The sequence below is a fragment of the Lynx rufus genome, unplaced genomic scaffold (genome assembly GCF_022079265.1).
Source record: "Lynx rufus isolate CCGP_SWC_20201006 ecotype Redwood Valley unplaced genomic scaffold, mLynRuf1.p SCAF_9, whole genome shotgun sequence".
NCBI classification, from domain to species: domain Eukaryota; kingdom Metazoa; phylum Chordata; class Mammalia; order Carnivora; family Felidae; genus Lynx; species Lynx rufus.
In genome coordinates, this window is record NW_025814897.1 from 113,617,945 (window position 1) to 113,739,840 (window position 121,896).

Genomic DNA, 121,896 nt, shown 5'->3' on the forward strand with positions numbered 1-121,896 from the left:
TTTGCAGTTGTCAGGAGCTAAGAGGAGATCGTAGTGGACAAGGGTGGGCCCTGATCCAACGTGCCTGGTATCCTTATTGTTGCATCCACACGACTCCTGAAACAGAATGCTACGGGCACCAGTGACAGTCACAACAAAGTTTATTGCAATGAGAGGCAAGGCAGACCGATCGGGACCAACACTCTTGATCAGAGTGCGGCCTCGAACAGCCGGGGTACAGAGTTTTTAAGGCCGATCACATCGTTTTATCATCACCTGGGAACAGAAAGGAGAAAGAGTTCCCAGATGAGTTAGAAACAGTTGCCGGAAGAGGTGATTATTTTAGACTTTCTGCCCCTAAGTTGCAACCAGTGGATCTCCTTGACCCTGACTCTGATGCTCTTTTCTTTGAGCTTTTGTTTCCTTCATTGGTGAAGCCTGATTTACAGGAGTACAGAGCGTAATTTACAAGAGTAAAGCAAGGCTGTTATCTTGACCTTCAGTGTCAGAACAAAGCTGTTATTTTTCAAGCTACAATTAGCCCTACACTACAATTTAACCCTTACATTTCCCCCTTTTCTTGTGGGTGAATCAATCCCTTGATTCATCACTAGGAACTCAGGGGACATAGTTGGACCTCATCATCATAATTTTTATTTCACCAACTCGCCTCTTGACATACTAACCAATTGATAATGTGCGGGCCGACAGTTAACCTGAGAAGTAACAATAGCAGTGGCCCAGCTATAGGGGTGAGCAGTGACGTGAGCCAGAGGGACCAAGAGAATAAACTCTGATACCAATTATCGCTGGCCTTTTCCTTCACATCCGACCTTTCCATTTGCAGGGCAACTGTATAACCCTGGTATGTCGGCCAATTTTTGTTCTTGATTCCTGTGTCCACATCCATAGGTAACCATACAGGGGTTTTCGGGGACCGGAGCAGCGAAGCCCGTTGGCTGTTTATAATTAGTAACTAAAGTCCCCCATGAGTCCCCTACCAAGTCGCATAAATCAAACAAAAAACAAGGCACAGTGGAAGAGGTATTAGATGCTATCACCTTCCCCGTGACAGTGTCCCTGAGTTCCCATTGGCATGGCCAAAAAGACAGGGGAGGTAATTCCATACAATCCCCCACGCTTACCATTATACAAACCCAGACAATTATTATTATTATTATTATGCCCGCATCAGTCTTAGCTTTAAAGGATCCTCTGGGTGCCTTGGGACCTTCCACTGCTGTTCGTTATCTGCTTCCCTATCAGTCTGGGGTGTTCCCGCCTTCACACAGTTTTTCTTAACCTGAGAGTGATGAATGCAGGTTTGGACACCATCCACCTTCACGGCCGTGGACGTGGTCAGGATCACGGTGTGCGTGCGGTCCTTTCCAGCGCGGCTCCAGGGTTTTAGGCTCGTGCCTCTTGACCCAGACCAAGTCTCCTGGTTGAAAGGGGTGGGGAAGAACAGGAGGATGAGCGAAGGCCCTGGTTATTTCCTTTTGTACATGTTGCAGGGCCACGAGTGAGGCCAGCAAGCGGTCCTGTTCCAACTGTTCCGTTACGTCGTCTCCTAGCCTCGGCAGGATAGGTGGAGGTCTGCCAAATAAAATTTCATAAGGGGAAAATCCCTTGACAAATGGAGTACAACGCGCTCGCAAAAGGGCAAAAGGCAGGACATCGACCCAATTTTCGCCCGTCTCAAGGGACAATTTGGTTAAGATTCTTTTTTAGGGTCTGATTTATCCTTTCTACTTGACCCGAGCTCTGGGGTCTATAAGAGCTCTTAACCCTTACTTACACTTATAAAAAGGGGAAATTTGAAAACAATGAAATCTCGCGATTTGCAACAATGTGGATGGATCTGGAAGGAAAATGCTCAGTGAAGTAAGTCCGTCAGAGAAGGACACATACCATAAGATCTCACTCACTTGTGGCATTTGAGAAACAAAAGAAACGAACAGGGAAAAAGAGAGACAAAATCTCTTATCTAGAGAACAAACACGTGGTCTCCCCAGGGAAGGTGGGTGGGGGCACGGACTAATGAGGCGAAGGGGATAGTGATGAGCGCTGGGTGGCGTGGAGAACTGGCCAACCACTCTACTGAATATAATATAACCCTGCAGCTAATATAACCCTGCAAGTTAACTATACCAGAACGAAAACGTAATGAAACATAACACATAAGAGGGAAACTTGGACACAGGCATGCACAGCGGGAGAACGACCAAGGCAGCCGGGGTGATGCCTCTAGAAGCCGAGGAACGCCCAGGTCTGCCGCACCCACTGGCGGCTGGGAGAGGGCCTGGAACACGGCCTCCGCCACAGGCTCGGAGGGAAACCGCCCTGGGCGTCTTGATCTTGGACTCGGGCTTCCGGGATGGGAGAGAATGGATTTCCACCGTTTGAACCTGCCCGCGTGGGGCGGCCCCGCGAAGGCTGCCTGGGTCCCTCCCTGGGGCCCCCTGGTCACTCTCCACGGTAGGGACGCCTTCTTTATAAGGAAAAGGAATCCGAGGCACTGCCCACCTCGCCACCGGGCGCGGTAGTCCGGGCGCAGGGCCAGGCGGCCGAGCCCGCCCCCACCTTCGCCCCTGGGAAAGCGGCTACGTGACGCCTGCGGGCGGGGCGGGGCTTCCCGTCAGGTGACGTCCGCCCGCCCCTTCCGTCGTCCGACCGCCTCTAGTCGGCTTCGGACCGCGGGCTCCGTTCAGTTCCTGAGCGTGGAGCGGCCGGGATGGCGGTGGGACGGAGCGTCCCGTGGCTGTGCGCCCTCCTGCTGCTGCTCGCGGCCTGGGTGAGTAGGGCCCGGCGGCGGGGAGAAGCCGGTGGCGGAGGGGTCGGGGAGAAGCCGGGGGAGGCGTCGGGGGGCGGTTGACTTGCCCCCGGCGAGGAGAAAGGTCGGGAGGGGTCCGGAGGCGCGGGCGTGCCCCGGCGCGGATGGGGAGGCACGGGGAAGGGTCGGGGAAGAGTGCGGAGGCGCGGGCATGCCCGGGCATGGGCATCCTCGGGAGCGGACGCGGAGGCGAGCGCTCAGATGGAGGGGGGTGGGGGGGGCAGGCGAGGAGTAGCGCGCAGGCCGGGGGGGTGGGGCGGGGCGGGGGGGGAGGCGAGTGCAGGCCGGGGGGGGGGTGGGGCGGGGGGGGAGGCGAGTGCAGGCCGGGGGGGGGCGGGGGGGGAGGCGAGTGCAGGCCGGGGGGGGTGGGGCGGGGGGGGAGGCGAGTGCAGGCCGGGGGGGGTGGGGGGGAGGCGCGCAGACCGGGGGGGGGGGCGGCGCGGCGCGCGGAGAAGTGCGGGAAGACCGGTGTGTCTTCCTTCGGAAGGTGGCGGAATCCGGGAATTCCCGGCGGCTGGGTTCTGGTGCGGGCCGCGGCGGGCGTGCTTAGCTGTGTGGCCGAGCGTGCGCCCTGGCCCGCGGTGCCGCACCCCGGTGGCAGCCAGGCGTTGGAGAGGGACACTGCGAGTTTGGGGCCGCCGTCGGATGTGCCGGGCGATCGGCGAGCAGCTGGAGGAGCGCGCACGGATGTGGAAACGGCGGCGGGGGGCAAGGGGGGGGGATTCTCGAATTTTCTTCAGTGATTCCGGCCTTTAATTCGGTGCATCGCCTTGGCTGTATTTTCTGCGGCCTAGCATTCGCACAGGAATGGTTTGGTGCACAGCCCGTTTCAAGCGTTACAAGAAACGGTTAGGTTTGCAAACCGCAGGCGGCGGAGACTCTGATTTTTCTGCCGAGGTTAGAGGCCCATCGGGGTGCGCAGTTCCGACGTGTGGCCGCTAGGGGTCCTCGCCCCCCCAGCGTTCTCAAAGTTTGGCGCCGCGGCTCCGCTCCCGTCGAGCTGTTCAGGGCCCAGGGAGGCAGGCCTCAGGCTCTCCGCACCTAGTGCCTTCCCTGAAGCCAGTTTGGCTACAGCGTCGCTGTGTTTCTGCCCCAGAAAGGATGGCTTTTCTGATTTTAGTACTCTTATTAAATAATGGCCAGTGTGCCAGCTTGGGGCGTTGGTGAAATTCCCGAGGTCAGTCTGGTGTTTTCTGCCCTGTGGGCATTCACGCCTAAGACCTCTGAAGGCCCTCCGCCCTGGGGCAGCCTCTGTGCCCAGGCTCTGTTCGGAGCATTCAGAATGAGGACCGCGGGGGCCCACTGGCCTGCGTTGTCTCTCTGTCGTAGGCCCTGCCCGCTGGTTGCCAGCAGCTTCTTCACTTGGGGCCGTTTGTGCCAGGAACAAAGTCTGTATGGCGATGCCTTCAGACCACGTTTAACGGCTGAAAAGCTTTATCCAGAGAGCATTTTCTTTTTTTCTTTCTTTTTTTAATTGTGAATTTTTCTTTCCACAATAGTAGTTGAGCTACGGCATTATGTTAGTTCCAGGTGTAACGCAGCGGGTCAGCACTTAATGCATTTATACGTGTTGCGCGACGGTCAGGTCATGACCGTGTCTGGTCCCCGTGCTGCACCTTCCGTCCTAGGCTGGGCTTTTCATCCCCGTGACTTACAACTGGACGTTTGTGTCTCCTGATTCCTTTCACCAATTTTGCCCATCCCCCTCCCCTCTGGCGGCCACCAGTTCCCTGTATGGATGAGTCTGTTTGCATGGCGTTCGTTTATTTTTTAGATTTCCACATCTGAGCGAAATCTGAAGGAATTTGTTTGACTTACTTCCCTTAGCATAATACACTCTGGGTCCATCCACGTTGTTGCAAATGGCAGGATTTCCTTCCTTTTCACGGATCAGTAATATTCCACTGTGTGTGTGTGTGTGTGTGTGTGTGTGTGTGTGTGTGTGTGTGTCTGTCTCCCCACGTGTACACACCACATCTTCATCCACCTGTTGATGGACACTTAGTTGTTTCCACCTCTCGGCTGTTGTGAATCAGGCTTTGGTGAACGTGGGGGTGCACGTGTCTTTCCAACATTCCGTTCAGGTGCATCCCCAAAAACGATCTCTGGATTGTATACGGTAGTTGTCCTTTTCGTTTTTGAGGACCCTCCGTACTGTTGTGCAGGGTAGCTGCCCTAATCTGCGTTCCCACCAACAGCGCGCAAGGCCTCCCTTTTCTCCGCATCCTCACCGACATTTGTTACCTCTTGTCATTTTGATCCTAGCCATTCTGACGTGTGCCAGGATGTTTTTCCCGGACGAGGAGTGACGTTGAGCATCTTCTCATGCGCGTGCTGGCATGTCTCTGTGTGTCTCCGTTGGAGGAATGTCTACTCGAGTCTGCCCCCCATTTGCGTTTGTCTTTTTGTTACGGAGTTGTAGCTGTTCTTTCGGATCACCCCCTTATCGGACGCATCGTGTGCAAGGATCTCCCCCGTTCAGTAGATTGCCGCTCATTTTGTTGATGGCTTCCTTCCCTGTGCAAAAGGAGAGGGCCTTTTATTCCAGTGAACTTGGCCTTGCATCACCACGTGTTGGTTAGTGTTTTCTCAGGGTACTTTCCTCCACCGCCTTCTTGTCCTATACACTATCCGCTTTTGCACGTGCACCTTCTGGAATGAGCTCGCCAGCCTGCCTTCAGGGGTGCAGCGGAAAGGCCTCTCTCCTCCTCCACGTGGCTGCATCACAGCCACTGGACTCAGGGTTCTCAAGCCCCTTCCAGTGCCTTTTCACAGCAGGCCGCAGGCTGGGGCCTGGGTGGTTCTGGAGTCTTCCGCAGCCCCTCCCAGAACCTTCCATTCTGTGAGGCTGGGGTCCGAGGGAAGAAGACGCTCACGTCAGATGGGTGTTACGTTCTTGTTAACTTAAATCCTTAGCTGCCTGCGGGCTTTTCGGGGTTCGTCCACTCGGTGCCTTGGGGGTTCGCAAATGCCGGTCGGTCGTGGTTCCCACGTGGCTTTGCGTGACTAGCAGGAAATTCTTTAGGGATTTCCTGGCACAGAAGTGAAGGGGCCGGAGGGGACTTGGAGCCTGAGGGAGGGCAGAGAGGGAGGGCTGCTGGAGCCGGGAGGGGGACCCCTGGCTGGGGGGAGCGCCATGGGGGTGTGGGCCATGGAGAGGGAGGATCGGGAACTGTCGTCATCTGCGAGGCAGGTGCCGGAGGAGTTGAGTCAGGCACTTGGGTCTGGTGTCCAATTTATGAAGGCACCGACACACCTTAGGAAACGGGGTGAAGAATGTTTTGATGTGATTTTTTCTGAAGAGTGAAAATCTATGCAAAAACATCCTGAGATGAAAACAAAGACTGGGACCCTGCACTTGGCCTGAGCCTGCCCACGTGCTTCACATCCTAGGGTTCCAACCCGGGTTCCAGTAAAAACTTGATTCACAAAAGCTGGCAAGCTCTTCGCTGATTTCATGTCTTAAAATATTGCATCACGCAGTGTTTACGTTGATGGCTGAATGGTGCGGGGGGGGGGGGGAGAGGAAGCCTACATTTTTCCCCTGGGGGGGAGTGGGGAGAGGAAGCCTACATTTCCCCCCCCCCCCCCCCCGCCGTGTCCCGGCCCCCGAGGTCATGGCATGTACCAGGGGCCCCCAGAGCGCCACCACCGGTCCAGCTGAAACCACCCCCTCTCCGTCCGGTATGCTCCGGGGCAGAGCACCCTGAGTGCCAGATGGTGGGCAGATGGCAGCGGAGGCAGGGGGCCTTGATGGGGGTGTGGTGGTGGGGGGGGGACACAACTTCCTTTAGTGTTGTTTGCCATGGGGAAGGGGAGGGACCCGGTGCTGGAAGAACTGGGAGCCCCAGCCAGAGAGGAAACAGCCTCCATTATGTTCGTGACCAGGGTGTTGCAGAAAGGAAAGCTGCTTTGCTCTTGTCGTGAGTTTTTTTTTTTTTTCCTTTCTTTTTAAAAAAGTTTTTAATTTTTCAGGTTTCCTTTTGAAATAACTTGGGACTTTTGGGGTTAGAAGAGTAGTCTCCATGGTTGTACGACAATGTGAACGGGCGTCCCGGACACTTAACAAACGGTCACTCTTAGGGGTGGTGCGTGTGTTAGCCCATTAAAAACAAAAATGAAAGGCTCAGAAAAGAACGGAAAGAAAATAAAATAGCACTGGCTTCTGCGCTTGCCGCCCAGGCCCCCCGGGGGGTGACGTGTGCGCCCCGATCACAGTGGGGGCGCGGGGCCGAGGCAGTGCCCTTGCCTGTGTCTGCCGTCCCGCAGATGTCCCGGAGCAGACTCCTCCGTCCTTTGTGTCTTCTGTGACCGTAACGCCGCAGAGGAGTGTTGACCCCTCGTCCCGCAGAACATTTCTCGGGTCGGGTTGGGTCAGTGTGGGCGGCTTGTCGTGAACGGATTCCAGCTTGGCATTTTGGGCAGAAACGGCACAGAAGTGGCTGGGGTGTCTCTTCCAGTCGTGACATCAACGTGTCCCCTCACGGCGATGCTGACTTCGGTGACCGTGCAGGTCAAGTTAGCATTTTCTCTTCTGGAGCTGCACAGCTGTGCAACTGTGTGGATACCGTGCTTTCCCACGCGCTTCTGTTCACGGTCGCAAGCCCGCCTTGATGGGCTGTTGGCCGAGATCGTGGGCACCGTGGTGTGTGCACGATGAGCTTTCTTCCTGACGCCTGGCTAAGTGGTGTCTTGTTACTCCTTGTAAATACAAGAAGTAGAATCTAATCCGTTTCCCGGCGCGGGGAAGGAAAGAAGGGGTGTGGAGACGGGGAATCGGGGAAGCAAAGGCCGGGGAAGACAGGCGACGAGAAAATGGGCGCAAAGGTGGGATCTTAAACACACGGCAGAGATGCAGAAAGCGAACGCGATTACGGTGCTGGTCCGACACGTGCACACAGGCTAACGTCCTCTCCGAGCGATCGGGTTGGGTCAGAAGGGCGAAGCCTGGCGAGGTGGGGTTTTTAAGAGCTCTGCCTGTGGAAGGACGCAGCACAGCCGGTGGGACGCAGACGGGGCAGGGAGACGGCAGACTCACCGAGGGACAGTGGGGTGACATCAGCACCGTCCGGCACGGGAGTCTGCGTGTCTGAGGACGTGCTGTGAGTGGCAGCTGGCGGGTTACGGGGAACGTCACCGAGAGGCAAGTGTGCAAATACAGAATTCACAGATCCGAGGGAAGGTCCCAGCTCGTGCGCCCCCAGCGAAGCCCGCCCCCAGGAGGTGGCCGTGTGCTTCTCTGCACGCGTGTGTCTGGGCAGAGGATGCGTGGGCCCCATCTACAGATGGCCCCTCTTGATGACGCCTGTCTCCCCTTTCTGATTGGAGGTGGACCTGGTGCTCGGCGTGGCCCCGTGTGACGTGACCGAGTACCAGCCGGAGGACAGCAACCTCTGCTGCGGGCTCTGCCCCGCTGGTGAGTCCCAGAGAACCTTCCGGGGCCTTGTGGGGCTGCCCGGGGTGGGGGGATCCCCGCTGGCTGGCGTGGGCGGACCTCTCCTGGGCAGCCGCCCACCCGCCCCATCCACGCCCCGGGGACTCGTGAACCGGGTTGTGGGCTTGTTTTGGTGGGTGGGGCCGGGGCCGCTGGAGGCAGAGGTGGGGGTGCGTCCCCAGGCTGGACGCTCCTGTCGGGGTGACCGTGGACACCTGAGGAAGGGAAGTCCTAACAGGGCTGGGCCAGCACCGTCCTCACGCACGACACGTCCGTGGAGCCTTAGTCACCCTCGTGAGGATGCTCTCAGTTAGCCCCATAAAGCAGACGGCGGGCCTCAGGCTCCGAGTGCCTGCTGTGTCCTCGCCCCGGCCCACCTCACCTCTTGCCCAGTCACCGCCACGGCAGCCGGGCCTCCTTTGTGGGGAACCCGGTCAGCCCGCTGCCCCCACCCGCGCCTGCGCCCCGCCCACACAGACAGATGCGCACGCATTGTCGTTCACGGTGTCTTTGCGGGGGCCTCCACACGCGTCCACCGTCTCCATCTGTAACCCCCCCCCGCCCCACTTGTGCCTCCTTTGCTGTGGGACCCTCGGCCGTTGCAGGGCTCCTGTTTCAGGGACCAAACATCCACACCTGGGCCATTCACACCTGTACATCCCACACACACCTGTGCGTCCACAGCTGCGTGCACATGTCCCCACACACGCGCGCGGCTCATCTGGGAACAGGTGGGACACGGCTGGCCCAGCTGGAAACCTGGGGAACTCAGCCTGGTGGCACAGTGAGGGCTGAGGCCCCCTCCTCCCAGGGAGGTGTGATTTGACTCCACTACGGCCTTTGCACGAGGCAAGCGCTAGACCAGGGGGGCTCCTCTGGGACTGGTCAGAGCCCTCGGTCTCTAGACCGCCAGTGCTCCCTGTAAATCAGCCCGGGGTCCCCAGGGCGCTAGGGGCAGGCACACGGGCGTTGTCAGGCTCTCGGGCCACCTCCAGCGTGTGTGGTCGAAGCCCTCCGCTCACGTGGGCTGGGAGTCGCCAGCGAAAGCCGAGGGGCGCCGGGTCCCCGGCTTCTCGGACGCAGGTGGCCAAGTGTCCATTCAGAACGCTCCGAGGAGGTGTGGTTGGTGAGGGCTGGTCCTCCTCGAGGGGGGGCCTCGGGGGCTGGGTTGGGTCTGCTGCGAACCCCCTCCTCACCTCCACGACCTCCCTTTCACACAGGCCAGTACGTCTTCAAGCCGTGCAGGGTGAACCATACCGCAGGCGAGTGCCGCGTCTGTGAGCCGGGCACCTTCCTCGCCTTCCCTAATGGCGAGCCCACCTGCCAGAGGTGCATCCAGTGTCGGGAGGGTAAGTGGGCACAGTGGGGTCTTGGCCTTTGAACTCGGCCCGTGGGCCTCGCCCCGAGGGAGTTACTGCAGGTGAACACGTATTTTTATCAGGACGGGGTGTGTGTGTGTGTGGGTGGGGGGGGGTTAAGGAATCTCCATCCACAGGGCAGCAGGATTTTAGAGGTGCTGTATACGAGAACTATCTACAAAACTTTGTCTGAATTTCAACATATCAGCAACGGATTATTTTAAAAGCTGTAATTTTTTTATTTTTTAAATATTTTTTTTTTCAACGTTTATTTATTTTTGGGACAGAGAGAGACAGAGCATGAACGGGGGAGGGGCAGAGAGAGAGGGAGACACAGAATAGGAAACAGGCTCCAGGCTCTGAGCCATCAGCCCAGAGCCCGACGCGGGGCTCAAACTCACGGACCGCGAGATAGTGACCTGGCTGAAGTCGGACGCTCAACCGACTGCGCCACCCAGGCGCCCCGAAAGCTGTAATTTTTTTAAAAGATAACCATTTGCATCAGCAAAGACAAAGAAAATAAGATCCTTTGAGATAAATCTAGCAAAGGACGTATAAAACGTTTACGTGAACAAACAACAGTTTGGAAAATCTAAACATACAGAGAAATACAAGACTATGGGAGGACTCCACGTTTTAAAGACTCGTCGGTTCTCCGTGAAACGGTTCTCAGATTTGGTGTGTTCGCAGTGAAACTCCCAACAGCACGTAGCAACTCCTCACGCGTGCTGTATATTTTAAATATACAGTTTTTTATTTAAACAAAACAAAACAAAACAAAAAAAAACCCTCACAAGGGTTTTCATGGAACTCAATGAGCAGACAATTGCCGAAACCCTCCGGAAGAGGGCAGAGCGCAGTGGGCTCTCCCGCGTGGTCATATTTCGAGGCGACGGAGACAGCGTGATTTGCACAAAGGGGAAGATGGCCCCACGGATGTGGAAAGTGGCCTGTGGCACCGCGACCGACCCGTCCACGGGAGGAAGGGCGGAATCGCAAACGACGCTGGCCTGGACCGCGTGCTGTCCTTTGGTGCAGGACGGGGAGCTTCCACCGCCCCCAGGAGTGGTTCCTCCCGCGTCACAGTCCACAGGTGAAAGGACTGTTTTGAGAGGAAGACGTGACGAGTGTTTAGGACTTCCAGGCAGCGACAGAACATTTTATGGGATTTCTGAAAACCCTACACCATAACGTCGAGGTGGGTACGTGTGGCGGCAGTCGAACGACCCAGCTCCCGTTCTGTCGCGAGGCACGAAAGTTAAGCCGCGAAGGGGCAGAACCTGTTCATGACACAGCCCACGCGTAATTCACACCTGGAGCACATCAGTCATACGGTTTGGAAAAACGCTTCAAGTGGAGACCGACCGACCGACCGACCGACATGGTGAAGGAGATGGGCACGGAGCGCCGGTAACCGTGGTGAGGAGCGCCGGCGTGGAGGGACGGACGGAGCGTCGCTGTGGATGCCCGGAATTTGCGGGGACTGAGAAGAGCGAGCGCTCCGTCCCCACGGGAGAAGCAGGGTCCGCACACGGTTGGGGCTGCCCACCCGCCCCGCGTCCCGATCCAGACCTGGACGGGCTCTTGCCCGCGTGTGCTGGGACGCCGGGAGGGGTTCGCAGTCGCGTAAAGCCAGAAGCAACCCGAGCGTCCGCTGACCGAGAAGCGGGGTGTGCGTGGGCGGAAGCCGGCCCGGCGCGTGCGCGGCGGGATCCCGCCTGCGTCGCATCTTGCCAAACCCATCTGGGTTTTGGAAGCGTGAGAGCGGAGTGATGCCGTGGAGGGATCGGCCCCGGGTGTGGGTCTGGACGTGGCGTCGAGCTGCGAGTGTGGTCGTGTTTTATCTTCATCTGTATCTCGAGTACGGTTCTTTGACATCCAGCGCGGCGGAAGGCTCTGGAAGGGTGGCCGCTGCGGTCCTCGCTGGCCGGCGGAGGGGGCCCTCTGTCTATGCCCTTCTCTCCCCGAGGTTTTGCTCGTGTGGGACACGTGGTGGCGGTGTGCTTTTGTGGGGTGGACGAGGTGAAGGGTGCTACGGGCTCTCTCTGAGGAGCTGGCCCCGGCCCCTCGGCCCAGGCTGCAGGGGTGAGGGCTTGCTGTTAGCTCCTCTCCGCCCCTGCGTAGACGGGGGGGGGGGGGGGGGGGGGGGGGGTGAGGTGAGGAGAGGACGGTTCGGCGTCCTTGACCAAGGTTCTGGGCGTGGCCCAGTGTGGGCAGGGACTTTCCCGTCCGCCCCTGCTGACCCATGACCCTCTCCCACCAGGAGATCAGGAGGTGGTGGCCAAGTGCTCCCCCACCAGCGACCGGCAGTGTCAGTGCAAAAAGGGGAGCTTCTACTGCAACTCTGTGGACTGCGTGGAAAACTGCCTGCGGTGTAAAAGGTCCTGGGGGCACAGGCGTGGGCCCCTCCTGTCCTCCCAGTAGTACAGACCCCAGGCTCCCAGTGGTGGTGGAGACAGTCCAAACACACAGGCAGTGAGGACTCCGTGAGGGGGGGGGGGGGGTAGAGGGCGTGGGAGGGGACCAGGCTCTCAAGCAGAGGCCCGGCGAGGAGGGTAGGGAGCCATAGAGGGTTCTGGGGGAAGAGCAGTCCAGGCAGAACGGTAGGACCGCGCCCTGCGGCAGTGCGGGACGGCCGCTGTCCCCGTGGGGGTCCTGTGGCTGCGGTAACAAAGCGCCACAGCTGGGCAGCTTCGAGAAAACCAACAGAAGTGTGTTCTCTCCCAGCTCTGGACACCAGGCGCCTGAAATCCAGGTGTGAGCAGGGCCGTGCTCCCTCCGCAGGCTCTAGGGGAGGACCCTGCCTCGCCTCTTCCAGCCTCTGACACTGTGGGCGCCCCGTGATGCTCCTTCGCTTACCTTCCGTCTGCTTCTGTCTCTGCGAGGTCACCTCTTGCGTGTGTGTCTCGATGTCTGCACACGGCCTCTCTCTGTCCCAGTCCGAGTTCCCTCCTCCAAGGACACCAGTCCTTGATTTAGGCCCACCGTAGTCTGGCACGGCCTCACTGTGAGGTGCTTCTGTCTGCAGAGACCCTGTGTCCAAATAAGGTCAACTCCTGGGGTTCTGGGTGGGCGCGGTGTTTGGGGAGGGCCTTGTGGGGAGACCTGTACGGTGGCAAAGCCACTTAAAACAACAGCTCTGGTTTCTGAGGCACATTGTGAACTGGTACGACTCAGGTTCCTGCGCCTGGCGAGTCCAAAGTAAGGACTGCTTTCAGGTCTGGTGTGATCTAGGCTCTGGCTTCTCTGGGCTTGCTTGCTTGTCCCCTTCTCCACGTGCTTCCTCTTTGGCCTAACTTCTCTCTCGATGGGCATGGGGCTCCAGCTGCAGTAGGGCCAGACCTCCTAGCCACACACAGCTCTGTCCAGGAACAGAGAGGGAGGCTCTTCCCCGGTGTGGCACAGAGCATAGGATGCTTTTACTCTCCATGAGCCAGTTTGGACCAGAGAGCCCGGGAGATGCCAGGCAGTGTTTGCCTGAAGGTTGGCAGGCCGTTGTGGGAGCTGTGGGTGGTGGGAAGGACGTTGCGTGCCGCGCCCAGGCAGGGAGAAGTAAGGCTCCGGGTTTCTTCACCCTTCAGGTGTCCTGGCGTTGTCCTGTCACCTTGCAATGCTACCAGCAACACGGTTTGTGCCACAGAAACTGATCGAGGGCGTCCAGGTAAGGACTGAACTCATCTCTCTCTTTTTTTTTTTTAATGTTTAATATTTGAGATAGAGACACAGAGCGTGAGCGGGAGAGGGTCAGAGAGAGAGAGGGAGACACAGAATGCGAAGCAGGCTCCAGGCTCCGAGCTGTCAGCACAGAACCCGGTGTGGGGCTCGAACCCACGAACCGTGAGATCATGACCCGAGCCGAAGTCGGCCGCTTAATCGACTGAGACCCCAGGTGCCCCCTGAGGTCATCTCTTGAATCCAGGTCAGCAGACCTTTCCCATAAAGGTAAAAAGCGTAGGTTTTGCAGGCCCTGCGGTCTCTTGTCACTCCTCAACCCTCCCTGCCCCTGAAGCAAAAGCCAGAGACGGTAAGTAAACAGATGGGCCCGGCTGGGTGCCATTAAAAGCGTACTTGGCAGAAAAGCGGACTTGTCGTGGGCCGGGTTCCCGCGGGCCACCGTTCATAGACCTCCGTCTTGAGTAAACAGCATCCTTGGCGACAAGCTGTGCCTTCCCCCCGCCTTGCGCTTTCTTGTGTTAAGGGCCTGTGCGAGACATGCCTGCTTCGTACTGAGTCGCAGGCAGGTTTGTTTCTTACTTTCGATAATCGTAGCTGACCCCCGAACAGCATGGGGTGAGGGGCGCCGATGCCCCACGCGGTCAGATCCACATAGAACTTTTGATCCCCCCCAACAGCCTAACTACGAATAGCGTACTGTTGACTGGGAGCCTTAGCAGTGACGCGAAGGGTCAATTGACCCCTGTTTTGTGTGTTTTGTCTATACCGTGTGCTGTGTTTTTAATAAAATAAACTGGAGGGGAGAAAAGGGTGTTTTTTTTTAATTTTTTTTTTCCAACGTTTATTTATTTTTGGGACAGAGAGAGACAGAGCATGAACGGGGGAGGGGCAGAGAGAGAGGGAGACACAGAATCGGAAACAGGCTCCAGGCTCCGAGCCATCAGCCCAGAGCCTGACGCGGGGCTCGAACTCACAGACCGCGAGATCGTGACCTGGCTGAAGTCGGACGCTTAGCCGACTGCGCCACCCAGGCGCCCCGAGGGTGTTAAGTAAATGAAGGGAAAATACGTTTACGGCGCCCTGCTGTTTATAGAAACGATCCACACGTAAGCGGACCCTCGCGGTTGAAATCCATGTTCAAGGCTCAACTGTGTTTATAAATGTTGGTAATTACAAAGTTAGGGTAGGATTCCTTTTTATTCGTGCTGAGGGGTCTCCCGAGGGACAGGCTCTTCGTTGAACGAGGTCCCTTTATTGTGCCCCGTGTGAGAGATCTCTGCTCACCTCGAGATCCTCACGGGACCCGCCAGAAGCCGTACGCTTTTCCCGTTCTGATTGTGTCCTGTGATGAGCCTGGGATCGGTGTTCCGCATGCTGTGGGGTAAGGGGGTCAGGCTTCGATGTGTTTTCCCACACGCACCCACGAATGACCCAGGACCCTGTTTGGAAAAGACAGTCCCTCCCACCTGCCCTCGGGGTCCCTGGGTGGTGAAGACAGTTGCTCCTGTTGGGTTTGGGGCCACACCCACCTGCAGGCCTTGCCGGCAGAGGCCCAGGGCCCCCAGTCCTTCCTCCGCACGGTCTTTGGTGTGTCAGTTCACACTGCGGAATCGGCTTGTTGATTTCCACAGAAAATTTTGATTCACGTAACGTGCACTTTGAGAGGATATTTTAACACTGGGAAAAATTGGGAAGGGCCTCATCTGAGAATAAGGAACATCTCGGAGTCAAACAGCAGCACCATGCGGAAGTTGTGCCCCACTGTCTATCCTTCCCAGCACCGGCTGCTGACGCCAATGACGTCCGGGTGGCTGAGGGTCCAGGGTTCAGATGGGTGTGCCCTGCCCCCCCCCCCCGCCCCCCACTGTGTCTTTGTGTCCATGAGTGCTGTCGGTGCTGTGATCTATCTCACCAGGGTGACACCGGGACACCCAAGTGGTCCTACTAGATGTCTCCCCAGGGTGGACCTGCCCTGTCCCTCGGGCCACCGTGGGTGGGCCTTGCTCCAGTCAGGACTGGCCGTCCCCTGCCTCCTGCTGCCGGCTGTGACCGCTCACACCGGAGCCCCGGCCTGGGTACCAGAACCCCTAGCCGCTCTCCTGGCCCTGTACGCCTCCTGCTGCTTCCAGCCCCCTGCGTGGGGCCCCACGTCCCCCGAGCCTGGGGTCCTCGTCCGTGACACAGGAAGCGCGAGCCTCTCCTGTCTCCCACTGGGGACATTCGAGATGGCGATCCGTGGGAGAGGGCTCGGGGACTTTCTGTAGCACGTGACTTGAACGAGGAGGGCGTGCCTGACCCTCCTACACCACCCTCTGTTTTGTCTCCTTCCAGAAAACAAGCGTGGGTCTGAGTTCCTCGTGCCGTGGGTGACCGTTAGCGTCATTCTTGCCGTCGCCGTCATCGTCGGTATTTATTGGTATAAAAAGAAAGGTAGGTTAGTGCCAGTCAGTCCTGGAGAAGCCAGCTCAGCAGGAGCTCAGCAGTGGACACTTGGGGCTAAGAGGTCCCTGACGGGGACTTTTTCACTTCTTTAAAAAAAAAATTTTTTGTTATTAGTGTTTGTTTTCGCAAGAGACACAGCATGAGTGGGGGAGGGGCAGAGAGAGAGGGAGACACAGAATCCGAAGCGGGCTCCAGGCTCCCAGCTGTCCGCACAGAGCCCGACGCGGGGCTCGAACTCCTGAACTGGGAGACCGTGACCTGAGCCCAAGTCGGACGCTTCACGGACGGAGCCCCCCAGGCGCCCCGGGGACTTGTCCATTGGAAGCACGGCCGTGCTCATCTTCTCACTTGCACTCCTGAGCTCCGGGCTGTGGCACAGGGCCCCTGCCCCCTGCTCCCTGGCACACGGGTCTTAAGGCCAGGGTCTCAGGTCCACCGGCTGGGGATGCCGTGTCTGGGGTGCTGTCGGCCGAGAAGCAGGGCGAGGCGGGTGCTGTGTCAGCAGGGGGCTCCTGGGGTGGGTGGGCGGGGGCTCCCGGGTGCTGGCAAAGCCCCCCAGGTGGCGCTCACCTCCTGTGTCCTTCCCAGGTGTGCGGGTCTCCTACCAGCCGATCGTCAGATTGTTGAAGGGTAAGTGTGCTTTCTTGCCAGTTCAAGGCGCTTCCTTTCCTCACGGAAGTCATTGTCCCCGCTGATGCCAACCGTGGTCATTTCTCTTCTTTTTGGTCTTCAGGAAGGTCGGATGGCCCAGGCGGCTTTGTGAGTACTGCCCTGGGGTTTGCCTGATGGTAGCTGCTGGCCTTGGTGGCCGCAGAGTCCCAGAAGATGCCCTGGGGCGGGGGCAGGGGGGTGGGGCGGGCAGGCGGCAGCCCCTTCCTCGGCTGCGTCTGCTGCACCTTGTGTGGGGGCATCCGCGTGCGCCTGAGCGGACAGAGCCCCGGAATGTGCTGGTCGGGACCAGAGCGGAAAACGAGGCACGGAGGGGCAGAGGGGTTCTGCGTGTGGGTCCCGGGGCTGCCGAAGCAGGTCACGACGCATCACGGAGCTCGTTGCTTCCGTGTCTGCGGCCGCGGGGCTGGCTCTTTCCAACTCCCTCGGGGGGTGGGGGGCCCCTCCCTGCATCTTTGGGGGAAGGGCGGCGGCCGGGAACCCTGGTTGCTGGGCGCTTAGAGGCATCCGTCTTTCTCTGCTTGCTCCCCACCCGTCTGTGCATCTCAGAGCCGGTCTCCTCTTGGGGACACTCCGCCCCGGGTTACGGCTCACGCTAATCCAGTGTCTACCCCCCCCTGCAGTCAGGTCCCATTCGAGGGCACCAGGGGTTAGAGCGTAGGCACACAGGTGCATCTCGGAGACGCTGCGGGTTCGGTTCCAGACCGCCGCTGTGTAGCAAGTGGCACGGGAAAGCCAGGCTTCAGCACGTAGGAAAGTTCTGCGTGTCCCATACTGCAGTCTCTTCAGTGCGTGATGGCCTCATCTACGCAAACCGTGCACACCTCACTTAAACATTTTATCGTGAGTGCCAGCCACCCTCTGAGCTCCGGGTGAGCTGTCCTCACGGATCGCAGGTCACCAGATACAGTAATGACGACACAGGTTGAAATACGGCGAGAATTACCAGAATGTGGCACAGAGACACGAAGTCAGCCAGCGGGGTCGGGAAAATGGCGCCCACAGATGTGCTCAAGGCAGGGTCGCCACGAACCTTCATCTGTAGAGAATCGTACTTGGCAGGGAGCCTGGGGGGCCCAGTCAGTTAAGCATCCCACTCTGGAATTCGGCTCAGGTGACGATCTCACGGTTCATGAGATGGAGCCCCACATCGGCTCTGTGCTGACAGTGTGGAGCCTGCCTGAGATTCATTCGTTCGTCCGTTCTCTCTCTCTCTCTCTCTCTCCCTCTCCCTCTCCCTCCTCCACCTACACACGCTCTCTCAAAAAAAAAAAAATCGTACCTGCAAAGTGCAATAAGATGACGTACGCCTATATTTTGGAGCGGGGGCCGCTTTCCACCCACCACAGGCTTGGGTTGGGGGTCTCGGGACCCCTCCCGAGCAGCTGGTGGCAGAACAGGGAGCTCACCCCACGCGGTGTTTTCTGAAACTGCACGTTTCCCGCATAATCGTCAGGCAGCTGACGCCCCCCCACCCCCGCCCCGGGTAGTGGCTTGGGAAGCACTGTGCAGCAAGCTCCTGTGACCAAGAGAAACGACTTTGTCCCTCAGCCACCGAGAAGCAGTTCGCAGCTTGAGACGGTGCGACCCGAGGCGCCTGAGCGGGACAGGCCGGCCCCCGGCACAGAAACCCAGCCTGCGGAGGAGGAGAGCCTGGCCTTGATGCCCAAGGCCAGGCCCCACCCGGGGCCCTCAGGGGAGCCCGAGGAAAGCCCTGAGCTGCAGGCCTTGGTGGTCGGAGGAAGCCCGGTGGTCCAGGAGCAGACGTTAGAAGCCTCTGCTCCTGCCGCTCCGGAGCCCCAGGACGGGACCCAGGCGTCCCCTTCGCTCAAGAGTCTAGAGGAGGTGAGTGAAGTGTCTGCGTGGGTCCCGATGACGACGCAGCCCGTGCGTAGCGGGCATTCGTGTGCGCGGAGCTCCGCGTTAAGTGCTAACGTGCGAGCTTTCGCAGCCGTCTTGTAGGAGTGCCCTGGGGCGGATTAAACAGCACATCCTGCCGTCTCAGTCCAAGAACAGGCCGTCGCGGGGCTGCTTCCTGCTGAGGCTGCGAGGGATGGTCTGGTCCAGGCCTCCCCCCAGCTGCCGCTGGTGTCTGGCCGCCTTTGGGGCTCCTTGGCTTGTACTGGCATCGCCCCGACCTCCGCCTGCACTCTCAGGGCCACGTCTCCCTGTGTACGAGTCCGCGTCCAACTTGCCCCTTTTGCTGAGGACAGGGGGCGCCTTGGAATAGGGCCCACCCCAATAACCCTGTCGTAAGCTTACTGCGGGCAACGATCCTGGTCCCAAACACAGTCAGTGTTTACGGGTTTGGGCCTCAGTGTTTTCGGGGGGGCAGGGGGGGCACAGGTCAGCCCCTAACAATCCCCAACCCGACCTGCTGTCCGAAGGGACTGTGGGACGGAGGTGGGTGCCGAGGCTCCGAGAGCGTCCTTGTCCGGGTACCACGCTTGGGGTGTGGCAGGAAGGAGGAGGCCCGGCCCGTTGGTGTCGCACACCAGGGCCTCCCGAGCGCGTGCGTGTCTCGTTCCGCGCGGTGGACCTCGGCCGAGCACCGCCCATGTGCCAGCCGTGCCGTCCGGGTCGCGGGACCATGGGAGAGAGGGGCGGGCCTCGTCCGGGGGTGCTCCCCCTCGGAGGACAGCAGCAGTCCCCATCCTCTGTTGCAGGGATGTGGGGGCCCGTCTGGAGTTGGTGACACCCGAATAGGGTTTGACAAGCTGGGCAGATACTTGCCGAGTGGCACTAGTGGAGGGGGACTGTTCAGGAAGAGGGGGGAGGCCAGAGCCAGCACTTGGGGCATGACCAGGGTCTGTTTCTGAATCCTCAGGGAGCTGCGGGACAAGGTCCCAGGGAGGAGATCACAGGACCCTGGGCGGCTGTGGTGGGGGTGCAGGGAGGTCAGGAACTCTGCTTTGGAGCCTGGGTTCCTGGGTCGAGTGCCGTTAGGCGTCATTTCAGGGACACGGTCTATGACTCCAGATTCTCCAAGAGTTCCGAGGGGAGTCAGGTACAGAAGTTAGGACCCTCGTCCGTCTCGGCGGGAGGCCTGGGGGGGTCCCTCTCGGGCGGACACCTGTGCGGTGCTCGCACACACTGGCATCGTCCGCGACTAGGAAACTGCATTTACGAGTGTCCTCCCTGTTAGTAGTATCTGGGCCGGGACAGGTTCCCCCCCCCCCCCCCCCCCCCGGTGACATAGTTCAGCTGTCACCTGCCTGCCCGAGCAGGGGTCTCCGTGCCACGGCGGCAACACTGTGCTGTCCCTCGGCCCGGGGCATGGCGTGTCCCGGGACCACGGGCCGGGAGACAACGAGTGGGCCGTGAGCTCTCTGCCCCCGTCGGGAGCTCCCTCAAGGCCACCTCACATTCGCAGAGCCACACCTGCCCCCACCCTGCTGCTCCCTCCCACCACGTCGTGCTTCCGTTTCAGACATGGGTTTCTTGCCCTGGGTCAATTTTATTTCTTTCTCTTCGCAGCGATACAAAAAGGAATATTTTGTCAAGGATAACTCCAAAGAAGGTACGTAACCTGAATTGCTCACTTACGGTGAGTGACCGGGCTTCGCCTTGTTTCCGGGAACCCCTGCCTGCATGAAGCTGCGGGACCTTGTGTCAGCTCGACCCCTGCTTTTTCACAGCCACTAATGACATTAGGGGAAACAGCGTTTGCCAACCATGCGTTTTGCGAGGTTCATCATGCTTTGATCTTATGACCCATTCGTGTGTTTAAGAAATACAAACGGGGGGCGCCTGGGTGGCGCAGTCGGTTAAGCGTCCGACTTCAGCCAGGTCACGATCTCGCGGTCCGGGAGTTCGAGCCCCGCGTCAGGCTCTGGGCTGATGGCTCAGAGCCTGGAGCCTGTTTCCGATTCTGTGTCTCCCTCTCTCTCTGCCCCTCGCCCGTTCATGCTCTCTCTCTGTCCCAAAAATAAATAAACGTTGAAAAAAAAAAATTAAAAAAAAAAAAAAAAAGAAATACGAACGGGCAGCAGGAATGCTTTCTACGCTCCTAGATGGGTAGCCGCCCCCCCCCCCCCCCCCCCCGGCTAGGAGACATGCTGCACGTCGGGTGCTTTTGTATCCCCTCCACTAACAGTTCTGCAGGATCGCCCCATCACACGGGTTTAAAAACATGACAGTCTGAAACTCGGGCTACAAAAGTCGCCCCAGGCCTCAGATCCTAACCATGGTCCCCAGCTGACACCAGAAGGCCTTCCTGTCCCGACCGTCTTATAGCCTTTCTCTGGGGGTCAAGGGAGAGAAGGCAGGTGAACTACAGCAGACTGCGTTCTCCGACAGCTTCCTGCTTGCCCCCACCCTCGGCTCCTCCCGGGCTCGGGCTCAAGGGCTCGAGGAACGAGCTGCAGGCAGGGTGCCTGCAGGGCAAGAGCTGTGGCAGAGGTGGCCCAGCCTCCGTCTCCCAGCCCCTGGGCCTGATCACTTCCGGGAGACCCCTGAGGTCGTACAAGACCTCCCATGTCCTAGGTGTGGTGTGCTGGTCCAGGGGCCCGGCCCCGGGGCAGTGGGACGGTGGGGCCACCCGTGACCTTACTCCTGGGGCCCAGCGACAGCAGGTGCCACGTGGTCATCCCGGAAATGTAACCGTCTTCCTTTTTGGTTTTGTTTCTTGCAGCTACCACTAGCATCTATTATGAGTTTGTAAAGAGCAGTACGGGAAACGACTGGAAGATGTTCATGAGGTTAATTGGTCTGGATGAGACGGACATTGACTCTTGCGAATGCGAGAATCCAGGCAATTTGATGGAGCAGCGACATAAGATGCTCTTTACGTGGAGAAAGAAGCTGGGAAAGGACGCTTCTGTTTTTAAACTCCTGGCTGCCCTCCATAAACTGGGGCTTCAAATGTATTTGCAAAACATTATAAACAACTTAGTTGCCGAAGGTATTTTAGGCAGGCATGTGGGGACCTCCGACTAAAGTGAAGTTTTGGCATCGGATTATGCCTTCAAGCAGGACTTCAAATGGACTGGACGTGATCTTCTTGCCCAGGTCTATCCTATTAGGAATTGTTTGAGTCCCAGGTGAAGTTGTGTGCGTTCTCTGAATTGATTTCTACAGAACATTTCCATCAGGGAGGTCAGTTTTACGTGCCAGTCGAGAGCGTTTCCCTGCAAGGGACCGGGAGCTTCAGAGACTGCCTGTGGGGACGTCCTGCGGGGACTGGGGATTCCCGCAAGTTGTGGACTCTTGGCAGAAGGATCCACTTACTGTGTCGGGTTGATTCACATTCCTCAGCCGCCTTCTGGGTGCCGAAGCCAGGAGGGTTTGACTGTTTCTGCCATGGCCTGCACCGGGTCCAAGTCACTGCGACGTCCCCAGGACCTAGAACGGGGTGCCGTTGTGACTGAGTGCTCTGTGAGCGTGAACAGCTCAGTGACCAGGAACCTGTACCCGGCAGCTGCATGAGACCATCTCAGGGCTTCAGCTGGAGGCCTAGACCCCGGCCTGCTTTTTAAAAAAATTTTTAAGGGGTGCCTGGGCGGCTCAGTCGGTTGAGCATCCAACTTCGGCCGGCTCAGGTCACAATCTCGCGGTTCGTGGGTTCGAGCCCCACGTCGGGCTCTGTGCTGACAGCTCGGAGCCTGGAGCCCGCTTCTGATTTCTGTCACTCCCCCCTCTCTCTGCCCCTCCCCTGCTCACGCTGTGTCTCTCAAATATAAATGTTAAAGAATTTTTTTTTTTTAACGTTTGTTTATTTTCAGAGAGCGAATGACTCCATGTTTCTAAGCTAATCCGTGCTTAGATTGGGCAGGTTGAAAGGAGGTTACATATTTTTTTTAACTCTATTTCATAAAAAACTTTTTAATTCTAGTTCGTAAAAAACTCTATTTCGTAAAAAAAAAAAAAAAAAAAAAAAAAAAAAAGATGACTCAGAGCCTGAATTCTGCTTCAGATTCTGTCTCCCTCTTTCTCTGCCCCTCACCCATTCATGCTCTCTCTCTCTCTCTCTCTCTCTCTCTCAAAAATCTGAAAAAAAAATTTTGTGAAGGTACTGGTATCAAGATTTTGTTCTTTATTTTTACCTAATAAAATTTCTGTCTTAAGTAGCATTTCCTTTTATTTCTGGTGGGTACACAATCTTGGGTGTGATATCTTTAGCAGGGGAAGGCATGCACAGGGGAAGGAACGGACCCCAAGGATGTGATTTGCCAGAGGGAGGGGCTCTGGGAATGTCAGTGCCCTCAGAATGGGATCTCCACCCTGCCCTCCTCACTCGCCCCAAACCTCACCAGATTAGCCTACACACTTCCAGCACCAAGCCCTTCGACTTCCAGTTCCTCATTAAATGCTGCTACAGCCACCCAGTTCAGGAGCTGAGGTGTCCTCTCAGAGGTGGGATGCCACCAACTCTCTCGTTGACCCTCCCCGCCACACCCCGGTGTCTGCTGCTTCCTGTGGCTCTCCCAGGCTTGTCTACTCACCCTACCAATCCAGGCCACCATTCACTCTCCTACAGACTGTTGAAAGGCCTCCGGCGTTGCTTTCCTCTGGCTCTCCGGGGTTCATTCCACTAGCACCTGGCAATTGAATGACAGTCCTCAAGCACAAATACAGTCATGCCTTGTCCTGTGTAAACCCTTCAGGGGTCAGTGCCCTTCTTGACCTTGCTTACAAGATGCTTCAAAAAGGTCCAAGCTATGGCCTGTGCCTGGAGCCCCGCCTCTTGCCAGGGCTGCTCCAGCACCTTCTGTGCTAAGGCTCAAGTTATCAGGGGCTGTGCTTTCTGCTGGGTTCTTTTGCAGGACAGTACCCTCTACCTGGAAGGCACTTCCCACCCATCCGGAATCCCGTCTTCTAAGCTTCATTCGAACTAGTCCTCCATCCAGGCCAGCACATTCCTGTCTCGGGGAGGCGGGATAGGGGTGGGGGGGTGGGCAAGGGCCTGTCCCACCACTGGGTACAATGCCAACTTAAACAGGCATGCATGAGATCTGTCTTTGATGCCTGTCTCCCGAGGCGGGACTGCAACATTCCTCCCTGACACCCCAACCCCAACCCCACACACACCTCCACCAAGCCCCGCGCCCAGGCTGGCCCCGGGCCTCGTCATGGGCCCGGACACGGAACGGGTAGCTCCGGGGATGCCCAAGGATGACGTCCGCGGCGCTGTAACAACTACAACTCCCAGCATGCCCTGAGCCGGCGGCGTCCCGGGTCCGCGGCGGTTGCCTAGCGACCGGGCGTGTCCCGGAAGGCTGGGCGGAAGCTGGGCGGGACTTCCGGGGCGCTGGTTGCATCAGATTCTGGGAAGCCGGCGCCGCGGCTGCTGGTTTGTAATTCCTACGATGTCAGGTTCCTCTGGGGAGCAGGGTGAGTGCGCGCGGGGAGGCAAGCGGGGCGACCCCAGGCCTGAGGGGACGGCGGGTGTCCGGGGCGGGCGGGGGGCGACCCCGGGCCTGAGGGCGGCGGGTTTCCGGGGTGGGCAGGCTGGGGGCGACCGCGGGCCGGAGCGAGGCGGGTCCCCGGGGAGGGCAAGCGGGGGGGCGACCGCGGGCCCGAGGGAGGCTGGTCCCCGGGGAGGGCAGGCGAGACGACCCCCGGCCTGGGCCTGCGCTGTCCGCACTTCGCTGGGACCCGACTTGGCTCCTGACGGCGCCGCGGCCACCCGCTCCTCAGCCTCAGTCTCCTCGGGTTGTGCCCGGGACGACCTCGCCCCCTCCAGCCCCAGCTGTGCTCCGGGGACAGGCAGAGCCCGAGGGTTGTTGCGATTTGCGCCCAGCCGGCCAGCAACCCGGGGGTGGGCGGAAGACGCCGGGGGTACGCGGCCGCACACATGAAAGGCTTGGGGTTTCACGAAGCCTTTCATCTGCGGCTCCGCAAACAGTGGTCATTGGGATCTGCGTGGTCGGAGCGTTATTGCCGCACTTTATTGCCGCCGCGGAGGTTCAGGGAGCAGCCTTGGCTCTGCCCACCCGGGTCACCGATGCCACCAGCGGGTGGACAAGTGAGTCCACAGGCAGACCTCCGCAGAGCACTGGATCTTCTCCCACCGTCCGGCTCGAAAGGCTGTAGCCGCTGGCAAGACCAGAGACTGTCACCAGGATTCCTAAGTCTGGAGCAGACTTCCCTTGGGAAGCACTCTGAGCCGTAGAGTTCTTTTGCTCTTGGCTGGTGACCATTACATGCCAGTCTGCCGGCCTGCCCCCAGTGTAGGCTGGTCAAGGCTTTCCTGGCCCCCTGTCCTCCTCTTTGCTCCTGAGGCCTCTGGGGCTCTAAGTGGGGAAACCCAGCGATGTGAGAGGCACCCATGTGCCGGGGCTGCTGTCCCACTCCAGTGCCCACATACCAGGCCCGCTGGATGTCACCCAACAGGTGTGCCTGGATTCCAGCACTGCCCCACCTGCCTTGCCGCCAGACAGCCCTCGGACAGGTGTCCACCCAGACTCCCGTAAAACAGCATCGTGCTTCCCAGCCCTGACCGCAGAGCCGGTCCGGCTGGGCTGGGGTCCCAGCTGTGCCCCTTTCTTGCAGCACAGAGGGGTGACGCGTACGGCCTCAGAGGATGCCGACCCCTAAAGGAGTCATTACTAGGGACGGATTTAGAACAGCGCCTGGCACGGGATAGGTGCTGTGTGTCTGGGTTGAGACTAGAGCTGCTGTCTTGCCTTCTGTCGTTTTGTCTTTTTTCTTTCTTTTAAGCTTATTTTTGAGAGGTGGGGGAGGGGCAGAGAGAGGGAGAGAGAGTCCCCAAGCACACGGGGCTGGATCTCATAAACCACGCGGGACTCCATCTTACAAGCCATGGGGATCATGACCTGAGCTGAAATCAAGAGTCAGGTGCTTAACTGACTGAGCCCCTCAGGCGCCCCCTTTACTCTTTTTTTTTTTTTTTTTTTTTTTTTTTTTTTTTTAATGAAAGTGTGGTTTTGGTTCATTTGTGAACATAGATGACATATTGGTTTTTTCCTTTAATTGCTTTAGAATTTAAGGTTTTTGGAGCCTTGATAGGAGTTGGCCTTGGTAGGATGTCTGGACCGCTGATAGATTTTTGTAGTCTTGTGCCTTGGGACCACATGTCCCAGCCAGGGGTTGGCCCCAGGGCACAGCCCACCTGTACTTCCTTTACTGCCGCCCCCCCCCCCCCAACACCTGTTCCCCAGGCTTCCCTCAAAGACAACACCCTAAGACCACCCTCTGAGGAGACTGGAAGTAAAATGAAACTGGAAAGGGCTTTATATTAGGTGCCAGAGTTGTAGATGTGCTTGGTTTCCAGTTCCCGAAAGGTTTTTGTTCTGAAAGTTAGAGTCATCAAAAGTGACCCCATCTTCCCAGACTTGAAAGATACCCTCATTTAGAATATTCTTCCCATTTCAGATTGTCTTCCCTAAGGTGCTTCAGAACATCTGTTTGGTCCCCTATGATGACATTGGGTTTGCGGCCTCTCCCTTGTGGCTTGAAGGCGCGCGCCCCTCCCAGGCTCCGGCGACTCTTCTGAGGACCCCTGGGGGCACTCGGCTCCTCTCAGAGGCCTCGCCTCCGGTGGCTCTGCGTGAGGTCCAACTTGCTGTTCCGTTTTTTATGCAGTGCAGCGCAAAGGGTCCTCGCGATAATCACGTAGGTAGCGTTGTTCTCGGCCTGCGTGTCTTCTGGGCCCTGGTCTGCATGCGCCCGTCCCGGCCTTTGGTCCTCAGAGCGACTCTGGCTGGGGTAGATGGCTGCGCTTCTCTTCCTGGACCGACGAGAGTCCTGAAGCTCCGAGGAGTGAAGTGATTTGTCCGGGGTCACACAGCCGGAGGCAGAGCCAGGCTTCTGTGGTCTACCTCCGACCACAGTGGGGATCTTAACCACGATCCCGTGCTGCCTTTGATGATAATCTGTCCGACTCCATTCAGAATAACAGCGAGGGTCCTAATTCCAGAGCGTGTCGGGACAGATAAGATCAAGGCAACATGCTGCTGGGTTTCCCAAGGAAAAACGCAACGTGTGTATTCATAGATTGCAAGTATTAGCTCAGTTGTGAACTCGCGTTTCCCGGTATTTACTTTTTTAAAGTTGTCAGAGAGGTGCCCTTGGGGTAGAAACTAAGCCATTTCCGGTGTCCCGGCACCCGCTTACCTGGGCAGCAGACGGTGCTTGTAATCACCAGAAGGTCTGTGCAATGCCACGTGAGAGCGTTACAGTTTCTGTTTCGGTGGAAAAGTGTCACTGAGAGGTTGAAAAAGGTTTGCTTAAATGGATCCGTCACCTGCCATTTACCCCGCGAACGCACGTGGAGCGCCTGCCTTGCTCGGCACCGCGGGGCCCCGGAGCCCTGAATGCGAGCAAGGGTGAGCCATCCGGCAGAGGGCTGGGTGACAGCAGTGAAGGGCGAGCCCCTTCTGCCGAGGCGGGTCAGCGCCGGGGTGGGCTGGAACCGTGGACATCACAGCCTCTGAGGGACGTGGCAGCTCCCCCCCCCCGCCCCCTCCGGTCACTTCCCAGAGCGTGTGCTGCCTGGTGGCCCAAGCACTGCCAGGTTGTTCAGAGCACGGGCTCCGTGACTCTCCAGGCTGCAGACCTCGGCGCGCCCTTCTCTGCCAGCCACCCGCCGGGCGAGACGGCGTGTGGGGACCCCAGGGGCGGCTCCACACGGAAGCAGTGGCAGCAGGCTGTGGGCTGGTAGGCCAGGAGAGCCTGGAGGTGGAGGACGGGAGGCCGGTGAGCCCCTGACACTCTGGTCCTGAGGACAATGGAGGCTGAGCCCAGAGGAAGAACGAGGAGTGAGTGTCCTGGCAGAGGGCACAGCTTTCCCGAAAGTTCCTGAGGCCAGTGGGCGGAGGAGGGCCGGGAGATAGGCCGCAGGGCCTTGGGCATGCCTTTGGAATTCAGGTCTTACCTCGAGGTTTGGGAAAGATCATCTGCCCTTCCCCCACGTGAAGGTGGGGCAGGAGGACAGTGGGGGCCGTGGCCGTACTGGCCTGAGAGGTAGGCAGGGCTGGGGGACAGGGCTGGCGCTGGGTGTGGGTGGTGTGGGGCTGAGAGCAGAGCACCCAGGCTTTAGCCCAGTAGGGGATGGTGGCCGGGCCCTGGACTCTGGGACTGGGTGGTGGGGAGCACGGTGCACATGCCTCTCTGCTCCCCGACATTGGAATCACGTGGAGAAGGGATGCGTTTGGGAAGCCTTGTCCAGGCCCCTTTCTGAGGGCTGCTTGGGCAGCTGAGCATCCCCGGGGGGAGACGGAGTGGAGGGGACCCAGGAGGAGGGGCGCTGCAGGCAGGCAACCCGGGAGCCAGCAGAGGTTTGCAGAGAGGGCGTGATTTGTAGGGCAGTTTGGGGGGGGGGTGTGGAGGAGGGGTGCTGACGCCTGAGCCCAGGTTCATCTTGGAAACGGAAACAGACCTGGTCTGGGAGCTTATGAGGAAGGCAGAGGGGTCTGCACTTCCTCAAGCTGTTGGGGGGGGGGCGGGGGGGTCTTCTATGCACACTGAGGTCTGCAGGCCCTGGGGCAGTGGGCTGCCAGCCCAGCCCACCCCCAGGTTCTGATTCTGCGGGTCTCCCGAGGGCCGGGCAGGTACCCTTCCCACAGCTCATGGGGAGGAGCTGGGCCACACCTGAGCGGAGGAGGAGGAAGGTGAGGCAGGTTTAAATCCGATAGCAGGAGCTGGGAGAGGGGGAGAGGGAGAGGCGGAGAAGGGGCGAGGCCGTGTCGGGAGTGCAGCTCATTCCCTGTGGTGTTTGCTTTACTACCTGTGCCGAGGGATTACCTGGTTTTCTTGTTTGTGTGGTCTCAGGAAATGTCTTAGGAAGACTTCGGCCTTCTAAATTGGAAAGAGCGGATGAGAGATCAGTCTAAACCGCGTGGCCGCATAGTGACGTTGTCAAACAGTAGGGGTCCCTCCCGCGGCGTGTTTCTGGGCGGAACCACAACCTGACCTGGTGGCGGGCGTCCCCTCCACACGGTCACCGCCGTGAGGTCCGTCACCGCAGGTGCGCCTCCAGCCCGGGAGCCTTGTCGTCTGATCTCAGCATCGAGGCCGATAGCCAGACCGCCAGACTGATAGCCGCTCTGGCCCTCGTCCGTGGCCGCTTCAAAGCTGACCTGTGTTTTGCTTGTTTCCTCAAGACAAACTCGGATGCAGCCGCCACAGTTACCGCGGTGCCTGTGCGCCCCTGCGGCCCGGAAGCCCCGCATCCCACTGTGCTGCCCCAGTCCCCCAAGGTCCTTGCCCCGTGACGGCCACGCCGCTCCGGAGGGTAGACTTGAAGCGCGCGTGTAGCGTCCGGGGAAGCTCCTTCGGGAGCCGTCGTAATAGCCACTCAGGGGCGACGGTGACGGCAGTGGCCGCAGACCGACTGGGGGCTGGCTGTGTGCCAGGCTGCGTTTCGAACATTTACAAGCGTGATTTCACTAACACTCAGCTTTACGAGGCGGGTGCCGTTTCATGCCTGTCGAGCCTGGCCCGGCCCCCGCCCCGCCGCACGAGTTCGAGAGCTCCCGGACTCCCTGGCCGGGGTGCTCTACGGCCAGCCCAGCGGATAGGACACTTGACCCGTTTTTCTCACGTTAAGAACAGTATGTGCTTATTGGAGGAAACGTGGAGAAACCCGCTGATCAGGGTTCCCTGCCTCGGTGTTTGGCGGGAACTGGGTGATCTTTGGGGGGAGGGTGGCTGTGGCAGTGGGGCCGCTCCCCGAGAGCCCGCGGGCCGGGTCCTCAGAGACAGCTGCCCAGGTGGAGGAGGGAGAGCAGGGGCGTCCTCAATGGCAGGGGGCACCCTCCGTGTCTCTTTGCTTTGGCGACTCCGGGAGCTGACGCGAAAGTGCTCGTGCTCCTTGTGGGTCCGGAGTGAGCGGAAGCCACGCCCCCTGTAGGCGTGCACCTCTGGGAGCGAGCCCTTCGGGGTTAAAAGCAGCCTTAGGCTCCGCCCATGGGAATGTGCTGGGGGCGGGGGGGGGGGGGGCTGCTTCCCGGGAGAGGCCTGCCAGGCCCTGAAACAGCGGCGACCCCCCCCCCCCACCTCCCGGCACGTCGCAGGGAGCGCTGCAGTGTGAGCGCGTGTTCTGCCGCTGGCTCCCCATTGCCTCAGCACCTGTGTTGAGTATCTAGAATGTTCCAGGCCCCGTTCTAGATGCTGAGGGTATGTGCGGAGTGATTAAAGGGGGGTGTGGGGCAGACGGAAAGAAAGGAGTGGCGGGTTACAAGTAAGCATAAGGAGAGAAAGCAGAAACGAGGTCGGGGCTCCGGTCGGCGGGCAGTCCTTTGGAGCGACATCCAGGGAGAGCCGACGGAAAGATGACAGCCAGACAGCAGGGCCCCGAGGAACGGCGGAGCCTGGCCACGTCTGGGGGAGCATTCCAGGCTCTTGTGGAGTGAGCAGGGCCTCATGGGGCTGGACAGGGTGTGCGGGGTGGGGGCAGGAGCTGAAGTCAGAGGCCGGAGGGACCCGTGCGAGGTGGGGGTGGTTGGGAGGAGGGGGGTGGGGGATGTGATGTGATCTTGCACTTCTCAGCAGGCCACGCTGGCCACTGTGTTGGGCGATGCCAGGCCGCCCGTGGGGGAGCCTGTGGCACGGAGATTCGGGTACGGGGTGGGCTGGGCCCCCGCGTGGGAGCCACGGGGGGAAGGACTGCATTTCAGGTACATTTGCAGGCGGAGTCCCAGACTGCCCTGTGGCTTGGCTGTGGGCGTTCCTGAGTGTGACTGGTAAGGGGGCAGGACTCCAGTTGAGAGGGAAGGCTGGCCCCTTGTGGCCGCGTGGAGTGGGTGGCCATTCCGTCGGGTCGGCAGAGCCGAGCCCTCCTGGGGGTGCGCTGGGGAAGGAAGCAGGTGGGCTTTCGGGAAAGCCTGTGTTTTAAGCACAGCGTCCGTTTGAGAGCTCGAGGAGGACTTGTCGCCTCGCGGTCCTCCCCTTTCCTGTGGGTGGAGAACTCGGGTTCAGGACATCCGTGAGAAGTGGGCCTGTTAGGCGCTCCAGCAGCTGGGAAGCGGTGCGGGCCTCCCTCCTTCTGTGGGTCCATCCCACCCCCTCCTCGCTGCCTGCTGACGGCTGGACCTACACGACGGTCCTCCCGTGATGGAAGCAAGTGGGGCCAGGCATTGGGCCAGGCGGGTAAGCAGGGATGGGAGAGACGAGGGTCAGAGCGGTGGGAGCATGGCCGTGTAGGGGAGCGTCACCTCCCTGCCTGCAGCTGTCCTTGCTGTGGGTCCCGCACAGTGACCCAGTGACCTTGTAGTGTCGGGCAGCTGGCCCGGAACGACAGCCATGCCAAGAGGGAGAGGGGTGGGCTCATACTTTCCCGCTCCCGCCGAGAGGGTGTCTGTAGGAGCAAATGAGCCCTGGTCCTTTTTCCACGGTTCCCTCAGAAAATTAAGGTAAAACATCTGGGGTGATCAGGGCTTAGACGCAGCTCAGACCTATGGGTGGGGGTACCAGGCTCCTTCCTGTGGCCAGAGGGCCTGTAGCTTAGTGCCACCAGCCTGGCCCCTGCCTCCCTGTTTTGGGGCGGGGCTGGGTCTGCGCCCCTCCTGCTCAGGCTTGGGGCCACTCCTGACCCTGAGCCCCCCACGCCAGGGATAGACACAGCTGGACGTTAGTTAGGGTGGTGAGGACAGGTTTTGCCCCGTGACTGATACCGGGAGAAGTGACAGGTGACAGGTGACAGAGCCCTGGGGATGAAGAAGGGGGCGGGAGGGTGAGCAGAACTCAGTATTGTGGAGGAGGCGAAGAATCCCCAAGGGTGGTGAGTGTCACAGGCCGCTATGGCCAGCTGCGTCTGCTGGCTGGTGGTGACTGAAGTCCGGGATCTGTCCTCCCACAGAGACTGGAGGCGGGGCCCGTCCTTCCTGACGATTCCATTTGAGAGGAGTGGCCTTCAGGTGGTTGCGAGTCACTTCTGGGTTGTAGGAGATAAACACCCGAATGCTGCTCCTTTCAGGAATCGCTCTAAGGGAGGGCAGACGGAGCCTGCCGTGAGGTTTGGCATTTCGGGGGGCTGTGGTCCTCCCAGAAACGAGGCCTCCAGCTGCCGGAGACCATGCCGGTGCAGGGGCGCAGCCCAGGCTTTCTGCGTCCTGGCCCGCTCGGTGCCCACCGAGACCGGGTGTGCCCAGCCCCCCGCCGCGCCCGGATAGCAGGTGCGCTGCGGAGAAGGGGCTGTGTGTGTGTTCAGTCGTCTTTTCTTTAGTTGAGGTAAAATTCACCATTGAAATCGCATCGAAAGAGCACAATCCCGTGGCCTTTAGCGCATTTACAGTGCCATGCAAGCAGCACCCTTATCCATTTCCGGAACATTCCCATCCCCGCAAGTGGGAACCCCACCAGTCACCCCCAAGTGCCCCTCGCCAGCCCCGGGAAACCGCTGTCTGCTTCTGCCGTTCCACGGCCGGGAAAGGGTTGACGGGCAGGAGCCTCGTGTCTTTCCGGACTCGCGCCCGAGGCCCCGTCCCCCTGACTGATTCCCTGTGCCTCTGTCTTTGCAGCTCCCGCCTACAGGTCCATCCTGAGCATTAGTGACGAGGCAGCCAAGGTGCAGGCCCTGAACGAGCACCTCAGCACGCGTAGCTATGTCCAGGGGTACTCACTGTCCCAGGCAGACGTGGACGTGTTCAGGCAGCTCTCGGCCCCTCCCGCCGACACGCGCCTCTTCCACGTGGCTCGGTGGTTCAGGCACATGGAAGCGATCCTGGGTGGCGCCTGCGGCAGAGGCGAGCCCTGTGGGCGCCAAGCAAGTGAGTAGCAGAGTCCCCAGCCGTGAGAACGCCCCGTCGGGGGCCGCCCGCGAGGCCGGGGCCCCAGAGATGTGCGGCGCAGGTTGGCCGCGGGGCTGGCTCCCGGCACCTCACGCAAGCACGCGGCCTGGCGGGCGCCCCGAGTGGGGGTTAGGACGCGCTGCGCTGAGGAGGCGGCCCTGGCCAACCGGGACCCCCGCGGTCGCCGTGGCGGCCCGTGGTCACGGCGCGGAGCCGCCACGAGAGCGAGCTCCCTGGGCCGGAGGTGGGGGGGGGGGGTGTGCTCGGGCTGCAGCCTGGCCTCTAAAGCCAGCTCCCTGCTCGGCTCACGTTTGACGTGCTGCTGCTGCTTTCTTCTTTGCGTGCCTTGCGGGCTGTGTGTGTCCAGCGGATTCGGAACGGGCGAATCCTGGAACGACACCAGTTGGCATGGGGCCATTTGAAAAGCGGAAAAAAGTCGTATCTCAGCCTTGAGCTAAAGTCCGCCACCTGGCTTTAGCTCCAGCCTGTGAGCGCCGGTGCATCTGTGACCGTGTGTTGCTGGTTGTTTAGGGATACTTCTGGAAAGTTCTTGGGGCTCGGGCCCTGCGTGGTTTCTCGTCTGCGATGAACCCCAGGGTGCTCTGCCCCATAATCGCCCGATGCCCTCGAGCCGCTTGGCCACCACCCCCGTGGCTTGGGGCACTCCTGCTGCTTTGTGGGAGGGATGGGCCGCATGCTGTCCCTGGTGGCCCTGCCAGGCCGGGCAGCCTCCCGGGGGCTTTTCCAGGTCTTCAGGTGAAGCATTTGGAGCGTCGCCCTGTCCTGGTCTGCGCCGGGTCCCCTGCGGCGGGGGGCGGCGGTGGGGGCGTCGTCCGTCCTAGAGAATGGCGTGATGTGGGGTCCTCGACGATCCTGCAGCAAACGCCCCGTCCCCAGCACAGGGTGGGCGCTTCGTGTGTACGTCGTCTCCTCCCTGTGCGCCTGGCACGGTGCCCCGGGTGAGGTCAGTGGCGTCCGCTGTGTCCCCTCCGATTCTCAGGTGTCGGGTTGTCCCCTGGGTCCCAGCTCCCAAGACACAGCGGGCCAGAGTGGCGGTCAGGCAGGGTCCGGGGCCCCCAGCCTTGGCAGCGGCCTGGCTCGCGCTCCATCGAGGACCTTGTTGAAAGAAAGGTGCGGACGCGTGTCACCACGGACATCGTGACGTAAAGATGGGCGCCTGCCCCTGCAAACAGCTTTCAATCCGCACAGAGGAAGGCGGCTCGAGACAGAGTGTCACCCTGAGCATTGACGAGGCTGCTCTAGGCCGGCTCAGGGGTGGTGGGGACAGGCACCCTGGATGGCACCCATAGCGTTTCCTGCCTCTGCCCCTTCCGAGTTCCGTCGTGTGAGCACGGCTGGTCCCAGAACCCTTGGAGGCCGCTTCCTCTCCCACGTCCCTGGGGGGGGGGGGGGGGATGTAGCTGAGCACTGCGGCCCCCCTCACTGCCACCAGAATTGAGCACTGCTCCGTCCCTGAGGGCTCTGGAGCCCTGTCCTGGGCGTGTGGTTCCTCTCCAGTCCCTCGATCCCCGGCCCCCGTCCACATTCCCTCCAAGTCCGTTCTGCCAGCGACCGTGACCTGGCTTGTCACTCCTCCTGCCACTAGCCCCATTCTGTCCCAGTGACTCTCGCGGGCCGTCCGTGTCCGTCCCCGGGGCTGTGGGCCTCAACCCCCCCAGTACCCTCGCAGGCACGGAGGCTGGGGCGCGGGCGGCCCGACCTCCGTTCCTTCTACCTCCTCCGGGCCCCGTCAGCCTCCTCTCCTGGGCTCCGGCACAGGGGGACCGCTCCGCTCGGGGCCTCACCTGCTGTGTCCCCGAGTCTGGAGGGCTCCGCACCCAGCGTGGGACCTTGCCCCTCCTCCCAGCTCCCCCGGGCAGGACCCTCAGGGCGGGCTGGGCGCTGAGGAAGGCCCCATGGCTTTGGGAGCATCACAGTGCAGCTCGGCACCCATGCGCCCGCCCCTGTGCCCCGGGGAAGGGGAATGAGCACAGTGCGGGGGGCCTGGCCGGCCCTGCTGGGGTGCTCTGGAGACCTCCCTCGAGCCTTCTTCAGTGCGTCTCGTAGCGGAGTGTGGTTCTGTTGGGTCCGAGTTTGTCCGCACAGCAGCCCCGCGCCCAGGACCGGGCCTGGAGGGGACCGGGTGTGTGTTGGATGAACGAATGCGTGTTCGTTCGGACGGAAGCCACATGAGAAGTTAATGCCCAGGGAGGCCCCTGCTGTGGCCGAGAGCTGTGTGAAGCACAGGGAGACACGGCTTGGCGTGGTCAGGTTGTGGAGCGCCGTGGAGGTGGGCCGCTGGTGCTAAGTGGGCCGGGTTGATGCAGGGGTAATGCTGGTGGAGAATTTTCCATATTAAATCAAGGGCCCTTGTGTGACGTCTTCCAATTTCCCCTTACGCAAGTTCCCATTTGTAAAATGCCGGATTTCCTTGACCCCGCCACCCCGTGTGACAGAAGTGGCCCTTCAGGCCGTGGCCAGTCTCCGTGGACTCCACCTTCGGCTGTGTCCTCAGATGGCTCGTGGTCTCGGAAGTGCCTCCGGTGCTGCGAACCCCGAGGCCTCCTGCTTAGCGGTGCGAGCACTGCTGGGTCCCTGGGTCACATCAGTGTGTGTGACAGCTCTGGCCGGTGTCCCCAGTCACCCCGGATGGCAGGGTTGACTCTGTTTCAGGAGCTAGGGGGTCCGAGTGAGGGAGGAGATGAATGGCATCAGAGGCAGCAGGTTGAGTGTCCTTGAGTCACGGACTGAGAGTTTCCTTCGAGGGCGTTTGCTGCATTTAAAATGAACCTGTAAGACACGTGCCTGACCTTAACGTAAGCCTCGCTGTTTCATCAAGGGTGTGGGCCTCCCCACGCACGAGAATGCGTGGCCACCTCAGTTTGCTGGCAGTTACCCAGAACAAGGAACTCCCGCGGGGCCCTGTCTCCTTCCTCCGAGCTGCCGGCTTCCCTCCCCGCCTGCACGCGTGCACACACACAGGCCGCCGCCTTCTTCCTCCTCTCTCCTCTGCCTGTCGGCTAGGCCAGCCTCCGTGTAGCCGATGCGACACGTTGGGCAAATGGCCGTGCCCAGGACTGACTTCTCCGTGGGGCCCGTCCTGTGCACCGCGGGCAGGGCGCCAGGCTGGCCCCGTGGGCGAGGGCCGGGGCACACAGCTGGCTCGTAGTGCGGGGTGCCAGGTGCCCGCGACAGAGCCGCACCCCTTCGGGCTCTCAGGGCGCAGGCTGCGTAAGTGCTGCCTCTTGTCCGGCCGGAAGCCCGGGCCTGGGACACGTGGAGCAGTGGGGGCAGCCCCCGAGACCGTGCCGAGGAGGGGACGGGTCGTGGAGGGCAGCGAGGGGACAGAGCCGCCCCGCGCTGCTTCCGGAGCCGGTCAGGCACCAGCGTGGAGCTCCCAGCCGCGCGAGTTTGCTCCAGGGTCGAGTCAGGGGACACCTTGCCTGTGGTGGGGAGTGGGCCCCAGAATTGAGGGGGAGCCGGCCACTCGTTTGCCCCCGTCTGACAGAGACGGGGCTGGGGCTGGAGGCCGTCCTCTCTGAGTTTCTGCCCCGGCCGGTCCTGTGCTGCCCCGGGAAGTGGCCCATGTCCCTCAAACCCGGGGGGAGGGCAGGGCACCCCCAGTTACATGCTGCATTAGAGCCCAGCGGCGCGGGGCCCGAGCCCCCTCCTGACCCGCGAGCGGTGGCCGCCGCTGCCGCGCACGTTTGTGAACGGGGGTGCACGGGTGTGAGGCCCGGCGGGAGCTGGCGGGTGTGAGCACGCCTCGGGGGCCTCCCCAGGCCGTGTTTCCGCTCGTAGCGCAGAATGTGAGCCACGTGGAGAAGGGGCCACGTTGGACTCGGCGATGCCGGCGGATCCGCTCGTTCGGCCCCCCTGGCGGGTCATGGAGAGCAACACGGTGTTTGCGTTGGAACAGCCAGGTGGTGGCTGCGGTGTGACGTGCGCTTCCGTGACTCTGCACGCCTTCTGCCTTCGCAGGTAAAGGTCGGCGGGGGCAGCCTCAGTGGTCTCCTCCAGCCGGGTCTCCGCCGTGCAAGCTCCGCCTTTACAACAGCCTCACCCGGAACAAGGTCAGGAGGGGCCCCGCGGGAGGGGTGCGGGGAGGGCCGGCCCCGGGAGCCCACGTGCCCTCGTGGAGCCGACCGGTGCTGTTGCGTCGGGCTCTGCAGTCAGCGCATACGGGCTCTGACACCGGGCAACTCCTCGCCCCGCGTTCTCCGTGCGGCCCGAGGACAGCTGTCCTTGAGGGGAGGGCCGCCTGCTGGCCCTGCAGCGCCCTGACCACTCCCCCGGCCGCCAGGGGCGTAGACGCCCGCGGTCACTCGGAGCCACGCCGAGTGCCGGCCTGCCTTCAGAGGGGACACGTGGCGGCGGCAGGCGCCCCAGCGCCAGCCAAGCCGACGGGCAGAGCGGCGGGCCCGGTGGGCGTTGCCGGGCGCCGACCGGGTTTCGAGAAGGCGGGATCGGATCCCAGTCGAGTGGGGTTTGCTTGGTTGCGGCCACGGCGGGTTAGAATTTTGTCCGTGAGCGCGCTGGCACGCGGGGACACGGGGTCTCGGGGGTTCCAGCCGCAGTAACGGAGCTCTCCCGTCCCTGACGTCTATGGCCTTTGTCAGTGAGACAGACTTGTCCTTGCTGAATTTGGCGTAAACAAACCCCAGCGTCCTCTCTGACGCTGGCTGGGGTGACCCCGCGCGGTGCCTCTTACACGTCGACGACGGTCGTCCCTTCGTGTTTTACCAAAGGACGTGTTTATACCTCAAAACGGGAAGAAGGTGACGTGGTACTGCTGCGGGCCTACCGTCTACGACGCGTCTCACATGGGGCACGCCAGGTGGGACCCGCTGCGGGCGTCCGGCACGGGCAGGGGGGCGGCCGGGCGGGACCCGCTGCGGGCGTCTGGAGGTGTGGGCCCTGCGGGAGCATCTCTGCCCTTCAGAGATCTCTGCTCTGCTACAGGGACCCGAGATTCGAGAGGAAAATCAACCCCGAGCCTTTCTTATTTCTAAGATAAAATTTTCATTCTGTAAGTAACCCACATCCGTGACAGGAAAGTTGGGGGATGCGGACAGGTGACAGGAATCCTGCCCGGCAGCCGTGTGGCGGGCGTCCTGGCTGCGTGTAGACATCTGGTCCCACGGCTCTGGCGGCAGGCTGGGGCCCCCACGGCAGTCACGGGCCCTGAGCAGGGTGGTGGTGCCATGGGAGCCTTCCCCCGTGGCTGCTCTCGTGGCCGTGTGGCCCTGGGCGGGGGGGGGGGGGGGTGCGTGGCGGGCTACGGGAAAGGTCTGTCCGCGTGCTCTAGGTCCTACATTTCCTTCGACATCCTGAGGAGAGTGCTGCGGGACTACTTCGGCTTCGACGTGTTCTACTGCATGAACATCACGGACATCGACGACAAGGTGGGGCTCTCACCAGGCCGTTTTCGGAACGGCGGGGGTGGGAAGGAGGAAGTGACGTCGGTGAGTAGAACACGGTGGGCCTCGGCCCCGTACACATCCAGTTAGCGTCGCGGTTTGTACGAACGACGTCCGTCTTCAGATGTGAAGATGCTGCGAGAACCTGAACGGCCGGGGCAACGAGACTTCGGGTGGCGCGCGATTTTGTGCGCAGCGATGGGGCGGCGGGGGGAGGGCAGCCAATTTCCTGAAGACCAGAAGGGTCACGGGAGGAGGGCCGTGTTCCCCGGCCGCCTGGCGGGGCTCGGAGTCTGCCGGCTTGCAGGGCCAAGGGCGCGCTTCGGACGTGACCCCGGTTTCCCTTTCGTCTCTCCAGATCATCAGGAGGGCCCGGCAGAACCACTTGTTCGAGCAGTACCGGGGGAAGCAGCCGCGGGCGGCCCAGCTCCTGGAGGACGTTCGTGCCGCCCTGAAGGTGGGCCCCCGTCTGTCTGTTCCTTGACTCCTGACCGACCGGCCCTGGCGTGGGGCCTCAGCTGTCCACCATTAAAGCTAGCGCCATCCGGGCACCGGAGCTCTGGGTCACGTGGTCCCCTGGCCTGTGGGAAAAGTCGCCAGGAAAGACACACCTGGGCGGGGCGTGGAGTAGGGGGCTGCGCCTGCCGCTCACGGGAGAATGTCAGAGTTTGTCACGGTGGCAGTAACGTATGCTTGCCCGTACAATGTCCCTAACACTCCTGTGTCTTCTGTGCTGAGATCACAGCCGCATCTGATGATTCTGAGTGTGCGACGCGGAAGCCGTCCCAGCCCCTTACGTTGGGGGCACTAGAAGTTTTCAGAATTATTGGCGGAAATTCTTTCCAATTTAATATTTTGAGTAACAGTATCACAAAGTATGGTGCTAACAGGGTAAGGCTAGAATAAGTCGTTTTATTCTCTTTAAGAGTGGTTAGTATTTTAGTGACCGCAGCAGTGGTCAGCGCTTACGTGCATCATCTCTAGAAGAGAAAGTGGGAATGAAATCAGAGCTTAGCGGTCTTGGGCTGACACGGGGCGGGCCCGCCAGGACTTCGCGCCTTTGCGAGGCTCAGTAGTCCCCCGGTGACACCTGAGTGACCCCGAGCACAGGCGTTTTAACATCAGAGAAACAGGCCGGGGGGGGGGGGGGGGCGCGAGGAGCAGGGTGTCGGGCCGGGCCTGTCCACTGCCGGACTTGCGCCTCCTTCGGGGAAGCTAGGACCACGCCCTGGGGACACTTGCAGGGCAGGGGGAGGGACCGTCCTCTCCGGTGAGGCAGTCTCTGACGGCCCTGCCCTCTCCTGTGCTTGCAGCCGTTTTCAGTCAAGTTAAATGAGACCACGGACCCGGACAGAAAGCAAATGCTGGAGCGCACTCAGCGCGCGGTGGAGCTGGCCGCAGAGCCCCTGGAGAGAGCCGTGCGGGGCGGCCTCCCGGCAGAGGAGGCCACCCGCTGCGCAGAGGTGAGGTCTCCAGCGCGACCCGCACACCCTGCCCCGAGGTGGCTCGCTGCTCCCGGGTTCCAGCCTGTGCCTCTGCGCGCGGCACCTGGGCCCGGCCACCCTGGGGCCGAGCAGGGCTCCCCTCGCCCCACGCCAGCATCCTCACGGGTGGGGGCGGCGCATCGGAGCATGTGCGGAGATCGTTCCGGGGGTTTCTGGTGGCCTCCCCCGTGTTTCTTGGCGGCACCTGCAGAGAGCAGAGTGAGGCTGGAGTTGAACTGGGCCGTGGGGCCCTGTGTGGGTTCCCCGCCGGCCCCGGGGCCTCCCGGGCAGGCTCCTCCGCCCCCTGGACGGGGTGAGGGCACTGCACTGGGGCCCGGGAGGCTGTCACTGCCGGCGCCTCCAGCCCGGCCCGTCTCCTGCTCGCTGGCGCCCCCTGCTGGCTGCCCTCTCCAGCGCTCAGTGGGACGACTGACCAGGCCATCCCTCCCTGGAGTGGGGGGGCAGCTCAGGCTTTACTTTCACTTTCACGTTCTCCCACGGTTCAGATGGCCGGCGTGGCCTCCTGCCGAGCTTAATGAGACAGAGCCTGATGTACACAGACCCGCGGACCAGTGTTTTTGCCGGACGTCCTTCCGCCTGGGCCCCGCGTCGTAGCTGGCCTTCCTTCGGAGGGCCTCCTGCGTCCGCTGTTTCTCCCTCTCCTGGGATGCCAGTCACGTTTCCTGGTTATGGCAGTATGACTGGGAATTTTTTTCTTGATTATTCCACCGATACCCTTTCCTTAGAAGAGTATGATAACACAGATGTGACGTAAGATGTACCACGTTAACCACTTACAGGTGCACAGCTCAGGGGCGCTAAGCACGTTCACGCTGTTGTGCAGCTGTCCCCACCCTCTGCGTCCAGAACTTTCCGTCTTCCCAAACAGAAACTCTGTCCCTGGGAAACACGGGCCCCCTTTTGTCCGTGATGAGTAACGCAGCTGTGAAGAGCGCTGTGCAGATATCCCGCCTAGTTCCTTCGTGTGGACGCTTCCGGAGCGGAAGTCTGGGCTGTTTGGCGGCTAGATTTCAGGATTCCGAGAATCCGCCACACCGGTTTCCACAGCAGCATCCACACCGCGGTTTCTGACCGTTCCCACCAACACTTGTGATTTCCGTCCTTCTGACGGTAGCCTTCCTGATGAGTGGGGGCCGTGGCCCGCGGGGCACTGGGTCTGCACTTCTCTGAGCACCGGTGAGGCTGACCAGCTGACCATGAGCTGGGAGTCCTTTTCTGTCTGTGGACGCACATTTGCAAGAGTTTCTTTAGGCTGTACGTCTGGGGTCGAGGTGCTGGGCTGTCGGCCGTGTGTCTGCCTAACCGTCGGGTCCCCAACACCGGCCACGCGTCCGGTGATTCTCCGGAAGGACGCGCGGGACTCGGCGTAGACTTGTCCTCACATCGAAGGGGTCTCACGGGTCTCACGGGGTTGTGGCTGGAGGCGAGGCTCGGGCCGCGTCTGGAGGAATCCACGCACGGGCCTCCCCGGTTCCCGCAGACGCGCGGCTCGCCCTCCCCCACCAGAAAATGCGTGGCCGCCCGTGGTAGATGTTCGTGTGCAGAGAGCCCATCGGACCCTCCATGCCCGAGGCTTCACGGGTGCTGTCCCATCCACCCAGCACCCAGCACAGCTTCCCCCGACCACGGCTCCCACCCACCAAGTCTCCGACTCCAGAAACGAGCAGGTTTATGTTTTGCGTCCGCCACACTGTTCGCTCGATGACACAGAGTGGTCCCGGTGTCCCCGCCTCTCCGTGCAGGGACGTTTTCCTGCAGACTCAGCCGGGGCCGCCCTGCCCGCGGGCCTCTCCAGAGGGGCTGGCAGCTGGGGCCTGCCGTGCAGTAACGCTTCCCTAAGTGTCTGTGTCCTCCCGTGTCTGCGACACGTGTCAGCTATTGTTCACCTGCACTTGGGGTTGCCGGGTTCCTTTCGTGGGCGGGATAGGAGCCAGCACGTGACGGGCTCGTTACTGTAGTTTGGATCTGCACGTGTCTGACCTCTTGCGAGATGGCCTTTCCGTGTGCTCTCTTGACGGCCGTGATTCTGGGCACAGGTCTTCTGCCCCATTGTCCACCTGGATTTCTGTCTTCTCATGGGTTTAAAAGCGTCCTTACTCCTGGACACTAACCCCTTGTCATCTAAATACGTTGCAAACGCTTTCTCACAATCTCTGGCATTTCTTTTCACTTTCTTTCAGTAACAGAGGGTCTGAATTCTGACGCAGTCAAACGTATCAGCTTTTTAAATGCTCCTTTGTGTTCTGTGTCAGGTCTGAGCGTGTGGTTGCCCAGGTTCTCCTCTGTTGGCCACGCCACCCACCCCGTGTGAGCATCTCGCCAGCTGTCCCTGGCGTCAGGGAGGGAGGAGGTCTAGGCTCGTTTGGGCTGTCTCTTTCTTCCCGTGTGTTTTCGCTTGTCCAGGCCCATGGGGGGCCCGGGTGGGATCTTAACCTTCATACGGAGGCGTCGTTTCGGACGGGTCGGTCCCCTCCATTCTGTCTTCCTGTTTCGTCTGTTTCTTTAAAGACCTGGTGTTCAGAGCAGTTTCAGGTTCCCGGCAAGTCTGAGAGGAGGCACGGAGATTTCCCACGGGGCCTTGCCCTCCAGCCCCGCCTCCTCCACTGTCAGCACATCACCCGCAGACACGTCGTCGTCACCGAGAACCCACAGCAGACACGGGTTCTGTCCTGGGGGGGGGAGGGGTGGCGCGTGTTCCATGGGTGTGGACGGATGTGCAGCGGTGCGCACATCTACTCCAACGTCAGGCGGAGTGGTTTCCCTGCCCTGGGCATGCCGTGTGCCCCGCCTGCACGTCCCTCCCTGTCCCCAGCCCGTGGAAACCGCTCGTCTGTCTGCGGCCTCCGTGCGTTTCCCTTTCCAGAACGTCACAGAGTTGGCATCGCACCCCATGTGGCCTTCTCAAATTGGCTTTTGTCAGTAAATCTACACGTCAGGGTCATCCACGCTTCCCCTGTCCTGAGAGCTCGCGTCTCTTGAGCGCGGGGTAAGACTCCGTGCGCTGGACGCCCCACAGCTGGTTTATCCGCCCACCTGCTGAGTGCACCTTTGTGGCTTCCGAGGTTAGGCAGTTGTGAAGAAGCGGATAGAAACGTCCACCCGCAGGGTTTCGTGTGGACCTGAGTTTCCGGCTCCTTTGGGCAAATACCAGGAGTGTGGCTGCTGGATCCAAGAGCATGCTCCGTTTTGCAAGAAGCCAGCACACCGTCCTCCAGAGCGGCTGCTCCGCCCCCGATCCCGGCACGGGGGAGTCCTTGCTGTTCTGACTCCCCAGCATGGAGTGTGTGTGTATTTTGGCCCTTCTGACAGGCGTGTGATGGTATCCCACTGTTGGGGTTTGCGTTCCCCTGACAGCACCGGTGGGGAGCACCTTTCCACGTCCTTCCCCGTTTGCCACCTGAGCCTCTTTGGCGAGGGGCCTGTCGAGGTCTTTGACTCAGTCTTCATCGAGTTGTTTGTTTTCTCACTGTTGAGTGTGCACATTTCGGATAAGAGCCCTTTATCAGTTGTGTCTTTGGCAAGTAGTTTCTCCTAGTCTGAGGCTCGTCTTTTCGTGTTCTTGACTGTGGTTTTCCTAGAGCAGAACTTTGTGATCTTAAAGTTCAGCCGTCGGCACACCGCTTCCTTTCCTTTTTCTTTGTTTTTTTTTTTTTTTTAAATGCTCTTTAGAGAGAGGGGAAGAGAACTGGTGGGGGAGGGGCAGAGAGAGAGGGAGACACAGAACTCAAAGCGGGCTCCGGGCTCTGAGCCGTCAGCCCAGAGCCCGACTCGGGGCTTGAACCCAAGAACCGTGAGATTGTGACCCGAGCCGAAGTCAGATGCTTAACCGACTGAGCCACCCAGGCGCCCCGCTAATATTTTATTAAGGATTTTTGCATCTATGTCCACGAGAGATACTGGTCTGCAGTTTTCTTTTCTTGCAATGTCTTTGTCTGCGTTTGGCGTTAGGGTAATGCTGTCCTCGTGGAATGAGTTAGGAAGTAGTCTGTCTGCTACTTTCCTCTGAAAACCTGTAGAAAATTGGTATAACTTGTTCCTTCGATGTTTGATAAAATTCACCAGTGAACCCACCTGGCCTGGGTGATGTCTGTTTTGGAAAGTTACAAGTTACTGATTAAATCTCTTTAATAGACATAGGATACAGGCTTTTTTCGGATTGTGTGGATCGTCTTGGGTGAGTTTTGGCAACTTCTGTCTTTCAAAGAATCGGTCCGTTCGTCCAGGTTTCAAGTCTGGGGGCACAGGGTTGTGTACAGTGTTACTTTATTATGCTTTTAGTTTTCATGGGGTCTGTAGTAATGTCCCTCTTTCACTTTGAGTACTAGTATCGTGTTTTCTCTTTTTTCTTAAGTAGCTTGCCTAGAGGCATATCAGTTTTATTCATTTCCCCAAAGAACTAGTTTTTGGTTTCGTGGATTTTTTTCTGTATGGAGTTCCCGTGTTGTGCTTTAATTTTTATTATTTCTTTCTTCCACTTTGGATTTAATTTGTTCTTCTTTTTCTAGTTTGTTAGGTGGAAGTGTAGATGATTAATTTTAGACCTCTTTTTCTTCTCTGATCTATGCGCCTAGTGTTACAAATGTCCTCTAAGCACTGCTTTTACCGTATTTCACAAATTTTGGTACACTGTGTTTTCGTTTTCATTTAGCTCAAAAACTTTTTATTTATTTAAAAAAATTTTTTTTTACATTTATTTATTTTTGAGAAACAGAGTGAGACAAAGCATGAGTGGGGGAGGGACAGAGCGAGGGAGACACGGAATCCGAAGCAGGCTCCAGGATCCGAGCTGTCAGCACAGAGCCCGAAGCAGGGCTCCAGCCCACAAACCGTGAGATCGTAACCTGAGCTGAAGTCGGGCGCTCAACCGACTGAGCCCCCCAGGTGCCCCTAGTTCAAGACTTTTAATGTTTTCTTGGGATAACCTTCTTTGGCCCGTGTGTTCTTTAGAAATGCGTTCTTTGATCCCCATGTACTGTGGGGTTTTCCAGCTCTCTTTCTCTTTCTGGTTTCTAGTTCAGTTGCACAGTGGTCCGAGAGCAGACACGGTGTATGATTTCCGTTCTTTTGAATTTGTTCAGGCGTGTTTTACAGCCCAGCCTGTGGTCTGTGTTGGTGAACGCTGCGTGTTCTGCCTGCTGTCGGACGAAGTGGTCTGTGGACGTGCATTGGGTCCAGCCGACTGATGGTCATGTTGAGCTCATCCGCCTCCTTACCCGTCTCCTACTGCTGGGTCCGTCCCCTTCGGAGGGAGGCGTGTTGAAGTCTCCAACCACCTCTGCGAGTTCATCTGTTTCTCCTCACACTTCTGCTTGCTTCTGCCTCGTGTGGTCTGACGCCCTGCCCCGGGCCCGCACACCGGAAGCACGGTTGCCCTGTAGAACTGACCCGTTCGTCCTGCCACGTCCTTCTCTATCCCTGACAACTCTCCTGGCTTCGAAGTCTGCTTTGTCTGAAGAGAGCTACTCCTGCTTTATCTCACTGATTTGCACCGTGGTCGCGCAGTGCATTTCCGCCATCCGTTTACTTTTGATTTGTACGTGTCTTTTTACTTAAAGTGGATTCCTTGTGGACAACTGAGAGTTGGGTCTTGGATTTTGATCCACTCTGATGATCTCTTTTAGTTGGTGCGTTTAGACCATTGACATTCAAAGTGATGTTGATGTAGTTGGATTCTTATCCACGCTGTTGTTTTTCTCTTGTTGCCCTCGTTCTTTGTTCCTGTTTTGTCTTCCACTCCTTGTCTGTCTTTCGTGGTTTTAAGTGAGCATTTCACATGATTCTGCATTCTCTCCTTTTACCGCATATCAAACACTTGATTTTCAGTGGCTGCCCTAGAGTTTGCAATATACACTTGTGACTAATCCCACTTTCAAACACACTGTGCCCTTCGTGGTCGTAGGAGTGCCCTACAATAACGAGATGACCCTAGTTCCTGCTTCCCGCCCTTGTGTCGTGGCCGTCACTTGTCTTAGCTGTCTGGAAACACAGAGGGCGTTGTGTCTACTTAAACGGGTACGTAAGTGTGCAGGTCGATGCATTCCCACTGCCATCATTTTGAACAAGCTGTTCTCTGTTGGATCAGTTAAGAGAAATAGAAGTTCTGGGGCACCTGGGCGACTCCGTCGGTTGAGCAGTCTGACTCGTGATTTTGGCTCGGATGGTGATCCCGGGGTCGTGGGATCGAGTCCCACGTCTGGCTCTGCGCTGACAGCTTGGAGCCTGCTTGGGATTCTCTCTCTCCCTTTCTCTGTCCCTCCGCTGTTCACATGCATGCTCTTTCTCTCCTCTCTCTAAAAAATAAATAATCATAAATTGCTTTTATTTTACATGCACTTAATTCTTTCCACGATGTTCTTTCTTACTTTATGTAGACCCAAGCTTCCAACCTCTGTTACTTTCGTCCTCTCTAAAGAGCTTCTTTGGACATTTCTTGCAAAGCAGGTCTGCCGGCAACACGTTCCCTTGGTTTTTGTTTCCCTGAGAGTTTGGTTTCCCTTTGCTTTTGCAGGCCGACGTCACAGGGCACAGAATTCCCGGGTGGCAAGCGTTTTGTCTCAGCACTTAAATATCCCCGTCCTTCTTTGCTTGCACGGAGTGTGAGGACAAGTCGGGCGCAGTGCTCGCCTCTGCTCGTCTACCGACGAGGTGTTTTCCTCGGGCTTCTTTCAGGGTTGCATCAGCTTTGATGGGGTGCGGCCCGAGCTCGGCGTGCCTGGGTGCGGCGTTCCGGTGTTTCTCCTGCCCGACGTCCCGGGGGCTCCGTGCGCCTGCGGTTAGGGTCCGACACGAGTGGGGCGCTCTCACTCGCTCGGGAGTCCGACGTTTCTCCCTCCCTTTCCCTCTGCTGTCCCCGTGACGCACGTGTGGCACGTCTGTGGTGGGCCCGGGGCCTCGGCTGCCCTGTTCGGTTTTGTTCACTCTGTGAGAATGAAGCCTTTCTCATGTTCAGTTTTGGGGGTTTCTCTTCTGTTGTCCTCAAGCCCCGAGATTCTTCCGCCGGCCGCGTCCAGTCTCCCGATGACCCCACAAGGACAGTCTTTGTTTCTATCACGCTGTGGTGGATCCCCGACGTCTCCTGCCCGTTCTCTCAGGACTTCCTTCTCTCTGCTCACCTTGGCCCTCTGTTCCTGCGCGTGGTCGGCCGCATCCATCGGAGCCCTGAGCGTATTCATCCCAGTAGTTTGACCCCCGGGTCTGCCAGCCGCCCTGTGTCTTCACGTCGTTCTCTGCCTCTTGGCGTGCCCGGTCGTGTTTCCTCGATAGCCAGCCGTGAGGTTCCCGGCTGTGAGGGGACGGGCGGGGAGGTGACCAGGCTGGGGGCCGGGCCCCGTGCCAGGTGCCGTGAGCGGGGTTCAGTCTCAAGCGAGCCCACGCCTCTGGACCGTGCCTCCCTGGCGCCCGGCGTGGTGGCCGTGGGGCCGAGCGTCCTGGTGGGGCCCTGTCACCGCCCCCCAGCCCGGCAGCAGGTAGCAGGTGTGTTCCAGGTGGGAGCCTGGCGGGAGCCCCTAGCTGCACCTTTCCTGTCCACATCGTGGTACAAACGTGCCTCCCTGCGTGTCCTCACTGTGTCTTCCGTGTCCTCTTTTCCTGAACTTTCTCTCTGCACCCTTTGTTCTTGGCCCCGTTGCCCCCACTGGCGGACTGCCGACCGCCTGCCTGTTCCCACATCCCTGTCACTGCTCCAGTTAAGATGCCGAAGGCGCTGGGTTCCTCCAGAGCAGGACCTCAGGGTCCCCCCGGCCTGCACGGCTCAGGCCACGGCCACGACACTCACCTCCCATGACAGATGGACATTCCTCCTGTCTGACGGGAGTGCTGCGGTGACAGGACACGTCTCGTACCGGCACTGCGCTGTTGCCCGTGACGTGGGCCTGCTGTCTTCAGTTGATGGCATCTGGCGGTCAGGGCGCCCTGGCCGAGAGGCCTCCCTCCGGGACGGGGCTGTGCCATCTCCGTGCCCTGGCTGTGGACGACCGCACCGTGCCCGCTCCTGCCCCACCCCGCCCCGCCCCGTGGCAGCGGCGGCCCCGCTTGTCCCCACGGCCCTCCCAACCCTGTGACCACAGTAGTCGGACCTCCTGAATGTGCTGCGTCTTGGAACCTCCCACTTAGGGAGTCTGGTGTCTGTCCCCGTGCTGAGCCGTTTACACGAGCACCGCGGTCTCATGGAGATGGCGGCTCGTCGTGGCCGTGGCTTTGCGTGGCACATCCTTGAATTCGAGGTCTCGGTGCGGACCAACTGCACGAGATGCGGTCCCGTAAAGCTCGTACACGTGTGTGGATGCTGTTCTTTGTCCACAGGTGTTGTTGGAAGAAGCAAAAGATTTGCTCTCTGACTGGCTGGACTCCACACTGGGCAGCGAAGTCACGGACAATTCTATTTTCTCCAAACTGCCCAAGTTCTGGGAAGAAGAATTCCACAGAGACATGGAAACCCTGAACGTAAGTGTCGCCAGGTGTCCCGCCCTTGCTCTCTCATCAGGGCCCGATGATCGCGATCCCGACCGTCTTCAGTCAGGTCTGAAGTGCGGGCCGGGGGCCTGCGGGCCTTCTCGGCCTGCATTTGGTGCCGGTGCTTCCTGGAGCGTGCCGTCCGAGGCTGCTGTTCCAGAAGGAAGAGGGGGACTTGTTCTTCTCACCCCCAGGTTCTCCCTCCGGACGTCCTGACCCGGGTGAGTGAATATGTGCCGGAGATCGTGAACTTTGTCCAGAAGATTGTGGACAACGGCTACGGGTAAGCTCGGGGCCCTCCCCGTGGGAGCACGGCATTCCGGGAAGGTTGTGCAGGGAAGGCGGCAGGGAGAGGAGCTTGTGGTGCTGTGGGGCTGCGGCCACCAAGCCCCTGGCTCTGGACGGCACAGGGCGGGGTCGTTCCTCCGCGGGCCGCGAGGGCAGGCTCTGTCCCGGTCCCTGGCCTCGGCTGGCAGACGGCGGCCCTCTCGCTGCCTTGGCACATACTTGTCACTCTGCACACGGGCTGCTGGGGCTCCTTTTGTGTCCTCGTCAACTCCTCTGACGCAGACGCTGCGTAGGAGTCATGCGGGGTTGGGGCTCCCCCTGGTGACCTCGCTTCGCCCCTGCAAAGACCCCGTCTCCAAACACTGTCCCGTTCTGGGGGGCTACGGGCTAGCACTGACACACAGGAATTGGGGGGGACGCGGCCGAGCCCATGACCTCACCGCGGGAGCAACTGCCCCTGTGTCACGCCGACCCTCCCGGCAGCCTCGCTCCTCGGTGCCGCTGAGTCCTCAGTGTCGGGGCCGTGGCAAGGATGCGCGTGCCGTAGAGAGCGCCCGCCTGCGGGCTGCCGGCGAGCCCACGGCTAAGTCCGCGAGCGCGGGGCCGGGCTGGTGAGCGTGGAGGCGCGGTTTCTGCCGCACGGCGTGAGACCCCTTGTCCACGAGTCACCTCCCAGGGACGCGTGTTTCCTCAAGGCCCTCGGCCTCGGTGGTGACCCTGGTCTGCCCTCTTTGCACCACCTGACCCACAAAACACCGTCCGTGTCTCTGAAGTTAGCGCTGTCGGGAATCGCCGACGCCCAGAAGCGTAACTGGGGGCGTGGGGTCTGCCGCGCGGGGGGAGGGGGGCGCCCTCCCCTGCGCCCCTGCTCTGGGAGGTTCCGTCCCCGCCTCTCGGGCGAGATGAGGCGCCACCGAGCGGAACGAGGAGAGCACAAGACCTGGTGTGGGGCCCGGAGTAGCACAGGCTCTCTGGAGGTGGTGACGCCTCCCCTGTCCCCTACCTGGCACGGTCACTGCAGGGCGACACGGGGTCGTGTGCCAGACTGAGTGCTGTGGGCGAGGCCAAGGTGAGAGAAGACAGATCATTCCGGGCTGGAATAACGTGGAGGGCTGCTGAGAGGCAGAGAGCTTGGCGGGGCCGTGCAGGCGGGTGGAAGGCGGACCGAGCGAGGGCAGGGCACCCGGGACCGTGCCGTCCCCGAGGCGAGGGGCAGGGCGGGAGCTGTGTGGTCCCGGGCTGCGAGGCGGAGGGACTGCACGGGGACACGCCGTCCCGAGAGTGAGGAGTTGGCCTCCGTGACGAGGCGTGCGTGTCGGGCCCGCTCGGCCTGCACGGCGGCCGTGGTTGCGAGCAGCTACGTCACGGGGCCGCAGGACGGCCGAGGCCGCGCTGGACGCAGTGGGCAGGGCAGAGTTTTAAGAGGCCCGCGGCCCGTGCAGCCCTTTGGCTTTGCAGGTTGTGCTCCTGCGAGGCGCCCGGGCTGTCCACGGGTCTGTCCACTTTCCCACAGCCTGGTTCTTACTTTCCAGCTACGTTTCCAATGGGTCCGTCTACTTCGACACCGTGAAGTTTGCTTCCAGCGAGAGACACTCCTACGGGAAGCTGGTGCCCGAGGCCGTTGGGGACCAGAAAGCCCTGCAGGAAGGGGAAGGTAAACGGGGCCGGGTGAGGGGGTTCGAGCCCAGGCCTCGCCCCCGCCCCCAGCCTGCCTCACCCGGGCGCCTGGGGGCTGTGCCTTGTCGCCCAAGGAGTTTGGGGGGTTTTCCGCGAGAAACAAAAAAGCGAGCGTATCCAACACCATCTCAAAAAGCGTAGTGGACCCCGGGCCTGGATCCGGAGGGTCAGGGCGGCTTGTGGGACGCCCTGCGTGCCGGTGTGGGACGCCCAGTGCCGATGTGTCACGAATATGCGGGTTGCGACCTGGTGAATGAGGGGGCAGAAGCCACTCCCCTCCCCCCCCCCCCAACCAGGGTCAGCAGGTGGCCCCCTTGGCATCTGAGCTCCTGCCTTTGGGAAAGTGGAACCCCCGGGGCTGTTTGGATTGAGGCTACGGTTTCAGCACACCCACGCCAGAGGAAGTACGGTCCCGAGAGCTGGCCCTTACGGGTTCTGGTCGCACACAGTGAGCCGGGGGAACGGGAGAGAGCGGCGAAGCGGGACCCTGGTCCTCGTCAGGCGGTTGGGGTGGCGGTCACCGCTTTCCGCAGGCTCAGCTCTGCGCAGCTGTCTTAAAGGTGCCCCGGGACGAGCAAGGCAGGAACGCGGGGCAAGAATTGCCAGGTCAGGTCTTTGTGGGCATGTTCCGATTCTGGGCGGCACCTCGGAATGCCTGGTTCCTCTCTCTGTTTTTCTCTTTTTTAAGTTTTTTACTTGAGAGGGAAAGAGAGAGAGAGACACAGAAGGCCTCTGGGCACACACGCGAGCGGGGGTGAGGGGGCAGAGGGAGAAGAGCCTGACTTGGGGCTGGAACTCATGAACCATGAGATCGGGACCCGAACCAAACCCAGGAGTCAGACGCTCAGCCCCCTGAGCTGCCCGGCCACCCCGAGGATCGCTGAAGACATCCTGCAGAGTAAAGGAGGTCCCGTCACGATGCTGAGGCACCCGCGTCCTCAGAGGATGGTCACAGACTTGGGTGGACCGGCAGCGGGGCCCCCGCATCCCTGCGGCATCAGGGACGCACCCTGGTGTGCACGGGAGGTGCCGGGCGCGCCCCACGCACGGGTCGCTCAGACGGGCCGAGGCCCCCAAGGCGCAGAGGGGTCGGGGTACGCGGGCAGCGGGGCTTTGTCTAGCAGACGGGCCTTCGCACACGCGAATGAGGGCAGGGCCCTCCCATAAGCCCCCGTGGGACCCACGCCCGGCCGCAGAAGGAGTTGCTCCTCACGAGGACCACAGCTTCTGCCCGTGGCGCGCTGAGCTGGACACCCGCCCCGAGGGGACGTCCGGACCTGTTTGAAGTCGCACCAGAGCCGCAGCGGAGGTCACTCCGGGTTTGGAACTGAACGGCCACGGGAGGGCCGCGCGGTCCCCCCCGGACTGGGGGAGCTCACGCGCCAGTTCCGGGCCGCCCGACGTGTCGTGTGCAGTTGTGAACAAACGCAGACGGCGATGAGTGGGGCCAGCTGCCGGAAAAGCCCCGAAAGGAGCAGCAAAGCATCAAAGAAGAGGTGCCTGAAATAGCGGTAATTGAAACAGCCAACAGCTGGTTCTTCGCAAGGATCCGCGACACAGAAAACCCGCTAGCGGGACCGATGAGTAAACACAGAAGATTCGAAGATACGTCCGGACAGGGCTGCACGGGACCAGAGACGGTGGCGTCTGCGAGAGCCCGGGAGGACGGGACCGTGCCGCTCGGCCCAGCGCGGCCAGGGGCGGCCTCCAGTCGGGGCAGGGAGAGCCCCAGAGACGGGAGGGGCCCGCCGCGCTAGGGACCCCGCACCATGTGCCCCAGCTGCGTTCGTTTTCTTTCTGCTTTCTCTTCTTCTCTTTTCTCTTTCGTCCTCTCCAGTAACCTCTACGTCCAACACGAGGCTTGAACTCACGACCCCGAGATCAAGAGTCTCGTGCTCATCCGACTGAGCCAGGCGCCCCGGGGTCTTAAATGTCACTTGTCCTTGGGTCTTTTTTCCCGGACTGACGTCAGAATCTCTGTGTTCCGGGGGCCAAAGTAGTCGATCCGACAGCGGATATAGAGGGACGAGGGGGGTCACGCCCTCCTTCGGGGACAGTTCCGCTTCCCTGGCCGTGCGGACGGCACGAGGCTCCTCACTGCATGGACGCTGGGATGCGGGGCTCCGGTGGAGAAGGGGCATCGGGGAGGCAGAAGGCACGAACCCGCTGTGCCTGGGGTCACTTTGGGTGCCTCAGGAGGGAGACGAGAAAGGACACCAGGAGAGTAGCAGGGGTCGTGTGACTTACTGCTCCTGAAGAGTCTAGAGCAACTCTCAGGTGTCCCCCAAAGTGGCACTTGGCGAAGGGTGTGGGGAGGGGTGTGTGTGAAAGGGGGTCCTCTGTTCCAGAACCTTCCAAAAAATTTTCTGAAAAGCCAGGTACGTTCATAGTAAGTGTGTTATCGTGAAAATTAAAAGCCTGGATGCACGCTGTCGGCTAAATACAGGCTGGCCAGAGGGGTGTCATGACAGCTCGTCACATCGTCTTTGAGCGGCTGGTGTGATGTGGTGACGGGCTCAGTGAGAAAGAGACATGAGACCGGGGTGGAGTCTGTCCTGCTGTGTGTGGATGTGTGTTTTGTTTGCAGAGACTAAAACAACCCAGAAACCTGCACACGGGGGCACCTGGAAACTGACAGTACATGTCAGCCTTCGTCTGTGACCGTGGCATTGTTTTCCAGGTTTTCTCGTAGTTGCCAAGTATTCTACTTATAGTGCCCGTGTCATAGGCGTCAGCTCTGTCGTAAAAATATCCTGCGCGCGCTCTCCCTCGGCTGTTCTCAGGTCGCCTGCCCTGTTGCTTGAACGGTGGCGGTCTTTGAGGTCGGCCGTGTCTGCAACTGTGGGCCCCGGGAGGAGTCTGTCGTTCCTGTTCCGCTGTTGTTCATGGGGGGGCGACAGCACCCAGGACAAGGCGGCGTGGAGACCACGCACGGGGCCCAGGGACCATGCCCCGTGCTGGCCCCGCTCACCTGGCCCCCCTGTGAGGGGGACTGACCGCAGGCGTTCGTTCGTTCTCTCGGCAGCCGGTGGGTCCGTGGGCGCCACGGCTCCTGCGTGTGGCCCAGGGAAGTGTCCCGGGGTGATGGTGTTGTCCTTTCCCGTTGCTCCCACCGCAGGCTGGCCTGCCCCTGGGGGCCCGGCCGTGACTGGCTGCGGCTTTCTCCTGGGGGGCCGCGTCTGGGAGCCCAGCTCGGCCAGGAGGAGCGGTGACGTCCCGCTTCGCCATCTATGGGGCCAAGCTGGAGGGCCAAGGAGCCGCACAGAGCGGGTTGGCTGGTTCTCGGACCTCCCAGAACCGGGAGCCGTGCGGGCCGCCCAGACGAGCCCACCCCACCGAAGGCTGCCACCACGCCACGGCCTCACCCCTCAGTCTGGAGCCCCGTGGCTCACCCCGGCCCCGGGCCACGGCCGTGAGGGGAAGGCGGGGAGGAGGGTCTGAGGAAGTGGCAGGCGTGGTCCGGTCCCGGGTGGTCGCCCTCAAACCGCGGGGCAGCACTGAAGTCTTGCCGTGAAGCTGCAGCACCGGCCGAGGAAAGCCACGCAAACCAGAAGCGTCGGCCAGCCGCTCCCAGCGGGGGCCCCGCGGCGACACTGGTCCGCCCGCCGGGCAGCACCGGGTGAGCTGCTTCCCTCGTGTCCGCAGGTGACCTGAGCGTCTCGGCAGACCGCCTGAGTGAGAAGCGGTCCCCCAATGACTTCGCTCTGTGGAAAGCCTCCAAGCCCGGCGAGCCATCCTGGCCGTGCCCGTGGGGAAAGGTGGGTCCCTGGGAAGGGGTGGGGCTGCGGTGACGGCGGGACCCGGTTGCTGGCGGGGACCCAGATGCCACAGAGCCTCGTGGGCCTTGGGGCACGAGACGTCCCTTTTGGGACTCCTTCCCCGAGGATTGGACGACTCCGTGGCCCCTGTGTCCTGGGGGCCTTTGACTCTGAGTGTTACCCGCTCCTGGAGATGAGTCCACTGTCTGATGTCCCCTGTGACAACAGTGCCCCTGGCCCAAGGCTGCGGGAGGGGTGTAGACGTCTGCTTCTGGTCGAGTGCTGGGCGGCTCTGGGGGTTACATGAGCCTTACTTGGCCTCCACGGCCTGCCGTGGGCTCCCCTGAGTTTTTCACGTGTGGAACATAACCCCTGTTCCAGTAAGGCCCAGAGATTTGGAGGCTCATGAACGCTGGGGTAACTGAAGGCCCGCACGCAAAGGGTTGGCCAGCGGTCACCGGGTCATCTCGGTCCCTAGGGGCGTCCGGGATGGCACATCGAGTGCTCGGCCATGGCAAGCGCTCTCCTGGGAGCCTCGATGGACATTCACGGAGGGGGCTTCGACCTCCGGTTCCCCCACCACGACAACGAGCTGGCCCAGTCAGAGGTGGGCAGAGGCCGGGGTTGCTGTTCCGGTTGGGGGGCCTCGAGTTCTCCCTGCGGGGGAGGAAGAAGCCGAGGGCACTGCCAGCGGGGTGCTGCGTGGAGCCTGATTTCCACATCAGGGTCTTGCCAGTGGAATTTGAACCCTAGTTGTCGGGTCTGATTTCCCACCTGAACAGCCTGACCTTGGACAACAGACAGGCCTGGGGTGGTCGCGGTGGTTACCTCTTGCATCGTTGGTCGAGGGCCGTCCCTTGGGCCCCCGTTCCCCAGCTGGAAAAGGCAGCCCCCCCTGTTCTGCATCGCGGGGGGCACAGAGTGCTCACGGAGCGTGCCCCTGCCCCTGCCAGCAGCTGCCTCGTGTGCCCGACCTTGCTCCCTCTGCCCCCCCCCCCTCCCCCCCCCCCCCCGAGCAGGCCTACTTCGACAACGACTGCTGGGTCCGCTATTTCCTCCACACTGGCCACCTGACCATCGCGGGCTGCAAGATGTCCAAATCGCTCAAGAACTTCATCACCATCAAAGACGCCTTGCAGAAGCACTCAGGTAAGAGCTTGGCCTCTCCCAGAGACCCGAGCGCCCCTCTTGTTGGATGCGCGACGGCGGTGGCTGCTCGGGAGGGTGGGGGGACCGCTGTGCCGTCTCCTCCCCCAGCGCGGCAGCTGCGGCTGGCCTTCCTCATGCACTCGTGGAAGGACACGCTGGACTACTCGAGCAACACCATGGAGTCCGCGCTTCAGTACGAGAAGTTCATGAACGTGAGTGCCCACCTCCCCCGGGGCGGGGACGCCTCGGCTCGGCCGCGGCGGGACCGCGACCGCCCCCCCTCGCCCCCGGTGGAGGACCGGAGACTGGCGAGAGCAGCCTCGCCCGGGGCTGCCCAGCCCCGTGCCCCCTTCCCGAAAGCCCCGGCGCCCGCTGGCGTCAGGAGCGCTCGTCCGTCTCGTCTCCGTGCGGCACGTTTCGCTCGGACCCGTGGCGTCGGCCGGACCAGCGTCTCAGGCTAACACCGGGACGCGTTTCCGTCTCCAAGGAAAACCTTTCCCCGTCTCGGCCGGCCCTGGGGTGGTGTTGGCATGCCGTGGCTCCCCAGATCATACCTGAAGGAGATGTGCTTCCCTCCAACAGCCTCTCCTCGGCGCTTTCCCGGAGGGCAGAGGTTTCTAAATGCCGTTAAACGGAACTTTCTGACTTTAGGAGTTTTTCTTAAATGTGAAAGACATCCTCCGAGCTCCTGTTGACATAACCGGTCGGTTTGAAAAGTGGGAAGACGAGGAGTCGGAGCTGAACAAGAGGTAGGAGGGAGACATGCCTCTGGGGCCGGGCAGCCGTCGCTCCCGTGTGCGCCAAACCGCCCCCGGGGCGCGCTGCCCCCGTGGGGGTTCTTGGCAGTGTGTCCATCGGCTGACGTTCCTGCCTCCTCTTAACTCAGCTTTTACGACAAGAAGACGGCGGTGCACGAGGCCCTCTGTGATAACGTCGACACGCGCACGGTCCTGGAAGAGATGCGGGCTCTGGTCGGCCAGTGCAACCTCTACATGGCGGCCCGGAAGGCCGCGAGGAGGAGGCCCAACCGGGCTCTGCTGGAAAGCATTGCTCGATACCTCACCCACATGCTCAAGGTAGGCGGCTCCCTGGAGGCACAGGCCGCCGTGTGCTCGCCGGGCTGTGTGCACGCAGGCGGTCAGGCCCCGGGCGGCACAGCGAATCGTGGGCTTCGGAAGCCGAGACCCGTCCCGTCCTTCGCTCCCGCTGCGCTCCTGCGCCTCAGAAAGCACTTGCGTGCAGCTGCCCTCCGTGCTCACACGTTCTGGGGTCGGCCTCCTTGCCCTTCCGGCCCCCTCTTGCCCAGTGGCCTCACCGAGAGCGGGCCGGAGAGGGCAGGGGAGGGGGGCACCCTCGGGCCTGGCATCTCCCTCCGCCCAGCGAGGCCGTCTGCACCGCCTCCCCCTACCCGTCTGCAGCAGCGTGTTTCCTGGACCCGATCTCCGCGGGCCGCCTCTCGGGACCTCTTTACACACTCCCGCACGTCGGTTTCTCTTCCAGGTCTTTGGGGCCATAGAAGAGGAAAGCTCCCTGGGATTCCCGGTCAGAGGACCTGGGAGCAGCCCAAATGTGAGTATAAGTGCACCTGGCGCAGAGAGGCCCCCTCCCTTGGGTCGCCCCGCCCCCGGGAAGCGAGCCCATCCGGAGGAGCACGCTCTCCCCTCCACACCTGCTCCGTGCCTTCCTTGTTCCCCCTCCTTGGCCGAGCCTGCGGACATTTGGAGGCCCATGTTAGGCCCCACCTGCACTGGACCCTCTGGACTGAGCCCCGGGTCACGCCCAGGCCTGGCTGGGAGAATTGAGCAGTCAGCTACCCCAGTGCGTGTGCAGGGGCAGCCGGGGCCTTGCTCCCGGCCGTTTGTCAGGGAACCGCGCTGCCGTGCTGTGTGAGGTGGTCCCGGGAGAGCAGGCTAGCTGGGACAGTCTCTGAAGAAGCCGCAGCCACACGGCCCGGGTTCACAGGCACTCACGTCCTTGCTCGTGTGGATCAGATCCCACGCTGGTCCGCGCGTCTGATGGGGAGAAGGTTCAGCGGAAGCAGCTGGTGTCACCCTTGTGTCCGGCTGCGTGGTGACTGACTCTCCTGGAGTGTGTGCCTTCAGGCTCATGTCAGAACTGCTTCCACGCCCCACCCCTGCTCCGGAATGATCCCTGTGGTTTGATTGGAACGCGCGCGTGTGTAGATATTTAAATGTAACTTAAATGAAAACAGGAACCAAGTACAGGGCGGAAGGGCAAAACCTCTTTAAGATTGTTTCGTGATAGCGGCTGGTGTGAAAACTCTTTCCTTCAGGGGGAGCTTGGAGGTGTTTCCCCGAGAACTGACTTCAGAAGGCCTGCCTGAGCCCCGGGCCTTCATCTTTTTTGACGCTTTTCAGAAAAGGAAACCTACCAGCTGCTTTGTTCTCTTGTGTCAGTGATACCAGATTTTTATTTCCCAGGGGAAAAAAAAAACTTCCTACATTAGAGACCATCCGCTTTCGAACTTAAAAATACTTCTTTTTTTAAAGTTTTTAGTGTTTTTTGTTTTTTTTTTTGAGAGAGAGACAGAGAGAGAGCGAGCGCGCGCACGAGCAGGGGAGGGCAGGGGGAGAGGGAGACACAGAATCCGAAGCAGGCTCCAGGCTCTGAGCTGTCAGCCCAGAGCCCGACGCGGGGCTTGAACCCACAAGCCGCGAGATCGTGACCTGAGCGGAAGTCGGACACCTAACCGACTGAGCCACCCAGGCGCCCCTTAAAGATACTTCTAAATGCGGTGGTGGTGTGGGAGCCTTTCCAAGTGACCTCAGCGGGCCCTTTGGGATAAGCAGCCCCAGGGACCGAGCCGGGTGAGCTGCTAGGCCACAGGGCCAGGCGTGCACTTTACAGCACTTGAAGGGTGTGCATTGCTCCAGACCTGAGTTGTTGTGGCAGCAGGGAGGACCGCTGGGGCCCGCCTCCTCCAGACGCACCCCCAGGCGTGCTGGCTGAGGCCGCTGCCCCTGTGCCCCGAGGCTCACCACAGCTGCCTCAGCCTGGTGGAGATAAAGACCTAAACACCCAGAAGCCCGGCCCCTCCCCTGCAGGACGGCCACGCCCCAGCCCGGGTGCGGGAATGGGCCTGGAGAGGCCTAGCCAGCTTCCGAGTTTACTGGTCATTGCTTGGGTTACCGAGCCGCCCAAATGACTTAATGAGGAGGCAGGGAGAGACCTTGCTCAAAAGCCTGCTAGAAAAATACGAAAGCTGGTAACAGAAGCGGTTTTGATAAAATCACTGTTTCTTTGGTTCGGGTTCTGCCGTTGTCGGCTTCCCTTCCTTGGCGGGCTTTGCGTTCCGTGGCCGCCTCCGTGGTGCTGCGGGGAGTGCGCCGTGGAGCGGGTGCGAGCGCGTGTGGATGGTGGACGGTCCTCAGAGGCGCTGGCTGGCCTCGCACAGGAGCGCGTGTGGCCGCAGGTCCCAGCCCAGGGGGACGGCGGCGGCCTCTCCGAAGGCAGCCCATCTTGCAGACTCACCTGGGTCGAACCGTTTCGCTGTGAACACGGGTGTTTCTTAACAAGCGTGTGTCTGGCCTGGGACGGAGCTGCTCCCTCGAGTGGTTGAGCGGTGCGGCTTGTGGAGCCCGTCCGGCCGGACTGGAGGGGAGGCTCTCTGCCGGGCCCCGGCTCCCGCCGTCCACACGGGGCCCCGGTCGTGGTAGCGGAGCCACGGGCAGCGTGCAGGCGGCCCGGCTCTGTAACGCGTGCTGAAGCCCGTCCTCAAGTACGGGCCGAGCTGGCCTCTGAGCGAAATCGTTCTCTCCGCAGCTCGAGTCCACGGTCATGCCCTACCTGCAGGTGTTGTCGGACTTCCGAGAAGGCGTGCGCAAGATCGCCCGAGAGCAGAAAGGTGAGGTTCCTCCTGGCCCGGCGGGGGCGAGCTCGGGCGTTAGCACGGCGCCCCCAGTCGTGACAGCCACGTCGTCTCTAGCTCCCAAGTGTCCCCGCGGGGCAGGACAGCCGGGTGAGGGCGGAGCCTCCCGGGAGCTGCCAGGCCGGGTCGCCTCTCCGCCCTTGCAGAATCGGCGGCCCGGGGCTGCCAGGCTGAGCTCACACTCACCTGCCTGGCTCAAGGCTCGGCATTGCACGGAGTGGAAAGGAAAGCGGGAAGGTTTGAGCCTCGCCGGGGTCGTGCTGGACTCGCTCACCGGAGATGCCTCCTGTCACCTCTTGTGCTGTGCTGCCTCCCCAGGCCTTTCTGTGCTGGGAAGTCCCACCTGCAGCGCATCTGGCCGCCACCCCCGCAGAGCGGGTCCCGGCAGGGTGTCCTGCGGGTGGAGCGGGCAGAGGGCCCAGCGGCGTGGCCTGGCCAGGGAGCCGCTGGAGGAAGCAGCCCCGTGAAGGGGAATGAGCAGGCCTGGGCCTGTGCCGGGGAGGGCAGAGCGAGAGGGCGGGAGGGCCCCCCCCCCCCAGCCCCCGAGGCCACGGGCCCCTCGGGGAGGAGCCGGGATCTGACGGTGCTTTTGCGGGGAGCAGAGGGCTGTAGGCCGGGCGGGGCCGTGGCGTTTGGACCGGTTGAATAAGCAGGGTCCCCTGTCTCTAACACCTGGCCCTCACGCCGTTTTAAAGCAGCTGAAAAGCGGGTGGACGTTCAGGTCCTGTGCTGGCTTGTCCGACGGCATTGACAGTGCTGGTGTCTCGGGTTTGGGGGTGACTGTTCTTGTCGGGGGGCCGTGCAGCCTGGGCATTTCTGCCCCTCCCCCCCCCCCCCCCCGGCTGTACGGCATCCTTCCTGACAGGTGCTGGGGAACCAGGGCCGTGGGAGGCTGAGCACGGCAGCCCCGACCAGCCACGTCCCTGCTCAGGCCCTGAGAGCGGTGCCCGTCGGCCGGCTTGGGGGACGGTTCGGTGTTGCTTTTCCTCGGCCGCTTCTTCCTGCTCTGTTACGTTTGTTGCTCTGGTAGATGGACAAGGCCAAGTGGCCAGTCAGGACGGGGGTCGGTGTGTGTATGCTATATTGCTTTCCCCACCTGCTGTGCTGTGCTGTGCGACCCTAAGGCTCAGGTGGCTAGAGAGGTCATCCTACCCGAGGCGATGACCTGGGACGCACAGACCTGGGGCCCTGCGGATAGGGAACCTTCCGTGAGCCAGAGACCCGGGGCCTGTGGACCTCGGTCCGCAGATGGGGAAAGCCTTCCGGGCCGAAGGCGGCATCACCCTTGTCCCTACCCCATCTCCCTCCCGACCCGACAGCAGCAGCAAGTGCTGAGTTTTTGTTTGTCGAGCACCTTGGGCTGGCCGTGGAGACAGGGTGAGAGGCTCAGGGTAGGTCCTGGTTCATTCACTCGGCCAAGTCTCCCAGGTCCAGGCGCTCGCCTGACACAGGAGTAGGAGACAGTTTCCCCAGTAAAGGGCCAGAGCTCAGCCCTGGCCGGGAGGGATGGGGTGTGGGGGTGTCTGACCAGGAGAGGCTTGGGAAATTGGGAAGTCAGAAGAGCAGGGATGGGCCTGTGGTCAGAGCTCGGCGGGGGGCCCGGGGTGGGGGTGGGGGGGACAAGAGCCGTTTCCCCCTTGTGTTTTCATTTTTGGTAAAAGATGCGTAACGTAAAATTTATTGTCTTAACCACGTGCAGGTGTGCCGCTCAGGGGCATTAGGCACATTCCTGCTGTTAAGCACCCGTCCCCACCATCCTCTCCAGAACCTTCCATGCTCCCAAACTGACCCTCTGTCCCATTAAACGCTAACCTCCGTCCTCTGTGCCGGCCGTGGTGCCCACCGTTGCACCTTCGCTCTCTATGAACTTGGTCCCTCTGAGGACCTCATACACGTACAATCCTCAGCACTTGTGCCTCGGTGACGGCACCTATCACTCGGTGTCATTGACGTCTTCCAGGTCCATCTGTGTCCCAACAGATGCCACGGCGTCAGTCTCCCTCCTTTTTGAGGCTGGGTAATACCCCCTGTGTGCTTGTCACATCGTGTTCATTCGCTCGTCCTTTGGGGGATTCCCACGGCCTTTTGTGTCCCCTCCCGAGCCCTCCCTGTTCCGGGCCCGCTGTTTTCCTCCTGCCTTCAGCCCTGACGGATGCCCCCTTCCTGTGGGCCCGGGCTCCGTGGACTCTGAGCCCCATGCCAGGAGGGGCCCGCGAGGGAGGTGCTGGTAGGGGTCTTGGCTCTGGGTTCGCACCGGCGGCGGGGGGGGGGGGGAGGGGGGGCGTCTCGCTCTGGGTTCGTACAAAATGCTTCTGAGCCGTTGCTCATTCACGGAGGACCGCGACAGAAACCCTCTTTTTCTAGAATCTGCTGCTGTCGGAGCCCCTTAGAGTGGACAGGGCCGCGAGGTCCTTGTGGCTGGCACACTTGGCCGGGGTGCCCCGGGCTGTACCCAGGGAGGCCCGTCTTTTCTGGGCCCTCGAGTGGCTGTGGGCTGTCTCCTCCCTGAAAGAGCGGTGCCGGGGGGCCGAGCCTGTGTGGTCGCACCCTTGGGAGCGGCTCTCCTGCGGCTGCCCTGCCGCTCAGGGCTCCCTGCCGCTCTGCTGTCCCAAGTCACGGCCGCGCCCTCCCTGCACCCCTTCTCCACACGACAGCCCTGCCCAGTCCGGGTCCCGCCCCAGCCCCAGGCTCGGCAGCCAGGCTGCAGCTCGCCCCGGAGCCCCAGCTCCGCTCTGGGGACGTTGCAGGCAGTGCGGCGGGGCCTCTCCCGGAGTCCCGGCCGTCGTGCTGTCTGCGCCCCGTCCTCCCGCCTGTCCCCAGCCACCCCGGAGGCAAGGCCCCTCTCTGCTTCTCTTATAAGGTCACGTTAGCCGTGGAGACCTGGTGCTTCCAGACGTTTAGTTTAAGAATGGTTTATCGAGGGGCGCCTGGGTGACCCAGTCGGTTGGGCGTCCGACTCTTGATGTCGGCTCAGGCCGTGACCTTAGGGTCGTGGGATCGAGGCCCCGTTGGGCCCTGTGCTGAGTGCGGAGCCTGCTTGGGATCCTCTGTCACCGTGTCTGTCTGTGCCCCTCTCCTCAACTTGCACACTCTCTCTAAAATTACAAAGAAAACCCATTTTTTTTTAAAGAATGCTTTATCGAATTCCTCAAAAGTATCCAACCAGACTTTTCCTGTTTTTTAAGAATAAAAAAACTTAGGCAAAATTCACACGAGTAAACCCAGCTGCCGTTAAAGTGAACGAGTCCGCTGGCCTTTCGCGCTTCCCGTGTCGTGCAACTGTGCTCGGCCTCCTTCTACTTCCCACACGTTCCCACCGGCCGCAGGAGCAGCCGTGACCCGTGAGCCCCCGGCCCCCACCAGCCTGCCTTCTGTCCCCGTGGACTGGGGTGGCCTGGGCCCCGCACGCCTGTCGGCCACGGAGGCTTCTTTTGCCTCACGGAGGGTCCCCCACGTTGCAGCGTGTGTGGGGCGGCGTTCCTCGTGCGGGCGGGACAGAACGCCCCCGAGTGCACGCGCCACGCCGTGTCTGTTCCGCTGCTGGCGGACTTCCGGGCTGTTCCCACCTCGTGGCTGCTCAGGACACGCGGTACAAGCGTCTGGTTGGGGACGGACCTAGGAGTGGAGTCGTGGGGGTCCCGTGGCTGCTGCACGTGTGACTTTGTAAGAACCACCAAGCTATCCCGCGGTGGCTGCACGGTTTCCTGTTCCCGCCAGCCGTGGGGGGTGGGGGGGGAGTTCCGATGTCTCATCAGGGCCACTCGTTGCCCCTGGCTGCACGAAGGCGATGGCCACCCTCCAGCCCTCCTAGCAGGGGAGGGGCCCTCTCACGGGCACGGTTCCCCGACGGCACTTGATGTCGGCCACCTTTCCCCGGGCTTCTCGGCCACCTGTGCATCTTCTCTGGGGGGAGGGGTCCCTTCCAGCCCTGCGCCCCCGTGCCTCTCATTGGGCCGTTCGTCTTACCTTGGCGACTTGTGGGACCCCGGGGCCTGGTCAGCACGTGACTCAGAAGAGGGCGGAGGAGAAAGCCAGCCAGGGGGGTCCGGCTGTGTGCACAGGGCAGGTCTCGCGTGGGGGTGATGGCTGCTGTCCTCAGCTCTGCGGAGCCACTCCCCCCCCCCCCCCCGCCAGGCGGCTGGTGGCGGTGAGCGCGGGCCCTGGCTCGCCCTCCTTCCAGGTCCAGTCACCTTGGCTCAGCGCCCGGCCCGGGGTCCACTGTCCTCATGGTGCCAGGGCAGGGCAAGGGCAAGGGCAGGGAGCAAGCGTGAAGGGTGTCGTTGCATCAGCCGTGCCGGGGAGGCTGAAAGGGCTTTTCTCCAGACTGGCATCCGGAAGAGGGAATCTGCCCTGGGGGTGGCCGTGCTCGTGGGCAGGGGCCTCGGAAGTCCTCTGAGATCACAGAACCGCCGCCCGTGCGTCACCTGTCCTTTCGGCAGTGCGCGATCCCGTGGGCCGGGGTCAGGGCGGCAGAGAGGGACGAGGCGGAGTGCGAGTGCAGGCTGTGGGCACGCCGGGCCGGCACGGGGGCAGGGGCAGGGGTGGGGGGGCGGCACGCGGTTTCCCGCACAGGTGCTCTCACGGGGGCGCGGCCAGGGCACGCAGAACCCCTTGGGCCTCGGGGTGCCGGCGGGTGCCGGGGGAGGGCGGCGGACTCGGCAGACGCCGGCCGTGGTGCATCCGCGAGACGAGGCCGGGCCCCGGCACGCCTGTCCCGACACCGGAAGACGCTCGCTCTGTGTTCTGTGACCGTTAGACCTTTTCCGAGACAGACGTGCCCGTAACAGCCCAGCTCCTGCGCTGATTTCCGCAGGTGCGGGCTGGGCCAGCCCGGGACTTGGTGGGCGTGGCGGCTGGGCCAGGCGGCCTTCTGGGAGCGTGAGCTGATCCGGCCCGGGACCTGGCTGTGAACGACAGAGTGTCCCGGCGCCACCAGCAGGGATGGCAGCACGTGCCCGCTTCACAGACGTGAACGTCGGCCCCGCCTGGCAGGCGGCTGGTCCCAGGTACCGGCCGACCCGCGGGGCTGTCACTGCGGCTGAATGTCCTTCACGGAGGTCAGGTCCTCACGGCGGAGCTCCTGAGCGAGGCGCTCTTCTCCTCCAAGGCAGACGGACTGCTTCTCCCTGCCGCCTCATCCCCGGCACTGAGCCTCCTGGGAACAGGGCCTCTCTGGCCGCCGGGCTCGCCCTGCGGCCGCTGCCGCAGAACCGTAAAGGCCGCCGTCCCCGGCCTGGAGGGAGCGAGCCTGTGGTCATTGGCTCTGCCTCTGGGACTCACAGAGACTGACACGGAGGTTTGAGAACGTCTGAACCTGCAGGGACCGTCCACTGAGGTCTGAAGGCCACGTCGGTGGCCACCTCATCCCTGCCCACTCCGTCTGCTGGGTCGGGGTGTGTGTGCTCTTTCTTCGGGGCGTCACTTCAAAGCCAGTGGGACGGCGGGCTCTGTACCTCCTCCTGGACTTCCCGGGCCCTCTGCTCACTCTGGCCCATGCCTGGGGGTGGGCTGAGGCCTGGCCAGGAGCGGCGTGCCCGCAGTGGATGGAGCTGGTGCTCGAGGCAGGGTCACCCGCACCTGTGCCTGTCCCCCAGGCCTCCGGCCCTCCTGCACCCCTCGGCTGGGCCTCCCGCATCGCTGAGAATGCCGGCAGCTCTGGGGTCCGCCCCAACCTCCAGGCCCGTTTCCGGCTCTTGCTGGTGGGGGCTTGGAATCTTGTGGAGTCCCGAGGACGTGTGGAGGGTGGGGGAGCGTGTGGACGGGAGCACGTTTCACCACGAGAACAAGGGGGAAATGGGGGAGCTGGGGGAGCCTAGACTCGTCACCGCTGGGCCTGCCCCGGGCCTGACTGCGATGTGAAGAGTGCAAGGAGCCTTTGCAGGATGTGCGGGTGGCCTTGGGTCCCTGGGTCCTGGAGTGTGGAATATGGCGCTGGGCTGCAGGGGCTCAGCACTCCCGGATGCCTTCCCAGTTGGCCAGGTGCTTGGGGTGGTTTATTATTTTTCTTGTGTTTTGTTTTGTTTTGTTTTGTTTTGTTTTGTTTTGTTTTAATATTTAAGAGAGAGAGAGTGAGAGAACGAACGAGCAGGGGAGGGGCAGAGAGAGAGGGAGACACAGAATCGGAAGCAGGCTCCGGGGTCTGAGCTGTCAGCACAGATCCTGACACGGGGCTCGAACCCACGAACCGTGAGATCCTGACCTGGGCCGAAGTCAGACGCTTAACTGACTGAGCCCCCCGCCAGGCGCCCCTCCGGGCCTCTTTTCTGTTCAGGGAAACCTAGTTTCCCTGGGCCAGCTGCCCACCTGGCTTGGGGCGGCCCTGACCTTGCCCTGCTCAGAGTCCCTGGGACCAGCCCGTGTGTGTCTTCAGACAGCACCTGCCTCTGATCGGCGTCCTAGGGCAGGGCGCAGACCGTGGCCACTCTTGGCCGCGGCCCCGTTCGTGCCAGGCCTGGGCTCCCTCTGCGGCACTCAGGAAGGCGCCCGTCCGCCGTGTCCTGGGCGCGCCTCGTGTCTGGTCTGACTGAGCTGCTGTCTTTGTCCATAGTCCCTGAGGTCCTGCAGCTCAGCGACGCCCTGCGGGACGACATCCTGCCCGAGCTCGGGGTGCGGCTCGAAGATCACGAAGGTGGGTCCCCCTGGCTGCTTCTGGGGACCCGTCGTAAGGAGCTTCTGGGGTGGTGGGTGGGCAGGAGGGAAGGAGGCTGGGTGGGGGGCTGTTTTTTAAAAAGTTCTGGGACAGGGTCAGAGGACGCTGGGGTTTTACGGGAGGAGGGGTCCCGGAGTGGTGCCCCCGTGGCCCCTGGGGGCCGGCCTTGTAGATTTGTGGTTGTGGCCGTCGAGGACACCTCCTGCGTTTGACCGGCGTTTCAGCGGCTAGGCCACCGGCCACCCCTGCTTGTTGTCTGTCACTCGGGAGATAGCCTGTGGGATCGTCCTCCGGTTTCACTGTGTGTCTTCCGACTTAGTGGGGGTTTGGGCTTGACTATTGGCAGATTATTAGATTTTAAACACTGAGGGGACCTGTCCTATCTTATGACCTCTGGGCTTTCCATCACGAGCGGCAAGGCCTTCCCGCATCACAGTTAACGTTGAGGCCGTTGAAGCGAGCGGCGAGGGGGCGCGAGGGCCGCGTGGGCGGCGTGGAGGCCGGGCCCCGTCTCACAGACTTGGCTTTTCAGGACTGCCGACCGTGGTCAAGCTGGGGGACAGAGAGACCTTGCTGAAGGAGAGAGAGGAGAAGAGACGGGTGAGTGGTGCTGGAGCCTCTGCGGACTTACGGGGACACGAGACCAGCGGCGTTCGTGTGTTCTGTGCTGCGCCAGCTCCTGTGCTAAGGCCCCGTGGCTGCGAGTGTCAGGGGGAGACCTAATTGCGTGTGGCCGCCGGGCGATCCAGTGACGGGAAGGTCTGCCTTCTAAGGAAGGACCCTCTTCTTAAAAAGCTCCTCCCGGGGTTTGAGGGAGAATAGGTCCCTTTCAGTAAAGCGCAGCTGACGTGTTGGGCCGTACCTGCCCCCACGGAAGTGCCGTCCCCTTTGCCCCTGAGGTGGGACCCGCCGGTCACCCCTCCATCTGCCCAGGAAGCGGGGGCGCGCGGTTCACGGGGCGAGGGGGCGAGGAGCCAGGGCAGGTTCTCGATAGCTGGCCTCCCCGATCCCCCCGTGTCCGCCCCGTCCCGTGGCCCAGCCTCGCGTCCCATCCCTGCGGGCCGGGCCGGGAAGCAGATGCGTCAGCCTACCGCTCTGCTCCGCTGGCGCTCTGCCCGTGCAGGTGCTCGTGGGGCACGGAGGCAGCCGGCGGCTCTGCTGAGGGCGGCAGGGGGGCGGCCCCGCCTGCTGCTGCTCGCGCTCGCCACGGCCCCGGGTGCAGCTTCCCGTAGCGCCACTGCCCGCTGCGCCAGCCCTCCCCTGACCTCGCCCCGTCCCACGGTCGTCTGCCCGGGACCCCCCCCGCTTCTCTCTGGCCCCACGCTTGCCTTTACCCAGCCGCCCGCCTGAGAACCCCAGGTTCCAAGACGGTCTCATGACTCGGCTCCCCAAACCTGCCCTTCCCTCCTATCGGTGGTGGCACAGCCGGGGCCCCGCGCCTGTCCTCGCGGGCACCACCCGACACCCGGGCCCGGGGACCCCCTCCCCGCCCCTGCTCCCAGGCCGCCCCCCCTCGGCCCTGCGCTGACGCAGGCTACGGGTGGGGGTGGGCTTCCGGCCTCCACCTGCCTCCTGTAGGCCCCTTCCCTGGCCCAGGCCCTGTGTCCTGGCACCCGCTGCCCTGTACCTCCCCGCCCCCCCACCCTCTCTGGGCCCTCGCCATGCTGTCCCCGCTCACCCATCCGACAGAGCCCCCCAGCCGGGCTCGCTGCTCTGCTCCTGCCTTCGTGCCAGCCACACCCCGGACCTTGTCACGTGTGCCGGTTCGCGGCGCCTGGGCGTCATCCCCGCGGGGAACGAACGAGGGCTCCCCGCTCCCTCCGTGGGTTGGGCCGGGTCACAGTCCAGGCGGTGGGGGGTGGCGGGCACTTGCTTTATTCCGCCTCCCACCCCCAGAGGCCCTGGGGCAGACTTGGCTCATGGGGCCCCTGCTCCCCCCTAGGTTGAAGAAGAGAAGAGGAAGAAGAAAGAGGGGGCCGCCAGGAAAAAACAGGAACAAGAGGTACCACGTGCCGTCTGTGTGGGGCCCGGGCTCTCCTGGGAGGAAGTGCACACTTTGACCCCGAGCCCTGCTCTCTGTGCCTCCCCGGGCCCAGCCGGGCCCACCCTGGCCCACCCTGGCCTGCGCCCGTGCCCACCAGCGGCACCCTCCCGGGTTCCCGCTGCTGTGATCGTTCGGAATGAGCTTCTCGACGTTCCGTAGAAAAACCATGAAGCTCGGTGTTGGGTTGTCCCTCCTTTGACTCGCTCCACCCGCCTTCTGTCGCTCTCTGAACCCGGGGCTGGGCGGGAGTGATGCGAGGTCACGCCTTTCCCCTCGTGGGCTCGGCTGCGGTGACGGAGGGTCTGTGTTGCAGGCGGCGAAACTGGCCAAGATGAAGATCTCACCCAGTGAGATGTTCTTGTCAGAGACTGACAAATACTCCAAGTTTGATGAAAACGTAAGAAGCCCTGTTTTGTCTTTTCAGAACCTCGTTGGGCTCCTAAATGGTGGGGATCTCCAGCCTCGGGCGAGCGGCTATTCTGTCTGGGGCTCGGTCCGGGGGAGGCGCTATCCGGGGTCAGTGCCTGCGGCCCCTCGAGTCTCCCCCCCGTGGCGGTGGCCACACTGAGTCGTGGCCTGGCCAAACCGAGACAAGGTGTCGCTCCCGAGCTGGCCAGGAACGCGACTCAGGAGGCGAGGGCGCTGTCCCCAGGGCTCCTCCTTCCGGCGGGGCTCGGCCGCTTTGCCGCTAGACCCTTGGGTCTTCCTTACTGGTTCTTATGCTTGGGCCGGTCCCATCAGGACTGCTGCCTCCAGAGGGAACAGTGGCCCTCACCCCCGGGCGGGAGGAGGGCGCCCCCAGACCGGCCTCTCGGTGACTGGGGTTGGTGCTCCGTGGCGGGTACCCGCCCAGGCGCGTCCTAGCGCGAGTCTGTGAGCCCGGGAGCGGGAGTCAGGTGCGTGCAGGTGACCTCCCGTGCCCTCCGTCCCCAGGGTCTGCCCACACATGACAGCGAGGGCAAAGAGCTGAGCAAAGGGCAAGCCAAGAAGCTGAAGAAGCTTTTGGAAGCTCAGGAGAGGCTCCACAAGGAGTACCTGCAAATGGTTCAAAACGGAAGCTTCAAATGAAACAGCAGGGGACTCGGTTTTCACACCAAGCCGTCGGTGGCCTGACGGCTTTCTCTCTGCGTCCTTAGTGACACTGCCCCACGCTCGATGATGTTTACAGTGGCCCTCGGGTCCCAAATTGAGAATTGTGTTCACCTGCCGTCGTCGGCTCTGAGACTCCGTAATAAACTTTTCCAGGCAGCAGGGCTGCGCGTCCTCTGTGCCGCGGCCTGTCGCCCGCAGGCCCGGCCCTGGTGCGGAAGCGGCTCCGGGGCGCTTGCTCAGCAGGGCACGACTTGGCCGCGCCGCTCAGCCGGGAAATCTCTCCCCCTGCAGATCGCTATCGGCTGACCTCTGCGCGCCGGTGCATTTGGAGGTATTTAAGCGGGAGAAAGGCAGGCTCAGACTGGCGAGGCCGCTGACACCCACACAAAGGCCGCTCGGTCGGCCCCTCTCGTTCTGCTGAGCAAACACAGCGCCACGGCTCCGACCGCTGTCCCGCGCTCCGGGGGCAGCGAAGGGCTGGCTCAGCAGGGCGGGCCCCGGCCGCTGCCCGGATCCCGAAGCTGGCCGCGGAGATAAGGGGGTGGGGCGGGGAGGGCAGCCGTTTGTCGCCAGGTCCCAGCCGGGGGGAGTGGGGCAGAGCATCCCCGGCAGAACCCTGTCGAGGACGGTGCGGGCGGAGCCGGCTCAGCGCGGCTGCACACCTGCCAAGGCTGGGCACCTGCTCGGACCCGAGGGTGGTCGGTGCCGGGTGGTCAGGTCGGGAGACGCCATCTCACGCAGCACTGACGGCAGCACCAGGCACCGTGGCCCCCGTGGGGCAGTTCGGGGACGTCCGCGTGTAGGCCCCCTCAGCCCTTACGCCTAGGGCCCCGCTGTGGGAAACCCGGAGAGACGCCCGCGCGTGTGCTGATGTGTGTGTGCCCCTCGCCGCAGCGTCCTTCCGGGGGCTGACCGTCCCCCGGGCACCCGGTGCTCCTCGGGGGCACCGCAGCCACGGGGAGCGCGGTGCCTCTGTGAGTATGAGAGCCGCCCTGATATGGAGGCACCGGGCCCTCCCACCTTGTACACATCTTACATGCAACCAAAATTGAACCAGAAAGAAAAGGCCCCAAGACAAAGTGAAACAAACTCGTTCCCGTTGTCTGCTGCCACCAAACTGCCCCAGAACTTGGTGGCTGAAAACAGCAGTCACCTCGTCACCATCTCTGGTGCTTCTGGGTAGGCCGGCCCACGGCAAGAGCAGGAACTGCCAAGCCAACCCTCTTCCTGGAGGCGAACAGCCCGAGGGCCTGGGATGGGGGCAGGGGGGCCGCTCACGATGAAAACGTCGCAAGGGCAGAGATGGGGCCTTCCGGAAACGGGTGTAAAATGGAACCCACATTCCTTCGGGGCTCTTGGGAAGCCTCTTGGATCCCCAAAGCCTGTGGTCCAGGGTGGGGTGGTGCCTTCAGGCACAAGCCCCCACATGCTGGGAGCCCTTTCAAGCTGAAGTGCTGAGACAGGGAGTTCACTGTCCCTGGGTGGCCGGTGGGACTGGGTGTCTTGGCCCAGGGACTGGAAGGGTGAGGGCAGATCCCTGACGGGAGGTGGGCAGTCGCAGGCCGCCTCCCCGGCCCTCCAGCACCGGGCTGGGCCTCAGCCCCTCGGCCCTGACACCGACTGGAGGCTCCAGAAACTCAAGGGCCAGGAGCAGTTGCCCCGCTGGGAAGCAGAGGGAGACCGCCCTGCAGGGGCCGTTCCTGATAGATGGCCAGCTGGCCCGGGAAGGGCGGGTTTTCCAGGAGAGACGTACCGGGTTGAGTAGTATCCCCCCGACCCCCGCTTCCGAATTCACGTCCACCCGGAACTCCGAAACGGAACTTATTTGGAAAAATCAGATTTTGCAGGTGTAATGAGTTAGATTAAGATGAGGTGACGCCAGAGTCGGGTGGGCCCTGAGCGTAACATGGATGGTGTCTTTATAAGAGGAGAGGCCCAGACACAGAAGGCCACGTGACGACAGGAGTGACCCGGCCACGAGTCCAGGGCCACCCGGAGCCCCCAGCAGCTGGAAGTGGCAGGGAGGGTCCTCCCCGGGAGCCTCTGGAGGGAGCACGGCCCTGCCCACACCTGGATTTCAGACTTGTGTCCAGAACCGGGAGAGAAAACACGTCTGTGTTTAAGCCACGCAGTTCAGGGCACTTTGTGGTGGCAGGCCCCAGGAAACCCCCAGACGCATCGATTCTTGTACCTTTGTTCTCTGTGACAGAGAAACACGTTTACTATGACAATGTTTCATCTAAGTAAATCCATTCATGGGTGTAATGGGGGACAAAAGATAGCCACAGGGCAGGCAGGTGAAGAATGTTGCCTAATTTCACAATAGACACACAGGACGTTTTGCATGTTCCAAAGAGCCACTCCCCACGAGGTCAAGCGTATGGGACTCTTACTCCCGTTTCTGCTGGGGAATCGGAGACCCAGTGCCCGAGATCTGAGAACAGGTCAGAGCCAGGCAGAGTGCTTGGGATGGCAGGGTTGCTTGGCGTCACTCTGAGCCTAGAGCCCTGCCTGTCACTCTCCCTAGCAGGTGACAACACTGAGTACATCCTGCCCCACGCATTACCCCCCGCCTCCAAATCTCTGCCACGCAAATGTGTGCACCTGCCCAGGGCTCACCTCCCGTGGGGATCTCACATGCCATCTTTAGGGACAAGAGCCACCCTGAGCTCTGCGTAGGTCCTGGGATGCACTGTGCCGACAGGGCCTTCCCTGCTGGCCCACTCTTACTGGCTCTCGGGTATGGGCTGGGGCACTGCTTCCTTCTGGAAGCCTGTTTGACACTTCCTCCTAACGGAGGGACCGGGGCGAGGAGGCATGCGTGTAATCAGGTGCACGTGCATCAGGGCCGCTGGAAATGGGGAACTTGGTGGACATAAAGCAGGGAGAGGTGGCAGCAGCCGGGGGGGTGTTCAAGGCCAGCCTCTCAGGAGAGGTGACCACCCGGCTGGACTTAATGGACAGGCAAGAGCCGACGAGGAAAATGTGGAAGGAGAGGACTTTGAGATCATTGACCACCCCCCAAAAGTGGCCCGAGGGGTGGGCCAGTGGGTGTGGAAAACTGCAGGTGTGGACAGGTGGACTCTACCGTCCCTCACCTGGGCTGCTTTCTCCAGGCAGTGTCTGGGCCACCAGTGGACCCAGGAGTTAGCTCTTCTGGCCCCTCAAAGGGTGGCTCGGTACGCAGGCTCCACGGTGGCCGCTCCTGGTCAGTCTGGGCACCAGGGCCTGTGCGGGACCAGAGGTCATCTGGAGCCCGGGACAGGCTAAGTCGCTCGGAGGACAGACTTCTTGGGAGAGCCCCAGGTGACAGGCCCAGGGACCAACTCTAAGACCCCCCACCCTTGTCCTCAGGCACTTAGTCCCCTCCCCTGGCCAGGGTGAGTGGCGTCATCAGAACAGTGGACACCCGCCTTGGGCCATTTGCCTGCGTTGTCCCAACCCTCTGCTAACTCTATGAAGCGGGTACTACAAGTGCCCGTGATGGACAGATGGGGAAACTGAGGCACAGGCTCTCTGTCAGGACCATCCAGCTAGAATTGGGAAGGTCACGGATCTGGCCCCAGGGGTCTCACCCAGGAACGCCCACCCACCCTTTGACTCTTGCTCTGTCCATGGCACAGCCCTCTGGCCAGGATGACTGACAGGACGCACCTTTGAGTGTGCTGCTGGCTGAATGGTGGCCCCCAAGAGATTCAGCCCCTAACCCCTGTACTTGACATTTGGAAATAGGGTCTCTGTAGATGTTAAAATGAGGCCCTGATGTAGTCACTGCAGAGAACACAGAGGGACACAGGAAAGGCCATGTGAAGGTGCAAAGCCTGGGCGGGTGGGGCGGGACATGGCTGCAGCCCCAAGAGCTGGAAGAGGCAAGAAGGACCCTCCCTTGGAGCCTTCGGAGGGAGCCCAGCCCCATGACACCTCGATTTCTGCCTTCTAGCCACAAGAGAATAATTCCTGTTGTGTTTTCTGAGCACCTCAATTCGTATACTTTGCTGCCACAGGAAATCAAAACAGCATTCTCAACGTGATACAGACAGAAAGCCTTCCGACACCCCTGGCCCTCCTTCCCACCCGCTCAGTGACCCCAGGAAAAGAGTGCACCACTACCTGCCCCACCTCCATCAGACCCCCAAGGACCAGGCACTGCTTACCCAACAACCATTTCTGAAAAGACGGACAAAATAACGCGACCCCCAACTGCAGGTGTAGCCCCTTAACGACGAGCCTCTGGAACCCCGGACCTGGGCATATGGCTATCCAGGCGCACTGTCCTCTTATTTCTTGTTAGGTCAATGCTGTTCTACAAATTGCCATGTGAGGAGCCCGTGGTGGGGACCCAGCCAGGCGGCAGGGCCGGCTCCCCTGGGCCTTCCTGGGACGGGAGTCGGGGGCAGCGCGCATCGCTCCCTCTCCCGCTGGTGGGCTCTGCCTCGGCCAGTGCCCGGCAGACAGCCACCTTGCGCGCGCACGCGGAGGCGTGAGAAACAGGGAACCCCAAGTGCCAATCCCCGAGGCAGGGTGAGCCCTGGGATTTGAGGAGGGGACAGGCATGGACGCCGGGGGTCTGCGGGGACCGCGCGCGCGTTGCTGGAAGTGGCACCGAACTGGGGGGGAGTGGCCGCGAACTGGTGGCGGGCTCGGGAAGGGGCTGGCCGGGGACCGGCGGCGGGCAACCGGCCGCAGCAGGTGCCCTCCATGCGTCCTCCGCGCGCCCCCGCCCCTTAAAGAGGCGGAAGGAATGCGGACGCGCGCCGCCGCAGACGACACACGCCCTCATTTGCGTACGGCCGGCGGGTCTGAGAGGGACGCAGCGCGGCGAACCCCGCCCCACGCCCTCTGATTGGTCGTCGCCGGCGGCGCCGAAGCGTCGTTGACTTGCGCCGAGGCCGCCCAACCACAGCCCGCTTTGCTCGAGGGGGGCGTGGCCAGAGGCCTCGGCCAATGGGAGGCGGTGTTGTTGGCGGCCACGGCGGCGCAGCCCCTGGAGCGAGCGAGGCCACCGCCGCCGCCACTGCCGCAGCCGCAGGAAGGCGTGAGAAGCAGACGCGAGGCGCTCGGCCGGGTAACGGCGCGCCGGGGCGGCCGGAGGGTGGCCGGGGCCAGGACCGCTGGGGGCCGGGACGGCAGGGCGAGGTCCGGGGCCGCCGTGTGGACTGGCGGCGGCGGCAGGGGCGGGGCGGCGGCCGGGGCGGCGGGAAGGCCGGGGCGGGCGGCGGCGGCGGCGGCGGGGAGGGCGGGGAGGCCGGGCGGGCGGCGGCGGCGGGGAGCGGGCGGACGCGGGTGACCCGCCCCGGCGCGGCCCTGAAGGTCAGGAGGCGCTTTGTTCCCGCGCGGCCCGTGCGGTGACCCCGAGGGGAGCGGCGGGCGCGCTTCCGCGGGGCCCCTTTGTTTTCGGGGCGCGGGCCGCCCGGCGGGGTGGTGTCTGCGGCGGGGCCGGGAGTGCCTGCGGCTGCGGGAAGTCGCCCTTCGGGACGGGGACGGGGACGGGACACGTCCCCAGCGGACGGCAAAGTTCCGAGCCTCTCTTCCTGCGTCTGTGCGTCTTTACCCGACTGCGCGGGGCTCCCTTTCGGAACGCGCTGTGTCCGTGCCGGCGGAGGGCCGTGTGGCGGCGATAAGACGCCGGCGCCCGCAGGTCCTCCCGGTCCGCAGGTCCGCCGTCCGCGCCAGAGGGCAGCGCGAGGTCGCGGGCCATCTGCGGGGCGGGGGTCCTCGCCGGCCCGCTCCACTGGCCCCGGCAGCCCCTGCTTAGTCTCGCTGCGGGTGTGCGCGGCGCAGAAGGTGCAGGCGGCCGGACGTGAAAGTTAGAAAGTCGTCTTTGAGTCGCCGGCTTCCCGCAGTGGTGCCGCTGCCTCTAGGTGACTAGCGATGGCTGTTGCTACACAGCGGGGACGCATCTGACCTCGTTGCACGTGTTGACTCATTGCCTGATAATCCGCTAGGTCGGGAGGTGGGTGCTGCTGTGCTCCCGGGGAGCTGCTGGGGGAACTCCGGGCCCTAGGAGGTCGGATCCAGCGGCCCGTCCGAGGTGACAGCTTGACTCGACGCGCCGTTGCCGCTCCTGGAGGCGGTTGGAGAAGTTGTAAGGAGGCCTTGGGTGTTGGTGATCGCGTGCGCCCAGCTGCAGTCTCGTTGCCGAGGGTTGAGCTGGTTGCCGGTTTCCAGCGAGAATTCTGGGGTCCTGACGATTGCCCAGTGCTTCCCCGGCTAGAGTCTGCGCGGTGTTTCAGGCTGCCGTTAGTGATGGCCGGTGCAGTAAATAGTCTGCAGGTGCCAAGTGAAGCGGACGGAGGCCAGGGGGCCGCTCCAGGGGCGTCTGTTCCGGGGGTGCAGTGGGACGTTGTCTGGCGGCTTCACTTGCAAAGGTGGCGTTTCCGCGGGGGGGGGGGGGGCGGGGAAGAAACCTCAGAACGTGAATTTTCTCGATTTACGAGTTGCTTTTTTACTTGTTTGGGGATAAGGAATTTTTTTTTCTTTCCTCTTTTGAGGTTAATTATCCTGTTTCTTCCATTCCAAGGATCCATGGAAGGTAAGTAAGACCTTTTTGGTTGGTAGAGATACTGTTGCAAAAGTTACTTTGTTGCAAGATGGATCTCGTTTCATGGATAATGTAGGTATGGGGATTGTAATCTTCCCAGATTTACTTAGGGACATTCAGGCCTAGGATTTAGGGTTTTAAGTCCTCTTTTGCTGGTATGATGAAAATAATCGTTCTGAAGGTATCTTTATCTAAAACGGGTTACTTCAGCAGCGTGGTGCTGTCTTAAATACCTGTTATGACATGTATCATTTGCACCTTTTTCCCCCTGGTTTACCAGGGATACTGATTCTGGATGTGTGTGTGGTTATCTGTATCTCTGTATCATAAAGTAACATCTAAACACATTTGGGAATGTTGCATTGTTTTTCAAAAGGAACATCGGATGCTGGTTGGAGAGATCCGATTCTTTGGAATAACTACTTTAATCATTTTTGTTAGGATGATGTCAGCAGACTGAATTGTGGAGAGATTACTTATGCTTTAGGGTTATTGTCTTCTAAGTACCTAAGGGCGTTTCTTATTTTTGTGAGCTGGCCGTTTAGATTACCAGATTCTGGTATTTTGAGTTTGGAGGTTTTTATCTATAGGAGGTAGCTCATAGTTTTATAGAGATGAAGGGCTAGAGTTGGGGTGTGTTCATCAACACATTACAGCCTGTGAACTTGTGCTTGAGTCTTTAATTACAGTATTTCAGTTAGTGTGTCAGGGTTTTAACAGCCTCTTGATGCTGAGAGCAGATCAGTTTCCCGTGTGCAGCTCTGACGAGCCAGTGGAGGGATCGAGATCGTCAATATTTTTCTAATTTTGAGTGGTGGACAGTCTTCTAGTATCAGGAAGAGGTGACCTCAAATGTAAGCGTGTAAGTGGCTTAATAGAGTTCAGAATTACTTACTTTCAGATTTTTTTTTCTTTCTGTTCATTGTCCACAGTTCTTAAATGTTTTAAAACTGTTTTCTGGGGCGCCTGGGTGGCCCAGTTGGTTAAGTATTCGACTCCTGATTTCGGCTCAGATCATGATCTCACGATTTGTGAGATCGAACCCCACGTTTTTTCCAGGCTCCTTGCTGGGCATGGAGCCTGCTTAAGTGTGTCTCTCTCCCTCTGCCTCTCCCTCTCCGTCTGCCTCTCCCTCTCCCTCTGCCTCTCCCTCTCCCTCTGCCTCTCCCTCTCCCTCTGCCTCTCCCTCTCCCTCTGCCTCTCCCTCTCCCTCTCCCTCTCCCTCTCCCCCTCCCCCTCCCCCTCTCTCCCCCTCCCTCTCCCTCCCTCCCTCCCTCCCTCTCCCTCCCTCCCTCTCTCCCTCTCTCTCCCTCTCTCTCTCTCTCCCCCTCTGTCTCTCCCTCCCTCTCTCCCTCTCTCTCTTTCTCAAAAATAAGAACACACAACAAAAACCCCAGAACCTTAATAAGCTTATGTTGAACTGCCAAAACTTTCTTCAGAGAACCTAAATGTTTTCGCCGTGTTTTGGAACAATAGTGGCATGTCTGTGGGCAGGAGGGTGATTTAAATTCCCAAAGGCCTAGGAGCTGTCAGCCGTGTGAAACTGCACTGCTCAGAACCGACACTAGCCGTGGCCCAGATCTGAGTCCGGGGGCGGCAGTGAGGCGCTTGTGGGGAGTTTGGTCTGGAATTGCTTACTTTAGGTGGGAGAGGAGCCACAGGCGGGCGCTTACCTCGCTTGGCTGTTCCGCCACCGCCACCGGGAGGGAGGTGGTAGAGAGGCAGTCGGTGCAGAATCCCGGCAGGTCGTCGGCATCCGGCCTTCGCTCACTTTGGGCCACGTCTCCTGGTTTGACGGTTCTTGCCTCCCACAGACTGGAATTGGGGGGCGGGGGTGGGGTTGACCTCCCTTGCGAGACCCTGATCAGTGGGTAGTGAAGAACGTCGAGTTCAGCTGCTGGGAGACTTCTAAGTAGATGGTGATGACATAGGTTTGTTTTCATTTGACAGCCATTGGGTTTCTCCCTCGCCCTCTTCAGAGAAGGTGGGGCTGCTTTGCTTTGCTTTGCCATTGGATTTTAAATTTCATGAGTAGTTAGTAACTGGAGGGGTGTTCTTTAGTAAGAAAACTTGTACAAGAAATCAGTTTGTGACCTATACCTTTTGATCTTGACCACTCACTGTGGAGCCTTAAATCTCCGCTTACCAGTATATCCTGTCAGCTGTTGCAACTAAATGTGCCTCCGTTCTGGGTTCGTGACTTTTTTTTTTTTTAATGTGCTGTGCGTTTTCATATTATCCAGAAAGCCTGTTTCAGACATGATGAGGCGATTTTAACGAGTCATGCGGTAAAGAGATCGGCTGTACCCCTCAAACATTTACGTACCAAGGTTATAAGAATGCCGCCGTAAACATTAAAACATTTGCGTGCATTGGGGCGCCCAGGTGGCTCAGTCAGCTAAGCGTCCGATCTCGGCTCGGGTTGTGATCACACAGTTGGTGGGTTCAAGCCCCACACCAGGCTCTCTGCTGTCAGCACAGATCCTCTGTCCCCCTCTCTCTGCCCCTCCCCTGCTCTCTCTCAAAAATAAATAAACATTAAAAAATAAAATAAAACATTGTGTGTGTAGGAAAATAGCTTTCGGTGCTTTGTATCCATCCATTCATTCGTGAGCCTCTTCTAGGTGCTAAACACAGTCCTAGGTACTGGGGTATCACACTGACCAAAACAGAGGGGCCTTGCCTTCATGTATTTCTGTAGTGGGAGACAGATAAACAAGTTAGGTGGTGGTAGGTGCTTTTGAGAGGGAAAGTAGAAAAGGAGTAGGGACTTGGGTGTTTGTGATTTTTAAGTAGGGTGAAGAGGGAAGACCTTACAAAGTGACGAGACTTCTAAATACTGGATTAAGGAAAACTTTGAAACGTTTGCCTCATTTAATCCTATGCCAAATGAGTTACAGGGAAGAGAGAGCAGAAGAGGAAAGTGGAGCTATGGTAACAAAGAACCACTTTGCCCTGAGTAAAAATAGAGTGTTTGGTCAAGGAAAGGAAGTAAGTTTTTTACTCTTTTCTGGAAAACTGAGGGCTTGTTTTCTAGCAAGTTTTTGAAGAGATGGTCCACTGTTGTCTGGTGGCAGTTAGATCTGATCAGCAGACATCACTTCCTGTGTCTTCAGACTCTCCTCCGAGTCCCGGATGCCGTGCTGCGTGCACAGGTGGCACGGCGGTGAGTGAGTGAAGCGGAGACTGCTTGGCCGCTGGCTCCGGGGACTGCCGCATCGAGCAAGTAGACGGGTCCCTGCCCTCCTGGAACTTGTTCACTGGAAAGACAAGCATGCATGGTTTATCCATTCTTAAAAAAAGAAAAGAAAAGAAAAAGTCTCAAACACCTGCAAACATAATGACCCCCATATCTAACCCACAGCTGCAGTAATTAACTGTTTGCCAATCTTAGTTCATCTGTAAACCTATACAGATGATTTTGTAATTAAAAGGTTTTATAGGGATGCCTGGGTGGCTCAGTCGGTTAAGCGTCCGACTTCAGCTCAGGACATGATCTTGTGGTTCACGCGTTCGAGCCCGGCGTTGGGCTCCATGCTGACAGCTTGGAGCCTGGAGCCTGCTTCAGATTCTGTGTTTCTGTCTCTCTCTGCCCCTTCCCTGCTCACGCTTTGTCTCTTTTTGTCTGGCAAAAATAAATTTAAAAAATAAATAAAAATAAAAGTTTTTATAAATGCCCAAAGGGGAAGGAAGAACATACATATTAGATTATCAATCATTATGTATGATTGAAATCAGTTTGAACCCAATTTCAAGACTACCTTTATGAGTTTAGGACCTGGGCACACCTTTGTCTCTCTCTCTCTGTCTCTCTCTCTCTGTCTCTCTCTCTCTCTCTCTCTCTCTCTCTCTTTCTCTTTGGCTAAGACTACAAGCATAAGTGCAGGGTATGTTAAGTTAACAAGAATGTTTTCTATTAGTTGGGAACCTTACAGAAGTTAATTTGGTTGTTTACTTCAGGCATGTTTTCAGTTTACCTGCTTGCGTATTGAATCCAACACCGTTACCTTCTGATGGTGAGGAATGTAATGACAGACTGGATTAAAAAAATCAGGGCAACATAAATGAGGTCTGGACTATGCCAGGGCTTAGGGGGTGGAGACCTGGGGATTTCTTGCGGGGGTATCCTGACTCCTTCTTGGAGAGACGGTTCCTTTGTCCTTTCTGATGGAGTCTCAAGCCAGAACATGATCTGGTACTCTGGAGGACCTGGACTTGGACCTTGGGGCTGACTGGACTCCATCTTAGGTTGACAGGGTAGGATCACCATCCCTCACACTTATGTGAACTGTGAGATTAATAAGAATTATAGGCTAGAATGAAGTTCTGAAGTCTGACAGAAGCATTTGGTCACATTTGACTTAATTTTCGTCATTCAGTTATTTCATGGGAAGACACTGAGGATCTTTGACTTGGTTTAAGATCGATTACGTATAGAAATTTTGGTTATGTGAAGGGTGACCGTATTCCCCAGTTTACTCCTTTGTCTCTCAAAAGTGACCCACTTTGAAGTTATATGATTACTCTAGCTATAGACTGAGTGTTTTAAAATTAGGAATTTGGGGCGCCTGGGTGGCTCAGCCAGTTAAGTGTCCAACTCTTGATATCAGCCCAAGTCATGATGTCTCAGTTCTTGGGACTGAGCCTCGTGTTGGTCTCTGCACCAACACCGCGGAGCCTGATTGGAATTCTCTCTCTCCCTGTCTCTCTGCTCCACCCTCTCTCTCAAAATAGGTGATTAAAAATAAACATTAAAAAAAAAGCCCATTTAAAAAAAAAAAGCCCATTTTCCTTCATACTATGACTTCTCATTCTAATGAGAAATAAAGAATAATTGAGAGGGGGGCCGAACAATACATCCCTGTTAAAAATTAAAAAAAAAAAATAGGAATTTAGTTATAGTGGATAATTTGCCACAAAAACGAAGAATTTTTTCCCCTTGAAAACAATTTTTTTGTTTGGGGTAAAAATCCGTTAATAGGGTTGTGAGGTATCTTACATACATAAAAGCAAAGCATTATTTGTATAGTCCTAGAAATTTGCATGCCAATCCAAATTTAGAATCTTAGACTCAGTTAAAGTTTTCAGCCCTAGATCTGAACTGCTGTATTCTTTTGAAATTTTAGAATATTCTTTTGCCTGGGGACCCATTTGTATTTTAATATGATTGCCTTATAGACGTAGGAGAACCTTCAAATGAGGTTGAAGGTTCTCCAAATGAGGCTTGAGACCGTGATTTTGATGTTAAGCTAAGCGTACCAACATTTAAAACAAATGAATATTTCTCAAACCTGCAAATTTGGTAGTCCTTGTGACTTTGTTTTTTTTTTTTTTTTTTAAATAAGCATTTTTGTTTTAAGTTTATTTATTTTGAGGGAGAGAGAGCACATGCAGGGGAAGGGACAGAGAGTGGGATACACGGAATCCGAAGCAGGCTCTAGGCTGTCAGTATAGAACCCAATGTGGAGCTTGAACCCACGAACTGTGAGATCATGACCTGATCCGAAGTCGGACACTTAACCGACTGAGCCACGCAGGCATCCCATGACTTTGTATTTTAACTAGTTGGGATTGCTAAACAAAAGTAAATCATTTATGGCAATGAAGACTGACAAGTGGAACTCTAGTTCGTTTATGTCACCAACTCTAGATTATTTTTCCTTATGTGTGAAGGGGAAAATGTTGAGAATAACTTGATTTGTTGGTCTCCAATCAAGCAATAGAGTGATCTGTAAGCACGTTGCAGTTGTAAACGCCGAGGGAGACCTTAATGGGTCACACGCTGGGTGTTGCACATGCACATAATTTTGTCCTCTCGACAGCCTCTCAGTCAGCACTGTCTAGGCTGTGGGTGTCGAAACGGAGCTTACACAGCTAGGAGACAGTAGAGATTAGGGTTCAGAACCAGGTTATTGTGTGTCTTCGTTCTAGATGTTGAGTTCTGGCTTTATTGTTGTTTAGTTCTCAAAATAGTTTCTTTCCCATTGTTTAAACTCATCTTTTTGTTATTCTGTCCTTGATTTAGCCCTGTGTGTGTGTGTGTGTGCGCGCGCGCGCGTGCGTGCACAAGTGTTGTGTCAGGTTTAACATAACTGCTTTGTCTTCGTGTCACCAAAAATAGTATTAAATAGCACATGGCCTCACATAATTGAAAATAAAGTGGATCATTGTATCCCAGGAATCCGGTAATTTGGAGTGGCGTATGAAGCTCTTTGGCCTGTGTTCTCAAGAAGGCATATAATCGCTCCACAGTTACGTCTCGTGCTGGACGCTGTTTAGGGCCCTGGGGCCACATAGTGAGCATCATCGAGGAGTGTTTTTATTTTCCCATTTCTGGACTGCGTGTTTCTCGGGAATGCTGCTGCACCGCCGACTCTGACTGACTCTGAGCCAGCTGTTGATTGGCCACTCTTTCAGCAGCAGCAACAGTGATCTTGAGCTGCCCAGGTGGAAATGGCAGCAGGAAGTGAAGTGGTCAGTGGTGGTAGGGAAAGTTCACCAGGGTCTCAGTTTCAAACGTGCAAAGATTTTTTTTTTTTAATTTTTTTTTTCAACGTTTATTTATTTTTGGGACAGAGAGAGACAGAGCATGAACAGGGGAGGGGCAGAGAGAGAGGGAGACACAGAATCGGAAACAGGCTCCAGGCTCCGAGCTATCAGCCCAGAGCCTGACGCGGGGCTCGAACTCACGGACCGCGAGATCGTGACCTGGCTGAAGTCGGACGCTTAACCGACTGCGCCACCCAGGCGCCCCTCAAACGTGCAAAGATTTTAATCTAAGACAGAACCAAAGGAAATGAAATGGAGAATCTCACATACACGGTCTCAGAAAAATCAGACTTAAAGACAGACTGATTTCCTACAAACTCTTGATTTACAGAAGATCAAAACTCATTCAACAACTAATGAGTGTCTGCCAAGAATCTCTCAAATGTCCCCTTTTGTACTCTGCCCACGAAAGCAGCCTGCCCTAAACCTTTAGTGCACCCCTCTGTAGCTCGCTGCGGTCTGCGTGTCCCAAATTGCAGCTCCTTTGCTATTCCCGAATACACTCAGTGTCCGGTGTCTTGAGCTTGTCCTCCTCTCTTTTAGGTTCACCTTGCATGGTGTCAGAAGTGGGATCTGAAGGTGCCAGCTGCGGGGGCACTGTGACTCCTGGGATCGAGCGAGGTACTCACATTTGAGCCTTTTGTGCTCTTTGCTTCTACGGAGTCACCATAACTTTCCGTTTGGTGAGTCTTCCCCAATATCAGGCTCCCTTGTTTTGGTAGAACTCTCAGACTTTGTTCAGGATTTGTCGTACTCTTGTTCTTAATCTGATCATGGGATCCCAGTCATCTAAATGGTCTAAGAGTGGCCCCCTTTCAGGAACCCTGGCCAGTTTTTCGTTAAAAGATGATGGTCCTTCCTCATACCCAGTGTTGACAATATGGACCAGTCTTGCTAGAAAAGGTAATTTGGAGCCCTGACGGCCATTCTGGGAAACCTTTTATCTCTTCAGACTTGTTTTTCTCCCAACCGAGTTAGAAAATTAAAACAGTTCAAGTGGGATAGTTATTTTCGTTGGTATCTGAAGGTTTCTAAACGTGTTCAGGATTCTAAAATTGCACCTTTACAAAATATTGTTTCCAAAGTGACTGAAGCAAATAAACAACTAAAGGTGGATAAAAATAAAGTGTTAGAGGCTTCTTTCTTGGTGCTGGCCAAGGTTCCCTCCTACACCCCCCCCCCCCCACTGCCCCACCTCCTTACACATCCCTCTTTGCCTCATCACCCTTCCCCTCTATCTGAACTTTCTTTCCTGTCACTGAAACCTCACCATCCTAACCCATTAAAACCTTTCCTTTCAAAACTGACTTTGTGAGGATGCTGTTAAACCACCCCAAATTTCCTGTACCCCATGGATAAAAAGCTGAGCTTAGGGCTATAATTAAGGTCTTTGCCAAGGTAACTGAGGATCTTTGTAGATTTGTGGAATTCACCAATCTGGGCTGTGGTCTCTGTCCGTTAGTTGACATGCCTCTTGGAGAAGGGCAAGCCCAGCGCTGGATGAATGCTGCTAGTTGGAAACCCCCTGAACAGTCTCTAGGGTTTAAACTAGACCAGCCGCCAGCCCTTTCACATGACCAAGCTTGTAGTGTATAAGCACGAGGCTACACGAAGTCATCTGTGGGGCTAGCCCGTGGACTAGACTCAGATTCAGGCATGCACCCAGAAGCCAGCTGAATCCGTCCATGACTGTTACGTGACTGTCCGTGACTCCAAGTTGTTTTCAAGGAAATTCCAAGCTTCCCGTAGATGTGGAGTCCACCCAGATGAGCTCTGACTCCATGTTTGTAAACGGGACTAAGGAAGGACTTAACACTGTTGATCAGAACCACCGGTATGGGACAGGCATGGAGGCTCCACAGCGGGTGTGACCTGCAGGGTCACGTTAGCATTGCAGACAGTCTGCCCACTGGAAAAAGGGTTGCGCTAAATTGAAATCCAAACAGTTGCAGCCCCCCGAGGAGCAATGGCCAAAGCCACCCCAGTGATGGGACTCTGAGGACACATGGGGATTATTCCCCAGCCTTGTGGGAGGGAAACTAAATAGGATGGGAAGACTGCTTTCCAGATTGGGGACCAATTTTCTCACTGTATCAATTAACACAGGAACCACCCTGTCAGTGCTCAACCCCAAATTAAAGTGTCCCTTCTTTAGATGATACGTATGTTCCGACAGCGGGGCTCTCAGATGAAGTACCATACGTTCCTGTTTCTTAGCCCGTATCCTTTCGTCTGGGACCTTTGCAAGACAACCAACCATTTCTTCTCAGTGATTTAGCTCCCGTACATTGATCTAGGATGAGCTTTCCCGGAGATACACATTGCCTTTTTTGTTCCTTTCCCAAAGCGGAAATATTCCTTGAGGTCAAATCCAGTACTCAGGAAAATTTCAGTGCTCTTTATTGCAGTCTACAAACCAAAGACGACCAAACTTTGGTCTACATCCCCTGGTATCCCCACTCTTTGGGCAAAGCCCTCAACAGACAGAGGCAGAATTCATAATGCTCCTCCCTTTAATAATCCAGATTGACCTCTCAAAACTTCTTCCAAGAATAAATCAACATCCTATAAATAATAAGAGGCCTGGAGCACCTGGGGTAGCTCAGTTGGTTAAGCATCTGACTTCGGCTCAGGTCATGATCTTGCAGTTCGTGGGTTTGAGGCCTGCGTCGGGCTCTGTGCTGACAGTTCAGAGCCTGGATCCTACTTCGAATTCTGTATCTCCTTCTCTCTCTGCCCCTCCCCTGCTCGTGCATTCTCTCTCTCAAAAATAAACGTTAAAAAAAATAAGAGGCCTTAATCAGGGTATAAGGCTTATCATAGATTATAAGAATTCGTTGTCCTTTGTACTAGTGCTTGTAATATCCCTATTTTACCCATAAAAAACCCCTCTGGCCAAGGATGGAGATTGGCCCGGCATGTTAAGGCAGTAAACACTAATCCCTTCACCCTGTTGTCTCTGGTCCGTACACTGTTGGTTGCCATTGGATTCCAGACTTCTTTTTTCTTGTTTAAGGTTTATTATTTTTGAGAAAGAGAGAGTGGGGGTGGGGTGGAGACAGAGGGAGAGACAAAGGATTTGAAGCTGACGGTAGAGAGCCCAGTGTGGGGCTCAAACTCATGAACCCTGAGGTCGTGACCTGAGCTGAAGTCACACACTTAACCAACTGAGCCACCCAGGCGCGCCTGGATTCCAGACTTCTTAATGGCCCCTTTATGCCACACTCGAGAACACCAAACCTGATCCCATTGTTTGGGATGACCAAAGTGACTTCTTTAGGATTTTGAAGGAAGCTGGTAAGTCCACCTACACTTGGACACCCAAATTACCAGCTGCCCTTTTTCCTTTTTGTATATGAGAAGGAAGGAGATACCCTTAGACTACTTACCAAAAATGCGGAGTTGTCCCAGACTCCTAGGCTCCTGTAGCCAACAGTTCGATCCACTGCCTGAGGACGTCCCCACGGCCTCAGAGCTCGGCTGCCACCATTCATACTAAAGGCTACTGCAGAGGGAGTCGGCGTCTTCCTCCACTCTTTATGCTTCAGGGCTATTGAGGCTCCCTTGGGTTCATACCACGCTCAGTGCCTTGCAGCGAGCTCTTCCCTCCTGTGAGACCCTCTTACTAACCGCCCCTCATGTCACTCTTGCTTACTGGAACCATCTCAACCCTGCTTTCCCTTCTCCCTCCTCCCCTGATGAAATTCCCCATGACTCTCTGACTTGGACGGATCAGCTGGTGACCCCTTGTGAGGTGTTCCAGGAAGCCCCTTTGACAAACATTGATCTTTCCCGGCTAACTGATGGCTCTTACCTAAGCTGTGAACATGCTGTATCCTGTGCTGGGTGTGTGATGACACTTCTGTGTGGGGCACGTGATAACAATTTTGAGGTTGTTAAGTCTGCACCTCTGCCTTTGGCTTCTGGAGCTAAACAGGCTGAATCACATGCCTTCACTTGAGCATGCATTATAGCCGAAAGCAAGACAGCAAACATGGATACTGACATCCAACATGCCTTTGGGGTGGCCCATGACCTTGGAATGGTAGGGAAACAACAGGGCTTCCTCACTTCCAGTGGAGGTAAAGAATGGCTCTTATTCCGGTAAAGAAATGGGCAAAAGACATGAACAGACACTTCTCCAAAGAAGACCTCCAGATGGCCAACCGATACATGAAAAAATGCTCCACATCACTCATCATCAGGGAAACACAAATCAAAACCATGACAGGATACCACCTCACACCTGTCAGAATGGCTAACACTAACTACTCAGGCAACAACAGATGTTGGCGAGGATGCGGAGAAAGAGGATCTCGTTCGCATTGTTGGTGGGAATGCAAACTGGTGCAGCCACTCTGGAAAACAGTGTGGAGGTTCCTCAAAAAACTAGAAATAGAACTACCCTATGACCCAGCAATTGCACTACTAGGCATTTATCCACGGGATACAGGTGTGCTCTTTCTAAGGGGCACATGCACCCCAGTGTTTATAGCCACGCTACCAACAATAGCCAAAGGATGGAAAGAGCCCAAATGTCCATCGACGGATGAATGGATAAAGAACATGTGGTGTATATATATATATACACAATGGAGTATTATTACTCGGCAATCAGAAAGAATGAAATCCTGCCATGTGCAACAATGTGGATGGAACTAAAGGGTGTTATGGTAAGTGAAATTAGAGAATGACAGGTGTCCTGTGACTTCACTCATACGTGGAATTGAAGGTACAAAACAGATGACCATAGGGGAAGGGAAACAAAAATAACATTAAAAGGGGACAAAACAGGCCCAGTCTTAAAGTATAGCAGTTCTTAACCACCGCTCAGTATGCCCACCTTGCATATAGTAGGAGATAGCAGGGGAGTCTGCTAATAATCTCAGTCTTCCTTAAAAGAGCTACTGTCCCAGCCACTGTTTTCCTGGCCCTTTCAGGAGTTGGAGAGGGCTGCAGGGAGGAGAAGGAAGGCCCCAGTGCCCGATATTGTCTGGGGACACTGAGCACATGGAGAAACCAAGAGAGCCACAGTGGCTGCTCCTGTCCCCAACTATCCCCACCTTTGCCCCTACTTCTCCCACCCCCTCAAAGCTTCCCAGGAATTAAAAAAAAAAAAAAAAAAAAAAAAAAGATTAAAAAAAATAAAAAGGGACAAAACAAAAGAGACTCTTAGTATAGAGAACAAACTGAGGGTTGCTGGAGGGGTTGTGGTTGGGGGGATGGGCCAAATGGGCAAGGGGCATTAAGGACGATACTTGTTGGGATGAGCACTGAGTATTATACGTAGGGGATGAATCACTGGATTCTACTCCTGAAATCATTATTGCACTAGATGCTAACTAACTGGGATGTAAAATTAAAAACAAGAATGGCTCTTATGTCCAAAATCTGTTGGCCGCCGTAATGCCACCAGCAGCTCTGGCTATTGCTACGTGTTGCAAGTCTGATCCCCTGGAAGCCAAAGGAATCTGCCTCACCGATACCCCTGTGAGAAATGCCACCCTCATGAGCTCCGCTGACCAAACCTCTGTCGTGGCACAGAAGACGACCCCCCAGCGGGAACCTCAGGTGTGAGGCAGGAAGTACGACAGCCGGCCTCTGAAAGGGAAAAGCAGGGTTGGAAATCTAAAGGCTGTTGGTACCACAAAGAAAAGGGACTCTGGTTTGGACCCGGTAATAAGCTGATCCTGCTAGAAAGTCTGAAGTGTTCCTTTTTGCCCCCTGTGCCTGAGTTAAGCCATTGGTTCCCTGAGAAATGGTAACTTCTGTGGATCAGTATTGGTAGGAAACAGCAGCAGGGCCTTGCTTCCACCTGACCCTGAGTATAGCCCCGGGAAGCCTGTTTGCACCGCCCCGGGAAGTTGTAGTTTTCCCGCTGGACCATTCGAGCCCTGGGAGGTGAATTTCACACGTTTGCCCCACCTCACGGACACAGACATTTTCTAACGATATTCCTGTCTTTTCACGTTGGATTGAAGCATTTCCACGTGGAAAAACGACTGCCTCTTCTGTGGCTAAAGTCCTTTTGCCAAACGTTATTCCCGCTTGGGGAGCACCGTGGTGGCCAGGGGACCCACTTTGCTTGGCAAGTACTTGGACAAGTCTGTGCCATCTGGCCAATTCTACAACATTTTCGCTGTGTTTATCCTCAGGCTTCGGGACTGGTCCAACGTACGGAAGAATAACGATCCAGGTTGCTAACTTAGTTGACGCCTCCAAATACCTTGGCCCAAAGTACTGCTCCCGGGTCTTCTAAATCTCAGATCTGCTCCGTCCAGTATTCATAAACTCTCACCTTTTGAAATAATCACAGGACAGACCATGTATTTAGCTGCTGCTTCCTTTGAACCACAGCTAAAGAAAGGGCACATATGTTAGTTTTGTAAGGGTCTAATTAAATCCACCGAGAATCGTCGTGTTTGTGGTAGGATGATCTTTCCACAGCAAGCTCCCTGGAGACAAAAGACGTCATACTGTACAGCCAGCCGAATTCATCTACTAGAAACAGCATCTCCGTAAAGATTCACTCCAGCCTCATTGGAAGGGCGCCTACCAGGGGGTACTGACGAACTCCTGTGCCACCACGTTCCAGGAGACAGACTCCTGGGGTCACACGTGCCGTCTAAAAGAGCGTGAGTGGACCTGCACCCCATCTGGTGACTTAAAGCTAAACATTTTCGAGGACTGAAGCACATGACACTGGAAGAAGACCACCTACCCCAGACGCTCGGGCCCGGCCTGTGGAGCCTCCCCTTTGACGGTATTCGGTATCATTGAGCAACCGAATCCTGCTTCAAGTTGTAGTTGTCCTTTCGCCGGCCTACTTGCCGCCCCCTCCTTTGCCTCTTTGGCTCTTATGTCCAAAATCTGTTGGCCGCCATAATATTTCTCACCTTACAAAAACTCTTTGATCCCACCAACCCTCTGATGGTTGGATTTGCACCGGAGTTAACACTGGTGATAAACCTGAATGGGTGGTCTGGCCATTTTCCTTAGAAGGATGGCAAGAGGTTTCTAGCAGAGATACGGGGTTTTCTTCTGGTACTTTTGGGGCTGTACGTATTCTCCCTTCTGGCAAATTGGCACCAGCCGTTAAGCATTCCGTTCGGTGCTCCTCACCCATAAAGGGATACCCTTCACTCAAGTCCGTGCGTTTACCCAAGGTCTTTTCTCTATTTCACAAGCAGTAATGGGACTGGCAAAACTTGAGGCCGCCTCCCAGTAGACTTGTAACTATACAGTGGTGCGTGACCCAGAAGACTGGGAGTACATTCCCCACTGGAATCTAGAAGACTCCAAGGTCTTCTCTATCAGTGTGTCTGGTGGGGTGTCGAAAATGATAAGGGCACTGGGAATGGGAAGCTGACTGGTCTCCTTTTGGTGGGAACTTCATTCAGCATGCCTTCTCCCTGGGAGATCCCCAGACCTCCGTCACAACCTCCCCTGCAGCCGTCATACTCACCTGGTAACCCACGTATATTGAAGCTTAAGACATTCCTATAACCGTCTCCGTGGTGCTAACCAGTTGTCACCTGTTAGTGTGAGTGAGTATGTTTTTAATCACGAGGTCTCTCTCATTCTGGGGAAAAAAACTAATCTAGCAAAAGGGTCCACCTGAGGCCCTGTCTTGAGAAAACACTAGTTATGTTTTTCTATGTGGCAGAAACATCTATTCCACACTCCTCCTGGAAAGGATGCTGTGGTGTCATTGCCCCCGTTCCTGATGCCGAAGGCGGGAACACCCTTCCGCCCGCCACTCCCATATCCAATCTGGGTTCTTTCTCCTGTCTTTTTTTCTTTTTTTTTTCTTCCCTCTCTCTCTCTCTCTCTCTCTCTGTCTCTGTCTCTCTCTCTCTCTCCTACTGTCTTGAAAGAGCCCATGATAACAGGGATGGATACAGTTTTGCGTGGTTGCCCACGAATAGCCCAACAGTGGATAGAGAGGGATGTGGATATGCCTTTGCCTGAGCCTTTCCCTCGGGTGGGAGTAGCAGAGCTTACAAAGGCAACTCCGAATCTGTGGTTCTACCTTTACTGCTCCTTTGAGTGCTTCTGAACATCAACGGACCCAGACAGACAGTCGCAGAAGGTAGTCCTGAGCCGTCTTCCATAGTAGCAGGGAGGAACCGGTGCCCTGTTTGGGGAAGAATGCTGTTTGTATGTTAACAAATGGGGAGAATAACTGAAGAACTAAAAATAATGAAATGTAGGGGCGCCTGGGTGGCTCAGTCGGTTCAGCGTCCGACTTCGGCTCAGGTCATGATCTCGCGGTCCGTGAGTTCAAGCCCCACGTCGGGCTCTGTGCTGACAGCTCGGAGCCTGGAGCCTGCTTCGGGTCTGTGTCTCCCTCTCTCTCTCTCTTGCCCTCCCCCGTTTATGCTCTGTCTCTCTCTGTCTCAAAAATAAACATTAAAAAAAAATTTTTTTTTTTAAGTAAAAAAAAAATAATAATGAAATGTAATATCAAACTGTGAACTGGAATAAGCCAGGCCCCAGAGACCTGGGACGTTTTCAGCTTCCTAAATCCCGGGCAGCGAGGGAAACCGGCTGAGGAGTTTTTCCAGCCAGTAGCCATAACTGGACTTTGGGCCCTGGGTTTAACCCTCTCGCTGAAGTTTGTGCTGCCTCTTATCAGGCAGGGGCCTTCCTCCTAGACGTGTGTACAAACTAGAGTTCTCTTCCTTCCCAAGACTTAGCCTGAAGCTCCACTGGGAGGAACATGGCTGAGATCCCCCATTTCGTGACTTTTTTGTTCACATGTGGCCTGACGCCCTCTGGCCGTGTCCCTCCCGTGAGGACAAACATCTGGGGACGGTCTTCCTGGGTTCTGATGGGCTCCGTCCACTCACAGCTAAGGACAGCTCTGAACAAGACCCCGTACAGACCAGTTGACCGGCGTTGCCTTCTGTGGCAGAGGCCGATCACGGGGACGCCAGCAGGATTGTATCCTTCGATGGGAGCGAAGGTGTCAGGTGAGGAGTCTCACACGTGCGCCCTCAGGAAAACGGACCCGAGGACCGTCAGGCTGACTTCCTATAAACGCTTGATTTCCAGAACGTGGAAGTGGTCTCCCCCCAGTGAGTGTCCACGAGGAATGTCTCCCCGTCTTTGAGCCGTCCAGCTTGCCACATGGCTCCCGACTCGCTTTTCCTCTTTGTCCTCTGCCCGTAAAAGCGGGCGCCCTAGACCTCCGGTGGACTCCCCCTAGCTCTCGAATTACAGTTCCTCTGCTTTTCCCCAGGAGGCTCTCTTTCTGGTTTTGGAACTTGCCTCGGCTTGTCTCCTTTCTTTTAGGTTGACAGACCCGAGTCCGCATCGTCCCAGCCGGGGGACCTCGGTCAGGCGGTTCGCCTTCCCAGCCTCAGTGTCGTCCCCTACCCGCCGGGGGTGTTCGCTCCCTGGCAGAGTTGGTGTCGGGCGTGAACTGTAGGGAAGTGCCTGTCGCCGTGGGGCCCTCGCCACTACACGAGGTGTTGGCACCAGGTGTGTGGTTTGATGGGCAGCTACCGACTCGGGGTCAGGGCTGGAGCCCGTCCGCTGGGCTGGCGGTGCCGCTGCTTCTGGAGAGCAGGCCCCTCCCGGCACTCAGCACGTGTGTGGCCTCCGGGGTGCTAGCGGAGACACCGCCACACGGTGGAGCCACGTGGCGGTGGGTGCCCGCGGGGAGCGAGGTTGGCAGGAGGTGCGGGCGTCCGTACTGTTCAACCCAGAAATCCTGCTGTTGGCGTGGAAATAAACAACGGGGGCCCCCGGCAGCCACACAGACGACCGTGTTCCGACAGACGTTAGCGAAGGCGTGTTGTAGGGAGAGCTGTCAGGACTCCACGGCTGGCACCTGCTAGGCGGGCGCCTCAGCTCTTAGGGTCTGGCATCAGCTGTCACTTTGCAGTCTCCCCTGTCCCGAGGTCTGCGCTCGCGGAACGGAAGCTCGGGGCCCTGTGGCGGCCGCCGTGCACACGTAGGGAGCTGCAGGGGGGCGGGGCTGGGAAGCAGGGTCGCAGTGGGCGGCTAGGAAGGGCAGGGATTCACATTTGTGTGGGGTGACTGGACTCCACAGAAGGTGGTGGGGACCAGGAAAGGTCTTTAAAAGTCACTGACGTGGGGGCTGTGAGGCGGAGGGCCGTTGTGGCCAGCCCCCGCCGCACCTGTTGAATTCTCTTCCGTCTGCTTTGCATCTGCAAAAGCAAAATCGCCTAAGAAAACGCAGTTGAGTTCAATACAGAACGCTTGCAGATCATAAATTCCGGCTATTTTTCTTCAGTACAAAGTGTTCAGTTGCTGTTTTGTTTGAAACATTGTGACTGAGGGGCTCGGGCTTTGCTCTAGTACCTGAGAATAAGACGTCGACGGGCGGGGCTGTTGACAGGTTGCTGCCCTGGTTCAGAGGGAGGGGGAGGAGGGAGAGGCGGGGGAGAGTATGGGGAGGAGGGAGAGAGAGAGGCTCCGAAGTGTTTACTGTGTCTGAGATTAAGGAACATCACCACCTCTCTTTAGCTGTGCATTTAGATAGGGTTTTGAAGTTTTATTTCTTTTTGAGGCATAAACGTCTTGGAACCTAACTTTAATATTTAGAGGTAGAAATTCACCTGATTTGAAGATAACCCTTTTCATATGTGTCTTCTGAGAGTGGGATTGGACTGAGAATATTGTATCGTGCTTTTACACAGACAGTGCCACATCTTTAGCGTGGGAGTAAGGGAACACACAGAACAAAGTTTAAAAATCATCCTGTGATTTGGAGTGTGCAAGACAGTGTAAACACCAGTAAATGCTTTGACTGGTTCCAGAATAATTGGCTTAGCATCAACACACGTCCTTGTTGTTAAAGCTTCTTATAGAGAAAAGGCAAATGAGGATTGATCGCTCTTACTCTGAAGTCTGGTCATTGTAGCACCGAAAAGACATTTTTTTGTGAGTAAAATGTGCATACGCTGAAATTGACAGGTCCTTAGTGTATGATTTGGTGAGTTTGACAAGTGTATGTGTCTAAGAAACCTAAGAAACCAACAGCCCATTCACGATCTACAACATTTCCATCGGCCCAGAAAGTTCCCTCCTGGTAGACCCTCGCCCCCACAGACGGCCGCTCCGATGGGCACACTGGCGGAAAGTTCTCTGTGAATGTTTGACGTTAATTGTTACAACTCTTTTTCAATTCGTAGGAGGTCAGAGCCTTCAGATGGCAGATAACAGGTAAGCCAAGACGGACTTTGTTGGGGTTTCTGTTTGGGTTGCTGAACACGAGCCGGGCTGCCCGTCCGTGAGCACCAGCGGCAGCTCTGGCTGATGGCTCCTTTCCCCCTGTATTTGAGCCCATGAAAACTTGCCTCACGCGTGGGAAGTGTCTCAAATACTGATCCTGGGACACCTTTTATGGGAAGTGGTCGTTTTGCTCTCTAGGCCTTCGTGCCTCCCCGGTGAAGTCCGGGCCGCCTTCCTCACGTCGCACGCCCCCTGGTGTTCAAGTGAAGAGTTTTGTTATGTGGCTTGTTCTGAAGGTCTGGTGTGGTGTTTGATGTGGTTTGATTTTGGTAAGGGAGCTGTGTCCAGACGTCTCTGACACCTGTCGCACCCATTTTGGGGAAGTTCCATTGTTTGTGGAGACGTTCTGTGGCCGGCTTACAGAGCCACTGAGGGCACCGTGTCCCAGAAACCCGGTAAGGCAGCTCTCCTCTGACCCCCTTAGCGGCCGACCAAGCCGTAGCGGGATGCTGGTTGGCTCGCGGGGTTGGTTTGAGGGTGGGCCGCAGAGTTTGGGGGAAAGGAACTGGAGAAGTGTAAACTAAGACGCTCCGGCCAGGGCTGGAAATCAGAACCACAGGGTATGGTGTGGAGGGTGGGGGCGGGGGGGGGGGGTTAGATGGTAGGATTTTTTTTTTGAGAACAGGAAAGCACCTCGTGGATAACACCTGTGCGTCCGTAGCTGTGCTCTGTCCTTGCAGAGATCCCTCTCCCTGCGTTAAGTAAGAAAGTGCCCTGTGCTGTCTGTCTCCGGAAGTTCCTTGCCAGCGATACTTACTGCACACGCTGTCTTAGTTTTTCAGATGGTGTTCCCTCAGACGCCTTGGAGGCTGCTAAAAATGCAAGTAATACAGGTCAGTGCGCCACCCGCGGAAAAGGTGACAGTTGGAGAGTTTGTGTGCACAGCAGGGCGTCCTGCACCCTCGACCCATTTACTGCGATAACAAGCAATATAAGTCCAGGGTTACTGTGCTTCAAAGACGTGGAGGAGTTAGAGTAATTGAAGTGGAAATCGGTACTTCGTTTATTTTATTTTATTTGCTTTATTATTTTTTTTAATATTTATTTTTAAGAGCAAGAGAGACAGAGCATGAGCAGGGAGGGGCAGAGGGAGAGGGAGACACAGAATCGGAAGCAGGCTCCAGGCTCTGGGCCATTAGCCCAGAGCCTGACGCGGGGCTCGAACTCACAGACCGCAAGATCGTGACCTGAGCCGAAGTCGGACGCTCAACCGACTGAGCCACCCAGGCGCCCCTATTTTATTTTATTTTATTTTATTTTATTTTATTTTATTTTATTTTATTTTATTTTATTTTATTTTATTTTATTTTTTATTTTATTACTATTTTTTTTAAGTTTATTCTGAGAGAGAGAAAGAGAGTGAGCAGGGGAGGGGCAGAGAGAGAGGGAGACACAGAATCAGAAGCAGCTCCAGGCTCTGAGCTGTCAGCACAGAGCCTGACGCGGGGCTCCAACTCACAAGCTGTGAGATCATGACCTGAGCCAAAGGTGGATGTTAACTGATTGAGCCACCCAGGTGCCCCTATTTTATTTTATTTTATTTTATTTTATTTTATTTTATTTTATTTTATTTTTTTATTATTTTATTTTATTTTTTTATTTTAAGTTTATTTATTCTGAGAGAGAGAGAGAGAGAAAGAGAGTGAGCAGGGGAGGGACAGAGAGAGAGGGAGACAGAACCTTAAGCAGGCTCTGAGCTGTCAGTGCAGAGTCCGATGTGGGGCTGGAACTCACAGACTGTGAGATCATGACCGGAGTGGAAATCGGGAGTCGGATGCTTAACTGACTGAGCCAGCAGGCGCCCTGAAAATCGGGACTTCATTTCAAACTTACGGTCAGAACTTCAGGCTTTCCAGAAGTGCGGTGACCTGTACAGTGCATCTCTGTGCCTCAACCAGGGACTGGTCTTCCCATCTGTGTCCTTTCTTCTTTTCCCTGGTTATTCTGGAGCAAACCCCAGACTCCATCATGTCATTCGGTCTGTAAATTCACAGATGTGATTTCTCCTCCATTTTAAAATTTCTGTATCTGTACTTTTTCCCCTTGAACTGTTTGAAAGCAAGTTGTGGACCACCTGACTCTTTTCTCCTAAAACCGATCCATGTAAATTTCCTACAAAGCAGGATGCACAGCCATCACCGCGGTGCCATTGCCACAATGGAGAAATGCGGGGTTGACGGGGCACCACCAGCCGATAGCACAGTCGCGTTCCTGTTTCCCTGGGCTTCTCAGCAGCTCTGTTCCAGCTGCCGCCCGCACCCAAGTCTGAGACTGGCCAGGGGTCACGTCTCCAATTTAGTTCCGTCTCCTTCGTTCTAGAGCCGCCCTCCACACGATGACACATCAGTGGGCTGCGTGCCCTGGCTGTCGTGTAGAACGTCCACGCTCTGGGTGGGTCAGGCGGTTTCCTCCCCGTCACACTCAGACTGCCACACCGGGGACATGGTGTGGGAAGGGCACTGGGGCTGCGCCCGGGGTCAGTGCTGAGATTGAGGACTTGGTTATGTCAGCGCCTGGCAGCTTTCCCCGTTGGGAGGGTCCGGTCAGTGAGTGACCTGTCGCTTATCCTGCGGGTACCATATTTTCCATGAGTCATGGTCGTGATCCTTTAATCAGGATTGACATTGGTGGTTGCAGCAAGGCGTTTCTCTAAGACGATCCTGCTGTGTATTACATCTGTCAAAGACGGTCGGGGCACCTGGTGGCTCAGGCGGTTAAACGACTGCCTTGATCTCAGCTCAGGTCGTGATCTCGCAGTTTGTGAGATCAAGCCCCACACCGGGCTCTGCACTGATAGCAGGAGCCTGCTTGGGATTCTCTCTTTCCCTCTTTCTCTGCTCCTCCCTGGCTCGTTCGCTCTCTCTCTTTGAAAATAAACGTTAGGAAGAAAAAAGACCGGCTTTCCTTCCCTACTCTCCCAACCCCCATTTTAGTGTTACTGTAGGCGCCTCGATTTCTGTTCCAGTGTTTTATCAGTTGCCATCATTCTTTCTGGTATGTACGTTGTCCCACTTTGCCAGTGGAGTTCCCTTCAAGCTGGCTTCTGTGGCCTTTTGTTATGTCCCCATCAGTTTGTGTGCTAGGTGATGTTCCGTGTTTCCTTGTACTTCCCTTGCTCCAGACCTGGAATCTACCATTTGTCCCAGGGGCCCTGTTTTAGTAGGGAGATACATTTTAAAACCAGAACACGGGCACCAGAGAGGCCTGGTCAGTTAATCACCTGACTTTGGCTCGGGTCATGATCTCACGGTTCGTGCGTTTGGGCCCCGCATCGGGCTCTGTGCTGACAGCTTGGAGCCAGGAGCCTGCTTCGGATTCTCTCTCTCTGTCTCTCTGTCTCTCTCTCTCTCTCTCTCTCTCTCTCTCTCTGCCCCTCCCTTGCTTGTGCTTTTTCTCTCAAAAATAAATAAATATGAACATAAAAAAAAAAAAACCAGAACATAGATGCTAACTGTCATTGTTTCTAGACCTTTCAGTGGCCAGAGCTAGAGGACATGTGTGTTTGTGTATATGCACGTAGCATTTATGCATTGTACGCGTATACAGTGTTACATTACACAGTTATATAGATTAAATACACATACACACTGTTTCATGGTGGCAGTTGTTTGTAATTAAAATGTTGAAATCCAGTTGCCTACTTAGTGTCCTTTGCTTGCCCACATCACTTGCTTACAAAAAGAGGGGCACCTGGCTGGCTCAGTGGGTGGAGCTTGCGATGCTTGACCTCGGGGTTGTGAGATCGAGCCCCGTGTTAGGTGTAGAGGTCACTTAAAAATCTTTAAAAAAAGAGTGAGGGAGCAGAGAGAGCTCCCAGGTATGGACTACCTTTGGAGTCAGGTGAGTGTGCTACGTAGGTTCCTGTAGAGTGTCAGTAAGAGGGCATTGGCTCAGCAGATGCTGAGAGTCTGCGCCGGGGGCCAGATGATGTGCCCACTCTGTGGTTACAGTTGAGCCAGAGACACTTCCTTCCTCCTCAGTGTCTTGCTTCTTTGTTGGGAAATAGTACAAATGTTGTGTGAGCCGAAAGGGCAGTGTGGTGGACGAGGCCGGTGAGTTTTAGGAGGACGGGCAGGGATTGCTATGTGCTGGGGGTGGGTCTGGGCAGGGCAGCGTAGGTGAGGGTGGGGACCCGCAACGCTTGGACGTCTGGACGCTCCAGGAGCCGGCCGGGGCTGTGAGCCAGACTGCAGGTGCACGCTGGTTTTCTCTGAGGGACGGTTGCCTCATCCTGTCCTTGGCCTCTGGGTCCCCTCAGGATGGCGGGACGGCAGGAGATAGGTCCCTACGTTGGGAAATGACTCTGTCCTCTTTTGGGAGATCTGGGGCTTAGACAGCTAAAGTGAGTACCAGAAATCTCCAGGTACCTTTCAGTGGATTTCTAACCACTCAGGTAGTTAACAGAGGCTATCCAACGCCTTTAAAATACATAATAAGTACTTTCAAAACATGTACTTCAGCTACTTGCTACATTTAGAAATTAAATAAACGTGGGGGCGCCTGGGTGGCTCAGTCGGTTGGGCGTCCGACTTCGGCTCGGGTTGTGATCTCGCAGTCTGTGGGTTCGAGCCCCGCGTCGGGCTCTGTGCTGACAGCTCGGAGCCTGGAGCCCGCTTCGGGTTCTGTGTCTCCCCCTGTCTCTGCCCCTCCCCTGCTCATGCTCTGTGTCTCCCTGTCTCTCAATAAGTAAAAATCTATTTAAAAAAAAATTAGAAATTAAACAAAGCTAAGTAGGTGTGTGCTGATGAGTTTTAACTCTTGGCTCTTCTGTGGTGGGCATATTTTCAAGTTTTTGGCCTTGTTTTTACCTCTTAATAGAAAAGCTCACCGATCAGGTAATGCAGAATCCTCAAGTTTTGGCGGCTTTACAGGAACGGCTTGACAATGTCTCCCACACTCCTTCCAGTTACATTGAGACGTAAGTATGCTGTGCGTGGGCCCCTGGTGCAACTTTAAGAAAGGGAAAAAGACCGATTTCCTGGTTCCTTAGACTGGGAGTAAATGTCTTTCCCATTGAGCAGACTTTGGGGGCTGGGAGCCGGGCTCCGGGTTCCAGAGAGGAGCGCCTGGGCTCAGCGTGTGCTAGAAACGCAGGCCTGTAGGGGGTGGTGCCGCTCGGGGGCAGGGGGGCCACCTGGGCCCACGGGCCAGGCTCAGGGCGGGGCGCGGTCTCTCCCCGCTGCCCGCAGATGGACGTAGTGACACTGCCTGGGAGAAGGAGACTTGAGGGCGCTGGCGGTCTCTCGCTTTCTGGCTAGACTCCGGGCGAGTGGGCTGGCGCTCATGGGGAGGAAATGCCGGGGGAGGAACAGGGTTTCGTGGAATGCAGTTACTTCCACGTTGGCCGCACTGCACGGCCAGTGCCTGCGGGGGAGACTCTGGAGTTAATGTAACCGGTTGGAGGACAAGTGGATGTAGGCTATCAGGGTCCATTTTGCTTAGAATCTTTTGTTATTTTTACTCCATTAGGAGGATTTGGAAAGCTAAAAATAATTGTAATTATGTGATTAATGCAGAAAAGAGGGGCGCCTGGGTGGCTCAGTCAGTTGAGCGTCTGACTTTGGCTCAGGTCACGATCTCGCGGTTTGTGAGTTTGAGCCCCGCATCGGGCTCTGTGCTGACAGCTCGCAGCCTGGAGCCTTCTTCCACTTCTGCCTCTGTCTCTCTGCCCCTCCCCTGCTCGTTCTTGGTCTCTCTCTCAAATACAAAATTAAAAACAAAGTTTTAAAGATGTTTTTATATAAAAACATTGTGCATTTTTTAAAATGCACAGAAGAAATACAGGTGTTTATGTATGTGCTGTTTCATTACGTCCTCACTGTGCCTCCTCTTTGCTGTCCTGCCAGCAGAAGGTCCTAGAAAGGGGACTGGATTTATGAGTCTTGCTAAAGGACCTTTACCTTGAGGTGGCCGGGGTCCTTTGTGATTTAAGGCTGTTCCGGTACTTTCTAAACAGTGCTGTGCATAGGAGCAGCTGGGACTGTTGTTGAAGGAAGGTTAGTTCCTTCTGTGCCTTTCTGGAGGAAGGCTGTGGTGTCCAGGCTAGTGCTGGCCCCGCCTTGAGGGCCCAGCCCAGGTGGACGCTGTCCAGGGGGCCGTGTGGGTCTGGGATGAGGCCCAGAGACCTGCTCTTTGTTCCAGATGGGGACCGAGAGCTTCAGGTTAAACTTCGTTCTGATGGGTTAAAAGGGTTTTGTTGGTTTTTTTTTTTTTTAATATGTTTATAAAAGTAATGCATACAAACACGTATTTTTAGAGTATAGAAAAATGTCAGGAGGCAAAGAAGCTCAAAGTTACCTGACTCTGGAAGGGAACAGGCCCCATTTGTCCATGTCATGTCTGGTGTCTCCCTTGGTGTGTGAGTGTGAACGCCTCTCTTGGTGCTGAATATTGTGTGAAAACGTGATTGTGGACACGCTGTGTTTTAGCCCTGCTCAGCTTGTCCTTATTTTCACTATTTTTAACTTTGACAAATAATGTCTCAGTGGACCTATCAGCACATAAATATTTGGTTATTTCCTTAGGGTAAATTTTTGCAAATAGAGTGACTGGATCCAAGGAACATTCTGTAACATCCAGGTTCTGGTTTGCCTCTCAGGCTTCGCAAACCCAGGAGTCGTTTGTTTTTGTTTTTGGTTTTGGTTTTGATGGCTAATTAGGTAAGGAAAAGGCAGCGGTTCTTGTAAATCAACGTTCTTCCAGATATTTCGTGGGATTGAACCTTTCTTCCACGTTTGATTATTTGTATTTTTTCTTTGTTGATTAGTTGTCTGCTTCTGCCCACCCCCCCACCTTTCTTTTCCGTGGGGATGTTTGTCCTTTTAACGGTGTTTAGGAGCCCTTTTCTGTAGTAAGGATGTTAATTCTGTGGTAAGCTACGTTTATCTTAAGAAAATTGAAAAGCATTCTGCCTTCTTTTGCAGCCATAAGGATGTTTTACTTTTTATCTCGTGTCAGTTTACCCAAAGCGGTGAAGAGAAGAATCAATGCGTTGAAACAGCTGCAGGTGAAGTGTGCTCACATAGAGGCCAAGTTCTACGAGGAGGTGCATGACCTGGAGAGGAAGTATGCCGCACTGTACCAGCCTCTCTTTGACAAGGTGGGCGGCTTGCGCGGACATTTCACTCACGGATTTCAAATCTAAGTTGAAGTAAAACATCCACGTGTACCTAGTGATGAATCCTTGAATGTTCCTCTTTAAGCCCTAAAACTTAGAATCTTGTTTTGTTTTTTTTTTAATGTTTGTTTATTTTGAGAGAGAGAGAGAGACAGCAGGAAAGGGGCAGAGAGGCAGAGGAGGAAGAGAGAGAATCCCAAGCAGGCTTCCTCGCTGACAACACAGAGCCTAATGTGGGGCTCGAACCCACAAACCATGAGATCGTGACCTGAGCCCAAACCAAGAGCCGGACTCCACTCAACCAACTGAGCCACCCCCCCTCCCCACCCCCCGCCTAGGCACCCCTAGAATCTTAAGTTATAAAAGCATTCGGTTTTTCACAGATGTTATTTGCAAACTTAACTCTTGAGTTCCTGGATAACTTACTATAGCTCTAAGAAGGTCTCACTTTTACTTAAAGAGAAGGGAGTTCATCACTGGTGATGTTGAACCGACAGACGCGGAATCAGAGTGGCACAGTGAGAACGAAGAGGAGGAGAAGCTGGCTGTGAGTATTTTTTTAACGAGTGCAACTTGTGTTCTGTTGTTTCAGTGCAGTTAGAAATAAGCAACCTCTTGGAACAGGTTTCAGTCCTCGGTGTAACATCACCGAGGAAGGAGCTCCTCCCAGTAGGTGCGAATTCACTCTTAGGTTGGCCGTTTGGATCTCTCTGTGGCGGGGAGCACTGGGCGGCCAGCAGGGCTGGCAGCAGTTAAAACTGCGAACCAGACACGTCTCCCTTCTCCGTCTGGTCGTGGAAGCCACTCGGTACAGCAGTGCACTGAGACGTGGGGTCGGATGGACAGGACTCAAAACATCAGCAAAGTCTCGGTCAGGAGAAAGGCACAGTCCCATGAGAGGAGGGGACACCCGCGTCAGCGGTCACTACGAGGTCAGGGTTGTGAGGAGGGTGTGGTGGATGTCTGTGCCGCCCTGCTCGGGGCCCAGCAGCGACCCCGGAGCAGTCGCAGTGTGCCCGGGAGCTTTAGATAGGCGGACAGCCTTCCAGGATTGGTCCCATTCCAGTGCGACCGGAAGTTCCGCCTGATTTTGTTTGGGAGACCAGTGTCTTCTATCCGCCAGTATTAGTTCCCAGGGAATTGTTTTGAAGCGTGTGTTAGTCTCAATAGCCTTAGAACCCGGCCTGGTTGAAGCAATGGCTACAGACGAGTATAGTTGTGAATCGCTTCCTTATTGCTCAAGGAAAATCTTCTGTAAATTTAAAAAGCCCCTCGCTAGCGTTTCACGCGAGAATCCCGTGTGAGGAGACTTTTGCACTTCCCAGTGGCTCCGTTTGGTGTTGTCCTTGACCTCCCTGGGCCTGCTCTCTCCGGGGCCCGCCCTCTCCTGGGCTTTGATGTTAGAAAAGCCTCCCCCCACCCCCACCCCCGCCACCCCCCCAGGTTGCACGTAGCCTGTCCGGTCACCTCCCTGATGTTTGCATGGAGTTTCTGTCCCAATGTTAATAGTCACCTCCTTTTCGTTTGGGGTAGACACTGCTTGGCTGTTTCTTGTTGCCGAGGGGACGGGGTCTGTCTCCGGTGGTGGGTGGTTGTCCCAAGACGGACGTCTCCTAGAGCTGGTGCTGGACAGCCTTTCCTGAATTTGCTGGCGCTGTGCCATGTTGTAAAATTGTATCGTGGAAATCCATCCGATGGAATGCCTTGAATGTTTTGTTCCTTAGAAACGTTTAAAAGTGTGACCTGCTCAGTGGTCTTGGGGACGCGGGTTCCAAGAACAGCTTCTGAGAGAAGTTTGTGCAGGGTTCTGAAACTTCCGTTGTGCACTAAGCCATTGAATTCTTTGTAACTTTGTTGCTTTGCGGTAAGTGCTCTCTGTCGCATCTTTGCGTTTTTAGGGAGACGTGAAAAGTAAAGTAGTCATCGCAGAAAAGGAAGTCGCGACAGCAGAGGAGCCAAACCCCAAAGGAATCCCAGAGTTCTGGTTCACCATCTTTAGAAACGTAGATATGCTGAGTGAATTAGTCCAGGTGAGCAGATGTCCACGTCGCAGAGAGCTCTTCGTCTAAAAGCTGCTCACTTGTGAACCACCTGAGCGTTTAGTGGTTGGTCGTGGTGGGCGGAAAGGCCCTTTCTGTGACCGGTGGAGGGGGGCGGAGGGTGTCACTGCTGCAACGCCCCCCACCCCCCCACCCCCGCTTCCACTGCGGTGCTGCCGGGAAGGCCTACGGCTCTGGGGCTGAGCCGAGACCTGGAGTAGCCTTCTCCCCTCCGCGATGGCCTGCCGCCTCAGCCCAGAGGGCCGTTCCCAGACCCCAGCCCCTTATTGTGAGTGAACGAGTGGGGAGCTGTGAGGCCAGGAGGCCAGGAAGTTGGCCAGCAAAGTCAGTGGGCTGACCCAGGGGCTTCTTCTGGTTCTCTCTTCGGAGACGTGCAGACCAGCAGTCTTGGTCGACACCCGTACGCGGCGGCAGCTGGTGGAGTGTGAAAGCAGTTGGGCCCTTGTCCTTCCTCCCTGGCGTCGATGGTTCCCAGCACTCCAGTGTGCCAGAGGGAGGCTGCCCCTGATTGCTGTCACCGAGACCCATGGTCGGTGAACGGATTGGGTGGCTTCCTGGGAGTTCCTGCTTGACGAGCACAGAGCCCGGCAGGGCTGTGAGCAGCAGTGGCTCAAAGACCACGCGTGTTGCTGCTTTGAAAAGGCCTGCTAGAAAGTTCTTTCTGCTCTGTTCGTGATTAGGAGTACGACGAGCCGATCTTGAAGCACCTGCAGGACATTAAAGTGAAGTTCTCAGACCCCGGGCAGCCTATGGTGAGTACTGACCGAGCTCCTCCTGGGCGTCAGAAAGGGTCGGGCTGCTGAGGGTGAGGGGCTCGGAGCCGGGGCAGGGGATCCAGACCCGGCCCCCGCTTGTGGGGTGGTCCCGAGCCAGACGATCGCCAAGAGCTAGGATGTTCTCCTGTGGCCTCCCTGGGCCTCGCCAAGCCGCTCAGGCTGCCGGCCGCCCGTGGCAGGCGGCCAGAGTCCAACGCAGGACTGGACTCGCCGGCCGTGGTGTCCGCCGTGCCGTGCGCTGCTTTCTGAGCTGGCTTGTCCCCTGCCTCCCCTGCCAGAGGGCGTGTGGTGGCGTCTTTCTCCTAAGCGTCTCCCGGGGTTGTGAGGCTCGGACGAGTGTGGAAAGGATGGTAGGTGTGTCCTCAGATTCGGGCGGCACTGTCCTAGGAACCCCAGATGCTCACGCCTGCAAGACACTGCGGGGGGACCACACTGAAGAATGCCCCCCCCGCCCTGACTGCCACAAGGCACCTCTTTCCAGCACTCCTGCTGCGGTGTGGGAGGAGTGTGAGGCCGGCCCGCCCCCCGCCACCCTGCGTGAGGGGGGGCCTGGCACGGCACGTTCGGGCCCGTGAGCCTGGCTCTGGCCGATGGGCTCCATCCCGGTGCCGGAGCCGCTCCGGCGCCACACGGCTGACGGACTCGTGGCTCTCCGTTTCGGGCCCGGGGGAAGGTGCTGAGGGGCCTGAGACCTGGGGCCCGGCCGTTCGCCCTCCCGGTCACAGAACGCTGGCCCCACGCCATGGACGAGGGCCAGTGTCGCCAAGTGGGTTTCTCTCCCTGGTCCTGCGGGTGCCTCGTCGGAGGCGAGGGGCCGGGGCCATATTGCGTCTGTCCCTTCCACTTTTCCTGCCCTTCTCACTCTGGGAAGTGACATTTGCCTCTCCCGCCTGCAGGTCGAGGGTGCGGACCGTGGTGAAGCCTGCTCCCAGGCTGTGGGGCACCCCTTTCCTGTCGCACCGGGTCAGCCTGGTTCCCGGGGCTTTTTCTTTGGCCTGCGGGGACGGTTGGCCACAGCGCCCCCTGGGGGCCGTGTGGGGTGGTCACGGGCCGGTGCTTGGACTCCTGTGATCCTCCCCCCACCTTCCCAAGGGGTTGCGTGCATGCCGTTTTAAGATCCTGTGTCAGTTTTTTTCTAACACTTCTTCCTCACCTCTGAGTCATCTGGACTCCGTTTATTTTTTAATGTTTGTTTATTTGGAGAGAGAGGAAGGGAGGGGCAGAGAGAGAGAATCCCAAGCAGGCTCTGCAGTCAGTGCTGAGCCCGATGTGAAGCTTGAACTCATGAGCCGTTAGATCATGGTCTGAGCTGAAGTCAAGAGTCAGACGCTTAACCGACTGAGTCACCGGGGCACCTAGACTCCATTTATCAAGTTTTCTCTTCTGGATCGGTTCTTTTTCCTTCTTTTCTTTGTTCTTACTAGACTCCCGTTTGGTGATTTCCCGGGTCCGTGTTCTTTCTCGGCCTGTCTCCGTCTCTTGCAGAGGTTTCTAGACAGACAGGAGCCCTGGTCTTGGTCGACCGCGAGCCCGTCTTTTTTCCCTCGTGGCTCCCTCCGTCGGTGGAAAACTTAGGAAATACGGGGAAGCGCAGAGATCTCCGTCTTGCAGAAGTAGCTCAGCTGCGGACCCAGTTTCCGCGGTCGTCTTTTAAAGATGGTTATGAGCTGTTTTAGACGCTGAAGTCAGAGGCACGAGAACCGTCCAGCCTCAGGATGAAGCGCAGCCGGTGTGTTTGCTGCTCCTCGTGACCGCCCTGCCGCCCTCCCCCCCGGGGTCCCCACGCTTACGCTGCAGCAGACGGGGACCGCGTGTGTGGACGGTGTGGCGTGGGCGCCGCCGCAGCGGTGGGACCCGGTCACGACTGCCCCTGGGGCCGCCGGGTGATCGGGCGGTGCCCAGGCGCGTGCGGCCGCCGCCCCGTCCGAAGGGCTGCGCTCGGGTCAGCGTACGGGGCCCCGGGTCTCGTTTACATTCCTGGGGGTCTCCTCAGTTCGGATGCGTCTCAGCGCAGTTTTGCCGGGGCAAAGGAGAGGAACGTTTGCAAGGCTCAGAGGCCCACTTCGCATTTCTGCTGGCGGTATCTTGGTCCACGTCCTTTTTTGCGGTCCCCGTGCTCTCGTGTCTCTGTTTTGACGTAACTGCGAGCAGCGGCGGATCGGAGCTCCCCACGCCGGCTCTGCAGACGGGAACCCCTGCCGTGGGCCGTGCCGGGTGCGGGCTGCTCCTGGGCGTCCCCGCGGGAGCGCCGGCACCCTCTCTGGGCGAGCGCGAGCTCCGGTCTTACACGTGGGTGTGAGTGTGACGAGGCATCTGCTGCGTGTTTACGGCTGACGCGGCTGTGGGGGTGTGTGTGTGACGGACGTGGCCTCGTCTTTGGGCCCTCTTCTCCCGTTGAACCCTTTCCGACTCCTCCCCATCGTGGGTTAGTTATTTTGGACTTGAACGGCGGCCTACGGGGAGGAAAACCTGAGGACGGGGAATCGTACGCTTGGTTGGAGAGCTGGTAGGGAAGGAAATGGCAGAGGACGGAGGGGATACTGTGGTCGGTGCAAAAGTGGGAGTGACGGTGTGCTGCTCGCCAGCCCTCCCTGTCCCCGGCCTGCTTGTGGCCGCCGCCCCCCGCCCCCAACAGACTTGGAGTGATCGATCGCAGCCTCCGAACTGGGTGCTCTTTTTCCAGGATGGGTGGTGTTTTTAGCCCTGGGGGTCGGGCCAGATGGAGAAGGGGGGACTCCATCCGACGCTTTACTCCGCCAGACCAGTGACTTTGCTCTGGATGGTCAGGCTGTCACTTCTCCCTTAGTGGATATGGTTGGGACCTAGTCTTTTTTGTTTGTGTTTAAGATTTTACTTTTTTTTTTCTTTTAACTTTTTTTTTTTTTTTTCACTTTTAGTCAGTATTGAGAGACTGACAGAGCGTGAGCGGGGGAGGGGCAGAGAGAGGGAGACACAGAATCCAAGGCAGGCTCCAGGCCCTGAGCTGTCAGCCCAGAGCCCGACGCGGGGCTCGAACTCACGGACCGCGAGATCATGACCTGAGCCGAAGTCGGCCACGCAACCGACTGAGCCACCTGGGCGCCCCCCCCCCCCTTTTTTTTTTTTTAAATCTCCACACCCATCATGGGCCTCAGACTCAGCCCCGAGATTAAGAGTCTCATGCTCCACCAGCCAGGAGCTCTCAGTCTTAGGCTTTTTAATCTGTTTTTTCCCCAGTTGGTAATTATGCCATTATTAAGAAGATTGAAATAGGTAACATTTAGCAGGCGTTGCCTATGAACTTCTATGAACTCTATTCTAGTCAACTCGGGGAGAGAGAGAGGATTGTTACTTCCATTTTATAGATAGATGAGGAAACAAAAGCACAGAGACCCTGAGTAACTTCCCAAAGTCGCACCACACTTAGAGGCAGAGTGTGGGAACCCGGGCTGTGTGAACTCAGAGTCAGTCTTGCAAGTTGTGTCTGTAACTTACTTAACCCAGACCATCTTTTTTTCCTGAAGATGGGGCTGAGGTGAGTGTCTTTGCACATAGTGACACATCCATCCGGGTGTCTTTTTTACATGGAATATAAATCCCTTAGATTGATTTTACTTTCACTAATCTTTGGATTGTGCCAGATGGTCCCTTGTAAAACTGTTCACAGTATGGAGGGCACCTGCTTTCCCAACACGCTTTGCCAGTATGACGTTATTCGTACGGACTGGAAAACTAGAATCTTCCTTCCTGGCCGCTTGACTTTATTGGTGACCTGACTGCTCCTTTGTACACACCTTGTGTCCACTTTTCCTCTCCGGTTCTAGAGGGCTTTGTGAACAGAGGATGCAGTTGTCCTTTGTGTGGCTTGAGGAGGCCCCGTCGTCAGTGCTCCCGCACCCCACGGGGCCTGGCCCCTTGGCGCGGCAGGGAGAGGGGGGCTGGGCCGCGGCCGCCTGCTTTCCCCATCCACACCCCCACCTTGGCAGGGTGGGCCAGGGGCAGCAGACAGAAGCTGGGATCCCTCAGGAGAGCGTGGACCCCGCCGGGAAGGGGACCTCGGGGGCCACGTGCGCCCTCCTGGGGCTGGAGTGCGGCAGGCGGCCCCCCACCTGTCGTTTGTGTCTTGACTCTGTACCGGTGTTTTTTGGAACAGAGGTTTTTCTTGCCACGTGGCCGTCGCTGTTGAGCTGTTCAGTGGTGGCTTCCGTCTGTGGCGGCGCGCTCGGGGGAGCTGGTTTCCAGGACGCGCTGCACGGCTCACGAGATCTGTCACTGGTTACTTGTGTTTTCAGCCGTGCTCACCCGGAGTTTCTGTCTTCAGTCTTTTGTCTTAGAGTTCCACTTTGAACCCAACGACTACTTTACCAACTCAGTCCTGACAAAAACGTATAAGATGAAGTCAGAGCCAGACAAGGCCGATCCTTTCTCCTTTGAAGGCCCTGAAATAGTCGACTGTGACGGGTAAGGAGATGCCGCTCCAGCTTTGTTTTGTGAGACAGAAGCAGGTGACTGCAGAGCCCCACGCGGAGGAGAAATTAGGAATAAAGCAGAAAGTCTGTAATCTCCTTAAAAGCCCAGTGGACAGAGAGATTTAAGTTAAATAGTCTTTCTGTTTGGGGCTATGATGGCCTGTGCTGGGAAATGTGTCATTCACGAGGTCACACGTGCCAGCGTGTAGGGTAAGTGGCCGGGTTTCCTCATTGGAGGAGGCATTGGCTGCTGTAGTCCCCTGACACGAAGCTGTCCTCGCTGCACCGATAAGTCACCCTCGGCCAATATTTGTTGAGCGAATGGACGAGTCTGTGCAGGGCAGCGTTGGTCCGTTGCTTCCTCGAAAAGTGATGGGGCAGCTTAATTGTCGTTTGACTCGTGACCCAGCACCTCGGTGATTTCAGGCAAGATCACCAGGGAGACAGTGTGGGTTGGAGTTCATTCCTCGTGGTCTGTTCTGTCTTTGAGCCGAAACCATGAGCCTTACTCACTGGAGCCAGGTGCTGCAGTCTCCCCATGTGACAGGTCTGCGCCTCGTCAAGACCCTGCCGGGCTCCAGTGGCGATGGTGACTCTGTCAGATCATTTCCCAGGCCCAGGCTGTCGTCGTGGAAACAGCGTCCTGAGCAGGCACTAGTCACGTGCTGCCTGTTGAGCCCCAGTGATGGGAAGATTAGAAAGCCGGCCGGGCTCACCCCCCCGGCAGGGCCCCCATGGCAGCCGGCAGCCGGCGTGCTGTGCCCCGGTCGCGAATACGGCCAGGGGTCGCCCGCCGCCTTCCGGCAGCTTGTTCTGCTTGCTTAGCTGCCTTGAGAATTTGGGTGCGTGAGTTAGTCCAGCTGTGCTCTGGGGCCAAGAGACAGCGGGTGACAACCTGTGAGCATCGTTTGGGCACCCCAGCCCCGCGCTGACCGGGCTCGGCCACAGAAGAAGTACAGAAGGTCTCGGGAGAAATGCGTCACGCTTAAGGCAGTGCTCCCAACCCGGATGGGGGCGGACCGCCCCTCTGGCCGTTCTCCTGTCGCTGAGCTTCGGATGCGCCTGGGCGTGCGGGGACCCGTGGGTGGGTTCCTCTGACAGGGTCGTCCGGGTTAGGCGCGTGGCTCTGCTTTGCTGGGCTCTCCCGTGGCGGGTGTACGTGTGCGTGATGGGCGTCTGTCTCTGCAGGTGTGTCATTGACTGGAAGAAAGGAAAAAACGTCACCGTCAAAACGATCAAGAAGAAGCAGAAGCATAAGGGCCGAGGCACGGTGAGGACGATCACCAAGCAAGTCCCCAACGACTCGTTCTTCAACTTCTTCAGCCCGCTGAAAGGTGAGTGGTGGCGCTGAGAGTGTCACGTACGACCTAGAGTCACCTACCCTCAGGGCCCTGTCCGGCGGCCCCCTGAAAACGACGCACACAAGACCATTTCTCGTGAGTGTGCGCGGTGGCACGTGGGCTGCTCGGCCTCGGCCGCGGGCCGTCGCGCTCTGGGCTCGCTGCCTTCGCCGCTCGGCCCCTCTCTCCCCGGGTCTGTCTTGGAGCCTCCGGGGTGCCAGTGCCTGCTGCTTTGGGGGTGAACGCAGCTGTCAATTCAGCGCTTCGGCTTCCTTGTTTGAGGAGAAGCCCTTTGCAGCCTCGCGTGCACGGTGGCCGCCACCTGCACGCGCCCCCCGTGAAGTAGACGCGGCTTCGCCCTGAAAGGCGGTGCGTTTGCTGGAAGCCTCCAAACTGGGTTTTAAGTAACTGAAGAAAGTTGAAGTGAGATTGAGTGGACTGACTCCATTTGGGCAGGTGACTTCTGGGACCCCAAAACTGTACTGTCCTGGTCGTGTCACTCTACAGACGGGCCGGGGGTCCCTGAACCATGCACCGAAGTTTTGTGGTAGATGAATGACTCCTCCGACGAGTGTTATTTATTTATTTGTTAAATGTTTGTTTATTTTTGAGACAGAGCGTGAGCAGGGGAAGGGTTGGGGGGGGCGGGGCACAGAGGATCTCAGGCAGGCTCCGTGCTGTCAGCACAGAGCCCAGTGTGGGGCTCGAACTCACGGACCATGAGATCATGCCCTGAGCTGAAGTCGGACAGCTGAGCCCCCCAGGCACCCCGTGTACAGCTGTTGTTAAGGTAGTCAGAGAAACAGGGTAAGTTTGTCGTGTGATGAATGTGATAAGCTTATCGGGTAATGAGCTCTGTGAAAACGAGTATGAGGTGACAGTGGGTTGGTGACAGATACTCAAGAAAAAGTACCCAAATCGATAAAATGCTTTTTGAAATGATGGAAATCTAAGATGGCCTTTTTGTTCTTAAATCTAAGAAACAGGTCCCAAAGTCAAGGGAGCAAAGCCCCGGCCCCCAGGCCAGAGTCCCCAAACCCGAAGCTCAGCCCGTGGGGGACACGGTGCGGGGCTTACATGCCGAGGCTTGGGGCCGCGGGCCGCAGGGCTGGGTTTTGCCCGCCGGGCCCCAGCCCCCACCCCGCGGTAAGCCTTCGCCTCCTGAGACCCGGCCTGGAACGAGCACTTCTGAAGTCGGGGGTCTGAACGCCACTGGGCTTTGTTCACTTTTCGGTCCCTGTCTTTCCTGTCACGCCTGGTCCTGGGCCGGGCTCTGGTTCGGCACCACGATCTGGGCGGCTGTGTGTGTGCCGAGCGGCACGTCGGCGAGGCGTGCGGTGCTTCCTGCTGCCCGCAGGGAATCTGTTCGTTTGGCAGGAAGGACGTCCCGCGGACCCAGCCGAGGGGCGCTGCTTTGCTAACACGGCTCTGCCGTCCCCCTTCTCGGCGGGGTCCTGCGCGGGCTTGCGGGGCGCGGCTGCGAGCTCCGCTTATGGCATGAAGGCGCAGAACGGCCAGTGTGCCGCCACTCGGTGGGCCTTTCCACCTGGCAACCCTAACCTGCTGGGCATGCCTTCCCCCTGGGCCCTCTGCACAGGTCTGCAGGCGGCGCGGGCAGCGGACAAAGAGGCGCAGGGCCGGGCTGTGCGCCGAGGCACTCGACCTGTCCGCCGGGCCGCCCGAGGGGGCTTTACCCAGGTCCTGGCTGTCCCTGTAACGTTGATGTGTTTTGTCTTTGTTTTCTAGCATCTGGGGATGGAGAATCACTGGTAAGATTTGTGTCGTCCTCAGAGTCTCCTTTGTGTCCAGAGTCATTCTGCCTTCCCTTTAGTCCTGCTTCCTCCTCCCTTAGACCCGGGGGGGGCGTTTCTGTCATTTCTGTCCACTGCACCATGGGGCAGGTCTGGAGCACGTGTCCCCGTGCCCCTGCCTGCCAGGCCGCCCAGAGCGCGGGCACAGTGCGGGTGGGAGGGCGTGGTGCTCGTCTCATGGAAACGAGTCGTGTTGACGTTTTCCCCTCTCAGGATGAAGACTCGGAATTCACGTTAGCCTCCGACTTTGAAATCGGACATTTCTTTCGTGAGCGGATAGTCCCGCGGGCCGTGCTCTACTTCACCGGCGAGGCCATAGAGGATGACGACAATGTACGTGGGCAGGGGTGCCCTGAGGGGCAGCTGGGGGTCCCCTGGTGGCGGGGCAGAGGGCAGGGGTGGAGCGGGACTCCGGGGGGCCTCGGAGCGGAGTGCCAGCCTGTCCTCGGAGGGCCCCGGGTGCTTCCGTGTCCTGCTTACTGCCTTTAAGCTTTGGGTAACTTTGAAACGGGAGGAAAATGTCACTCAAGGAGGTCTGGCACAGCAGACGGTCATGCACCGAGCTGACCCCTGCTAGCCTGTGGCGTACCAGCCCCAAAGACTCGAGGCCCGTGCTGCATGGAAGGTGGCCAGGCTGCTCTGTCTGCTTGAGCACAGTCTAGCGAGCTGTCCTGTGGTCACCGGAGACGGTTCTCCATCACAACTGAGGCCCGGGTCCCTGGGTCTGCTTGATTTATGGAAATACGGTTTTGTAGCATCTGCTGCAAGTGTTTTAGGTGGTATTTACTCTCTTGCTTTTAGAGCTCTTGGGTGTTCCAGACGGTTCTAGGTTTCTTTTCTGAGGGGTCTGCCGAGGCCTTAGACGGGGCAGCGGGAGCGAGGCAGGTTCCGGGTGCTTGGCGCCCAGGGGCAGTGCAGGCCCGCTTCCCAAAGTTCTCTTCTATGCTCACGGTCATTGTGGGGGGGTCAGCTGTGGAGCCGGAGACCATCTGAGAAGAGCTAACTTCCATCCTGGGCTGGGGCAGGAGGCGGCTGTGGGGCGGGGTCGTGTCGTGTCAGGTGTGTAAGCAGCACGGCTGAAATTGACACCACGGGTGGTGGACCGGCCCGTCCGGTGGAACTTTCTGTGCTCCCCTGCCCACACTGTCCGATGCAGTAGGACCCCCTGATGGGATGCGTGAAGACCGTGACTGAGATTGTTGGCAACTGAGGAACCGGATGTTCGGCTTTCTTTAGTGTGGCCCAAGACTCTCGTGACTATGCGCCCCGGAAAGCTCGTCTCCAGACCGGGGGTGCCCGGACTCCGTTGATCACACACCCACGAATTTTAAAACTTGAGGGGGCAGCGCCCGCACGTGTTTATTTAAGGGGCAGGCCCCGCGGACGGCACGGCTTGCCTTCCGCGCAGACGCGCTCACGCACGACGCCCCACGTGCAGGCGTGGCGCAGAGCTGCGGAGGGGAGCCGCACGCTGACTGCTCAGACCGGGGTCCTGACCCCTCAGCAGCCACGTGGCAGCCTCTGCTGCGGTGTCCGCCCGGGACAGTGCGGTCAGTGGTGGGCAGTCTGGTGACGTGTCAGGCTGTGAGAGTAGCTCCTGTTGGCACCGCTCCTTGGCGCCTGTCGGGTAGAGGTTAACCTGCAGGCCTCCGTGGCGTTGGCAGCCCTGCCCAAGCCCCGCGCGTGGTGCCGGGGGGCCCGGCTCGCTTGCCCCGCGGGCTCCGCACCCCCACCCCCACCCGGGGGCCGCCGCTCTGCGTGAGTGTCAGGTGTGCTTGCGGCAGGACCCCCAGGCCCCTCCGGGTCCGGAGTGAGGTGATCTGCTGAGAACCTCAGGAAAGCCACGCTTGGGCCCGTCGGAGGCCAGTTCCAGTCGGAGGCTGCGCTGAAACGCAGTTAGCTGCCAGACGGCAAGCCAGGGTCTTCCTCTGCCACAGGCCGGTCGGGGCACAGGGGGGAAAGGGCCCTGGGGTGTGTTCAGAAACCTGCCAGCGCGGGAGGGCGCGCGCCCTGGGCCCCCCGGCCCCCCGCTCTGCGGAGTTCTGTGTGAGCTGTCACTGAGGGGACGTGTGTGGACTCCAGTGAAGAAAAAGCCTGCTTAAACGGGTCCCTTGTGCCGTGCAGGCGGTAGCGATAAGGTTTGTCGTGGGTTTGGTTGTGATCGGAGTCTGATGTCTGGAGCTTGAATGAGAGCCTGACCCGTGACGTCTTTGGACCTGGGAGAAATTCACTCGAGACCGGCCAGCTACAGTGTTGGGGGTCTCTTCTGCACGCCTTAGTTCTGACTTCTTTTAAAGGCTAAGCACCAAGGTTTTATCGCACTTCTAACACAGAAACGTTTACCCTTGTATGAGACATAAAATGCCGTGGAAATTCATGCATCTTTGTAGTAAACGCCCTCTGCCGGCTTGCTTAGGTCAGCCAGTTTCTCAGGTGAACCCAGTATGTTCTTATGCTGGCCAGCCTCCACCCACCCTTCCCCCCCCCACCCCCCGCCCATCCTTAGGCCTTGTTTTCAGTGGTTTTCAGCTACCCAGAGTCCTGTGACCGCAGTGGGGCTTGTGAACACGAGGCCCCGCGGCGCTGGCCGCAGCCTAGTCCCCGTTCCAAGGCCAAGATGCCCAGCAGCAGACCCTCCCCTTGAGAGCTGGGCCTGGAACGGGTGCTGCCGACCGACCTCTTTCCTCGGGCCTGACCAGTAGGGGCACTTGACGGGGGGACTGTGTCTGGGTCGGGGCGCCCTTGCGCTCCAGAGACTTAAAAACTTGTCTCTGTTTTCTTTTTTCAGTTTGAAGAGGGTGAGGAAGGAGAAGAGGAGGTAAGACTTGGCCCGCGTGGAGCGTCCCTTCCCTGCGGCCGCGCCGGGCTGCCCCTGCTCGAGTGCGCGAGGTCGCGGAAGCACAAGACCAGTTACACCCAACTTGTGCGGAGCTGCCTCCGAGGGCTGCACCCTGTTAAAACCAGGGGGGTGGCCAGCGCCGCCCCAGGGTCCGGTGGCTGACCCTGCGTTTTCAGCGGTGTGTTGATGCCCATTATCTGCGAGGGGATGAAGTACCCGGAAGCCGTTGTGTCCGGAGGAGGTGACATAATCAGTCCCGGACAGTGATCGTCGATTCCCTCTAAATCCAGGGGTTGTTTAGTTGGTTTGGGGCAAGTGAAGCCCCGAGAGTTTAAATCCCGTCCGTTCAGCTCCTTCTCACTCTCTTGTGCAGGAATTGGAAGGTGACGAGGAGGGAGAAGATGAGGACGATGCCGAAATTAACCCCAAGGTCAGTTGTCGGGGCTGCGCACACCTGCGAGCCCCGTGCCGTGTGCTCAGACGGCCCCCCACAAGGAGGCGGTGCGGGTGCGGGGCCCGTGTGTCCTCCCGTCAGTCCTGAGAGCAGAGCAGAAAGTTCTCGAACAGGGGCTATTCAGACACCTCAGGTGTCATTTAGTGTGAGGTGTAGATATCCAGTCAGTGCTTTTCCAGCTCCTTCCTGAGCTGTCCTTTGCTTTCTTAAACCAGTCAGGAGGGCAGCCTTATTTTCCAGATCTTTAATTCTTCTAAGGTAATGACTAAATGGCGACGCGGTAAACTTCTGTGTGTTTATTTTTGGAAAAGAGGGACTTTGAAAGGAGGGACTTTGGGGGGTTGTTATTATTTCTTTTAATGAATAGAGTAGTGAAGTTGTAGACATAATCTTGTGACTGTATTTGGGCTGAGATTACTCGGAGCTGCGTGTAAATATCTCCAACGATCGCAGATGAACTAGGAAGCTTTAGTTAAACCAACAAAAAACCAGCTGAGGAGAACGGGCAACTCCATTAACTGTACCTGTAGAGGTGAGTTTTGACTTCTGGTCTCAGGTCAGCTTAAGTGAAGGCACCGTGCCGCTTGCCACAGCCTCTGAATCCAGACCCGCTTTCACGCAGTCCCGAAGCTGCACGTCGTGTCTGCGAGCGTGAGATCGGTAACGCGCGCGCAGCTTAGAGTTGAATCCGTGGTGGGCCAGCAGAGCCCTGGCGTCCCCTGCGTGTGCTGACTGGATCTCGGCGTAACTAGACACTGTTTGTCCGCCCGTCCCCCGTTTTTGCCCAGAGTGGGACGTGCGTAAACTGTCGGCGTAATAACCTAGCTCTGTAAGTGGTTTGGTTTTGTTTTGTTTTTTAACACCAAGTCTTTCCATAAATGCATGCTTACCGTACTAGCTCCTTCTAGGGAAGGATGGGAGGGAGGCGTCAGACTTTCAGAAACGTACCACGTGAATTCTCCTCTGGGCGTAAGCTCACGGAGAGGGGCATCTTTGCAAAGCCGGCCCACGCACCACGGCAGGACTGCCGCGCAGACGCGCCTGTGCTCGCCTCCGCGACACCGGGGCCCCGCCTCGGGTGGCCCCCACCGGCCGCCTGCTCCTTCCTGCTCTCCCGCTGGCGCACACGCCCACAGTTTGGATTCTAGAGCCGAGACCGCTTCCAGACCCGGGGCCCAGCTGCCTCCGGTCTCCCCTGTTGCCGGCAGTGAGGGCTCCGTTGTCGCGTCGCTTCCTTCTGTTGTCTGTCCTCTCCTCTCTCCTCGCCGAGCCTTCTGTCTCCTGCCACATGTGTTTTGCTGGAAGAGCGTCCTCTCACCAGTAACGTGACACGGGGGAGGGCGGTCAAGAGTAGCGCTCCATGGGTCTCCGTCTGTGGTGTTGGTCAGGGGAAGGAGAGCGGTGACTGAACGAGTAGCCTCGCCAGCGTGAGGCCCCAGGACCGCCGGGTCTGGGCAGCCAGAAGGGCCCGAGTCTGGTCCTGCGGAGGGATTTGTCCCATCAGGGTCTGCACAAGTGGAGTCCGACGGGGACAGGGGCTGTTTGGGTACTAAAGGGACAGGTGTGATGGGTGCGGGTGGTTCATCTCAAGCTCGAGATTTTGCAGCCGTTTGCGTCATGAGAGAGTCGCTGTTTCTGTCGGTATAATTTGGTGCAGTTTATTTTCCTTTATGCTGACAGTTCCTTTCAATTTTGTCCCCACATAGGTGTAATTTTTGTCTCCTAATCATTCATACGTTTCTAGGTAAGGTGGAGCTGTATTCGTTTCTAACCCAGTCTCCTGGCCTGTGCCTTACGGTCGTGCCTCACTGTCGCTCTGCGGACAGAGAGGAAGCTGCCGGCCAGGCACGTCCAGTGTGCACCAGGCTGAGCGTGCGGCTTCCTGAGGAACAGTATTTTTGCGCAGGGGCCTGTTGTGTATGTGGCCTTTTGGCTTTTGTTTTTAAGTTGTTTTTAATTCAATTTCTCTTTTAAGTTTACACCCTAGTTAGTTAGCGTCTGGTGCAACAATGATTTCTGGAGTAGATTCCTTGGCGCCCCTCCCCCATTTAGCCCCTCCCCCCTCCCACACCCCCTCCAGTAACCCTCTGTTTGGTCTCCATGTTTTAGAGTCTCTTATGCTCTGTCCCCCTCCCTGATTTTATCTTGTTTTTGCTTCCCTTCTCCTATGTACATCTGTTTTGTCTCTTAAAGTCCTCATGTGAGCGAAGTCATATGATGTTTGTCTTTCCCTGACTAATTGCGCTTGGCGTAATACCGTCGCTTCCATCCACGTAGTTGCCAATGGCAAGATTTCATTCTTTTTGATTGCCGAGTAATACTCCGATATATATATACGTATGCGTCCCACATCTTCTTTATCCATTCATCCGTCGATGGACATTTGGGCTCTCTCCATACTTAGGCTATTGTTGATAGTGCTGCTATAAAACATTGGGGTACACACGTCCCTTCGAAACAGCACACCTGTATCCCTTGGATAAGTACCTAGTAATGCAATTGCCGGGTCAGAGGGGAGTTCTATTTTTAATTTTTTGAGGAACCTCCATCCTGTTTTCCAGAGTGGCTGCACCAGTTTGCATTCCCACCAGCAGCGCAAGAGGGTTCCCCCTTTCTCTGCATCCTTGCCAGCATCTGTTGTCGCCTTGTTTTTGTTTTTTTTTTTAAGTAGCCTCCACATCCAGTATGGAGCCCAGCGTGGGGCTTGAACTCACAACCCTGAGGGCAAGAGTCAGACACTTAACCGGCCGAGCCACCCAGGTGCCCCTGTTTTGTGTACCTCTAAAACTGACTGTCAGAAACTACATTTGGCTCCTGCTTTGCAAGCCCAGTGTTCGTTTCTGACCGAGTAGCAAAGGCATGACTGGTGTGGCATTTTGGCAGAACGGCCCTCCAGGAAGAGGACAGTGAGTGAGGGCCCTGGGAGGTGCAGACCGTGTTGCCTGGGCTGTGCTAGGACCAGCCACACCCCTTGCGGTAGGAATGAGCCCATTGCTTTTTCTTGATGTGTTTCTAGTGATTGTTTGTACTTTTTAACCAGGTGTGGTGCAGACCGGTAGGTCATAAAGGGCTAACTAAACTTCGTGCCAGAATTTTTGTGCCCCAAGCTGTGGTCTGGTGTAGTGTTAGTGGCAGGTGCTGGTGTGGCTGGCTGCTGGAGAGTTCTGAACGGGTAAGAGCTAGCAGCAGTCTCCTGGGGGCCGCCCACCCCCCACTCCCGTCCCCCACGGCGAGGGCCATCCTCGCCATCGCAGCTCTGTTCCAGTCATCAGCTCCCTCCCCCCGGGGACACCGTCCTCACTTGGCGGGGTTGGGGAGGGAGGTGGTCCGGGGTGGTGGTCGGCAGGTGCCACGGGAGGCGATGCTCATACCCGGGAGAGGAAGGCTGAGGAGCAGCGGCCGCTTGTACAGCGGAGCCTGTGAGCAGGAACTTGAACTTCCCGCCGCGGGTGACCATCTGATCCTGACCGTCATTTAGACCAAACACCTTTGAGCGTCTGTCTGCATCGCCTTCCTGTCTCCCTCGCGTGGGCTCGTTCTCATAGACGAGGCCAAGGAAACGTTTTAGCTAGGGGAGACGCGCGGCCTCGGACCCGCGTGTTTGAAGGGTCGAGTCTGATGATTGACGTGCACGGATGACAGTGCGATTGCTTGGTTCCCGCCGCCCCACCCGTCTGAAGGACCAGCAGCCAGGCTTGCTCCACCCAAGCCCCGCTCCTCCCACCCCGCCAGTCGCTTGGGAGCGTCCGCAGCCCGGCAGCCCGTGTCTCTAGGACAGAGGGACCCTCCTGGCGTGTGGCCACCCCGAGTAACACCAGCGTGCCTCAGCAGTCTTGGCGGTCCTGTGGCGATGTCGTCAGGTTCTTGCCGGGGTCCCAGCTTCTCCGGGGGGGGGGGCGGGGGGAGGCGGCCGTTCCCCCCGTAGTTGGGCAGCTCTTGGGCCCTGGGGCCGTGGGCCCCCGTGACGCAGTGCCGGCCGGCTGTGTGCTTGGTGGCCCTTTTCCACTCCTTCCCCGGCACGTGTCGTCTGGGAAAACTTGTCTTTTAAATGGTTCCCAGACAGGCAGGGTTTGGGCTATTAGAGTGTGCCCTTGAAACCCCCGCCTCCCTTCCTTTGATAATCAGTGGCGTTGAGTGACTGAGCCGTCGTCACACGCTGTGATGTGAAACAGAGGGTGCTGGGGCTCAGTGCAGTTTTGTTTTGGCCTGTGTCACAGGTTGAAAACCATTGGTGTCTCGTTGATGAGACTCACATCAGAAGCTTTGGGGTTCTGGGCCACCTTTGCCAGGAGTTGTGTCCCTGTGGACTCTGCTCCCGCAGGTGGGGCCACCAGCTTCCGTCCCGGTCTTGGTTGTCGTGAGGCCCTGTTTGCCTCCAGTAGCCTTCATCACCTAAGCTACTGAACGTGTTTTGAGTGAGTAGGCGATACGTTCTCAGGCTTAAAAACCTATACGTATACGTGCGAAATCATCCAGCCTTCACATCGTAAACTGTTTCCCGCCCAGCGTTACAAAACACTGTATATGCGGAACCCTTCGTGTGCGGAAAGGTGGAGAAGTCCCTCCTGTCCTGTGCCGCCCTCCCCTGTTCCCACCTTCTCCCCCTACTCGACCACCTCCTTTGCCCCATCTCCTCTAACCCACTTCCCTGTCGCAAATACGATTGTGGAAACACACGCCCCCCCTCGTGCGCGGACAGCTGCCTGCGGCTCCCCCCCCTCCTGCCATCGCCGCACCGACGGAGAACCAGCGGCCCGGGGCCTCTTCGGCTGCCTGGGTGGGTCACCTCCGGGTGTGTGGGGTGGGACTTTGATCTTTTCTAGCCTGGATTTCTGGTCACGTGTGTTGTGTTTTGGTGCCCGGCCTTTTCAGCGGTATTTTAGATGAGCGGGTGCCGGGCGGGTGCCAGGGCCAGGACCCCCTCCCAGAGCGGCCCCGCTGCTGGGGGTGCTGGACAGAGAGCTGGGGCCCGGCCTCGTCCCTGTGCCCTCTCCATCCGCTTTCACAGGGTCCCAGGTGTTGTTTCATGTTTCTGCGGACTCTGCGTGTGATTTTTTCCGTCTTCAGTGTGATTTTCTGGAGAATGAGCTGGAGCTTCCACCGTAGCAGCTGCCAGTTCTGTTTCCCAGAAGTTTCTTCTGGACCACGTAGTGCGGGGGTTTAGCCTCCCTAGGCTTGCCAGATCGTGTTCCGAGTGACGTGTAGCCTTGGCAGCCAAGAATTCTAGGCGACTGACTGGTGCGTTTATATGCTGAGGATGGCCAGTGACCTCGTCGTGTGAGTCGGGCTGTTGGTGGCCTTCACTCAAAACGTGTGTTAGGATTTGCTAAATGTGCTCGTAAAGGTGGGAGACAGATTGTATCGAGGTGAACGTGCTCTTCTGTGCTGAGGAGACCCCCTCTCTCCCTGACACCTTTTCTGGAAGGGTAGGGTTCCCACCTGGGGAGGGACATGGGGGCGGGGGGCGGTGCGTGCAGCCGTCGCAGGGGCCTCCCGGTGTCAGGTGTGGCTGCTCGGCTGCCTCTGGCCCGCACTGGGTGGGGTGGCCTCTGTTCGTCTCCGGTGTTGAGCCTGTCTCAGGGGCGGCGGGAGCAGAAAGGGGGAGTCTGCTGCTGTTTCACGCAGGAGGCGTTTAGGGGCCGCCACGAAGCTTCGAGGCCGCCTTGCAGCTCTGGAACACGGGCCCTCCTGCACGTGTGCTCAGTCTCTGCGGCCCTGACGGGCCCTCCTTCTGAACGCAAGCCCTCTGATTAGACTTGGGGCATGGCTTGAAACAGAAAGGCTGCCCTACTAAGATTGTTTGTGGGAAGCTGACTTATTTTTTGTTACCGTTTAAAAATTTTAAAGTTTTTTTTAGTGTCTGTTTGAGAGAGACAGTGCAAATGGGGAAGGGGCAGAGAGAGGGGGAGACACAGAATCGGAAGCTGGCTCCAGGCTCCGAGCCGTCAGTGCAGAGCCCGACGCGGGGCTTGAACCCACGAACCGTGAGATGGTGACTTGAGCCGACTGAGCCCCATTCAGGCGCTCCACTATTTCAAATTATTTTTTAAGTTTCTTTATTTTGAGAGTCAGCGAGCAAGCAAGCAGGGGAGGGCGGAGAGAGGATCCCAAGTAGGCACAGAGCCCTACACAGGCCTCGATCCCACGACCCTGGGATCATGACCTCAGCCCGAATCAAGAGTCAGACGCTTACTTAACCGACTGAGCCCCCCAGGCGCCCCTTTGTCATTACTCTTTAAAAAGTGTGTTTGCAGGGACCATTTTTTCAGTAAGAATGAGCACACCCGTTGAGTCTTGCCTTCCGTCGTTGGTTGGAGACGGCTGGTTGATGAGATCGGTTCCCTACAAGTGTTGTTCTCTCGTTGCAGAAGGAGCCCAGCCAGCCCTCCGAGTGCAAACAGCAGTAAGACGACGGCACCGAGGACCCGTCGCGGCCGCAGCGCGACTGCACCGGCAGCCCTCGCCTCTAACTCGTTTTCAAGTGCATGGTTTTGACGTTAACTTTTCCTTTATCCTTATTATTTGGCTTAACCTGTACAGTGGCGACTTAAATGCATTTCAGAGATAGGAGGTTTGCTTCCAGCACCCTCTACGGCCTTGGGTGCAGCGCGGTGGACTTTCCCAGGCCCTGCCTTTGGGAGGAGGGGGCGGTGGAAGGTCGGTCGACGCCAAGGGCAGACGTCTGGGGACGTGGTTCCAGGGCATCTAGAGCCAGTAACTCCACTCCGCAGTCGGACCGGATTCTTCCTTCACTTGGAGAAACTCACACGCTTTGTGTTTCCGCCACTTGGTCTCCTGTGCTCTCGTCGTGCCCCAAGGGCTGGTAGAGTCGAGTCCCGTTCTTAGAGCGTTCCCTCTCCAGTTTTGTCTCCCTCGGGGTGGCGTAGGGGGTGCGCGCACCCCAGCCCCGAGGCGCCAGTGCTCGTGGTCCATCCTCGTATTTATTTATTCTCTCCTGCTCGTGAGGGCTCGGGGCGCCTGCCGTCGCTCGTCCTTACAGTCTCTGAACCCGTGTGTGTGCCTGGTGACCCGGTGACTCCCCAGGTGGGTGTGCTGGCGGCTCCCACGCGAGCCAGGCCTGCGTAGAGGGACCCTCGCTCTGTCCCGCCAGCGGCCGAGGCCGGGCTCGTTTTCCTGCCGGACGGACCTCCGGCTCTGGCAGGGGCGCGGGGGGCGCCCGTGGCGGGGGGGCCGCTTCTCCTAGTGTGTGCATGTCGGGTCTTGCTTCCTCAGTAGCCCCTGTTTCTCGGCCCTGTGCTCATCTTGTCTTCAAAGCCCTGGGTTCGGAGTGACCCGTTCTTGGCTGGCGTGTGAGGTTTCCGAGTGTGTGACCGCGGTCTCTGGCAGCCGGGGATGCCGTGTCCACACTGTGACCAGGCCTGTAGAGTGCTCAGCCTTACTTACAATACATTTGTAACTGAATACGGTGTTTTCAATTTGTACAGAATAGTTAGAATATTCTATTAAAGTTGTGAAACACGAATCCAGTGCTGTGCAGTGTGTCTCTGGGGGAGGACCTGGTGGGAACAGCGGGCGGGGGTCCTGGCACCTGCTCCCACCCGGCAGCTCCGGGCCGTGGCCGCGCGCCCACACGGACTGTGTCTGTAGAGCCGTGGGGAGTGAGCAGACCCAGGACTTCAGGCCTTTCCCGTGTTGTCTTTGGGGCTCTTGCAGCCGGTTCTCAGGAGGAGGCTGCGTTTACCTGGCCCGGTAGGCCTCCGGACCCGCTTCACCGCCAGCGGGGTCTCAGGGTCCCCGGGTGGGCCCTCTGCTGCCACGGGAGAGGGTCTGCCCTCCCCGAGGAGAAAGCCGTTCCCAGAGTTTGTGGGGCTGTGCCTTCCAGACGCAGAGGTTCCCAGGAGGGAGAGGTCCCGCACGAAGGCCACCTTTGCTGTGTCTTCTCACTGGGGCTTTCCTGCTGGGGTCCCCGTCCCTTCGTGAGAGGGAGCGCTCCCTCCCAGGACACCTGCTGCACGGGCTCTTGCTCGGGACCTGACCTGGGGGTCGGGGCCGGGGCCGGGGCCGGGGCCGGGAGAGGGCAAGCGCACCAGCCTGCTCCTCCCTGCGGCCCTGGAGCCGGCATCCGGTCCACCCGTGGTCTGCCCGGGGACCAGCCTCTCCCTGGGAGTAGCTGGAAGGGGGAGAGCGGCCACAACTGGGAGTAGCTGGAAGAGCCGTGTTTCCAGCGTGCCCCAGACAACTGGAGCCAGAATGTTCTTGGTTCTTGAAGTACCCAGGCGAGCTGGGGCTCAGACTCCCCGGCCAGAGTAGCCCACGGGTGCGCCCCACCTGGGTCGCCAGGCCTGCCTTCTTCCCGCTGACACACAGTTAAACACCCCATCCCGGAGGACAGTCTGCAGAGAGGACGCCTGCATGCAGCTCCCTGTCTCCTGGCTGGGAGAACCCCTGGGGGACGGCCCTCCGGCTGGGAGCGCCCCTGGAGGACGGGGCCCTGGCTGGGAGCGCCCCTGGGGGACGGGCCCCGGCTGGGAGCGCCCCTGGAGGACGGGCCCCGGCTGGGAGAGCCCCTGGAGGACGGGCCCCGGCTGGGAGAGCCCCTGGAGGTCGGGGCCCTGGCTGGGAGCGCCCCTGGGGGACGGGCACCCCGCTGGGAGCGCCCCTGGAGGACGGGGCCCCGGCTGGGAGCGCCCCTGGAGGACGGGGCCCCGGCTGGGAGCGCCCCTGGAGGACG

The 121,896-nt window shown here is 58.3% G+C and overlaps 3 protein-coding genes across 12 annotated transcripts; all 3 read left to right on the forward strand.

Moving 5' to 3' along the window:
- The first annotated feature begins 2,670 nt into the window (after positions 1–2,670).
- Positions 2,671–21,916, forward strand: LOC124505594 (uncharacterized). The gene is given in 12 exon segments (XM_047071577.1): positions 2,671–2,773; positions 8,141–8,228; positions 9,467–9,595; positions 11,868–11,985; positions 13,186–13,265; positions 15,611–15,709; positions 16,310–16,351; positions 16,455–16,480; positions 17,847–17,892; positions 17,895–18,235; positions 19,868–19,910; positions 21,024–21,916. Coding segments are annotated over 12 exon segments (1,377 nt in total). The 5' UTR covers positions 2,671–2,713; the 3' UTR covers positions 21,329–21,916.
- A 1,726-nt stretch (positions 21,917–23,642) lies between these two features.
- CARS1 (cysteinyl-tRNA synthetase 1) lies at positions 23,643–68,160 on the forward strand. 5 transcript variants are annotated; one of them, XM_047070123.1, is made up of 23 exons: positions 23,649–23,722; positions 31,813–32,061; positions 36,064–36,155; positions 36,831–36,919; positions 37,391–37,487; positions 37,861–37,959; positions 38,816–38,965; positions 47,309–47,449; positions 47,653–47,741; positions 49,279–49,400; positions 53,069–53,181; positions 53,660–53,788; positions 54,201–54,330; positions 54,439–54,542; positions 54,982–55,079; positions 55,217–55,406; positions 55,831–55,899; positions 58,114–58,195; positions 64,767–64,847; positions 65,401–65,468; positions 66,811–66,870; positions 67,226–67,309; positions 67,846–68,160. In XM_047070123.1, the coding sequence occupies exons 1-23, from the start codon at positions 23,698–23,700 to the stop codon at positions 67,978–67,980; spliced, it is 2,496 nt and encodes an 831-aa protein (XP_046926079.1). In that variant the 5' UTR covers positions 23,649–23,697; the 3' UTR covers positions 67,981–68,160. The 5 variants fall into 5 exon arrangements, 3 of the variants coding, with proteins under 3 accessions (XP_046926080.1, XP_046926079.1, XP_046926081.1); XM_047070124.1 differs by lacking the exon at positions 31,813–32,061 and having other exon boundaries at positions 23,643–23,722; XR_006960497.1 differs by lacking the exons at positions 65,401–65,468; positions 66,811–66,870; positions 67,226–67,309; positions 67,846–68,160 and adding exons at positions 63,033–63,225; positions 63,327–63,612.
- A 4,813-nt stretch (positions 68,161–72,973) lies between these two features.
- Positions 72,974–120,687, forward strand: NAP1L4 (nucleosome assembly protein 1 like 4). 6 transcript variants are annotated; one of them, XM_047070072.1, is made up of 16 exons: positions 72,974–73,069; positions 81,638–81,715; positions 92,260–92,290; positions 93,134–93,192; positions 97,178–97,277; positions 99,317–99,458; positions 99,937–100,023; positions 101,375–101,506; positions 102,217–102,288; positions 106,613–106,752; positions 107,949–108,094; positions 109,847–109,869; positions 110,125–110,244; positions 112,700–112,729; positions 113,124–113,180; positions 119,573–120,687. In XM_047070072.1, the coding sequence occupies exons 2-16, from the start codon at positions 81,649–81,651 to the stop codon at positions 119,609–119,611; spliced, it is 1,245 nt and encodes a 414-aa protein (XP_046926028.1). In that variant the 5' UTR covers positions 72,974–73,069; positions 81,638–81,648; the 3' UTR covers positions 119,612–120,687. The 6 variants fall into 6 exon arrangements, with proteins under 6 accessions (XP_046926028.1, XP_046926029.1, XP_046926032.1 ...); XM_047070073.1 differs by lacking the exon at positions 72,974–73,069 and having other exon boundaries at positions 81,638–81,777; XM_047070076.1 differs by lacking the exons at positions 72,974–73,069; positions 81,638–81,715; positions 92,260–92,290 and having other exon boundaries at positions 99,283–99,458.
- The last annotated feature ends 1,209 nt before the right edge of the window (positions 120,688–121,896 follow it).

Coding starts and splice junctions, on each gene's coding strand:
- CARS1 (XM_047070123.1), top strand. CDS start 23,698: ATGTCAGGTTCCTCTGGGGAGCAGG. Junction 36,920..37,390: donor TCTCACATGGGGCACGCCAG/GTGGGACCCGCT, acceptor CGCGTGCTCTAG/GTCCTACATTTCCTTCGACA. Junction 58,196..64,766: donor GATCGCCCGAGAGCAGAAAG/GTGAGGTTCCTC, acceptor CTTTGTCCATAG/TCCCTGAGGTCCTGCAGCTC.
- NAP1L4 (XM_047070072.1), top strand. CDS start 81,649: ATGGTGTCAGAAGTGGGATCTGAAGGTGCCAGCTGCGGGGGCACTGTG. Junction 93,193..97,177: donor TAAAAATGCAAGTAATACAG/GTCAGTGCGCCA, acceptor ACCTCTTAATAG/AAAAGCTCACCGATCAGGTA. Junction 102,289..106,612: donor CAGACCCCGGGCAGCCTATG/GTGAGTACTGAC, acceptor TTCTGTCTTCAG/TCTTTTGTCTTAGAGTTCCA.